The sequence below is a fragment of the Notolepis coatsorum genome (genome assembly GCF_963971535.1).
Source record: "Notolepis coatsorum genome assembly, chromosome: 2".
In the NCBI taxonomy this organism is placed as follows: Eukaryota; Metazoa; Chordata; class Actinopteri; order Aulopiformes; family Paralepididae; genus Notolepis; species Notolepis coatsorum.
In genome coordinates, this window is record NC_140166.1 from 198,214,393 (window position 1) to 198,358,571 (window position 144,179).

Genomic DNA, 144,179 nt, shown 5'->3' on the forward strand with positions numbered 1-144,179 from the left:
AAACTTGCTAAATGCACTGTAATTCTAGGGAAAACTAAACACATAAATCATTACACACTTTATACTGTTCACTGTTTTTACCGTATCTGTCTTAGTACGGAGGTCTGGGGAAATAACTACAAGTGCACCCTACAGCCAATATGCATAAAAGAAAAGAGCAATAAGGACAATAAACAAGGTAGGATATATAGAACACACAAACCCACTGTTTCTTAAATCAAACACCTTGAAATGTATGGATCTGGTCAAATTTAAAACATCACAAATCATGTACAAAGGCAGAAATAACCTGTTGCCAAAAAATATACAAAAAAAAATCAGCGAAAGAGAAGGTGGCTATAATCTGAGAGAAGAGCTAAACTTTTTAAAAAAAACTCAGTGTCAGAACCAAAATGAAAAGTATGTGCATGTCAATCTGTGGGGTGGACTTGTGGAACAGTCTGGAGTTAGAGCTAAAACAGAGTACAAACATAAATCAGTTTAAAAAGATGTACAAAAAAACTTTCTTAAATGGGTATCTGGAAGAGGAAGTGTGTTGATTGGGAGTATGTAAGTATGTAAGATGTAAATAAAAAAATATAAGAAATTATGTATATCATATGGTATTTATTTAGTATATATATTATATATTACATATTTATAGGTATATTTATATAAATGTATTGGATTGTATAGAGATACAGCGTTTATACATATAATTAACAATAGATTCAATTATAATTTGTGATAGATAAATAGGGGTAGGAATTTTAAAAAGTGTATTACTTCTTCCTACTCCTTTTTAGAACAGAGTAAAGTATGATTTTTATTATCTTTTGTATATGTCAAATGAACAGATATATTTTTGTTTTTATACTTTGAAAATAAAAATCTTTCATTCATTCATTCATTCATTCATTCATTCATTCATATCACAATGATAAAAATTTCCATTCATGATATATTTCCATATATGATATAATATTACTCCACTCGTGCCATGGTGGTGAATTTGTGATGTGTTTCCAAAATTGTAATAGTGTTTGCTTTTTTCATAGTTATCGTTAGGAACCCGAAGGCTGTGGACATCTTAAAAACGAGAAGATTTTTTTATTAAACTCATAAAAGTTTAACTGCTCAGACAGTTATCTGGCTCCTATACAGTATCTGTTGCTAGTCTTGGTACAGCTCCAGCTCATGCTATTTTGCCACACCACGACTAAAACCAAGTGAACTGAAGTGAACATCTCAGTGAGATGGAGGCCTGACTGAGAACTTTGAGGACTGCCGCCTCAAATAACCATTCATAGGAATGTGCTTCTCTGCTGCTGTCGGCCTCTTCATGAAATATAGGCCTATGGCCACAGCCTGCTACATGACAGATGATTGAAACACACTTGTCCAACATGGAGCATATGGCTTCAGACCTGAGCCAGGTCATTGTTTAAAAAAAATAATGTATTTCCAAAACATTGTCAGGTAATTGTTTTATTCAGATTGTATGGGAATATCATTTTGTAAGTCAAGGGGTTGTCCCTACTTGGTCCTGCTCCAGACAATATGATTTATTGATTACTTATTATTCTGTTACATAGTTAAAACTCCAGTTATGTCCTGTGCCACTATATCAGGCAGCTTGTCATGACTTCATACCAGGGTGACATTCTATTTTTCTTCAGTGATATTATTGTTCCTCAGAATTACTTAAAACTGGTTGCTCGTGGGCGGTTAGGTGGTCGAGCGGAGATTGCGTTCGTCACCAGCCCCGGAGCTGTGAGCTTGGTTCGCCTGTTCGAATCCAGCTCACAGCTCCGGGGTTGTCACCAGCTTGGCTGGCCGTCTGCACTGATACAATTGGCTGTATCAGAGGGTGGGAGAAGCTGGCGGGGTGGGTCCGGGTCGTTGTAAACAGCGACTCCTACAGTTCGGTCGGGGCGCCTGCTAAGCGCGGATTGGACGTGAGGGGGATAGTGTGGTCCTCCCACACGCTACGCCCTCTCAATGAGAATCCGCGCTGCCAGGTGAAAAGAAGCAGTGATTGGCTGGACGTGTGTCGGAGGAAGCACGTGGTAGCCTCCACTCTCCCAAATGATCTGACTGTGGGGGGTAAAGCGCAGCGACCAGGAAGGGACTGGGAATTGGCATACGACTAACATTGGGATGGGAGAAAATCGGAGGAAAAATGGAGGGGAAAAAAGACAAAAAAAAAAAAAAAAAAACTGGTTGCTCGTTATTTTTAAAATGTGCATTAATAATGAGGTCATTGAATTGTGACAGAGTTCTTGTTTTTTTGCGGTGACATTTCAGCACATTCTCTCCCACACAACATCAGAGACTGGGTCTATGGTCAGATATGTGGGTGGTGCTTCCTGATGACACCACACAGATGGATGAATCAACTTAGGAATTTGGCCTTTGCCATCAATACCACCCACCTTCTTTTGAACCTATTCTCTTTAAATATTTTGATATTTGACATCTAAGCGTGTGCACATCTACTTCTCGTGTTTTCGATGACTCGTACGACCAATTTTAGCTTAATGTATCTGAGTCACAATGAAACTGTCCTTGTCATTATCTTTATACCACTATTTAAAAAGAACAACATCATTGCCATTAAACACAACATGATCACCATTGTTCCTAATCCACGATAATATTCCAAAGAAATTTCACGTACAGCACTTCTTTGAGACAGATAGTTCAACAGATAGCACAACAAGTCTGAATATGCCTCTGACTGTGTCTTTGTATCTCAGTCCGGGCATGAGCTGCAAGTCTGTCACATTCCACGGTGAGAAGACCACAGGTAAGAGGCTAAAGGGAGAGGTGAGGAGGGAAGACGAGAACGTGAACGAAAAAGAAGGAACAACTGAGAAAAAGGAGAAAGGAATACTATACTAAAGAATGAAGAGATCATGACTATCAGACTGTCCTGGCTACTGCTGTTGCTGATCTACTGTGATGAATGCATTACAGGTAAGGGGGCTTTCGAATGTGTGATAAAGAGAAGGAGAGACTTGTGAGTTTTTGTGTGTGTGTGTCGCCATCCTGCTTATTTCAGTGTGTGTGTGTGTGTGTGTGTGTGTGTGTGTGTGTGTGTGTGTGTGTGTGTGTGTGTGTGTGTGTGTGTGTGTGTGTGTGTGTGTGTGTGTGTGTGTGTGTGTGTGTTTGTGTGTTTGTGTGCACTCTTCCACTCACGTTGTCATTGTCATTTGGTGTCTTTACCTAAACTGTGAGATAAAGAGAATGAGCATGCACTCATGCTAAGCCATGCTATGGATGTTACATGATATTTAATGAATTACTAGTTAGGATATGCCCATTGAACTAAGCGTTCAAACCAGGATGATCCATAGGGAGGAGTTACTGCAGGAATTGACTTCTAATCCCAGTGTCTGTGAGACCAGAACCCCACTTACACACTATGCATCTTACGGTGGACAGTAAGGGAGCAGTTTATGAAAATTACTCAAATCAATCTGATCTTTCTGCTTTTCCATCCTCTCCATCATAAGGTGCCATGAGTGGCATTAGTCCCTACATAAGGCACTACGAGGGCTTGTCCTACGACAGGGAGGAGCTCCACAGGAGGCACCTGAGGGCCCGGAGAGAGGCACAGCCTCAGGACCGCACACTGCAGCTGGACTTCACAGCGTTCCACAGGTGGTCCCCCCTGTCTCTGTCTGTGGCCACTGCTTATCCCCATGCTGTATCCCTGTTAAATATACAAGATCATTCTGGCTAAATATAGTACATGAAATATACAAAACACTTTTGTGACTGAACTTCATTCTTTGTTACTTTCTCCCCAAACCATTAACTGATTTCATGGAATAGTGTGTCTGCTTTTGGCTTTTGCTGATGGACCAACAGATGCTTCCTAACATTACAAAGCACAAATATCATCTTCTTCTTCTTCTTCTTCTTCTTCTTCTTCTTCTTCTTCTTCTTCTTCTTCTTCTTCTTCTTCTTCTTCTTCTTCTTCTTCTTCTTCTTCTTCTTCTTCTTCTTCTTCTTCTTCTTCTTCTTCTTCTTCTTCTTCTTCTTCTTCTTCTCTGTCTTAGAGTGTTCCGGCTACGTTTGAAGCGAGATACAACAGGGTTCTCAAAACATTTGAAGGTGGTCACTGACAATGGTCCTACAGCAGCAGACCTCTCTCATTTATATTCTGGAACACTGGCTGGTATGTATGATAAGGCCGATAGGGCTACTTTACTGCACCCCCCCCTCTCTTTCTTATCCCCACTGTCTCTGTTCCATCTGATCATGTCATGTCTTGTCATTTTGTTTTGGTGGCCTTATCTGTCTGTCTGTCTGTCTGTCTGTCTGTCTGTCTGTCTGTCTGTCTGTCTGTCTGTCTGTCTGTCTGTCTGTCTGTCTGTCTGTCTGTCTGTCTGTCTGTCTGTCTGTCTGTCTGTCTGTCTGTCTGTCTGTCTGTATGTCTGTCTGTCTCTCTGTCTGTCTGTCTGTATCTCTCCCACTCTCTCTGATGACTGTCTGCTATCTTATCTCTGGGTTTCTTACAGTATTCTATCTGTTCTGTGTGTCTCTCTGCCCCCCCCCCCCCCTTCTCTCTCTTCTGACCTGTTTTTAGTTTTTTGATTAATTCATATATTATGATGGAATGTATAACATTATTACCGTGGTCAGTAGGAGGGAGTGATGCGCCTCCATCTGTTTGTGTGGGTCTTCTAGGGGAGCGCGGCTCGTCCTGCCACGGCGCAGTGCTGCAGGGGCAGTTCGAGGGCTCGATCCACACAGACAACGGGACCTATCATGTGGAGCCGACCCACAGATACACCAGCAACCAAACGGAACATCACTCCATCATCTACCACGAGGATGACATCATGGGTAAGAGACCGTAGGGTTCGTCGTTGGCCATAAAAAAACACTGTGGGGAAATATAGACATTTTCTGCAGAAAGAGAAAGAAGTTGCCGCCCGGTGTTAAACCTCATAACCTCTGATGTATTGCCTTGGCTATCTTGAAAAGGTTGTGTCCAAAAATAGGTTTCGCTTCACTTAGAACTGTCCCACCGGTTTGTTTAACAGTCCTCTTGACAACCTGATCTACTGCCAATACCTTCCGGTTTGCTATATTGCTCCTCCTATCACTACATAATCTGCAGTAGTATAGACTAGTATGAACCAGGGTTACTATGAGTCAGTGAACCAACCTTAGCCTTTACTGGTCTCTGCCTGATCTCTGCCAACGACGAAAGGGCCTACCTGGAAGAGGTAGAGAACCTGTCACAGTGGTGTCAGGAGAACTGCCTCTCCCTGAACGTCAGCAAAACAAAAGAGATGATTGTGGACTTCAGGAGGTCGGGGGTCAAGGACTACAGCCCCCTCAGCATCGACGGGGCACCGGTTGAGAGAGTGAACAGTTTCAAGTACCTCGGAGCCCACATATCCGAGGACTTGACATGGACCACACACATTGACAGTGTTGTGAAGAAGGCACGACAACGCCTCTACTTCCTCAGGCGCCTAAGGAAGTTCCAAGTCAGTCAGAAGATCCTTAGGAACTTCTACTCATGTACAATAGAGAGCATCCTGACCGGCAACATCACCTCCTGGTTTGGGAATAGCACTGCACAAGTCCGTAGCAGACTACAAAGAGTGACACGTTCAGCCGAACGCACAATTGGAGGGGGGCTTCCCACCCTCCAGAAAATTTACAACAAGCGGTGCAAGGGGAAGGCTAAGAGAATTATTAAGGACTCGAGCCACCCGAACAACTGCCTCTTTGAACTGCTGCGGTCAGGCAAGCGATACCGGAGTCTTAAGGCGAGCACAGAAAGACTCAGAAGAAGCTTCTATCCCAAGGCCATCAGGCTGCTAAACGAACAATAAACACTATGCAACAACCATCAAATGCACACAGCACACACACCCACACGCACACACTCACTCAAACAAACAACACACTGCAGCACCCACTCTCCACACTTTAGATCACACAAACACACTTTACACTTTATATTTATTGATAAAGGATTTGCACTACAACTGAATGAATGAATGAATGAAAACTTTATTTAACAGATTGCAGAATGGGTACAATACAGTACGGCTCAATACATACAATTGTTAAGGGGATGCAGACCTGAGAAAGACGTTTGTCTTGTTTCCATCAGGGTCCCCCAACTCGTACACCTACTGTGAATTGTACCTAAATTGCACCTCGTCCCATTTCTGCCTTGCACTATATAGTATTGTATATTAGTACACTGCACAGTATTGTATATTGTATGGTAACTACGTCTATTCTGCATCGAACATTGTACATATGTCTAAACTGAACACTGTGACCTCATTTTTTTTACTTCTAATTTTACTATGTTATTTTATTTCATACTTATCTTGTCTTGCACAGTCTCTGGAGCGTAACAGTAAGAAGCATTTTGTATAAAAGTATTCTGTACTTCTGTATGACAAATATTAAAGAAACTTGAAACTTGAAACTTGGTAAGAGAGCAGAACGACTCTCACAGCAGGGGGGCAGGGGGGAGCTCTGGGAACAAGCCAAAGAAAAGATGAACCTGAGATGGTGTGATTTCAGGAGGAGGAGGAGGAGGGTTGGGGGCTGGAGTAAGGGGGAGGATGACATGGAGGAGGTGGGGGGAATGAGATTCAGGGTTATGAAGCAACTATGGTATGCTGAGGAGGAGGGGGGGGGGATCTGCCTCAGGGGAAGGTAATTAAGTCTAGCAGGCTAAGCTCAGTTGATGATTTGACCAGTTGGCGTTCTTTCCTGTGACCAAAATATTGACGAGCGTATGTGTGTGCGTGCAAGCTGTATTAGTTGTCTTTCCAGGAAAGGGTTTCGAGGAAAAATGTTCCTTCCCTGCCAAGACCCCTTGTGTGTGAAGTCTTCCCAGTCCTTCTGACTGTACTCCTTTTCAAAACTGTAGCTAAACTTCATATGCTGCTGCTATTGACAACATCCTACACTTTCTTTAACATATCTGCAGGAAGTTCTGAAGATCTGATGCATGATATATTTGAATCAAACGATCAATGGTTCTGTCCCATGCACTATATCAGAACAGTAATTTTATTCAGCTTTTATTTTTACTAGTGCAGTGTCCGCTCGGAGCAAGTTGCCAGTTGGAACGTGTGACCGTTCGGAACGTGCCAATTGCTCTGCCCCCCGAAGTGTTGCTTGCAGTATTGTGCAGAGCCGTGGTGTGGCTGGAGGAACGGTTCTCAGACCCGTGGTGTGGCTGGAGGAACGGTTCTCAGACCCGTGGTGTGGCTGGAGGAACGGTTCTCAGAGCCGTGGTGTGGCTGGAGGAACGGTTCTCAGAGCCGTAGTATGGCTGGAGGAACGGTTCTTGAGATATGCAAACGACCGATATACAGATGTACACACTTGACTCCTTCCTTTATAATTAGATGGAGCGTGCAGACCAATATCCCATTAATATTCAGGAATTTCCTTCTGTTTTTGTGATGGTGCATATGAACATCATATCCCATTGACAGTAACCTGGATAAGCTCGTTGTTATGAGGAAACACCTGGAAAATAGACCTGGGTTATGCCAATATTAAACAGAATACTGTGGCATGCAACACCATATCTCATTTGCTGCTGGTTTTTGCAGTCTGTTTTTAAATTCTGTTGCCAGGTAATATTCCGTTTACTCATCTGATTAGAATATAAAAGCATATGTAAACACCTCATCAGAGACCTTAACTGTTACTATTACAGATTAGAGGAAACCGTGATTATATGGAACATTTTCCCCTTACTCTATTGTCAATTACATATGAGGTTGCATAAGAGAGAACCCTTCACAAATAAATTGTGTTGCTGAATCCTAACCATGGTTTCCTTTATGTATTCCCAAAGGCTCTTTGTTGTTTTAAGATACAAAATCTGTCTAGACAATGTTACAAACTGCCACAGTTAACTCACTCAGATGATACAACTCATGAGAATGACCTCAACTGATTTGTCTTTAGTCTACTTTAACTGTAAATAATAACATATGGTAGCACAGGCATGTGTTATCAGTTGCTCTGGAAAGAGTGTGTGTGAAATTAGATGTTTCCATTCAACATACATATTTGTGTCAGCAGTGGCACTCACTCACTCACTCACTCACTCACTCACTCACTCACTCACTCACTCACTCACTCACTCACTCACTCACTCACTCACTCACTCACTCACTCACTCACTCACTCACTCACTCACTCACTCACTCACTCACTCACTCACTCTACTACTACTACTACTATACTACTACTACTACTACTACTACTGGGACATCCTTTTATATACCTCCATATATTATATGAAGGGACATACTACTTGTTTAATCCAGATAACAGATAAAATACAAATACTGCACAATATCTGTTAATCAGATGCTTACTTCCACATACAGTAGAAGTGCTTCTCGTGCTGTCTTGACGTTGCACTGTTCTCTGTTTCTGAAATCTCTGATTGCACATCAACAAGGCATAGTTTTCTTACTGCATCAGTTATATTATTACCCTGACTGTAAGTTGGTGTGCCTTGAGATTCTGGTTTGACTTTTGGCGTGCCTTGGTCCCAAAAAGGCAGGAACCACTGTAGTATACAGGGTATACAGTAGAGTACAGTAGAGTATACAGTAGAGTAGCTTTACGACTCAACAGATAGTTGAGCAGAAGATAATATACACTGACGGGGATGAGAGGGAATTAGGGAATTAATCACTCTTTTGAAGTTGCCATCCTGCTTATTTCAGTGTGTGTGTGTGTGTGTGTGTGTGTGTGTGTGTGTGTGTGTGTGTGTGTGTGTGTGTGTGTGTGTGTGTGTGTGTGTGTGTGTGTGTGTGTGTGTGTGTGTGTGTGTGTATATGAATGTGTGTTGCATGGAGAGAAAGCGGGAGGAGATCTACAAGTTAAAGAATACCAGAAGAAGGCGTGTTCTTCACATGTGATCTGTCCTGTAGTAACCTCTGTCTTATGTGATGTTTCTACACAGTGGAAGAGAAAGGTAACTATCGGGCATTTCCCATGTTTCCCAGACCGCTGGCCACTATTCAAACCTTTTCCAGTGTCCGGTGTCCTGCCATTCTCCATGTTGGTCAAATGCATTATATCATGTTATTACTGTACATGTATAGGTAACGTTATATCTCAAAGTCTTTAAAGGAATGATTAACTGCCCTTCCTATGTTTATCAATAAACACAATGGGATACTGCTGAGAGGTGGGTCAGGCGAAGTTGACTTTTGTTCATGCTTGAGCGCACTTGAGGGTCTCTGCATGTGTGATCCCATATTTCCTGGTGTAATGTTTATACTATATGGCTGCTGGTGCGGTCATTGGTGCCATTATTTAGATGACACGCTCAAACAAGTCAGTCATGCGGTCTGTCTTGTGATTATGTCGTGATTATGTCGTTATGTCAACAAGCCTTCAAAGCATAATTTCCTGTTAGAATAGAATAGAAATCCTTTAATAATCCTGAGGGAAATTCGGCACAACAGATCACTCACATTGAACAACAATAAATATTTAGGTAGTCAATAGGACTAAAATAGGAATAAGAATAATAATATAAAAAATAAGAATAAAATGGAATAAAGAATAAAATACGGTCCGGGATCAGGGCGACTGGGTGGCGTAGCGGAGATTGCGCTCGTCACCAATGCAAGAGGCTGCGGTCTCGACTCCCGGAGTCAGCATTGCCTGCGGCTTGGGCCAGTCGTCATACTATCTCAATTGGCAGAGGTAGCGGGTGGAAAGTCGATGGGTGGGGATTGGACGTTGGGGACAGCGACTCCTACAGGTCGGTTGGGTGACGCCTGTACAGCAGAGTCAGGAAGTATCTGGGCAGCGTGAGCCTCCCACGCGTTACTCCTCGCCACTGAGAGTCCGCGCTGTCTGGTGAAAAGATGCGTCAGGCTGCCTCCTCGTGTACCGGAGGGGACACGTGATGCAAGGCTTCTATCCTCACTACAGCCGACCAGTGGGAGGCATAGTCTAGCAACGTTCAAGACAGGGGAGGGGAGAATTGAAGGGAAAAAGAATTGGCGATACGAAATTGGGATGGGAGAAAAATAGAAAATAAGGAGAAAAAGTGGATCAAAAAAAGAAAATACGGTCCGGGATCTACATTCTGCTATGTATATACATTCTAAAATCTTAAATATACAACTATCCAGCCAAAAATATACAGACATATGCAGTAAAATGTACAGTAATAAGTGTGAAAATGTAAAGTGAAAAGTGTCCAGGAGGATTTTGAAGTGTACATTTTTTTTAAAGTGTCCACTGGAAGATTTCGCCAGGCTGTACTGTCACCCTATGCTCAGTGATGCAGTGAGGCACAGTGATGCATTATAGAATCTAATGGCTGTCGGAATGAAGGATGTGCCATGTCCTGTAGAGCAGTCGTCTGGCAATCTGGAGGTTCCCGGTTTGATTCCCGCTCCTCCCGGGCAGCGTGTCGGTGTGTGAATGTGTGAGTGAATGGGTAAAATGTGAGTAATGAATTGTAAAGCGCTTTGGATAAAAGCGCTATATAAAAAAGCAGCCATTTACCATATACCCAATATGGAGGATTTGGGTAGGGGAACACCCTAATATGATACTCTTGTTCTTGCAGCAACTCTGCAGAAAGATACTTTGCAGATACTTTGGCCATCTCGTAATACTGGAAAATGGCAAAAAGGCAGGTCCTTTTTGGGGCCGAAATGTGCAAGAAATCTTAGTGGCTCAGGAGGTAGAGCGGTCGTCTGGTAGTCGGAAGGTTCCCCGTTCGATTCCCGCTCCTCCCGGGCAGCGCGTCAATGTGTCCTTGAGCAAGACACTTAATCCCTAATGGACCTGTCTCAAAACCCTGCCCTCTTTTCTTGATCCTCCAATCACAGCTGTCGCTTACCTCGGACTTCCTCGTACAAACGTTTGTACGAGGAAGTCCGAGGTAAGCGACAGCTGTGATTGGAGGATCAAGAAAAGGGGCAGGGTTTGAATGCCGGTTGGCTCCTTGCATGGTTGTGAATCATGGTGTGAATGTGTGTTTGGATAAAAGCGCTATATAAATGCACCATTTACCATTTTATTTATTTAGTCGCCAACTGGGAGTGGCTTATGTTAGTATTAACACTATTAGCATTAGTGCAAGTCAATCTACATGTGTTTTTTTTATTTTTTGTTTTTTTTATTGTATGTTTTTATTTTTTTACTTTATACACAAAACAAGACAAACACAGTACAGTAATAATAATAATAAATAAAAAAAAAAAAAAAAGTTTGTACGAGGAAGTCCGAGGTAAGCGACAGCTGTGATTGGAGGATCAAGAAAAGGGGCAGGGTTTGAATGCCGGTTGGCTCCTTGCATGGTTGTGAATCATGGTGTGAATGTGTGTTTGGATAAAAGCGCTATATAAATGCACCATTTACCATTTTATTTATTTAGTCACCAACTGGGAGTGGCTTATGTTAGTATTAACACTATTAGCATTAGTGCAAGTCAATCTACATGTGTTTTTTTTATTTTTTATTTTTTTTATTGTATGTTTTTTTTTTTTTACTTTATACACAAAACAAGACAAACACAGTACAGTAATAATAATAATAAATAAGACCTCACAATACCATAACAATAATAATAACAACAATAATGACCATAGAAATAACTAAAATTATAAATACAGAACATACAAAACAACTTATATTATCACAGACACCACAAAAGACATTTCTTCCCCCACCCCAGGACCCCCGGACCCCCCAGGATCAGCACCCCGACCCTGCTTCACCGCTAGATCATGGCTTTAGCCTTCTCGGCCGCTGAGACCCATAGTTCAATGCTAGGTTGTCCTACCCCAATCACCCATGCAGTAGAGATCTCCATATAAATGACATCCAATAGTGTCAGAGACCAATTAATCATTGTGAGTTTCTCAGGTTGTTTCCACTTCATGGCTATCAGATTCTTGGCTGCCGTTGCTACATGTGGTTTTTATGTATGTTTTATCATGGTGTTATGTGCTTTGTGCCTCATTGACACATTTTCCACTCACATTATCTCAAAAGCCTGATGGAGAGACATGACTTGCAGTTTGTCACAAATTAGATAGACTTCTTACTAGGGATGTCCGATATTATCGGCCTACCGATATTGGCATAAAAATGTGATATCGGAAAATATCTGTATCGGTTTTTAAATGTAAATCTTTTATTTAATTTTTTTTTTTACATTTATTTAACCTTTATTTACCCAGGCAAGCAAGTAAGAACAAATTATTATTTTATTTATTGTCAAAGTATGCATAATGTTGTGTTATTTACACGACAAGAGATATGAAATGTTAATTACCTGAAATTATTCAGTTTTGGGGGGGGGGGGGGGACCCTGCATATATCGGTATCGGTTGATATCGGTATCGGAAATTAAGAGTTGGACAATATCGGTATATCTGTATTGGTAAAAAAGCCAATATCGAGCATCCCTACTTCTTACCAATGTGGACCTATCTTTTTAAAGGGGGGGGGGGGTCAAGATGTGAAGTATTTTTTACAAGTTATCAAAGTTTCAATGGAACCATCATGCGTACCAAATGACTAGGGTTGTGGATGTTCATGGATGTACCATGAACATGTATGCACTGGCATTGGCACTGGCTAAAGGATGTTAAAGGAACACACCAACTTTTTGGGAAATTAGCTTATTTGCCATCTACCCTTACTTGCTTACTCAAAAGCCCAGTTTTTCAAAAAGCAACAGGGCTTTTGAGGTGATTAAATCACTGCACCCAGGCAGCAGTGGTTCGGCAAAAAAAAAATTCCGAGTATATATCTGCTTAGAAAACAAAAATGTGGGCGCCAGGGTGGCACACCACGTAGCTGCACTGCAGTGCAACGCGGACTGGTAAATACACAGATCACAACACGTTTACAGGAAAGTTTTGGAGTTGTATTTGGAGTGTATTTTGTGACTGTTGGGAACTAGGCTACACTGGCACACCTACTTCCAGTTAATGACGCTAAGCTAGGCTAACAGTGTGGCTGTTCCCTAAGCCTAATGCATGCACAGAGAAGAAAAGGGTATGTATCTGTTGTATAACTCCAGGGTAGATGGCAAATAAGCTAATTTCCCAAAAAGTTTAGTATGATCTGTCAGCACCTTACAAGGTAGGGTCCTCTTTTAAGTCACTTTTAAAAACACATGTTTTTTAAATGTTTTTCCTAAGGTTATGGGTTTAGGTCAGCTCTGCTTGCATACAGTGTTTTATCAATCTGCCTACAAATCCAGTTTGAAAGGTTTTTTGTCTCTTTTTCTCTTGTTTTATTTTCTATAAAATTTGTTCGCCTTTGCTGATGTTTGCTGTTTGCTGTTTTTTACATGTCTGTAAAGCACTTTGTAACTTTGTTTGGAAAAGCGCTATACAAATAAAATGCATTCATTCATACAGTAAGTGCTACTCTGAAATTAAACATGTATTTTTATTTATTTCTTACAATTTTTAAGTGAGTGACTAGGGGATTTCCGTAGGATTTCTATTGCACTGAGCCTTGGTTAATGGTTATATATTATTGCTAGGAATTCAGCTGAAATGTGACATTGATTTCTCTATTGGGAAAATAAGAATTCCTCCTTTTCTTTCTGCCAGATTTGTGGGTCCACAGATAACAGTTCAGGGCTTTCAAATAAAACATGTTATTTAAGGTATGTGCTTGGCATTTGACCAGATCCAGAAAGACATTTACACTGTTGTTTATGCCCATAATATAAAACAGACTTTGTTAGAAAGTTTGGCAGCTAAAATAACTTCCTCTCCTTTTACTTACATACTGCCGAAAAAAGTCCACTTTGGGGGTCTCAGTAAAAGAGAGAGAGAGAGAGAGAGAGAGAGAGAGAGAGAGAGAGAGAGAGAGAGAGAGAGAGAGAGAGAGAGAGAGAGAGAGAGAGAGAGAGAGAGAGAGAGAGTGTAGGCGTCTGGAAATAATTCCATCAATGGGTCAACGCCCGGCATTTACCCCTATCCACCCCCAACCCCACCCATACCATGTATAGAGCCTAGCGGCTGTTTGTGATTGGCTACGGGCTCTTCAGCAGGATGGTGTGATCCAAGCAGGCCTTGTCTTTGTCTTTCTGTCTGTGTGGTTTTATATAGTTCTCACACACACACACACACACACACACACACACACACACACACACACACACACACACACACACACACACACACACACACACACACACACACACACACACACACACACACACACACACACACACACACACACACACACACACACACACACACACACACACACACACACACACACACACACACACACACACACACACACACACACACACACACACACAGAGAATGAGTACACACAACTTCTGTGCACCTCTCCCTCTCAAGATCTCGGGTCTCTGGCTAAGAGCAAGAGGCAAAGTATCATCAGATTTCTGTCAGCCCCTTATTTCTACCAGCAAATTACATGTGAAAGTGATTATCTTATTGTCATATGACTACCAGATATGTTGAAATCAGGGCCAATTCTGTGTACATTTATCCAGCAGGAACAACCAGTTTTCTCTCGACTAATCTGAGCTGTTCTCTATGGCTTTTGCTTGTTGCTGAATCATTCCACAAAAGCCTGTTATTTGTGTTAGGGATATGTAGGCTCATGATTGTGTAGAATTGACAAAGATTTAGTTGTGAAGGAGTATATAGTATTGCCTTTTGAATATAGAGTCTAATTTCTCACAATAATGAGAACTACATGCAGTTTGCACAGGAGAACTTTACTAACCAGGTATTTTTTATATAATTAACCAAGCATGGTCTGCATCCAGTAGAGACAAATGTTGGTGTCCATGTAGACCTGAATATCTGCTGATGTCAGCATGCAAATATTTGCGGTGATGTACTGTATGCCCTATGTTTAATATTATACAGCTTGGTTAAATTCATGTGCGTTATTAGCCCTGGGCTTCCGGAGCTACCGTATAGCCCTGATTATTCTCTTGCTATCCCTGAACCTTAAAATTACCATTAAGCCTGACAGTTGAGTAGCCACATTTCGTGCTCCATTTTTAAGATAGCACAAATGTAGTGGTATCAAATGAAACTAGACGACCTAAGGAATTAATTGGTACCAAGTCATGTCATGCAAGTCATGCTAGCTTGTTGGGAAGGGAAGCTAAATAATGCACCAAAGTTAGTCCAAAAGTGCTCGCCATCCAATCAAAGAAAAATGCAATTCTTACATAAATCTTCAAATGTATTTTTTTGTTTATACCATCACAGCATGGATATTTCTGTAGTGTTAATGTGGTAAACACACAATGTTTATTGCATATTATCGCATGCACACACGCGCACGCACGTACACACACACACACACACACACACACACACACACACACACACACACACACACACACACACACACACACACACACACACACACACACACACACACACACACAGACACACACACACACACACACACACACACACACACACACACACACACACACAACTCTGTGCACCTCCCCTCTCAAGATCTCGGGTCTCCACACACACCATCACCACAGCCCCAGATGTTTCGGGGCTCAGGCTATGATCTTTCCAAGTCCTAAAGAGAAGGGGGGAGGGAGGGAGTGAGGGAGAGGAGAGGGAGGGAGGGAGGGGGAGGTATAGAGGGAGGGGAGGAGGACGGGAGAGAGTGGAGAGAGAAAGAGGAAGAGAGAAAGAGGGAGAGAGAGAGAGAGAGAGAGAGAGAGAGAGAGAGAGAGAGAGAGAGAGAGAGAGAGAGAGAGAGAGAGAGAGAGAGAGAGAGAGAGAGAGCCCCCCTAGCCTAGTTGGTGAAAGAGAATAATGCTGAGTCAGCAGAGGTTGAGCCAGGATGAGGCAGTAGAAGATACACTCAAGTAAACTCATCTTCATGGTGGTGGTACTATAGGTTGGCAGAGCAGAGCAGGACAGTTCTTGTTCTGTACATTCTGCACGTTCTGTATGGGGGTTATTTACCCTTTTGAACTGATCTTTTGAATTTTGAGTTTAAGGGCAGTTAAATCAGGAGCCTTTATTCATCTTGAATGTACTATATTATAGACCTGATGTGAGAATGAGCTTTTAATCAGGAAGTTGACAGTTGTATCAGCAAAGAAAGAGAATGTACTATATTATAGACCTGATGTGAGAATGAGCTTCTAATCAGGAAGAGAGAATGTTCTTTTCTATTTTCTATCCTTTCAGTGGGATTTTTATAGACAGATTTTGTGAACTTCCATGATCACTTATGCCCTCGTCCCATTCATAACTGATCCTGATTTGGTAACCTGCAGTGGTGGAAAGTAACTATAGTATATAAGTACTATAAGTATTTGCAGTCAAGTACAGTATTTAAGTACAGTTGTGAGGTACTTGTACTTTACTTGAGTATTTTCATTTGAGAGAACTTTGTACTTTTACATTTCAAAGGAAATATATATATATATGTACTTTCACATTTTAAGCCTGCCAACTTAAAGAGGATGTAATCAGAGCCAGCATATAGGGGCAACATACCACTTTAACATAACCTATAGCGGTCAATGGTTTGAATGCTCAAAAGCACTGGAAGGAGCACTTCACCAACAAACAATGATGATTTATTTTGCACATAATCTCACACACATCCAAAAACTCTAAACAGTTTTGCACAAATGCATTTAGTTATTGATAGTAAATTAGTTTGAATATGGCCACCAGTTATGTCATCGGGGACATTGGATCCTTGTGTTGTGTTAATTACAGCTCAATTAAATTATAAGGTAACAGTCCCTATAAGACAAAAGTTATTGCAATTTTTTCATGTATATCATTCATTCATTCATGGTGCTGTAATTAACACACCACAAGGATTCATTGTCCCCCGATGACATCACTGGTCGGGTCGCCATATTCAAACTAATTTACTCTCAATAACTGGCAACCTAAATTAATGTGTGCAAAACAGTTTTTGGATGTGTGTGAGATTATGTCCAAGATAAATCAGCCTGGTTTCTTTTGTAAAGTGTCCCTTTAAGTATAATTTTAAAAGGAGGACCTTTACTTTTACCAGAGTACTATTTTATCTGGGTATCTACATTTACATGCACTTTTAGTCATTTAGCTGACACTTTTATACAAAGAGACTTACAAATTGTGTACAACAAGTCAACAGGAGGGGTCCACCTCTGGCAGCTAAGGGTAAGTGGTATTGTTTGTCTAGCAGTGTCTAATTTGAGTGCATAGTAGTATAGACATATTAGCATAGTAGGTAGTAGTATAGGCATAGTAGCATAGTACATAGTAGATCTAGTACAGACATAGTAGCATACTACATAATAGCAAGGTTTCTTAATTCAGACATTGATGGAAGTAGTGTGTTTTTAGTCTGCAATGGGAAATTGATCTGTACTTTTACTTAAAGGAACTGAGTACTTCTTCGACCACTGGTAGTCTGTTGATGGTGTGATGTGTCGCATGATGTGTCAGATCCATGCTCTTCACACTGAGCTACACACAGGAACATAACTCGAGTAGAGTTGGAGATTACACTATTATCAGGGGTGTATTGGAGGTAAGAGACTATTATCAGGGGTGTAGTGGATGTAAGAGACTATTATCAGGGGTGTATTGGAGGTAAGAGACTATTATCAGGGGTGTAGTGGATGTAAGAGACTATTATCAAGGGTGTAGTTGTCATGGTTTTTGCTTTGTTTCGTATTCCTGTGATGGACAGCTGTGAATCACTGGACTGTGTGGTTAATTGCCCCTTGGTAGGGCAGGTGTGTGGGCTTGATTGCACCTGATTCAGTGCAGCTGTGCCTAATGGAAGCTGAGCCTATTTAAGTTTGAATCTCACAGGGTCAGCTGCTTTCTCATTCCCTTTTGTGTTGGCTATCCTTCGGGTCAGGCTTCCGTATATTACAGTGTAGTGCTGTTCTCTGCCTTGTTCAGCATTTGTTTAGCCTTTCTTTGTAGCCATTCTTGTTGTAGGTTACTGGCTTTATTTTACACTTTGTTTTCTAGAAGCTGAGCCTTTTATTGTAGTGTTTCTTTTCATGGCAGTTTTCTTTTGTTTCTTTGTGTCCACTACTGCACATACACTCCCTTAGTGGAGGTTTATTGTTCTTTAAGTTCTTTATATAAACTCTGTTATTAGGAGGTGCCTTTGTGGCTTATTTCGTTTTTTTTCTACAATACCTCTTTATTGAGTGTTGTCTGTTTTTTTGGACTTGATTTATTTTGTTATCTACTCAATCTGAGGCTTCTACCTGAAAAGGTTTTTTGTTGTTTATTCCCCCCCTTCTCCTAAGCAGTTTAGTAGTTATTCGTTATATGAATAACATAAAGAGTCTCTATTATTTGCTAGTGACCCAACCACCCTCACAGTAGTGGAGGTAAGATACTATTATCAGGGGTGTAATGGAGGTACAATATTATTATCAGGGTGTAGTGGAGATAAGATACTATTATCAGTGGTGTAGTGGAGGTAAGAGACTATTATCAGTGGTGTAGTGGAGGTAAGAGACTTATCAGTGGTGTAGTGGAGATAAGAGACAATTATCAGGGGTGTAGTGGAGATAAGAGACTATTATCAGGGGTGTAGTGGAGGTAAGAGACTATTATCAGTGGTGTAGTGGAGATAAGAGACATTATCAGGGGTGTAGTGGAGGTAAGAGACTATTATCAGGGGTGTAGTGGAGATAAGAGACTATTATCAGTGGTGTAGTGGAGATAAGAGACATTGGGTCTCATTCTCGAACGAAGTTACGACAAAATATTTCGTCTTAGCCAGATTTCAGCCTATTTAAGACATATTAGGGCTGGGAGTGGGAGTCTTCAAATTTTCCTGAGATGTTATTTGAGAGCAGATCTAAGAGTGCTGAGGAGCACACTTAAATATGCTCTCAGCCCACGATCAAATGTCATGATTGATTGACTAATTTAAAATGTTATTATAACTTGACACACTGTGTTCTCATAGTGATTCCTTCACGTCAACGCTACAGGCCTCCTTGGAATTAATTACTTAATCACAATTAAAATAAATATGACAATATTTGTACGATAAGAAATTACGAATTTGATGTCGGAAAAATAAATAATATGGATTCATCTGATCACAGGGCAGCTGGATTAACCATATCTGAACCAGCTATTTTGGACAAATAATTACTCAGATATTCAAACACAATTATGCAATTATTGTGAAATGATTGAAAATAATAATAATTTAATGCCTTCTGTGGAATTTGTATTTCTTATTTGTTACACATCTGTTTTAATGATTAATTATATACATTTGAAAGAATGCAGGTCAACATGGAATGTATCCCATTGATTGGTATACAATGGGACAGACCTTTGTTTGATTGATTGATTGAAAACTTTATTAACAGATTGCAGAATGGGTACAGTACAGTACAGCTCAATTACATAAGGGGATGCAGACCAGAGAAAGAATTTCGTCTTGTTTACATCAGGGTCCCCCATTTTCAATTCATCATAACATATATGACACACATGACACAGATAAACGGTACTGCTACATCTATACATTTATGACATACCAGATTTGCAAATACAGTACTGTTTGTGATACAAAAAGAGTCCAGAAAAGAGAGCACATTTGACGTAGAAACTGTTGGAGGAGGTTGGGTAGGGATGGGTGGGGGATAGACTTACACTGTACAAGCAAAACTGTACATTGGAATATTGACAAAACCATACTTGGTCATTTACTGTACATTGGAGGGGGTTGATATAGCTATAAACCTGCATTCCTTCGAATATATCATTAATCAATTAAACTTATATTGAAATACACTATATAGCCTATACACCAACACTGAAATGACAGTGGATAAATAAATAAGAACTAAAGCTAATCGGTGGAAATAGACTGCATTAATATTCCATAACAAGTCTTGTGTGCGCCTACGAATGAACAGTAGCCTATAGGCTTATGGAATAATAAGCCATACTGAGTTCATTCATTACGCCCGCCGTAGGCTTATATATTATATGTCATTCATTCATTCATATACAGTACTGCGCGCGCGCGCGTGTGTGTGTCTGTGTGTGCGCGCGCGCTGCGGCCGGTGTGTACCGCGAGCTGTATATGATGCCAATACATTAATCTAATCTAGTTTTGATGGGCGCAAGCGTGATTACGAAACCTAGCCGCATTTCTCGGAGACGCTCTCTGATTGGCACTGACTGACGCTAGGTTTCGTAATCACGCGGCTCGCAAAGCACTTCCGCCATTCCATTTCACACAGCTGCGTCACCATTTGCCTTATAAGGAACTATGGATGCGGTGTTTTGTATGCAAATGAGCTGAACGGGAACGCGCTTTGGAGTTTATGACAGAATGCCATTCTCCAAGCAGATATCAGATCATATCATTTCTGCGACCGTTTCAGCCACTTAAGACATATCTCCAGCACGTTCAGGACTCAGAGTGTACTTGTCATAGATTATGTCTCAGTGGTTCCAAGATAAGTCTTCCAGAATATATCTTTGGAAAATGTTCGGGAATGAGACCCATTATCAGGGGTGTAATGGAGGTACAATATTATTATCAGGAGTAGTGAAGGTAAGAGACTATTATCAGGGGTGTAGTGGAGGTAAGAGACTATTATCAGGGTGTAGTGGAGGTAAGAGACTATTATCAGGGTGTAGTGGAGGTAAGAGACTATTATCAGGGTGTAGTGGAGATAAGAGACTATTATCAGGGTGTAGTGGAGATAAGAGACTATTATCAGGGTGTAGTGGAGATAAGAGACTATTATCAGGGTGTAGTGGAGGTAAGAGACTATTATCAGGGTGTAGTGGAGATAAGAGACTATTATCAGGGGTGTAGTGGAGGTAAGAGACTATTATCAGGGTGTAGTGGAGGTAAGAGACTATTATCAGGGGTGTAGTGGAGGTAAGATACTATTATCAGGGTGTAGTGGAGGTAAGAGACTATTATCAGGGTGTAGTGGAGGTAAGAGACTATTATCAGGGTGTAGTGGAGGTAAGAGACTATTATCAGGGTGTAGTGGAGGTAAGATACTATTATCAGGGTGTAGTGGAGATAAGAGACTATTATCAGGGGTGTAGTGGAGGTAAGAGACTATTATCAGGGTGTAGTGAAGGTAAGAGACTATTATCAGGGTGTAGTGGAGATAAGAGACTATTATCAGGGTGTAGTGGAGATAAGAGACTATTATCAGGGTGTAGTGGAGATAAGAGACTATTATCAGGGTGTAGTGGAGGTAAGAGACTATTATCAGGGGAGGGGCGGCTACGTGGCGTAGTGGGCAAGGCGCTCGCCACAAATGACGGATACGCTGGGCTTGCCTGTTCGAGCCCAGCGCTCCACATTGCTTTCAGTTTAGCTGGTCGTCCGTACTAATACACATTGGCCGTATTAGGGGGTGGGAAACTGATGGGTGGGAATCGGGCGTTGTGGACAGCGACTCCTACAGGTCGGTTGGTGCGCCTGCGCAGTAGAATCAGGAGGTGTCGGGGGCAGCGTGAGCCTCCCATGCGTTACTCCTCGCCACTGAGAGATCGAGCTGCGCAGGTGAAAAGATGCGACTGCTGTTACCTCAAGTACCGGAGGGGACTTGTGCTATGTATGACTTAGTCCACATTGCAGCCGGCTTGTGGGAGGCAAGAAACAGCGTTCGTGACAGGGGAGGGTTGAATTGGATGATACAAAATTGGGATGGGAGAAAATATAGAAAATGGGAGAAAAAGTGGATCAAAAAAAAAGAGAGACTATTATCAGGGGTGTAGTGGAGGTAAGCGACTATTATCAGGGTGTAGTGGAGGTAAGAGACTATTATCAGGGTGTAGTGGAGGTAAGAGACTATTATCAGGGGTGTAGTAGAGGGCAAACCAACCCATCCTTTAATTTGTGAAATAGAGTTCACCCACCTTTTTAAGATGATATGAATTAAATTCATAGTGTAGATTATAGTGTCACATTGATCAAATGACATGAAAATAGTAGTAGCTTGACAAGTCAGAAAAATAATCCATGCCAGTACTTGTTTTACTGGTTTGCAAGGCTAGGAAAGTAGGGTCTTTTGGAGGAAATAAAACAAAATAATATGTTTCTGGAAAAAGAAAAGTATATTGGTGATTCCCCACTGCCGCACGATTCCACTTCAAGGCCCTCGACCTGGCATACCGTGCGGCAAAGGGAACCGCTCCCGCCTACCTCCGGTCAATGGTCTCTAACTACACACCCTGAAGACCCCTACGCTCTGCATCTTCTGGCCGTCTCAGACCCACTCCTATCCGAGCTCCGGGAGGGTCATCAAGGAGAAGCCGCCTATTCTCAGTCCTTGCCCCACAATGGTGGAACGAACTGCCCACCACAGTTAGGACAGCCGAATCCCGTCCAATCTTTCGCCGTCGACTAAAGACGCACTTCTTCAACCATTATCTGAAATGAAAAAAATATATATATTCTAACCCTAACTAACCTTACTGTCATGCACTTGTCCTAATATACTAACCTACACTGTAGCACTCAACACTGAACATTGTTACTCAGCTGATAGAGTTGTGCCCTTCCTGATGACTTGTCGTACAGAACTTGTAAGTCGCTTTGGATAAAAGCATCAACTAAATGACTAAATGTAAATGTAAATTACATGCAATACTGAGTTAATAGTTGAGCCACCTTTTATTTTACTACCGTATCACTCACTATGATGACTCACTTGAGTCGGACACTCTAACACTGATCTGTAGAAAGGTATCTGAATGACCGGAGATGAACCCAGTGTTTGCACTGCAGCAGTCTGCCACTCTCTCAGCAGCTAACACACCCTCCTCCTAATCTATGACCACAGAGCGACTCTCCACTCATGTCGTCTCCACTAACCCACAACCCAGAGCCTGGATCCCTGTCTCATTGAACCAGTTACCCAAGAATGAAAATCTTTCGGTAGTTGGAAGCTTTCATCCAAAGTGCCAAGTAGTGTGAGTGAATACATCTTTGTAGCCCCTGTGGGCTGTGGGAATGGAACCCCTTACTCAGGCAGTGTTGGTACGTTTCCCTACCCAATGATTTAATTATACAGGGAATAAAACTCCTAACTCTGACAGTGTTAGTGCCTTGCTCAACCCACTGAGCTATACACAACGAATGGAACCCCTAACCCTGGCAGTGTTAATGCCTTGCTCTACCCAATGATTGAACTATACAGGGAATAAAACATCTAACTCTGACAGTGTTAGTGCCTTGCTCTACACACTGAGCTACACAGGGAATGGAACTTCTAACCCTGACAGTGTTAATGTAAATCAAAATCAAATCAAATTTATTTATAAGGCCCGACAACACACGTTAATGTCCCCATGGGCCATACATGTCTTCTTTAAACAAGTCAAGAAGAAAACATAACAATAAGTCAAGAACAGAACAAGAAGACCATAAGGTCCAACAAATTTAAAATAAATGCAAATAAATGAAAGAATGCAAGCACTCCCAGACATACCCCACGCGAAGGTAAGGAAAAACTCACTAAAACCTAACAATAGGGGAAAATGCTCCACAGGCAGTGTGGAGGAGAGAAACCTTAGAAGGGCCATTCAAGGGGGGATCTCCCTTCTTAGATGTCGGTGATAGTAGTGTTTCAGACTAACAGTTGGTAAGCATGCACTCAAGTGTGTAGTGAAACACAGATGAGTGCATGCAATAGCAACTGAACATTTTGAAAGATTAAAGATAGAGCTGATAGCGATAGCAACTGAACATTTTGAAAGATTGAAGATAGAGCTGATAGCGAATCTATTTGAGGCACAGGGGCGGCGCAAAGAGGGTCGCGTCCTCCCCGTCTTAATCACGGGACATTCAACACTCCGGTCATTGCTCAGGGACAGCCGGAGACAGGGAGATAGGGGGCGGCGCAGAGAGGGTTGCGACTTCCCCGACATCATCGCGGGACGTCCAGCACTCCGGTCACCACTACGAGACCTCCGGAGACAGGAGGGCACGCAGAGAGGGTCGCATCCTCCCGGCCTTCATCACGGGACGTCCGACACTCCGGTCAGCACTCCAGGACAGCAACTCACAGGGGGACAGGGAGACGGGACAGGCGTTAGACAGCTCGTGTGATTGTAGTGGGCGGACATAGCAATAGATACAAGTGGTAAGCATATATGTGAATAGAGTAGATATATGAAGTAAGCATATTATGTGAATAGAATAGAAGTACTTAACCCAGCAATGAAACCGCGTTGATACATCAGTTGACAGGACCATGGACAGACGACGGTAAGTAACTGATCCAAGGCCTCGGTGGTGCATGTAGAGCAGTCACCGCAATCTTGGCCAAGACCCCGAGGCATCCATCACCTTAGTCAGCGCTAGGAGAGATGGGGGAGGGAAGGGGGGGGGTGGGGGGGAAGGGAGGGGGGGAGGAGTTAGAGAGTTCCCATGTTTGTGGTGCTGCAAAAAAGCAGACATGGGGGAAAATAAACGTCCTAACTAAACTAGACAGATTAATCTAAAGGTCAGTCCCCGACCAGGTGAGATCAGGGTAGGTTGAAGGAGAGAGAGAAAAGATGGGTCTTAAGCAGGGATTTAAAAGCTTCGACAGAGCAGGCGCCCCTGATGTTCCACAGGTAGGGAGCGCGGTAGACAAAGGCTCTGTGGCCGGCGGATTTCTTTTTAACCATAGGAATCGATAGAAGCCCCGCATTTTGTGAGCGCAGAGCACGAGCGGGCGAGTATCGGGAGATGAGATCGGATAGATAGAGCGGTGCAAGCCCATTTAAAATTTTGTAGGTGAGGAGTAGCACTTTAAAGTCAGATCGGGCTTGAATAGGAAGCCAGTGTAGGGCGGACAAAACTGGTGTGATGTGATAAAATTTTCTAGTTCTAGTTAGTATCCGTGCAGCCGCATTTTGCACGAGTTGAAGATTTTTGATGCTTGAATTAGGTAGGCCTGAAAAAAGTGCATTACAGTAGTCCAGACGTGATGAGACAAAAGCATGAATCAGGGTTTCAGCATCAGCCAGAGTTAAAATGGGGCGAATTTTTGCGATATTACGAAGATGGAAGAATGCAATTTTGGTGAAATTTTTTATATGTGCATTAAATGAGAGGGAGGAATCAAAAATGACTCAGAGGTTTTTTATGGTGGAGCTCTGGGATACATGACAGGTATCAAAGTTGAGGGAGATGTCCTGAAACAGGCCTCTGTGGTTTGGGGGGCCAACAATTAACATCTCAGTTTTATCTGCATTAAGGAGTAGAAAGTTTTGCGACATCCATTTTTTGACGGCAAGCAAGCAGGCCTCAAGGTTTTGTAGTTGGGAGGAATCATTTGGCTTAATAGGTATATATAATTGGGTGTCATCAGCGTAAAATGAAGTAATATCGCAGAGGGGTAGCATGTAAATCGAAAATAGCAAAGGGCCCAGGACAGAGCCTTGTGGGACACCACATTGCACTGGGAGGGTCTCAGATGTTAAATCATTATAGACCACGCAGTGTGTTCTATCAGTTAAATAGGATTTAAACCAAGCTAGTGCGAGACCCCGAATGCCAACATGATTCTCAAGCCGACCTAGAAGAATCGAGTGATCGATAGTGTCAAAGGCTGCACTGAGATCAAGCAATAAGAGCACAGAAGTGAGGTTTGAGTCAAGAGAGAGCAGTAAGTCATTTGTGACTTTGGTAACCGCCGTTTCGGTGGAGTGTAAGGCTCTAAAGCCAGATTGAAAAGATTCATTAAGATTATTGTTTGATAAATGGTCAGTAAATTGCGTTGCGACAATCCATTCTAACACTTTGGATAGGAACGGAAGATTGGAGATAGGTCTGTAATTTTTCAAGATTAGAGGGTCGAGGTTCGGTTTTTTAAGTAGTGGTTTAATGACGGCTGATTTAAAGGCCAGGGGCACCACGCCAGTAGACAAGGAGGTGTTGAAGATATTGAGTAGGGCAGGGCCTAGTGTTGGGAAGAGTTTTTTGATGAGAGTTGCTGGAAGAGGGTCAAACAGACAGGTTGAGGGTTTAGCCGCGCCAACCAGTTTAGAGAGGGCACTAAGTGAGACGTTTTCAAGGCAGCATAGCGTATGGCTGGAATCAAAGTCAGGGGGAAGGCCCATCAGAGGTTGGGAGGGACTCTGATTGTTGAGTAAAGCAACAATTTCATCTCTAATGAGGTAAATTATCTTGGTAAAAAATTTCATGAATTCGTTAGCCGAGAACGCATGGTTTAGGGCACTTGGTTGTTTCTGCGTACGTTTTGCAACTGTGTCAAACAGAAACTTTTAGTTGTTTTTGTTCTCATTTATGAGCCTGGAAAAATATGAGGTTTTGGCAAGTGAGAGTGCCTTTTTGTAGTTACGTAAACTATCATTCCAGGCAAGGCGGAATACTTCGAGTTTGGTCGAACGCCATTTATGTTCAAGTTTGCGACAAGCCTTTTTAAAGAAGCGCGTTTCCTCCGTAAACCAGGGAGTTGTATTGCTCTACCCAATGATTGAACTATACAGGGAATACAATTCCTAACTCTGACAGTGTTAGTGCCTTACTCTACCCACTGAGCTACACAGGGAATGGAACTTCTAACCCTGACAGTGTTAGTGCTTTTCTCTACCCACTGAGCTACACAGGGAATGGAACTTCTAACCCTGACAGTGTTAGTGCTTTGCTCTACCCACTGAGCTACACAGGGAATGGAACTCCTAACCCTGGCAGTGTTAGTGCCTTGCTCTACCCACTGAGCTACACAGGGAATGGAACTCCTAACCCTGGCAGCGTTAGTGCATTGAGCTACACAGGAGCCAGGAATCATACTCATTTTCAGTCATGCTTGCAATTGTTTTGAGATCAGGGCTGGAAGTATAGGCCCTAACTGTTAGGGAAATACCTCTTATATTGAAGTTGCATACATACGCCATGCACGTGCTGTGTTTTCGCTGTGAGAGACAGATCGTGTAGGCTTCTATACTTCTTAAAATACGGTAATAATACCCCATGTTCAGCAATCATTGAGGTTCTCAAACTCATTACAACACAAGGTCACTGTGGCTGGCCTTGCTTACTACACATAATAATATATCCTTCTTCTTTTTGATGTTCCTTACATACACATGTTGTACTATACATCCTTCTTCTTTTTTATTTTCCTTACATACACATAATGTTACATCCTTCTTCTTTTAGATTTTTCATTTGCCTTGCATACACATAATATTACATCCTTCTTCTTGATATCCACTGTATCAGTGTTTTTGAGTAGTGGTGGTTGAGGGCAGTCTTGGTTTCACTTCAACATCTGTGCATCTCGAGTTGTACACCACAAAGACCATCTGGTCCTGTTCTGATTCCAGTTTTTCTTCTGGTGAAGGTCATAGCACTAAAACTGTATGTAAACAACAGGCAAATATTTGTATATTTGGGGTAGTAACATTTATTTACATTTGTTTCCCACCATTGCTGAATGAATCTCAAGCAAACAGTAATGTTATTATTACTAGTTTGGAGAGAACTAATCCATCTTTATTTTAGTAAGTAGATGAGCTGGACATGCTCCTTAGTTCTTTCCCAGAAGATCAAGCATGAATTCGCTTCAAGGTCCTCGACCTGGCATATTGCACGGCGAAGGGAACGGCTCCTGCCTACCTCCGGTCAATGGTATCTAATTACACACCCTCAAGATCCCTCCGCTCGACATCTTCTGGCCGCCTCAGACCCACTCCTATCCGAGCTCCGGGAGGGTCATCAAAGAGAAGCCTGTGAGGATGGGGGGTTCTTGCGGAGCCCAATAGCAAAACACAGGAGGAGAGAATGGAGCGGTTTAGGGTTCTTTAATTATTCTTCCCAACCAAGCAGAGTATAACAGGAATGTGAAACAGGAATGTGAACAACACAGAGGTTATAATGTTCTTGAGAGGAAGAAGAATGAGACCAGGTGCACTTCAGTGCAGCTGTCGGCAGCGAGAGAGAGAGGACACAGGTCTTGCGCTTGAGAGCGAGCAGGAGTCCTCTTTGCGGGGCTCGAGAGCGTCAGGGTGGAAGGACGCTGGGGCTCGAGACGTCAGGGTGGAAGGGCGCTGGAGCGAAGTCCTGGGGCACAAGAGACAGAAGGTTAGGGCAAGCATAAACGGGTAGTTACAGCTGGTCTTCAGGTAGCGTCGTCGTACCTCGGTAGGTAGTTTAACACTGCCAGTTGAGGTAGGGAACGCTTGATGAGGTGATCTCTTGCAGCCGCGCTGATTGCTCCTCATCTGGCAGACACAAGCTCTGATCGTGACAAGACCCCCCCCTCGACGGGCGCCTCCTGGCGGGCCCCCAGGCTTGTCCGGGTGACAGCGATGGAAATCCCGGACGACCTCAGGGTCCAGGATCATCCCTCGGGAGACCCAGCTGCGCTCCTCTGGGCCGTAGCCCTCCCAGTCCACGAGGTATTGGTACCCACGACCACGGGGACGCACGTCCAGCAGCTGGTGGACGATGTAGGCCGGGTGGTCATCGATGATCAGCGGAGGAGGAGGCTCTGGAGCAGGAGGAGACAGGGGACTGGAGAGAACCGGCTTCAGCTGCGACACATGGAACGAGGGGTGAATGCGCATGATGGCGGGGAGCTGGAGCTTAACGACCGAGGGGTTGATAACGGACAGGATTTTATACGGACCAACAAAACGGGGGGTGAGTTTGCGGGACAAGGACTTGAGTGGAAGGTCTCGGGACGAGAGCCAAACCATCTGACCTGGTTGGTAGTCGGGAGCCGGAGTCCGGTGGCGGTCGGCGAAGCGACGGTTCTGCAGCGGCAAAGGTGGTCCTGTACCGAAGGCACAGCGATCTCCTCTTCCTGTGCAGGGAACAGTGGGGGTTGGTAGCCCAGGGAGGACTCAAAGGGAGACTGACCTGTGGCCGCGGAGGACAGCGAGTTGTGGGCGTACTCGATGCACGGCAGGAACGTACTCCAGCCAGAGGGGTCCCGGGTGGTCACGCAGTGGAGGGCGGATCCCAGGTCCTGGTTGGCCCGCTCCGATTGACCGTTGGTCTGCGGGTGGAACCTGGAGGAGAGGCTGACCGTGGCCCCCAGGGACCGGCAGAAAGCCTTCCATACTTGGGAGATAAACTGCGGGCCCCTGTCGGAGACGATGTCCACCGGGATCCCGTGGAGACGGAAGACGTGGAGCACCATCAGGTCCGCGGTTTCTGTAGCAGAGGGGAGTTTGGGGAGAGCGACAAAATGCACAGGCTTTGAGAAGCGGTCCACGATGGTGAGAATGACAGTGTTACTGTGTGAAGGAGGCAGTCCGGTGACGAAGTCCAGGGCGACGTGCGACCAAGGCCGACCGGCAACAGGGAGCGGCCTGAGGAGCCCGGCTGGTGGGAAGCCTTTCCACAGGCACAGACGGTGCACGCAAGGATGAAGTCACGGGGTGTCCTCCCTCATGGTGACCCACCAGAAGTGTCGCTTCAGCAGGGACAGGGTACGGTTGATCCCAGGATGACAGGCGAACCGGGAGGCGTGGACCCACTGGAGCACCTGGGAGCGGACAAGGTCGGGGACAAAAAGCCGGTTAGGTGGGCCGTTACCTGGATCAGGCTGGACGCACTGGGCCTCCCGGACGACAGACTGGATCTCCCAGGTGGCGGCGGCCACCAGGCAGGAGGAAGGAAGGATGGTGTCCGGGTGTGCGGAACCCTCCTCGGGGACGAACTGCCTGGAGAGGGCGTCTGGCTTCGTGTTCTTGGAGCCAGGCCTGTAGGTCAGGGTGAAATTGAACCTGGTGAAGAACAGTGCCCAGCGGGCCTGGCGGGAGTTCAGGCGCTTGGCTGTCTGGACGTAGGCGAGGTTCTTGTGGTCGGTCCAGACCAGGAAGGGGGTCTCCGATCCCTCCAGCCAGTGCCTCCACTCCTCCAGTGCCAGTTTGACTGCCAGGAGCTCCAGGTTCCCGATATCGTAATTGACCTCTGCCGGGGTCAGGCGGCGAGAGAAGAAGGCACAGGGGTGCAGTCTCTGGTCGAGGGCGGAGCGTTGGGAAAGGACCGCCCCCACTCCGGTACTTGAGGCGTCTACCTCCACCACAAACTGGCGGGACGTGTCCGGCTGAACGAGGATGGGCGCGGAGGTGAAGCGCTGGCGTAACTCGGCGAAGGCGGAGTCCACTCTGTCCGACCAGACGAAGGGCACGGAGGGCGAGGTGAGTTGAGTAAGAGGTGCCGCGACCCGGCTGTAGTCCCTGACGAAACGCCGGTAGAAGTTAGCAAACCCCAGGAAGCGTTGGAGCTGCTTGACGTTGGTGGGACGGGGCCAGTCGGTCACCGCCTTGATCTTCTCGGGGTCCGCCCGGATCTTGCCGCCCTCGATGATGTAGCCGAGGAACCCGATGGAGGAGACGTGGAACTCACATTTCTCCGCCTTGACGAACAGCTTGTTCTCTAGCAGGCGCTGGAGGACCCGGCGGACATGCTGGATGTGCTCCTCCATGGAGCGGGAGAAAATCAGAATGTCGTCCAGGTAGACAAAGACAGAGCGGTTCAGGACATCACGGAGAACGTCATTGACAAGGGCCTGGAAGACAGCAGGGGCGTTGGTCAACCCAAAAGGCATCACCTTGTACTCAAAGTGGCCGAGCGGGGTCTTGAAGGCCGTCTTCCATTCGTCTCCCTCCCGGATGCGGACCAGATGATAGGCATTTCTGAGATCCAACTTTGAGAAAATGGTGGCGCCTTGCAGGGGTTCAAAAGCAGAGTTAATCAAAGGCAGGGGGTACTTGTTCTTAACCGTCGCCCATTCTAACGAGGGCCCCGTCAGCAAACCAGACAGGTAGGATATTTTGGATTTGTCGCTCTGGAATGTTAGCGGTTGTTGCCCAAACACTAAAGAGCATTGGAAGAGGAAGGCACGACATTTGGCAACGTCTCCGTCGTAACGCTCTGGCGAGGGCACGTGAGGTTCCCGGGACTGGGATACTACGTGTGGGGATACCACGAGTGGAGAGACAGCAGGCGGGATTGACTGGGCTGTTAAATATGTTTCAAAACGCTCTAATCGTTTGTCTCGCTCCGCAGCGCTGAGAGTGAGAGCGCTGAGTTGGGCAATAGTCTCATCCAGTATCTGTGAGTGTTGATTTACCAGACTGGCGTGTCCGTTGACGGCGGCCTGGATGCTGGTGCTCCATTCACCGGCCTCCTGTGCTGCTGAGTCCGACATCATGGTCGCAGTGTTCTGTGAGGATGGGGGGTTCTTGCGGAGCCCAATAGCAAAACACAGGAGGAGAGAATGGAGCGGTTTAGGGTTCTTTAATTATTCTTCCAACCAAGCAGAGTATAACAGGAATGTGAAACAGGAATGTGAACAACACGGAGGTTATAATGTTCTTGGGAGGAAGAAGAATGAGAGCAGGTGCACTTCAGTGCAGCTGTCGGCAGCTCGAGAGAGAGGACACAGGTCTTGCGCTTGAGAGCGAGCAGGAGTCCTCTTTGCGGGGCTCGAGAGCGTCAGGGTGGAAGGACACTGGGGCTTGAGACGTCAGGGTGGAAGGGCGCTGGAGCGAAGTCCTGGGGCACAAGAGACAGAAGGTTAGGGCAAGCATAAACAGGGGTAGTTACAGCTGGTCTTCAGGTAGCGTTGTCGTACCTCGGTAGGCAGTTTAACACTGCGACGTGGGATGACGGGTTCTGCCAGTTGAGGTAGGGAACGCTTGATGAGGTGATATCTTGCAGCCGCGCTGATTGCTCCTCATCTGGCAGACACAAGCTCTGATCGTGACAAAGCCACCTATTCTCGGTCCTTGCTCCACAATGGTGGATGAACTTCCCACCACAATTAGGACAGCCGAAACCCGATCAATCTTTCGCCGTCGACTAAAAACACACTTCTTCAATCAATATCAGCTTATACAAGTTAAATGGGGTAACTCGATGTCAGCTCATTTTAATGTGGGTAATGGAGTAAGACAGGGCGGGATTTTGTCTCCCTTCCTGTTCAATGTATATATGGATGACCTCTCCACTAAACTAAACTAAGGGAATGTAAGACTGGATGTATGGTGGGGGAGAGCCTTATCAACCATCTGATCTATGCTGATGACTTAGTCATACTGTCCCCCTATAGTGCTAGTTTATAGCAACTGCTTAAAATCTGCTCTGTGTATGGTATACAACATGATATTAAAGTCAACCCTAAAAAGAGTGTTGTTATGATAGTGAAAACTAAGGAGGACCAGAAGCAAAAGTTTCCCTCCTTCTTGCTGTCTGACTGCGCTCTAGATGTGGTGAAGAGTATGCAATATTTGGGTCACAATATCACGGATGACATGTGTGATGATGTTGATGTGCAGCGCCAGTGCTGCAAACTGTATGCACAGGCCAATATGCTGGCACGAACATTTTATATGTGTACAGACAATGTAGAAATAAGCCTGTTCAGAGCCTATTGTACTCCATTTTATACTGCACATCTATAATTAAATTAAATTAAAACTGCAGGTAGCATATGATGCATTTAGGATCCTCCTTAAGCTCCCAAGACGGACTAGTGCAAGCCATTTGTTTGTGACTACAAATGTCCCCACCTTCCATGCTCTGCTGAGGAACCTGATGTTTAAATTTACGTGTTGTTTATTAGAGTCAAAAAACAAGATAATAGGTGCCATTAGTGATGTAAAACGAAGTGATACAAGGTACTCCTCTGATTTGTGGAAACATTGGAACCGATGCCTTTATGTATTTTAAATGTATTTTAATCTATGTTGTTGGCCTTGTTTCTTTTGTTATTGTATTCTTGTTGTTATTTTGTATATGTGTAATATGGACCTTGAGTCTGAAATAAAGTCTTCATCATCATCAATATCTGAAATAAAAAAATAAAAGATATAACATTCTTACTGTCTTATACTATCATGCACTCTTCCTACTATACTAATATGTCTTTACTACTATGCACTCATCACTGCAGCACCCAAGTTTCAGCACTGTTTGATGAACATTGTTACTCAGTTGTAAGAGTCGTACCCTTCCCGCTGACTTGTCGTACAGAACTTGTAAGTCGCTTTGGATAAAAGCGTCAGCTAAATGACAAAATGTTAAATGTAATTGCAGATCATTTCACCCTATAGAGTACAGCTCTCCCAGCTGCAATCGACTGATGGCAACTGCACAACAGACGAAAACATTTTACAAAAACTAAATTGAGGAGTAGAAATATTTTTGTGCAGTTGCCCTATTGTATTAAATCTCAGTTGGGACAGCTGTAGCCAACTCAAATGCCTGGAAAACACAAATTGCCCAGTTGACTAAGATTTCAGACAGAATCGATTAGTATGATGCAAGCTGACAGAAACATACGATCTAGGTTGAAATTAATTGCAGTTGGCTCCATTATGTAATGTGGATAACGTAGTCTGGCTGCTATAAAAAGGAGTTGCAGCATCAATCAGCCAGCCAACCAGCTCTGGGAGATGAATAAAACAACCCCCCTCACGCCCCCTGAGACCCCATAAGACAGAACAACCAGTCAATCTGTACAAACACTGCTAATTCATCCCACATTTCCCCCTGAGAGGAGGGAGGGAGATCAGCCATTTACTTTACGATTTCATGCTTGGACGACAGCAACAAGCAATAAGCAACACCCGCCTGAGCTTTACAAGGCTTGGCATATCATCTCTCCCTCTCTTCCTCTATACATGTCACCTTTTAGGTATAGACATTTTCTAACTTGACAACATAGACATTGTAAATAGGCCTTTGTATTTCCTGTTACAACGTTTGTTAATACAGTTGCTGGAAATAAACAGGGGCCAAAGTTGTTCCTCTATCAACGGAATAGCAACCGAATACTAGTCTATATTATGCTCTCCATCTGGTCTGACTGCAAGTTAAAGGTACAATCTTTTATTTCAGTGTGGGATTCCCCTGTTTTCACACTGTCACCCCACTGCTAGCTTAGTTTACTTCATCATTTATTGAATTGAAGACGTGTCATTCTGAATGAATGATAACATGTAACAGCTTAACATACATTTTACATTAACCTTTGTGTTCCGGCTGAAATGTCAAGTTTTTGATATTCTGCAGCTGTGGAGCAGAAACAGGTTGGTCCTGCTCAACCACTGCTCATTGACCATATTCATACAGTGGCCATTTTGCTCTCATGTCATGCTCAGGTTGGGATTCCTTTCCGCCCTTACTGAAAAGTAAACAAAGATTACTAGAGTTTGATGCCCTTGAGGGTGAAGCATACAATAAAGGCGGTACATTTTGGGAATACTTATGTATACTTATGTATATACAGGCCTTGAAACACTACAGTAACTACCTCAAATGCTGGTAAATGTTGCCTATGGATGTGGTTGGTTCGGTCGGCCTCCGTGTTCAATCCGCTATGGTTCACTCTGCCTCTGTGTTCAATCCACTATGGTTCACTCTGCCTCCGTGTTCAGTCCACTATGGTTCACTCTGCCTCCGTGTTCAAACCACTATGGCTGGGTCAGCCTCCGTGTTCAGTCCGCTATGGTTCACTCTGCCTCTGTGTTCAATCCACTATGGTTCGGTCGGCCTCTGTGTTCAATCCACTATGGTTCACTCTGCCTCCGTGTTCAGTCCACTATGGTTCACTCTGCCTCCGTGTTCAATCCACTATGGTTCACTCTGCCTCCGTGTTCAGTCCACTATGGTTCACTCTGCCTCCGTGTTCAATCCACTATGGTTGGGTCAGCCAACGTGTTCAATCCACTATGGTTGGGTCAGCCAACGTGTTCAGTCCACTATGGTTGGGTCAGCCTCCATGTTCAGTCCACTGACCTATGGTTCAGTCAGCCTCTTCCATTCTGAAACAATTATTTTTGCTGCCAAAGGAAATGTCATTGGCCAGTGAAATTCTGAATCCAATGACCACTTTAGCGGGTGGTGAAAAGGTTAATTACACGCCCTTTGTATATCATTTCTGTTTATCATTAAGTCTTTGGCTTTAGTGTGAAACAACAACATGGATTAATTAAAGACGTGTCCAGCATGTGGGGTTGGAGAATATATAATAAACAACACCTTACTATTTCCTCACACAGTGGGACAATGGCTCTGTTGTTCACTAGAGCTGCATGTTGGTAACTGTAACTGTCTGAGGCAGATTTGGCTTAGTCAGGACTAAAGCCTCCCCAAGAACAAAATGTGTGTGTGTGTGTGTGTGTGTGTGTGTGTGTGTGTGTGTGTGTGTGTGTGTGTGTGTGTGTGTGTGTGTGTGTGTGTGTGTGTGTGTGTGTGTGTGTGTGTGTGTGTGTGTGTGTGTGTGTGTGTGTGTGTGTGTGTGTGTGTGTGTGTGTGTGTGTGTGTGTGTGTGTGTGTGTGTGTGTGTGTGTGTGTGTTTCAACTTGGAATCGATACATGCTGATGTCATGTATTATGTACTGCGGGACCCCTGGGATGGACGTGTTGTTGACTCTGAGGAGAAGAGAAGAGAAGAGAGGAGAGGAGAGGAGAGGAGAGGAGAGGAGAGGAGAGGAGAGGAGAGGAGAGGAGAGGAGAGGAGAGGAGAGGAGAGGAGAGGAGAGGAGAGGAGAGGAGAGGAGAGGAGAGGAGAGGAGAGGAGAGGAGAGGAGAGGAGAGGAGAGGAGAGGAGAGGAGAGGAGAGGAGAGGAGAGGAGAGGAGGAGAAATTAAATTAGAATAGATTACGTTTTATTGTCATTTCACAGCACAAGTACATCTAACCAGAGATGACCAAATAACAGTAAACTGCATAGCAGTGAATATGTGGAACATGTGAATATGTGGAGTATAAATGATGAAGCTATGGAGTAAATATGCTTAGATAATTTATGTACAGTATTATTATTATATACAGTGGTACACGTATGAAGGTGTGGTGAGAAGGAGATGGAGAGTATGAGGCTTGCATAATACAGCTGGACCTGAACGTTGCAAACAGCAATTGAAGTAGCAGCACTGAAGCATTGATTGATTGATTGATTGAAACATTTCCTATATGTAGCAAGTTGTATTATGACTGAACACACTGTTAGCAACAATGGTTCCTTTACTTCTGGGGAGGAGCCCATGTGTGGCGCCCCCTATGGGCCACTGCTTCTCCACTTATATACCAAGTTTAATGATGAGTTATGGCAAATTCTTTCCTAGGTTTCACACTTTGTTAAATATCAGTTAGTGACGGACATAACATTTATTACATTTATCACAACATCCCCCCAAAAAAAAGAATTGTAGAGCAAGGACACCTGGATATGTGTAGGAAGTTTTGTCTCATTGTAGCGGGTCACTTATGTTGGAGCCCACCTGCCATATCTGGTTCCTGCATGGGTCAAAATGTCAGCCAGCCAGAGCAATGTAGACTGGCCCTTCTGGTTCAGTCAGTCAGCCACCCAGAGCACTGTAGGCTGGCCATTCTGGTTCAGTCAGTCAGCCATCCAGAGCACTGTAGGCTGGCCCTTCTGGTTCAGTCAGTCAGTAACCTCGTTCCCAGCTTTATCTCGAGAGATAAAGCCTGGTAAAGCACTACGGCCGAAAGTGGGAATCAGGTAGGAAGTCCCGCCCCTGAAATCACGACACAGTGTTCATGGGAATGTATTCCCCCCAGAAACAACCTCGTTATCGCCTCCCTCGACAGGCTGACAGACCTGCTTGTTGTTTGTTTAGCTGGGGACTATAAACAGATCAGGGGGTGCCCGGAAACCGGAAAGCCTGTAGCCGGTATTTCTGTATTTCCGATTCACATTTTAGGAGGCATAGCTTTACCAGCCTAGTCAGTCAGCCAGTCAGAGCACTGTAGGCTGGCCCTTCTGGTTCAGTCAGTCAGCCAGTCAGAGCACTGTACGCTGGCCCTTCTGGTTCAGTCAGTCAGCCAGTCAGAGCACTGTAGGCTGGCCCTTCTGGTTCAGTCAGCCACCCAGAGCATTGTAGGCTGGCCCTTCTTGTTCAGTCAGCCACCCAGAGCACTGTAGGCTGGCCCTTCTGGTTCAGTCAGCCACCCAGAGCACTGTAGGCTGGCCCTTCTGGTTCAGTCAGCCACCCAGAGCACTGTAGGCTGGCCCTTCTGGTTCAGTCAGCCACCCAGAGCACTGTAGGCTGGCCCGTCTTGTTCAGTCAGCCACCCAGAGCACTGTAGGCTGGCCCTTCTGGTTCAGTCAGCCACCCAGAGCACTGTAGGCTGGCCCTTCTGGTTCAGTCAGCCACCCAGAGCCACCCAGAGCACTGTAGGCTGGCCCTTCTGGTTCAGTCAGCCACCCAGAGCACTGTAGGCTGGCCCTTCTGGTTCAGTCAGCCACCCAGAGCACTGTAGGCTGGCCCTTCTGGTTCAGTCAGCCACCCAGAGCACTGTAGGCTGGCCCTTCTGGTTCAGTCAGTCAGTCAGTCAGTCAGTCAGTCAGTCAGTCAGTCAGTCAGTCAGAGCACTGTAGCCTGGCCCTTCTGGTTCAGCATAAAGAATGCAAGAAAACAGAGGAGAGGAGCAAAGAGGAGAAGGTGAAAGATGAAAAGAAAAAGTGAGGAGAGGAGAGATAGAGGAGAGAAAGGCAGGAAGGAGCAAGGAGAGTAGTGGGAGAGAAAAAACAAGAGAAGAAAGAATGAGAAGAGAGGACAAGAGAAGAAACCAAATAAAATAACAGAACATAATAAATCCCTTCTGGGGGCATTTTTTTTTTATTATAATTATTAGTGTTATTATTATTTAAAGAAAATGTAACTGTCATTGCCCATTTCATAACAGCACATCCACTTTGTTAGTAGTTCTCACTGCTTTGGTTTGATCAACAATGCCTGCCGCCCTGAGAGCAGTCAGTGTTCATAGCATCGATCAATTCCAGCTTTTTGTTTTCCCATTTGAATATGGAACATAGTTCCCCCTCAAAGAATAATTACTCAGTTTCCGTTGTTTTTCCTTCTTTTTTCTTTCTGTAATTATCAGCTGATGCTGCCCTTAGGGTTATCATCATAAAATCGCTTAACCAATTTTTAACCATATGATTTTTTTAACTAATCTGAAAAGTGTTACTTTTATTGACTACTATTAAGGAATAATGAATTAATGCTGTGCTCGGGATGTTTCTGGGTGTCAATCTTTGGGCAGTGCAACATGCTGCTAGTGTAACGGGGAAGCCCGTGAGTATATCCACAGTCACAGAAACAGGGGTGTTGACAAGTGACTGTGGCATTACGGGCTGGTAAGTTAAACTCACTTCCTCATAACAGGGTTAATAGACGCATAGGTACGGTACATAGGAGTGGATTCACTTCTTAGTGCAGCGGTCTATGTCGTTGCCCGCGGCGCGGGAGCTCCCCTGTTCGACTCCCCCTCGGGACATCAGCATTTAACAACAACACAACGCAGACTAATATGATCCGTCACACTAGTGGGAAGCCTAGTTTGACAGTTTGATCTGAACTTTAATGATCAAGTTAAGAAAGCTCTAAAGTTTTGTTTCCTAGCTACAAAACAAACATATTCAGAGAAAACAATGAAATGTGATGTTGTGTTGAGTAATATTATAATCTACTGCATTTTGAGGTGAAGATTTTTTTTAATTAAATAGCAATCTCTGCAGTGAGTTGTTGCCATGGTAACTAAGGACTGTGTGACAGAAACCACTGGATTGCACATGTGTAGAAGGGGTCAGCTCTCGTTAGTTGCCGTTATCAAGATGGTGGCGGAGTGAGCAGACTTCTCTTGAGAGAGACTTTGCCCAAACTGCCCGAGGAGGTCAGGCTTGCTACAAGGTTGGGAAAGCCTGGATGCCTTATATGGTCCTTTCATGACCCAGTGATCCAGCCATTTCAAAATCACGGTAGTTTGATGGTCATTTCAGTTTTACCACAGTACCGCCATTGTATACACAAGTCATGTATCACCATGGTACAGTTTTAGCACTTAAATAATACCATGGTATAATCCAATTCAAACCACGATACCAATGGTAATAGATAGATAGAAATAGATAGATAGAAATAGAAATCCAAAAATAAGGCTGTTTTCATGAATTCCTGAAATGCCACTTTTTTGGAGCTTTTCGTCCGACTGCAGTAATGTGTTACATAGATCTCTTCCTTCCTCCACAGTGTACCAGCCACATGTGTTGGCCATGTAATCTGTCACATCATCATGTCTGAGTTATCGGAGAACAATTAGTTCCTCAGCAACGTGTGTGTGTGTTTGCACGCACACATGTGTGTCACAATGTGGCGGTGTAACAGGACCCAAGAGCAGACAAGTTGAGGCGGGCAGCAAGTCCAAGGGTTTTTAACACTTTGGATGCCACGCCCGAGATTTCTCGGGTTTACCCCCCGACCGTTGAATGCCCATCACGAGATTTCTCAGTTTTTTTTTTATTTTTTTTTTTATTAGCGTTCTGAAATCATATTGCATCAAGCGAGCCTACCGTTGGATATCCAGGCACCGCCGGCGCTCAGATGTGAAAAAAGCGCCCCCTATCGTCTCCCAGATGGTAAATCACCCTTTTGGATTGGACTCAATGAAAGTGAATGGGAGAACGGATTTCTGACTCCACATTTTACTTCTCACTGATGTAACCGGGGTCTACCAGAGTTCATTCTGGAACCTTGGTGCCACGGCGAATATGTGTTATACTGTACACACAGTGGATCAATACAATTATTGATTTTTTCGAATGGTGATCAAGAATTGGAATATACCATTTGGATACCATCTGATGTCAGGTAAGGAATCTATGTTATCAGTCTTAGGATAATCAGACTCGTTTTCACGGAGATATAAGCGTTTCCACTATATGTGATATTGCTGTTTCACTGTAAAAGCCATCAGGAAATAAGAGCAGCGATTATCAGCGCGCGGCACGAGTGTGCGTGCGCACACATATACTATCGATCATCTAGCGTTTATTTGAAAACGATTCATAAATAGGCAGACAAATGACAACGTTCTGGAATATTCCAGTAAAAGACGATTATCATCATAGGGTTGTTTTTTCCGCGAAAATGAGTGATTTTCAAAATGCTATCAAATGGAAATGAAGCGAAAAACAATCTGCCTTGACAATGTTGACTGGAGTCTTTGATAAGCGACGGGCAGATTAGACACATAGCCATAATTTAAAACATAGATTAGGCGATATTAAGTTAACATTGGAGTGGGTTTGGGCATCAAGGGGGTAAAAAGGAAAACATGGCGTGGCATCCAAAGTGTTAATGAACAAGAATAATAAGGGAAACATTTTAAACAATAAAAACAAAACCTCTCAGTAACAACTGGAAGAGGGGGAGGGAGAAGGAAAACACAATAACTAACTCTAAATACTAATTCCACTAACATGGAACGTGAAACATGGAGTGTGAAGCGTTTCAGCGCTACATTGACAGTGTAACAGAGATAATGGACCGACACAGAGAACAGGAAACAAGGAACTCAAATACACAGGAACAAATGACGAACGAGAAACACCTGGGATGATTACAGCTGGAGACACCTGGGAGGGGAAACAGACTGACAAAGAACTACAGGAAAACAACATTTTGTCCTTCGGATGAGACGCTAAATCGCAAAGAGTAGGGGGTTCCCCGCAACGTTCCTGGCCAAATTCCCAATCAGGTCTCTGACATCAAGGCCACCTAATCATCCCTTCCCCTTAATTGGCTGGTATCAATCCCTGTCTCCTGAGCTGTTCAGCCATTGCGTAGTGTGATGTGTGCCTGGTGCCAGTGTATGGCAGCCATTGCGCTTGCGTAGCCCAAGGTTGGGTGCTATCAGTGGTGGTGAAGGAGGCAATTTCCACCCTACATTGTGGGGAGCGCAGTGTCTAGAAAAGCGCTATATAAATGTAATGAATTATTATAATTAATTAACACAAGGAACTACAACTATGGACGACAAGACAAACACTAGACACTGGGACAAAACAAGCAGGCTACAGACACTAAACAGAGAGCCTAATAACAGACAGTAACTACAAAGACTAAGACTAAACAGTTAACCTAATACAAGACAAGAAGAGTAACACTAGACTAACAGGGGAACATGAAGAAGAGCAAGAGAGAGAAGGGGGGATAGAGAGAGAGCAAGAGAGAGAAGGGAAAGAACACTAAGGGACAGAGAGATGAGAAACACATACAGGGACGGGGAGAGGTAGAGCAGGGGAGAACAGTCCATGGACCGGTGGGACGTTACAACGTGCGTGTCTGTGTCAGACCATGTGGGCCCCAGATGACAAAACTGGGCAGAGCCATATTATCATCACCCATACCAAACAATACCAGACTGGACTGGGAAATATTTTAAGGATGTAACAGGAACAAAAGTAATGGGCTTGGCGCTCAGCATACATGGGGGAGGCTATGGAGGGCATGTTTCCTCAGATTGTTTCAAGATTAGGACACCTTCCCGCTTCACAATAACCTCAAACACACTCGAGCTCGGCAGGAAGCCTCACAAATAGTTTTCAGTTAGGTACCCCCCGAGGAACCGACGGCCATTACGACTAATGAAAAGATGACGTGTCTGTGCGGGCGGGCCAGGAGGCCTAGGCGGAGCAGATGACTGAACTCTGTTCTGCTCTGCCTGCCTAACGTTTTCTCTGTGTGCATAAACAATAGATAATGGTGACAGAGAACAGGTTGATTGGGCAGTGTGGTGATTGACTAGCTTGGCCCCTGCAGAGCTGTCAGGGACCAGCACTCACTAGTACGAGAGCTAGTGGGAGCACTGCAAGTGGATTATATGGAGGGTGGGTGGCTCTGGGATGCCGGAACTAACTCCTAACTCGGGAAAAAAAACACCAGTGAAGGGAGGCACCTTGTCTGTGGGATGTTTGTGGCTGAACATTAAGGGCCATGTTGTAATCAACAGGTATAAGTATATTTTCATCAAATAGATATTTGATCATACCTAGTATTGCCAAAATGCTAAATTAATGTTTACTGTGCGAGGCCCAGGCCATGAATGAACCTAATGTGTTGCAAACTGAGATACTGTTTCCCCCTGAGTCACTCCATGGAATGCTGAGGATTTGCAAATGTGACATTCTGTGCCAATTTATGCATTAGAAATGCCTCCCTTGGCTGCAGTTACACCATTATTCCATCACGCTGCATGAGGCGGCATCCCCTGAGGTGTTGCAAATCAGAGACATAGATGTTGTCTCAGTAGAACCACAGCTATTACAAGAACCACCACATGGCCCCCTATGGCTTGGACCTCAAGCAGACTGTGGTTATGAGCCAATGGACTCTTTATATGTGGCTCTCTTGGAATACACAACCCTTTCTACAAAAGCATTCTACTCTGGAAATATTTTCTATAGTATTTCTGAGAAGTGGAGCATATCATTTACTATGGAAATTAATCACAAAATTTTTTATTTCCTGGACATGTTGTTCAATAAAGGAGATGATGGAGGATGGACGTATATACTGATCTCTATGACAAACCAACAGACCATAACACCATTTTAAAAGCAGACAGTTACCATCCACTCCCACTAAAAAGTAAATTTTGTAGACTAAACAGATTTTCAAAAACAATTCTCAACACCACCTGACTGAGACAAAAAAAACTTAGAGCATGAGGATATGGGGGGAAATGTATTGAAGATGCCACCAAAAAGATCGTATTGAAAAAGAGAGCTGGCTTTTTCAAACAAAGGGAGGCAAGGAAATGAAATCCAGCCTATTCATTACTAAATATACTAAGAAGTCTGAGAAACTGAAACAGATAATACAGAACCATTGGCATACTCTACAGAAGGATGAATCAATCAAACATCTCTACAAGGACCCTGAAATCTGCAAGACGAGTTGGTCCAGTCAGAAATGAACGTTCCATTGCCCCTCCGCCTTCTCAGTCTCTCCTGACACCCATCCCTGATGGAAACGCAGAGTAAAATACAAAACATTTAAAACTGGTGGCATTTTATTTTTAATGCAGAGTGGATTGTACAATTTCAAGGTGCCTTTCGAGTGCCACTGCTGCAAGGAAGGAGCATGGAAAAGACAGCTGATGAGATTTGGTTTAGCATGTGCTACACAAAACAATAAGCATAAGCATCCATCCAAATTGTCAACAGCGGCACAGTTGTCTCGAAGAAGGCTATGAGCTCAAACGTTGGTCAAATAAATTATCACTAGAAGGAGAAATTAGTGTGTGGCTATTCTTCACAATTTGAATGTTATGTTGCCCTACTAGCTACAGTAGCACCTCTCTTTGAGTGGTATGTTGCCCTAATCGCACTTCTCTATGAGTTTGAATGGTATGCAGCCCTACTAGCTAGCACCTCTCTTTGTGTGGTATATTGCCCTACTAGCTAGCACCTCTCTTTGTGTGGTATATTGCCCTACTAGCTAGCACCTCTCTTTGTGTGGTATATTGCCCTACTAGCTAGCACCTCTCTTTGAATGGTATGTAGCCCTACTAGCTAGCACCTCTCTTTGTGTGGTATATTGCCCTATTAGCTAGCACCTCTCTTTGTGTGGTATATTGCCCTACTAGCTAGCACCTCTCTTTGTGTGGTATATTGCCCTACTAGCTAGCACCTCTCTTTGTGTGGTATATTGCCCTACTAGCACCTCTTTTTGAGTGGTATGTTGCCCTACTAGCTTAGGGTGACCAAACGTCCTCTTTTGCCCGGACATGTCCTCTTTTCACGCCCTGTCCGGGCCGTAAAATCATGGTTGGATCACAGCAGGATTGATACCATATAGGCCTTACCTTCACTAGGATGTACCCCAAAAAGAATATTCCAATTATCTGATCGCGAGTCCCAGTATTGGTGTCGACCGTGTCGCCAACATAATCCGCCACACATCATGCACCGGGAGCAATTCACGCTTCTCAATCCGATCGGGACAACCGGTCCCCTTGCCCGACCAATAGAAATCCGACCGGAGACTTCTGACCCACAGGCCAAGATATCATGTTTCAAAGGGTGCTCGTTACTGCCACCTGGGTGGATGCGGCCGGTATAAATAAAATAAATTACGATGAAAACCCGACTATACTCGGGTTTGGCGCACAAGCATCGGCGAGTTAACCCGACTATCATCGGGTCTGGCGTCCAAAGAGTTAAGTCAGGCAGCCTCAGCCTCTTGAGTAGTAGTTGACGTCCTACATTTAGACTCACGACAGTGCGCTTATGTGTCCATAGATATCTTAAAAGCATATTGAACCTCTAATATTTGAATGTGTGTGTTTGTGTGTGTCTCAGTGTCTGCATAGATTACATATACGGTACATTAGTGCACTGTTTCTCAACCTTTTTCATGTCAAGGACCCCAAATTGATATGTAACTGGTCAAGGACCTCCATTAGATACCATTTTGTCCCAGCCCTCTCCCCCATCCACAAATATATTTGTTGTTACATATGATTTAATCCAGAACTCCATAACTGTCTATACTGTAGGTGGAGAGGTAGATTAACCTCAGACTGTACAACGCCTCACTGTGCCTCACTGAGCACAGAGTAACAGTATAAATCCCTGTATATCTTCCTGTAAATTCCTGCACATTTCACATTTTACTGTACATTACTGTATATTTTTGGACTGTATATTTTAGAATGTATATACATATTTTAGAATGTATATCTCTGAATGTGTACTCCTATTTGTTCATTGTGAGCGTTCTGTGGTGCTGAATTTCCCTTGGGAACAAAGTACTTCTATTCTATTCTAACTTCTAGTGAAGAAAATATTTGTGAAATTAACCTCACTTTTTGAACAGCTGCATTACAGTATAGTATGTAAGTGTTTTGATTTTTGTCTCCATGTAGGTCTCCCTCACATGGGAAGCAGAACCAGCCCCGATAGCTTCTGTGGTGCAGAACGCTTACAGAAGCTTGCCCAGAGCCTCAGACCCAACGAGGTGGGACAGCTGAGACACATCACACACACACACACACACGCACACACGCACACGCACACACACACACACACACGCACACGCACGCACACACACACACACACACACACGCACGCACGCACGCACGCACGCACGCACGCACGCACGCACGCACGCACACACACACAGATGCTGTATACGTACAAACACACTGCCCTACTTTCTGTTTCTGTCCTTATATCCTCTCAGAATGTACTCATCTGCAAAACCATTGGACCATTGAACCATAGGGTCGTTTAGGTTCAAACACCAAACACCATTTCCCATGGGGAGTTCACCAGTATGTTCAATTGATCCTTTATAACTTTCCGTATTCATTAAAGCACTAATTCGCGTAGCTTTCATTGAGCCTGTTTACATTACATTTACATTTTGTCATTTAGCTGACGCTTAAAAAAAAATATATTATGTTTTTGGTACATATTTTATTGTTTTTTTCCCGGGCAGTTCGGCAGAGAGAGAGGAAGTATGGGAGGATAGAGGGGGTGCTGTGCCGCAGTGCTGTACGTGGTGCGCCACCCTGGCGCCCCAGCTGACGCTTCTATCTAAAGTTACAAGTTCTGTAAGAGAGTACAACTCTATCAGTGTTGAAACTTGAGTGCTGCAGTGTTGAGTGCATAGTAGTAGAGACATGTTAGTATTAGGAAGAGTGCATGATAGTAGAGGACAGTAAGAGACGTTTTTTATTTTTTTAATTTCAGATCTTGATTGAAGAAGTGTGTCTTTAGTCGACAGAAAGATTGGTCGGGTTTCGGCTGTCCTAACTGTGGTGGGAAGTTTGTTCCACCATTGTGGAGCAAGGACCGAGAATAGGCGGCTTCTCTTTGATGACCCTCCTGGGGCTCGGATAGGAGTGGGTCTGAGGTGGCCAGAAGATGTAGAGCAGAGGGGTCTTGAGGGTGTGTAGTTAGAGACCATTGACCGGAGGTAGGCAGGGGGCCTTTCCCTTCGCTGAGCGATATGCCAGGTCGAGGACCTTGAAGCGAATTTGTGCAGCGATGGGGAGCCAGTGCAGGTCCCTAAGAAGTGGGGTAACATGGGCTGACTTTGGTAGGTTGGAGATCTTCTTTTTTATGAGCGGTGTAACTCTGGCTTGTTTTAGGGAGGTTGGAACCACCCCTGAGTTGAGGGAGGAGTTGATGGTTGTAGTTAGGAATGGGAGGATGTCTGGTGCTATGGTCTGTCGGGTCCAGCTGGCATGTAGTGGGAAAGTTCGACATTACCAGTGTCAACTGTCAAGGCCTCGGCGTCTGTAATGGGAGAGAAAGATGACAAAGTAAAAGATGAGGTTCTTGATTCAGCATTTGGAATGGGCGGGGGAAGGGAGAAGCAGCTCCACTTTTTTCTCAAAGAAAATCGCAGTCTTCGGCAGAGAGAGAGGCGGGGGGAGGGAGGGCGTGTGAGGAGGGAGGACATGGTAGCGTGCATCTCAAACCCTTCCTTCTTTTCTTGATCCTCCCATCATAACGGTTGCTTCCAATCGTCCGAGGGAAGCAACACTTGTGATTGGAGGTTCAAGAAAAGAGGGGGCGAGGTTTGAGATAGGTTCCATTGCCGTGCTGTGAGTACATTTTTACATACATGTTTGAAATGAGCAAAACAGTTGCAAAACATAATTTCCAGTGTTTTGTCAGTTCTGAGTTCATGAAATGGTTGAAACAGATGTTGTTGATCCCAGGCAAGGTCTGTCTAAAGGCACCATTCCGTTTCTCTCAAGCCTCACACATTCTTTATCCTGCTGGGAAATAATGTCCCTAACCTCTGTCACACATGGATGTGATGATCAATGATGTCTAGTCTTCAGTAGACTAGTATTGTTTGTTTGTTTGTTTGTTTTCTTTGTTTGTTTGTTTAGAACCTCATTAACTGCTACTTAGGTTGCCAGTATTCTTCCCGGGGTCCACATAGGATTGATACTGGACAATCTAGAGGTGGTTGTGGAAAGGAGGACGAGAAAGAAGCTGGACGCTATCCCGGAGAACCCCTCCCACCCCCTCTATGAGGAGCTAGAGAACCCCTCCCACCCCCTCTATGAGGAGCTAGCCAAGAGGAGAACCCCTCCCACCCCCTCTATGAGGAGCTAGAGAACCCCTCCCACCCCCTCTATGAGGAGCTAGAGAACCCCTCCCACCCCCTCTATGCGGAGCTAGAGAACCCCTCTAACCCTCTCTATGAGGAGCTAGAGAACCCCTCCCACCCTCTCTATGAGGAGCTAGCCAAGAGGAGAACCCCTCCCACCCCCTCTATGAGGAGAACCCCTCCCACCCCCTCTATGAGGATCTAGCAAAGATGACAAGCACTTTCAGCCATAGACCCCCACACCCCTGACATCATTAAATCATATTTCTATACGCATGTTTATGTTCATTTGTAATCCGCTTAATCTGTTTACTTATACCAGGGGAGCCAAAGTCTCCTCATGCTGACCATATCTACTACAATACGTTCAGGAGGAGTACACTCTGATATAGAAACCAACCAAGCCGTTAAAGGAACACACCAACTTTTGGGGAAATTAGCTTACCGTCTTCTCCAGAGAGAGACAATAAGATAGATACCAGTTTTCTTTCTGTGCATTCAGTAGAAAGCTTTCTGGCTGCACGTTAGCCTAGTTTAGCACAATGAATGGAAGTGGAGATTGTAGGTAGCCTTCGGGAGAGGTGTTAGTTGGACAATGATTGGGCTACCCATCACTGTCCAAGTTCAAGTTCAAGTTCTTTAATAGTTGTCATACAGAAGTACAGAATACTTTCATACAAAATGCTTCTTACTGTTACGCTCCAGAGACTGTGCTAGACAAGATAGTATCAAATAACATAATAACATAATATAGCATGAATTTAGAAGAAGAAAATGAGGTCACAGTGTTCGGTATAGACATATGTACAATGTTCTGAGTTACCATATAATATACAATCCATTCATTGTGCTAAGCTAGGCTAAAGTGCAGCCAGATAGCTTTCTACTGAATGCACAGAGAGGAAACTGGTATCTATCTTCTTGTCTCTCTCTGGAGAATACAATAAGCAAAAGCAAAAAACATTTCCCCAAATGTTGGCCTGTTCCTTTTAATAACCATAGGCCTTCATCTGATGTCAATTATTATTGGCACACTTCAGGAGGGCTAAATGAGTTCCCACATGCCAAGTAAAGATGAATCAATTCACTCATTCACCCAGTCGTTCATTCAGACGTGTTCCCCATTGCTGTTCCATTACTGAATGCTTGTGTGACCCCATCGACAGGAGGCGCCATCGAGCCGGTCCAGGAGGACAGTCGACGAATCAAAGACCAGCTGCCTGCTCCATCTCCAAGCCGACCATCTCTACTACAAGAAGTTCAGGACTGTTGAGGCTGTTGTGGCTCAGGTGATTGGTCGACGGATGTATTTAAAAACCTGTCCCAGGTATTCTGATGTCTACGTACATCCTGCTGTCAACATCTGGACACTCTGATTTGTGTAATATTTAATCATCTGCTTAAATTGTTTATATATTGTCCTGAAATGTCCATATTGAGGCTAGTGTTTCTGAAGATGGAAGTCCTTTTTTAGGGATGCTTCCTGTTCCTATTATGATATATGTTGATGTTACATGGTTAAGCTAATGTTTTGGTTATATGCCTTGGTTTAGCAGCTATGACAAGAGAATGGAAATCCCACAAGTAGGCTACTCTTTATAAATGTTTTATATTCACTTAATTAGGAACTTTTCTCCTTTGATGTCAACCATCTGATGGCTCTCCAGAGCCAAGCAATTTGTTTTGGGGTAAGTGCATTCATATGTGCAGAGAACCACAATAGTGCTCATAAAAAAGCCAAGCTGTTGCTGCTACTTGGGCGAATGAAGCCTCATGGCCAACTGCCAAGTCCTCCAGAGACGCACACAGCTACCAATGGCATCGCACAGAGTAGGATTAGGGAAGAGGGTGCATACCGTTACACTCTCACAGCACACAGGCCCGTGTGGCTACCTGGCATCTTGCCAAGACGGTGCATGCTACAGTAGGTGTGATGGCTGCTGCCACTTTGCATGTGGCACCAAGTTCAACCACGTTTAGCTGCCTTCCTGTCCTCCAATAGGACCCTACAGACCTCTTCTAGTGTCCAACCATCAGTATGTAGCAGGACCACAGTCACTGCCATGGCCAGTGTTATTACTGGCGCTGTAGAAACTACCATGGGTGTCAGAGGTTAGTGCAATGATGTGTCCTCTCTCTGACTACTAGTTCAGACCCAGCTTTAATATAAACTAGATATACGTCCCCTCTCTGGGGCTATGCTATGTTATCTTTGGGCTGTGTTGGTCCCAATTATCCAACTTCCTCTCAAGATTTTCTCATGTAAATTTTAGTTGACTCTGAATTGGTTTATTACTTGAGAAAATGTCAAAAGAAATTAACCATCTGCCCTCTGTCTTTGATCTTAACAGATATTATTTGTTATTACAGATGCTGTTTGAGATTTAGTGAAGAAAAGACAGCTTTTGAAAAGCCAAATTGTCAATTAGTTTCCAAAGAGACAGATCATCCATATATGAATGAAATTAAATGGTCCTCCATTTTCAATTCATCAAGACATTTATGACATACAAGACATACAAATATACGGTACTGTGTAAGAAAGAGAGAACATCATAAAAAAAATTGAAATCCGAAGGGGAAGAAAGTGTACATTAGAGGGGGTGGAGTGGGGGAATGGGGGGGGGGGAATGCTAGTAACATGTCCTATGAATTTGGATGTTGAACTCCAACCCACATACAGTATCAGACCAAAACAAAACATGTAAACAAAGTGCAATACCAAGAGGGGGGCCTTTTGGCTAGAGGTCGCTGTTTGACGGCATTACAGATTCTACCATTGGAACTTCTTTGGTTTGAACTTTGTGTGTCGTCTCTGTGTGGATGAGAGCCAGCTGTGGCCCACACTGTGTCCCGGGCTGGACCTCAGTGCAATAAGCATCATGACAGTGATTTAATGGCCAGTCTGTGTGGAAACTAACCAGAACTGAACAAAGCATTTGCCATCAGGCACAAGGGTCACATTAGCTGTGCCGTCGTGAAATTGGGAATCTGGTGAAATAATGCACCTAACTTAGTATAGCTCTCTATAACCTAAGAGAAGGACATTAGCCAGCTGAGAACCAACGTTGATATTACATTCCAAGTGTTATGGGAAATAACAATACAGCTGCTTAATCCTATTTAATGAGATCACATTCATTTAGACCAAAATAATTGACAGCATATGAGCCACGTGCAGTTTGTTCCTAAAACTACTATCTACACTATGCTTTATCTTGTTTTCTCTTTGAGGCTGTATTTACTTACCTTTTAGAATTTAGACCTATGTTAGAATTGTGATGCTTTAATTTAGGCTCTTCTTGGGTCGTGGGGTCATTCAGCTCTGACCGTTTCTAATGGCAGTATCTGTCAAGACCAGGACTGTGGACCCAAGATGCAGGCCATAGGCGGACACTGTAGTAATATAGAAGATATGTTTATTTAAAAAAACGGGGGACGGTTGGAGGTGGTGAGTCTGTATCAGAGAAGGCAGGCAGGCAGACAGTGGTGATCCTGAGACAGAAGAAGCACAAAAACACAGGAGAAACTGACCAAAAAATCTGTAGAGTAATATTTCTAAAGAGAGGCCTGACATGTCATTACCAAGTAGCTGAGTTAACTATCTGACAAAGAGTGACTGAAGAACCGGGGTAGATGTACTGCAGGGCTGATGAGAAGATGGCTGACAGGTGTGGTTGTTGAGCAGGTGAGTGGAATGAGTTGATTGCCAGGAAGCTGCTCCCCTCAGCTAACACACAGACAGGGACAGACAGGAGAAAGGTAGGGGAGACACAGGAGACACAGGAGCCGCTGGATCGTGACAGTATCCCTATTTACAACGTCCTCTTGCTTTTCCTCTCCTCATCTCACTGTTCACCTCTCCTGACCCCCCTTGTCACATTCTTTCCACCCCAAACATATTATATTTATGTATTTTCCTGGTCTCGGGCCAACCCTTTGTTGTACCCTCATTGTTAAGTGGTGATGTGATCTGTGAGTGTAAATACAGTGAATGTTGCCGCCAGTCACCGCGGACCTGCTTCAGTGTGAGGGAAGGCCTCTGTGTCCGGCCTCCATGGTGTCAATATTTACAGCCATGGAAATTCAGAGGCAGGCTTCACTGTCCTCTAGAGGAGCAGAAATGCCACTCTATTCAGACCATTGCATGTGACTGGTTCACACGTGCCCAGGGCTGGACTGGGACAAAAAAAATCTGCCCTGGCATTTTTGGCCCAGACCGGCTCCCCACAAACGGTCGGACACCACCCACCAGTAGACCATCCTTGCGGTCCCCTTAAATATGCGTACCTACTGTACTATGCAATTGTATTGTAATACTGTACTTGCAATGGGCCTGGTCTACAAGATACACTATATGACTATGGTACCCATGTACATGTCAAAATACTTCCCAAAGGTCAGTGAATACCACGACCACAACACCAGAGGAAGCTCAACAAATCATGTTAAACCCAGATTCGGCTTAAACAAGGGACTAAACACGTTTCGCAATTATGCCACATCAATGTGGAACGCCCTACCCAAAGCTGTAAAGGAATGTGAATCCCTACCCACATTCAAAACCGCTCTAAAAGAGCACCTACGGGAGGCTGCAATTAGAAACTGGACACCGTAAATGTCCAAACCGCCCCACCCCACCCCCTCCTAATAGACAGTCTCCTCCCCACCGTATGTATGTCACAAATGTAACAGTACTATATACCTGGCTGTATGTCATGTATGTCCCTATGCCATAAATGTCATGATGTCATGTATGTTGTGTATGTCATAAATGTCACTATGAATTGAAAATGGGGGACCCTGATGTAAACAAGACAAACGTCTTTCTCTGGTCTGCATCCCCTTAACAATTGTGTGTATTGAGCCGTACTGTATTGTATTTGTACCCATTCTGCAATCTGTTAAATAAAGTTTTCATTCATTCATTCATTCTATTCCCCCAAACCACTACAAAGCTGGGTAGTAAGTGCCATGGACAAGTGTACCAGTGCAAATGGACCAGTGTACTCACTCGCTCTTGGCTGAATCTTGTTTTGGGTGGTGATATAAAAACACCTGCATCATAGCAGGCTCAGGACGGGCAAAGTAGTCTACAGCCTTTTCCTCCTTGTCTCTCTCCTCCACAACCTGGCTTGACTAGACATAAGGAGAGAGAGAGATGATTACAATTAACTGGTACATTCAGGTCCAGAATTGTTGGAATTCCCTGACAAAGATGTGCAAATTTTTTTACAATTTAAACAATACGATACTGGTAATGAGAAAATAGTTGTTTATTCAATTAATGCATGGAGCTATTCCATCTTATTTAATTTGATCCTAACTACTCAGTTCATACAGATTTCAAGTATCCAAATATCAATGATGAATATTGCATAAGGTTTACACAGTTAATAGATCACCTTTTTCTTTTATATTCATGTTCAGAGAGGAGTCATAGTTTCTTTGTATCTGATTTATATGGCAATTAAATCAATGGTGTGCTTGTTTGTTTGGGGAATTTTACCTACAGCTAATGTGCCTACCAACTACCACGTGAAAAAAATACAGTAGGTGGGTAGGTGGAGAGCTACCACAGATAGTAATAACAGTAAGTAATCCATACCATATATCCTAATAGTTACCACCATACCTGGCTGAAAATAAGTTGAGCAGTTTTTGCAGTTGCAGTTGAGCTACAGGTGTTGTATAATATACAGCCTTTTCGTTCATCTTTATCAAGGGAACCCTTATCCTAATGATTTTAATAATATTATCATGATACGATATGGACCTAGGTCACTCACATCAACCTGAGCTTAGCCAATGTGATGCTGTCAAAATAACGTTAGCTAGTTAACGTTAGAATAGTCAGCCAGAGTTGCGCCTGTATTAGGGAACTATGCTACAGTTACAGCTAAGCTACAAAAACAATGTCAATAGCTTATGCTGCGCTATTTGACATTGACTGACTGAGAGACCACCAGCAGTAGTTGACGGTCTCACTTTATGATAGCGTTACGAGTATGTTATCATATTATTATCGACATTAATTGAATTAATCATCAGCATCGTCATCATGGCATTGCACACACACTACCTCCCTGCGAGCCTCTGAGCGGCTTTATTGGCCGGTCGTTGACCAAACTTTTTTTTAAACATTTTATAAATCAAATGATATTGGCCCCAAGGTGTGTCGGCCCACCGGGAAAATGCCCGGTATGCCAGATTACCAGTCCAGCCGTGCACGTGCCCATCTGAGAGTGTGGCCAGTACACTGACAATTCACTGAGTGGGCTTTGTGGATTACCTGAATGTACCAGTTAATTGTAATCATCTCTCTCTCTCCTTATGTCTAGTCAAGCCAGGTTGTGGAGGAGAGAGACAGGGAGGAACAGGCTGTAGACTACTTTTCCCATCCTGAGCCTGCTATGATGCAGGTGTTTTTATATCACCACCCAAAACAAGATTCAGCCAAGAGCGAGTTGGAACACTGGTCCATTTGCACTGGTACACTTGTCCATGGCACTTACTACCCAGCTTTGTAGTGGTTTGGGGGAATAGTACAGTAGGTACGCATATTTAAGGGGACCGCAAGGATGTATTTTATATGTTAATAAAATTGCATTTATCTATAGTCCTAATTCCTTCACTCTTTGATGTCACAAAGAAGGGTGTATCCGAAAGCTGTCTAGAACATTTGTAACAGGTGATGAAAAAGTAAACAAATAATTAACTGTATTAGACATTTGTTAATGATGAATAGGCTTCACTTCAGATTAGGGCACACAATCTGCAAATGATTATGATTATGATTTATAGATGTTTTTTGAATGTCTTAACAAATCATTTGTTGAACATGAACAAATAAATGGAGGTACAGTATAGTCGTTTTTTCATCCATTTTTCAAAGCATCTACAAATGTGTTACTACACATTAAACAACATTATTTAATGATGAAAAAATCAAGTACAAACAATGTTGATAATGAGTTATAAATAATGTAGAACTAATCTGTAAATGTTATACAAATATAGTTATAAATGATTTAATAATAATTTACGAATGTATATAAATTATTTGTTCATGATTAGTTATCTACATTATCTACAAATACCTTATAAAGGTCTTATAACTGAGTGTTATTATAAAGTGTTACCCCTGATTGTCTAGACCTGACTGTCAAATGTATTGTCATTATACAGCACAAGTACAGTACAACAAAAACAAGTTTGGCATCCAACCAGAGTGCAAATGTAACAGTAAAGTGCAATAGTAATATACAATGTACAGGTGATTTAACCAGATATAAAATATATAAATGAGTACTACTGAGTAATAGTGCTAATTAGATGTATGTACAGAGTTGTAGTATTAATATGTACAGTGATACAGGTATAAAGCCACTATGGTAGTAAGTCATACTGGCCAGCAGCATAACTAGTAACAGTACTAGGTACATATATATAGTATATACAGTAAGAATAAATATATACGTAAATGCTATACACAGCATTATTGTACATGCTATCATACAAAGTTATATGGGTTATACTGTATGCACGTGTATAAGTACATATATAGAAAGGATTATATACTGGTATATTCAGACATGAATATATGGATATATAAATGCGGTAAATATAAATATATAAATAGCACCTGAGGAAGCAGAAGCGAAACGCGCTGTGCAATAAAAAAAATTAAAAACCAGTCCTGAGGAGTGTGCGGTCCATTCTTTCCTTTGAAGTTATTCTACTTTTAGTTTTATAAATATATAAATGTATATGTACATTATATACAGCATTATTGTACATTATTGGGTAGACTAGCAGGAGGTAGGTAGTTGTGATTATTATGATTTCTATTATTACAATGTAGGGCAGTTGTAGACAGTGATAAATTGAGTATAGGCAACAGACTTCAAAATTCATACAGTATGGGTAACAGAGCCTAGGGTAGCGGCAATGCAGTTCAGAATTCAGAGTTGATATGGTATCAGCACCAGCAGACTGGCCATTAAATCACTGTCATGATGCTTATTGCACTGAGGTCCAGCCCGGGACACAGTGTGGGCCACAGCTGGCTCTCATCCACACAGAGACGACACACAAAGTTCAAACCAAAGACATTCCAATGGTAGAATCTGTAATGCCGTTGAACAGCGACCTCTAGCCAAAAGGCCCCCCTCTTGGTATTGCACTTTGTTTAAATTTTTTGTTTTGGTCTGATACTGTATGTGGGTTGGAGTTCAACATCCAAATTCATAGGACAAGTAGCTATATATTACTATATGTTACTAGCATAAGACATGTTACTAGCATTCCCCCCCACTCCCCCACCCCATCCAACCCCCTCTAATGTACAGCTGAGGGAAAGAAGCTGTTCCTGAGTCTGCTTGACTTGAAGCAGAGATTCCTGTAGCGCCTTCCAGAGGGGAGGAGGGCAAACAGTCCATGATTGGGATTGAGGTGTCCTTGCGAGCCTTCCTCAGACACTGTTTACATTTACATTTACATTTACATTTGTACATTTACCGTTTGTGATGGGTAGACTCAATTGCAGGGAATGATGTACCTGTGATGTGTTGGACTGTTTCAAGAAGAGGGTGTGGTAAATATTGAGTTGAATTTCATAAATAACCTTGTATACTGGTTAGCAGAAGTGGTTGCAGGGCTAAATAGATAAAGGTCACACCTAATGTGATCAGATTAGTACTGTATGGTAATAAGGCCCAAAGGGTCAAAGCGTATTCACACCCCCCCACCAGAGGACATCATGTCACACCCCCCTCGTGAGACAAGACCCAACACCGCGACCACACGGACGGGGGCCACCAGCAGAACCCCTCTGTGCTCAGCGGGGGACCACACGGACGTGGGCCACCGACGGGCCCCCTCTATCTCTGTCCCATCACGTCGCCACAACCCAAGGGGGGGGGGCTGCCAGCCCCCACAAAAGATCGCCCACAGGAGACGCCTGATTGGATCAACTGTAATAGTGAACTGAATTCTATTATTGGCTAGAAATTATAGTATATAGGAGGGCCCTAAATGGTAATTCGGGAGCCCTCAGACCAGACACAACCCCAGGGGGTCTGTTGGGCTCCACCGCTCCTTCCACGAGAGAGAGACTGTGCTGCTTTTTATGTGAGTAACTCATGGACCCTTGGTTGGTTAAAATAGAATGTAATACTTATCTTAGAAACCAGGCTTACTCATATAAAAAAGGGGCCTACAGTAAACTATGTATGTTCAAATTATGTTAACGAGTGACTGTTTTATGTACATTATTGAGGTTTGAGATGCAAACCTGATTGTGATATTTCTGTACACAGACAGCCCTGTTGATGTTCTCTGATAATCTTTTGTCCTATTCACCTTGGTTCCCTGGCTCTGAGCAAATAAATGCTGAGTTGAACTACAGTTCTGGTTTGTCTGGCGTACACGTTTATTCCTCATCTGCTTAAGTCAACAATTCTATCAAGTATGATCCCTTTCTCCTCCTTCCAGATAATCAATCTCATTGTATTGTACTACAATAACCTCAAATTATTGTAGAAAGTCTGTGGGAATTTACCACAAGGGCTTGGCACACAGCATTGTGGTACGCCGGTGTTCAGCCTCTCGAAGCACTTCCTGATAATGGGGGTGAGTGCAGCTGGGTGGAAGTCATTGGCAGAGGAGTGTTTTGGCACGGGCACGTGATAGGTGTCTGTCACAAGATGTCAGTTAAGACCTCGTCAGCTGTTCCTGAGCACAAGACCAGGGATGCCATCAGGGCCAGCTGCCTTACGTGCGTTAGTCCTACTCAGTGCGGTACACAGGTCAGTGGGGGAGGTCAGCATGGAGAGCAGCCTTGGTGGGTGCCTCCTGGTTGTCCCTGTCAAAGTGGGCATACAAGTTATTGAGCTCATCAGAGAAGGAGGGGTGAGTGGTTGGGGGAGAGTTGTTGATGGGTTAGGGTTAGTCTGTGATCCGATAACATTGTCAGATTGTTGTAATCCAACGTCCAAAAGATATTGTCGGGTGTATGATATGAAAGCAGATGCCGCCATGTTGGTCATATTATACAGTTATGAACTAACAGTACAGTCATGAATTTATAGTACAGTTATGAACTAACAGTACAGTCATGAATTTACTAACAGTACAGTCATGAATTTACAGTACCAACTCAATGGATCTTGGAGAATACGAGTGTTTATGGACGACACGATGGGCTGTCTTCTCTCTCCTCCCAGGTTGCCTCCTACATGCGAGCGGTGAACGACATCTACGACAAGGTGGACTTCGACGGAATCAAGCTGATCAACTTCAGAGTGAAATCCCTCAGTGTAAGATAGTCAGCATATCAACAATGATAACATTGTCACAACGCTTAGCTAACTGCACGAACTACCTCAGATCCATTAACATCTCCATACATCTAGTAATCCCGGCTTTAACATGGTACATCCCTTTATGGCTCACAATCTTCCCTTCTCCCATTAGACTGAATAGAACAGAAAGCTTCTTGTAAAAGCCTAATATGGTGATAATGTACTAGTCTCAGGTGTCCTGCCTATAAATTATGTCTTCTGTGGACACTTTGTTCCTTATTGAAAGGTTGTTTTATATTATATTATATTCCAGACAGAACCCCTGGGTCAGTCACAGAGGGAGCAATCCTAAACCTTTTCAACCCAGGACCTCTCTCTCTCTCTCTCTCTCTCTCTCTCTCTCTCTCTCTCTCTCTCTCTCTCTCTCTCTCTCTCTCTCTCTCTCTCTCTCCCCCCCCACAGGTGATCACGGAGAGAGATAAGAAGAACCCCCTGCATCGTCCCTTCATCGGCCCAGAGAAGCTGCTCAGTCTGTACTCTGAGACTGACTGGGGGAATTACTGTCTGTCCTACCTGCTCACAAACAGAGACTACAGTGGAGTGTTGGGCCTGGCCTGGGAGGGCAAGGCTGGTGAGATGCACATGCACACACTCACACATGCACGTGCGCACGCACACACACACACACACGCACGCACGCACGCACACACACACACACACACACACACACACACACACACACACACACACGCAACCAGACCCGGCGCCATGGGCGGGCATTGGGGGGCCTGGCCCGCCCACTGAGTCAGCTGTGCCCACCCTGAGTTTTTTTTTTTTTTTTTTTTTTTTTAATCAAAGTAGACTATCGAAATGCTTAGCCCTAGTGGGCACTGATGTCAACAACAACACTACTGAAGCTAGCACAGCACTCTGTGAGAATTCGTTTTCTACCCTCAAGAACATCTTTACAGAACATCGCCTTAGTATGCTTCATCGACGCAAGGCCAATTTAATTCAGTTGGCATTTGAGAAGGACTTAACAAAAAAGTTCAGGAATGAGTGGAGGGGCAGTGTTTTAAGAAGATTTCACTCTGTCCCCAAACGCCGCTTGCCGCTCTACTAATGATGGTGTGGAGGAATTTTGTTTGCTTTTATATGCACTTTATTTTTGTCAGTTCAGTTCAGTTTGTCAGTGAATTCAGAAGTGTTGAATAAATGGAGACTTTTCAAAGATATAGAATAGAATAGAATAGAAATGTATTATCCTGAGGGAAATTTGACACTCCAAATCACTCAACATTAAACATTTAGACAGAACAAGTCACGAATAAGAATAACAAAACAAATGGCCTAAGAATATAATAAAATGAAATAGAATAAAAATAGAATAAAAGATACAGTAAATAAATACAGTAAAAATATACTGAAGTCTACAGTAGGTGTAATATTGCACAGTGCTGTTTAAAAAGTAAGAGTCCAGGAAGATGGTAACTGTCACTCTGTGCTCAGTTATGCAGTGAGGCACAGTGATGCATTGTATAGTCTGATGGCTGTCGGAATGAAGGACTTCCTGTGCCGTTCAGTGCTGCATTTAGGTAGTGTGAGCCTATAACAATACATGCTCCTCCTGTCAGCCAAGTCTGTGTATAGTGGGTGGGAGGGGTTTTCCCTGATGGCCTGGAGCTTAGCAAGGCTCCTCCTCTCCCCCACCCTCGCTAGGGCGTCCAGCTACACCCTAACCACGCTACTGGCCTTCCTGACCATCTTATCCAGCCTGTCTGTGTCCCCTGCTCTCAGTCTGCTGCCCCAGCAGGTCTGTTATATATATCCGTTCAGTCTGTTTTTGTATAAGTGAATGTTCTTAAGATAGAGAAATTAGATTTTTCAATTGCCTCTCTGCTGTTTAGTTCAGCACCGTGGGCAACGCCAAGCAAGCCACAGCGCCGCTGTCCCAGCTGAAACGTATAAAAGGGAACCTGTGTTGAAAAACCATTGTGCCCCCCCGAGAACATTTTATGCCCCCCCACTAATTTGTTTCTGCAGCCTGGTCTGCACGCAACATGCACAGGAGAGCTTCCAAGTCAGATGAAAATACGAGGCCACTTGGAATATTTGACATTGACAGTGTTTCAGAGGAAATGTGTTATGGTTTGTAACCGACCCCAATCGCACAACACAAGACAGGTATGAGAGTAAGCCAAGAACTGGGCATTTATTGAAACACACAGAAAACGGCACTGTCCCTTTAAGGGAGAACACAAATTACTGGATAACAAGAAAGGGAAAAGGCACAGTGCCTTTAAGAGGCGAGCTGGCTAAGGGGAAGGCTAAGGGAAACAGGACAGGGCAAGGGACAAGGGCAGGAACTGGGAGGACTAGGAGGACTGGACAGGGATGACTAGGAGGACTAGGAAGACTGGACAGGGAGGACTAGGAGGACTAGACAGGGAGGACTAGGATGACTAGGGTGGGGAAACAGGGACAGAGGCCCGCGGAGGCGGGCTGGGGACAGGGGGGACTAGGAGGACTAGAGTGGGGAAACAGGGACAGAGGCCCGCGGAGGCTGGCTGGGGACAGGGAGGACTAGAGAAAACAGGGTAAGGCCCTGGAACAGGGCGAGGGCTGGAGCTGCTTACAGGGACAGAGAAAAACAGACAAGGCCTGGGATACAGGCATTAGAAGAAATGGTGCTGCTCTGCAGCTTCTCCCGGGATGGTTAGTCTGGGGAAGCAGACGGTGGACGTCAGAGCCGCTCTGCAGATTTCTCTCGGCAGATCTCCGAGGTGGTAAACGGGACCGAGAGGGAGAGAGGGAGCGGGTTAGCTCAGAGTACAGTTGGGAACAGAGCAGGTGACAGGAGTAGTGACTTGTCCCAAAAACAGAGTAATCCAAGTGACTGAATCTTCTGTGTATATACACACTGTGAGTAACGTCCCAAACACAAATCCACGTGATAGAATCTTCGGTGCAAATAACACTGTGAGCGAAGTCCCAAATACAAATCCAAGTGATAATATCTTCGGTGTGTAAACACACAGTGAGCGATGATAAGGCCAAATATTATCCCAATGAACAATCCAAAAAGCTGATGCTGGGTGAGTGACAGTCTGACAAAAAGCAGGATATCTTCAGTGTCTTAAAACACACGAAAAACGAATAGGATCAAAGACAGTCATAAAAAACTCACCCAGGCGCTGTGCGTAAAGAGAGCAGGATCAACAGGGCGAGCGCGTCGCCACGGGGAAACGGGTTGTCCAAGCGGAGGTCTGAGTGGTGCGCGACTGCTTGGAGTAAGCGCCGGTACGGAGGGCGCATCTGGCGCGGAGGTCTGAGTGGTGCGCGACTGCTTGGAGTACGCGCCGGTACGGAGGGCGCATCTGGCGCGGAGGTCTGAGTGGTGCGCGTCTGCTTGGAGTACGCGCCGGTACGGAGGACGCATCTGGAGTGCGTCTGAATGCGCGTCTGGAGTGAAGAGCGCGTCTGCGCGGAAGAGCGCGCCGGCTCGGAGAGACGCATCCTCCCGTAGAGTATTAGGAAGCGATGCGCGTCTGGAGTGAAGAGCGCGTCTGCTGCGCGGAGGTCTGGATGCGCGTCTGCGCGGAAGAGCGCGCCTGGCTCGGAGAGACGCATCCTCCCGTAGAGTATTAGGAAGCGATGCGCGTCTGGAGTGAAGAGCGCGTCTGCTGCGCGGAGGTCTGGATGCGCGTCTGGACGTCTGCTGCGCGGAGGTCTGAAGTGGAACACTGGAATACCTCCCGTGGAAGTTTAGAGAGCGCAGTCCAGTGTCTCCTTCCCGGCAAACGGAGACAGGAGGCGAAGGCTAGAGTGCATCTCACGCCGGAGATGAAAGCAGCATAACAGACAGAGAAACTCCCGAAGGAGTCTTGGTGATAGAGATATGATACGGAATGATACGGGACGACCCGACAGGAACTGAGGGGAGAGCGAGGTACTTAAAGCCCACAGGGGAACTAATTAGAATGCACATCAGGTGCGTGAAGGTAATTGATACTTGAAACTAGAAGTGTGTGTTCGGCACCAGACCAATCAAACACATAATGACAGGTAGTCCAAGGGTGTGGTTGCTGAAGAGCAAACGAACGCGAGGGTGGGGGCTAGTGAGGTGAGGAGAATGCAATTGATTAACAGAAAACTAAAGGAACAGAGCGAGTAGGCTTAAAGGAACAGAGCGAGTAGGCTTAAAGGAACAGAGCGAGTAGGTGAGCAGCGGACAAAACCTCACAAAATGGCCGTTTTAGCAGTGTTGAGGTGCACAGCGAACTCAAAGAAAAGATGATGCAGATCTAAAATAAAGCAGATCAATATTTCTATTTGATACAGCTAGTACAAATAAATACTGGAAAAACTAAAGGAACAGAGCGAGTAGGCTTAAAGGAACAGAGCGAGTAGGCTTAAAGGAACAGAGCGAGTAGGTGAGCAGCGGACAAAACCTCACAGTACCCCCCCCTCCACGGGAGCCACCCGGCGACCCAAAAATACAGACAGAGTGGCAGGGGACAAAACAAGGCAACAAACAAAAAGTACTGGGCCAAGCCAGCAGGGGAAGCCACAACAAAGTGGGGCTAGCAAAGGAACAGGGGAGCTGAGGGGTAACCCGGGTAGCAGAGGGGTAACCAGAGGAGCTGAGGGGTAACTAGAGGAGCTGAGGGGTAACTAGAGGAGCCGAGGGGTAACCATGGTAGCTGAGGGGTAACTAAAGGAGCTGAGGGGTAACTAGAGGAGCACCGGGAAGGGACTAGCAGAGGGAAAGGGCAGCTGCCAGGGCACAGATAGCTACAGGGCCCATGCTAGCTGTACTGCTACATTAACAAGGAGGCTGCGCTAGCTGCCGGAGCTAGGCTAGCAGACAGGGCTGGAACAGGGGCACCGGAGAGGGGAACAGGGAAGGGGCTAGCAGAGGGAAAGGGTAGCTGCCAGGGCACTGATAGCTACAGGGCCTATGCTAGCTGTACTGCTACATTAACATAGAGGCTGCGCTAGCTGCCGGAGCTAGGCTAGCAGACAGGGCTGGAACAGGGGCACTGGAGAGGGGAACAGGGAAGGGGCTAGCAGAGGGAAAGGGTAGCTGCCAGGGCACTGATAGCTACAGGGCCTATGCTAGCTGTACTGCTACATTAACATAGAGGCTGCGCTAGCTGCCGGAGCTAGGCTGGCAGACAGGGCTGGACCAGCATGAGAGAACAAGCTAGCTGGAAGGACAGTCCTAGCTGTGGGGAACTGACCTTGCTAGCTGAAGGGGCAGTCCTAGCAGTGAGAGAAAACTGACCCTGCTAGCTGAAGGGGCAGTCCTAGCAGTGGGAGCAACCTGACCTTGCTAGCTGAAAGGGCAGTCCTAGCAGTGGGAGAAAACTGACCTTGCTAGCTGAAGGGGCAGTCCTAGCAGTGGGAGAAAACTGACCTTGCTAGCTGAAGGGGCAGTCCTAGCAGTGGGGCAAACTGACCTTGCTAGCTGAAGCGGCAGTCCTAGCAGTGTGAGAAAAACTGACCTTGCTAGCTGAAAGGGCAGTCCTAGCAGTGGGAAAACTGACCTTGCTAGCTGAAAGGGCAGTCCTAGCAGTGGGAAAACTGACCTTGCTAGCTGAAAGGGCAGTCCTAGCAGTGGGAGAAAACTGACATTGCTAGCTGAAAGGGCAGTCCTAGCAGTGGGAAAACTGACCTTGCTAGCTGAAAGGGCAGTCCTAGCAGTGGGAAAACTGACCTTGCTAGCTGAAAGGGCAGTCCTTGCAGTGGGAAAACTACACAAAAAGTGGAGGCCATGCAGAGGGACCGGGTTAGCTGCCTGGGCATGGCTAGCTACAGGGCCTATGCCAGCTGCAAGGGCTGCATTAACATAGAGGCTGTGCTAACAGCCGGGGATAAGCTAGCAGACTGGGGCCATGCTGGTAGTAGAGGCCTAACAAGCTGCAGGGGAGCTAACGAGGCTAACAGGGAAGCAAACAGGGGAGTCTAACAAGCTAACAGGGGAGCTAACAGGGGAACTAGAGGGAAAAACAAAAAAAAAGGCAAACTCAACCACACCGTCTGTGCTGGCTGGGGTCGTCGATTGGTCGGGTCGTACTGTTATGGTTTGTAACCGACCCCAATCGCACAACACAAGACAGGTATGAGAGTAAGCCAAGAACTGGGCATTTATTGAAACACACAGAAAACGGCACTGTCCCTTTAAGGGAGAACACAAATTACTGGATAACAAGAAAGGGAAAAGGCACAGTGCCTTTAAGAGGCGAGCTGGCTAAGGGGAAGGCTAAGGGAAACAGGACAGGGCAAGGGACAAGGGCAGGAACTGGGAGGACTAGGAGGACTGGACAGGGATGACTAGGAGGACTAGGAAGACTGGACAGGGAGGACTAGGAGGACTAGACAGGGAGGACTAGGATGACTAGGGTGGGGAAACAGGGACAGAGGCCCGCGGAGGCGGGCTGGGGACAGGGGGGACTAGGAGGACTAGAGTGGGGAAACAGGGACAGAGGCCCGCGGAGGCGGGCTGGGGACAGGGAGGACTAGAGAAAACAGGGTAAGGCCCTGGAACAGGGCGAGGGCTGGAGCTGCTTACAGGGACAGAGAAAAACAGACAAGGCCTGGGATACAGGCATTAGAAGAAATGGTGCTGCTCTGCAGCTTCTCCCGGGATGGTTAGTCTGGGGAAGCAGACGGTGGACGTCAGAGCCGCTCTGCAGATTTCTCTCGGCAGATCTCCGAGGTGGTAAACGGGACCGAGAGGGAGAGAGGGAACGGGTTAGCTCAGAGTACAGTTGGGAACAGAGCAGGTGACAGGAGTAGTGACTTGTCCCAAAAACAGAGTAATCCAAGTGACTGAATCTTCGGTGTATATACACACTGTGAGTAACGTCCCAAACACAAATCCACGTGATAGAATCTTCGGTGCAAATAACACTGTGAGCGAAGTCCCAAATACAAATCCAAGTGATAATATCTTCGGTGTGTAAACACACAGTGAGCGATGATAAGGCCAAATATTATCCCAATGAACAATCCAAAAAGCTGATGCTGGGTGAGTGACAGTCTGACAAAAAGCAGGATATCTTCAGTGTCTTAAAACACACGAAAAACGAATAGGATCAAAGACAGTCATAAAAAACTCACCCAGGCGCTGTGCGTAAAGAGAGCAGGATCAACAGGGCGAGCGCGTCGCCACGGGGAAACGGGTTGTCCAAGCGGAGGTCTGAGTGGTGCGCGACTGCTTGGAGTAAGCGCCGGTACGGAGGGCGCATCTGGCGCGGAGGTCTGAGTGGTGCGCGACTGCTTGGAGTACGCGCCGGTACGGAGGGCGCATCTGGCGCGGAGGTCTGAGTGGTGCGCGTCTGCTTGGAGTACGCGCCGGTACGGAGGACGCATCTGGAGTGCGTCTGAATGCGCGTCTGGAGTGAAGAGCGCGTCTGCGCGGAAGAGCGCGCCGGCTCGGAGAGACGCATCCTCCCGTAGAGTATTAGGAAGCGATGCGCGTCTGGAGTGAAGAGCGCGTCTGCTGCGCGGAGGTCTGGATGCGCGTCTGCGCGGAAGAGCGCGCCTGGCTCGGAGAGACGCATCCTCCCGTAGAGTATTAGGAAGCGATGCGCGTCTGGAGTGAAGAGCGCGTCTGCTGCGCGGAGGTCTGGATGCGCGTCTGGACGTCTGCTGCGCGGAGGTCTGAAGTGGAACACTGGAATACCTCCCGTGGAAGTTTAGAGAGCGCAGTCCAGTGTCTCCTTCCCGGCAAACGGAGACAGGAGGCGAAGGCTAGAGTGCATCTCACGCCGGAGATGAAAGCAGCATAACAGACAGAGAAACTCCCGAAGGAGTCTTGGTGATAGAGATATGATACGGAATGATACGGGACGACCCGACAGGAACTGAGGGGAGAGCGAGGTACTTAAAGCCCACAGGGGAACTAATTAGAATGCACATCAGGTGCGTGAAGGTAATTGATACTTGAAACTAGAAGTGTGTGTTCGGCACCAGACCAATCAAACACATAATGACAGGTAGTCCAAGGGTGTGGTTGCTGAAGAGCAAACGAACGCGAGGGTGGGGGCTAGTGAGGTGAGGAGAATGCAATTGATTAACAGAAAACTAAAGGAACAGAGCGAGTAGGCTTAAAGGAACAGAGCGAGTAGGCTTAAAGGAACAGAGCGAGTAGGTGAGCAGCGGACAAAACCTCACAAAATGGCCGTTTTAGCAGTGTTGAGGTGCACAGCGAACTCAAAGAAAAGATGATGCAGATCTAAAATAAAGCAGATCAATATTTCTATTTGATACAGCTAGTACAAATAAATACTGCATTTGGTGTCGAATAGCTCTCAGAGCAAGCCTTTTATCTAGGGGCTCGTTTGGTTTGGGAGACCTACAGCGACATGTGAGTGAAGTCCCCAATTAACATTCCTGAATGATTTCCAAAGCTGCCTTCCCCTCTGGTCTCCTCTGCAGGCATCATGCCTCAGCTGAACATGTTAGCAAATACTTCTCAGCTAAGGATATATACTTATTTCTCAGCTGAAGATATTTGTAACACTCATTATTATCAGTATACCAGGCATTACAATCCTAGGATGTTTTGTTATGACATTAAAAACCAAGTTCTTTGTCAATGTACTTATTCAGACCTGAATATGCCTACTTGGCTCATAGTATATACAATCTAAAAGAAGAAACTATGCAATATGAAATAGCCAGCTGTAGGCAATAGGAATTCATATTTTTCCCTAAAACAAGGTGTTTAGAATAGAAGCCCACTTTATCCTGGGAATCCTGGATATCCTTTTTTTTTTGTAGTTACCAGTCAAAACACATTTGTCATATTTCAGTAAGCAGGACTAAATGAAACAAGGATAAATATGCATAAACCTATGGGTTCCAAACCTGACAGCTTTATTTGGTGTTATATTAATTGAATTAATTAATTAATTAAATATTAAAGCTAAATAATAACAAAGTTATAACAAAGTTATAACAAACAAATAACAAAGTTATTGATCAACATAGAAAGCATGTTATAAACAGCAGCTTGAACTGGGCTATAACTGTGACGGACCACAGGATGTATAGGGCCAGTAAGCCAGAGCCCTACCAGAATTCAGGGGTGAAAAAAAGGTTGTAGCTTATATTGATATAAAACAGCATTTTTTGCTCACCTGCAATTTATATCAGTGATAAATATAAATGATAAATAAATAAACATCCCTCCCATATATCATGAGGCATAAAACCAGTCCATATAGAGGTTGATACATTTGGAAAAGGATTGACGGGTCACTGGAATATTAGGCTACTCCAAGTCGGGATGTTTTTACAACATAGGTACTGTATATACAGCAAAGAACTGCTTGCGGAGCAGCAAGCAGACAAGATAACCGGTAAAAATCTCTCTGGCTGGTAGTTTTTTTTTAATCTAAGGCCCTGTTTAGACGGAAACGCTAGCAGGTGAATCCGCAAAAATATTTTTTCGGGTGTGCCTTTTGTTTATACGGCAACGCCGTTTTTACGGGGTGAAACCGCAAAAAAGTGAGACCACCTTCCAGGGTGAAATTCCTAGAAACGATAAACCTTCGCGCTCTCATCTAAACTGTCAAACCGCATAAAACGATGACGAAAGGGTTGTCAAGGCTCTCGTCGCACGTACTGCTTACATCACAGGCATGCGCCAGTAGCCTAGAAGCGTAAACAAAGCATGTCTGATTCTATCCATGGCGATCACCTGAAGGCTACATTGGCAGTACTTTTAAATACACAAGAATCTGTCCCGTGGCTATCACAACTATTAGTGACTGGACCCACTGTCTGTGAGTGACTCTGCTTTGGTCAAATCACATTCCCCCACCCACAGTCTGCACGTCATGTGACATATGCGCCAATCGTGTGACAGCGGGGCTCCGTCGTCTCGAGTCGTTACAGCCTCGTATGCACGCAGACTTCCATCCCAAAACGCTAGTCTAAACGCAAAATTAAAAGTGAGACCGCAAGACGACTTTTGCGGTTTCTGTTCAGACTCTCTCCGTCTAAACGTAGCCTAAAGCTAAAATGATGAGGATACTCATTAAACATTTTGAAATATTCAATTGCAAATATAATCAATTGTTGTTGATTTTTCTGGTAAACTAATGGTTTAGATTAATCGACTAAGTGATCAAATAATCAACTGATTAATCGATAACAAAATAGTCGTTAGTGACAGCCCTAGTTTCAAATGTAGACAGGTGAAAGAAAACAATTTCCCTCATTTCAGTGTTTCACCCCTCTTTTACTCATCTCTCCCGCTGTGGTCTGTTGTCACGTCTCCTGTAAATGTTCCTGAAACAGTGCACATTCATTATTGGTAGTGTCTGTACCAGTCATCTGGACTTGTGTGAGTTGCCATTGCATTTTTTGGTCTGTTGCACGTTCCTGTTCAATGCGAATAACATATGGCAAATATATAGGTATGCAGGGAACATTGATCTGTTTTTAAATTTAATCATGATCACAAAAATCTGATCAGAGAAAGCTGTCCTTTTTGTACTAGTATAGCTAACTCACTGGAATGCCTGAGACAATCTAACAGATAGCATGATATTTTGTGTGGCCTGGCAGAGATTTGCCTTCTACTGAGCACACCTTTCTAGTATTACTGTTGTTTTGGATGAAGGGTGTGTGTGTGTGTGTGTGTGTGTGTGTGTGTGTGTGTGTGTGTATGTGTGTGTGTGTGTGTGTGTGTGTCTGTGTCTGTGTGTGTGTGTGTGTGTGTGTGTGTGTGTGTGTGTGTGTGTGTGTCTGTGTGTGTGTGTGTGTGTGTGTGTGTGTGTGTGTGTGTGTGTGTGCATGCAGGAGTGGGGGGGTCCTGTTGTGGGAGGTTCTTCCTGTTCATTTCCATGACGTTGTCTCCTTCGCGTTATTTGATTGGCTAAACTGAAGGGCGTGAGAGGAGACCTCCATGATGGTATGTGATCAGAGGGCACTGAACCCTTGACACACACAGACACGCGCGCACGCACGTGCGCACGTGAACACACGCACGCACACACACACATACTCACTTACTCACGCATTCACTCACTCACTCACTCACTCACTCATTCACTCCACCCCCAGACGTCTTCGAGAGGATGGGTGACTGCATTCCATGACATGGTCACCATGGTGAGACGTCACGTGTGGAACACACACACACACACACACACACACTGAACTCTCAGTATCAGTGTCATTGCTGCGACCAGAAACTCATGTGACCAGACTAAAGAATGAGCAGAATGTGACGTGTTGGTAATGTTTGACTGTGAGAGCCAGATAGCTACACTATAGACCAGTATCTCTATAACCTCATTCCTCAGTTTTATTGGTGGGGTTGGGTAACGTTAAGACCTTGATAAACCCTATGCCTATTGCAGGACGCGTCGCACACGCATGCGTGCACACACAGGCATTGTTTGTGTGTGTGTGCGCACGCATGTGTGTGCATCCTGCAATAGGCACTTCGTCCGGGCAGGTTGGGGGTTGGGGTTCAAACCTTTCATTCCTCTCAAGCTTTCACACCACTAAAATTCCTCCTGCCTCGTGCTGCTAAGGGATGGTGGTGGGGATGGGTAGTACTTTTCAATGTGTTGTTGTGGAGAGCTGCACTGAAGAGTTCATGCAACCCCTCTGTTAGCTCTTGTCTCTGTTCACTTGTAAGAAAGGTAGATGTAAGAATAGACCAACTATGGATTACGGTGGACAAACATAGACCTTAAAACTATATACAAGAAAGTATGATGCAGCAAGCAATCCCCATACAGACATGAACTGTAGAGATTTACCACAGAAATACTGATTTCTAGTGTTCCATGTGTTTTTGTAATTGACCAGAAATAGATTAATATATTTACCACATAAATACTGTAGTGATTCACCATAGTATTGCTGTAGTAGAATATACATTTTTTGGTAAATTGTATAATTAAGTTTATTTCTATAGTGATCAACTATTGTAACTAGGAATGTGCACTCAGTAGAGCGCAAATCTCCACCAGACAGTACGCTGGACACAGACAAACACATTTTTGCATGCTAACACCAACAAACACACAGACAAACACATTGACTGACAGACACACTGACTGCTCTCCAATTATAGTTATTAGCATTAGCATTAGCATGATAACATTAGACGGTAACAGGAAATACATAAAGGGTCATATAAGTATGTTAGGAAGCATAGGAAGGATGTTAGGAAGCATATGAAGCATGTTAGGAAGCATATAAAGGGTGATAGGAAGCATAGGAAGCATGTTAGGAAGCATAGGAAGGAAGGGGGATTGGAAGCACAGGAAGAATGCTAGGAAGCACATGAAGGGTGATAGGATGCATAGGACGCATCTTAGGAAGCATAGGAAGGATGTTAGGAACACATTACTTAGTAACGTGTTACTGTAAATTTATTACTTTCCCAGTAACAAGTAAAGTAAGACTTTACAATTTCCAAAATAGTAATTATATTATAGTTACTAATCCACTGCGTTACATCGTTGCCAGAATACAATGTGTTTTTTGGTCCTCCTTAGATTATGTTTATAAACGGTCCTCGTTAGATGACGCGTGTGCGTGAGCAGATCAGAGCGAGGTCACGTTGGCGACTAGCCAAAAAGCAGCAGGAAGATGGGTAATGTTACACATTCAATAGCTTTCCGTTGTAAACTATGTGGGGGGAGCAAAAAAAATTATCGAATTTGATGAAGCATCTGACACCAGCACGAGAATGTGAAACTTGACACATAAAAACCAGACACACTTTTAATGGATATATTGAAATTCTTTATTGGGAAAACCACATTGAGATACAGTATCTCGTTTTCGAGAGGGTCCCACATTTTGTGCAATGTAATTCAGAATCAGAACACATAACACACAACAAAAAAATTAAATAAAGGACATATACAAAAACACAACAGAACAAGTACACATTATAAGAGGATATGTCTCATTATAAGAGGATAAGAGGATATGTCTCAATCTCCATCATAATAGGCCTACTCCACGGCAGTCACATGACGGTGCCACCACAGGGCAAACAAATATGCTTACCCCGCGATGACACCGCCAGGCAGCCGCCGCGAGAAAGGCCCAACAAAACATTCAAAGGGTTAGTAGAATACAGGATGTAATAGATATTGAGTTCCAGGACTGGCAGGAGAAGAGGAGCAATCAACCTGCCCAACGAGCGCCCCAAATCAACCAATCGGCCCCCCCTGCCTAAAAATAGGAGTAGAGCCAACTAGCTAACCTGTAACACCCGCATAAAGGACGGCTATGCCCCACGTCCCCTCACCGGCGCAGGAGCCCCACCAAGGAAGCATGTACATTTGACCATAAAATTAGAACAAAGAGCATTTTTAAAGAGGTCAAACGTTTTCGTGGTCGGAGGCTACAATGGCTTCACATGGATCTCCAGCGTGGAGCGCTACGACCAGAGCAGCGACAGGTGGACTGTAGCCGAGAACATGGACAGGAAGATCCGGCGCAGTGGCCTAAGCTGCTGCATAATGCATGGCCTGCCTAACATGACGCCTGCCAGTACGCTGCTCCCCGTGGCGCCCTGCAGTGACCCTTGCAGTGACCCCTGGAGGAGGAGGAGCAGGAGGAGAGGAGGAGGAGAGGGAGGAGGAGATGAGGAGGAGATGGAGGAGGAGGAGAGGGAGGAAGAGAGGGAGGAGGAGGAGAGGGAGGAGGAGGAGGAGGAGGAGGAGGAGGAGAGGGAGGAGGAGGCAGCGGGGGGCTCCATCTAAGAACCTTAAACATGTATTAGACCAAAAGAAATCCTAAGAAATTTATAAATGACTATCAGCCAAAGGTGGTGACGTTTCTTTCTTCTAGTAATTCCGACAATATCTGTTTTTAGTTTGTGTAATGCACATAATATGAGTACTTACACCCCCAACCCAAGCAGATTGCAGATCACTCTCTCTATGTGGAGGCTACCATCTCTCCTCACTGAGAGATACTGGACACCTGACAAACACACACACACACACACACACACACCAAACCAAACGCATAATTCCTCCCAGGCTACCGCTTTGTGGAGATAATTAGTGTGTGGGGGGGAACACAGGAATGCTATATTTTTACTATGGTTAATTTTCATATGGGTAAAACACATTTAATTAAAAAAAACTTCTGGCAAACCAACTTTGGAAAGCAGACAGTTTGATATCAACAGTGAAAATGATTTTTTTTGAAGAAACCCAAGACACTTTCCTAGAAGCTTCATAAAGATCTGTAAGGATCTTTGTCTATTAATTGGCTGACGCAAAGGGGAAGTAGGTTAGAAAAACAAACTATAAACTCAAAACCTGCTGTGTGAACCATCTTTTTTTTCACCCAGAAGCCCCACCCCCCTTCCACACACACACACACACACACACACACACACACACACACACACACACACACACACACACACACACACACACACACACACACACACACACACACACACACACACACACACACACACACACACACACACACACACACACACACACACACACACACACACACACACACACAACCACACACACACACACACAAATGCTCCATTCTCTTATGGATTCACACAGATACAAACAATAGTAACAACAACAACAACAACAACAACACGCTGTTCCATTTACCATACTGAACAAATAATATGTCTATAATCCACACTGGCCAAGTTGTAAATAGTCAGTGTTTGGCTGATGCCAGTCCATGTGACACTGTGTCTATTCCCTGTTCTATACACCAGGCTAGGTGCCATACTGTATCAGTCTCTTGCTGTTCTACACACCGGGCTAGGTGCCATACTATATCAGTCTCTTGCTGTTCCCAACAATCCCATTGGCCTCCTTTACATAACAATCTGAATCCAGATTTATTCACCTCAACGTGACACCGATTTGACCTTTTCCAGTACTGAACCGAACTGTCTGAACAGTAAACAAGTGCTTCTCTCTGATAGGACAGTGCTGAAGACATGAGATCCTGTCTCACCTGGTCTATTTGAAGGTGTCGGTGTGGACGAGGCTAGTGGAGCTTGTTTTGGCTTTGAACAACCAGGCGGTTCATGCCAGACATTGTTGATGCTGCTCCAGCTCTCTTCACTGTCACTATGGACACCCCTTCCTTTCCACCGAGTTCATTGTCAACAATGTGTGTGTGTGTGTGTGTGTGTGTGTGTGTGTGTGTGTGTGTGTGTGTGTGTGTGTGTGTGTGTGTGTGTGTGTGTGTGTGTGTGTGTGTGTGTGTGTGTGTGTGTGTGTGTGTGTGTGTGTGTGTGTGTGTGTGTGTGTGTGTGTGTGTGTGTGTGTGTGTGTGTGTGTGTGTGTGTGTGTGTGTGTGTGCGTGTGTGTGTGTGTGTGTGTAGTTGTGTAATGGTGTGCATATGTTTGTGTGCATTAGGTGTAACCGATCTGGGAGTGTTTGTATGGAGAGTGTTTGTGTGTGTGGAAAGTGTTTATCTAGAGAGCTAATAATAGGAGTCTTTCATTAGGGCTCCTTTCTACGGTAAAGAGGGGGAGGGAGGAGGGGACAACACACAGCCAATTTCAGTTGGTTTTGCCAAAAACCACATCTTCGCTGGGGCTGCTCAACACAACGCCAAAGTAAAGCTCTTTCTAGGAAACCCAGCTCCCTGAATAATCCATCAGGAGGCCATTTTTGGTCAATCTTTGGGAGTTCTGTTGCAATGCATTCAGCACCGTCGATTAGGCTGGCTTGGAAAATCGTGGTTGGCAGATTTTGGATGTTGAGACCCATTTAACGTGGCTTTGTTCACTCAAGCAAAGAGCACTCCTTTTGATGATGATCCCCCTCATTTTCCTCCATGATGATCAACCTCAAAGGCCTGAGGATCTTGGAGCACTTCCTTGATGCTGGCCAAAGCCACCATGTGATCTACATGAGCTATTGCACAGTGATTGAAGCTGTCTTAGCTAACTAAGCCTTTGTTTTCACCATTTGGAATAAAGAATCAACCACATACAATTGCGTGCAATAACCCCATAATTATATGGTCAAGTCTTCATGGTTATCATTCCAAAATGTCGGAAGGCATTGCTAATTTGGCTTTAACAGCTTCCTCAGTCAGACTAACTGAATGTTCAAATACAACGCAAAATTGCATTTAGAGGCGGCACGAATACACACAAAGGCACGATGAACAGTGTTTGCTCAAGTTGAAAATATCTAAACTTATTAGAGAAATTTGCAAATAGGTACTGTATATCTCAACAATACATATGAATAGACTGCTATAAATGCTCTGTGGCCTATAGATATCGAATACATTTAGAAATTATGTCTTGTTTTTGTAAACGTCAACAATGCCACTGTTGAGACCAAAAGTACTAGCATGTCTCCAAGCCAGTTTCGCTAATGAGACTGTGAGACAACTGTGAGACAATATTTCTCTTTGCATTGTATCTGAACGTACTGTAATGGAGATAGAGTGTGTTAGGAGATTACTCTCTTGCTTCAAGGAATTATCAAGAATGTCCATCAGAGCGGCTGGGTGGCGCAGCGGAAATTGCGCTTGTCACCAACGCAAGAGGCACCGGGTTCGACTCCGGCTGTTGGCGTTGCCTCCGGCTTGGGCCAGCCGTCATACTAACTCAATTGGCAGAGTTAGCGGGTGGAAGTCGATGGGTGGTAATCTGGAAGTTGTGGACAGCGACTCCTACAGGTCGGTTGGGGCGCCTGCACAGCAGAGGCAGGAAATGGCGGGGGTAGTGTGAGCCTCCCACACGCTACACCTCGCCAATGAGAGTCCGCGCTGGCAGGTGAAAAGATGTGACAGGCTGCCTCCTCGTGTATCGGAGGGGACACGTGATGCAAGGCTTCTATCCTCCCTACAACCGGCCAGTGGGGGGCATATGCGAGCAACGTTCAAGACAGTGGAGGGAAGAATTGGCACAGTGGAATTGAGATGGGAGAAAAATAGAAAAAAAGGAGAAAAAGTGGATAAAAAAAAAAGAATGTCCACCAGAGACAGTACAGTATGTACTTTTTGATGTCCAAACCCTAGATGTCTTTCACGGTTATTGGACTTCACACTCGCGTCCATCGTGTAAAGACAAACAAGCTGGCGTAACATCCGGAGGCCCGTGGCGGCCTGGCTCGCAAAGTGTTTGTTGTTCAATGAACCCAGACTTCTCTGAAATGGGCCCCAGATATCTACAGCCCAGCATACCCTTCGCCCTGAAATCACCTAGCTAGCTGATTGGCGCTAGTGACAATCGTTGTGTAAGAGTTGTTACATAAACCCACATGCCTTAATAATGAGAATTTCAGAGACGAGACCCCTAACCTGAACCAGACACGGGTGCATGATTGAAAGAACAAATTGGAGGAGAAGATGAAGTCGTTTTACATGGTGGTGGTTGTGATGAGAGGAGGTGAAGCTGGTGGATGAGGAAATGGATATTGGGGAATACCCGAGGAGGATATTGAATAATCAAACGGGGTATCTTGTAGTCCAGTGAGAAATCCCTCTGTCTTAAAGATAGGTTCACTACATTCTCTCTCTGGATAATATTAGTGTTCAGTATTCAGTATTCAGTTGTGTGGTAAGCAAGACTGACCCAGTCCAAGCTGGTAAGATAACATCTCACAATCCCATGTCAGGGTATTTTTTCAAGCAGTTTCTTGGACCTAATTGAAGATGATGTGCTACCCATGTGAATGGGGCCAGCTGTTATGTAATTGGCAGTGATGCGTTGCTCATGGGACGAGGTTGCACTCCGTGCAACCAAAGTTTTGTGAGCAGAAGCGCGTGCACACAGGAATGCGCTGCACTCGACTGAAGCGCCTACTCGCAGTACCCACCTGGCTAATTTGCATATCAATAGCGCCGGTCGTCAGGTGTTACATTCCATTCGTAGAGGCAATTAGGCTGTTTTTAGTCTGTCCTTATGCGAGGGAACATTTATGCGCATGCGTGGGAGTGCGTGCACGCGCCTGGGAGTGCGCGTGCATGTGGCGTCATTAGCGTGCGTGCAACCAGTGTTGATATGAGCATCGCAACACTGGTAATTGGTAAGGATACCTTGCAGGGGCATTATTGTAAACCCAAGGGACCCCTACAGGGTCTGAAGGGTTCCATGTGTCGCAGGGGGAGTTCTGCAGGTAAATGTCCACACCTCCACCACGGGAGGAAGAGTTATTTCCAATAGGACAAGGTCAATTATGCAACCAAAGTGTAAACAGTATAGTCAAGTCAAGTCAAGTCAAGAGTTTTAATTGTCACGGCATACAGGTATACAATGAAATGCGGGTGGTCTTGCCCGCAACGATGTGCAATACAGTGGTACATATAATAGAATCAAAAGAAGAAACAACATTGTGCAGTAACAGGTAGCAGGTAACATGGAGTGACATCTCGGTATCTGTACATAGTTATTTACAGCGCATGTGTGACATGCTAGTTAGCTTTGGTAGTGCAATACACTGTTCCTGTTATTCTAATTTAAAGTGTCCTTTCCTTTGGCCATAAGTGTGCGTGTGTGCGACATGAGTGTGTGCCCGCTCATGTTAAAGTGTTAAGTGGCTGCTCGTGTGTGAGCGTGCACAGTGTGCGTGTCGTGTGTGTGTTCATGTGTGCTTGTGTGTGGACAGTTCAATGTTCTGAGCACTCAATGTACATTGTTCATGGCTCTGATGGCCTGGGGGAAGAAGCTGAGCCTAAGCCGCTCTGTCCTAGTAGCTGGGATTTGCAGGCGTCTGCCTGACCTCAGCAGCTGAAACAGGCTGTTATTGGGGTGGTGAGGGTCTTTCATTATCCTGCAGGCTCTGGATTTGCACCTCTTGTTGTATAGAACCTGCAGGGGGGGTAGTGCAATACCCGTGGTACGCTCGGCTGAGCGCACCACTTTCTGTAGGGCCTTCTTAGAGTTGGCAAGAGGTAAGTTGGTATATTTACTTTACTCCGAGTCCTGCTATTCCTTAGTGTACAACGTAATGGGATGGTTTCAGCGTAAATACAGTTGTTTAAAATTACAATATGTATATATTAACGCACAATTCTTTTAACGCCACTATTTCTTCTTTTTTTTTTACTTTACTTTTCATTTTTTACTAGACTTCACTCAGGTGTATTATTGATACTCTCATTGATACTATGTTTGTTTCTGACTCAAAGTGTGTGTGTGTGTGTGTGCGTGTGTGTGTGTGTGTGTGTGTGTGTGTGTGTGTGTGTGTGTGTGTGTGTGTGTGTGTGTGTGTGTGTGTGTGTGTGTGTGTGTGTGTGAGTGAAAGAGAGGGGGGGTGAGAGAGATGAGGAAGGGGCAAGAGAGCTGAGAGAGTGTGTGTGTGTGTGTGTGTGTGAGAGAGACATAGAGAGAGAGGGGGGTGGGGGTGTGAGTCCTCAGCCCTTGTGTGGGTGAATGTAACAAGTTCCTAACATTGTCTTTCCCCTATTATTTAATGCACACTCTATTAATTTTTTTTCTTTTTTTTTAATCCACTTTTTCTCCTTATTTTTCTCCTATCCCAATTTCGTCTCGCCAATTCTCCCTTCAATTCTCCCCTGTCTCGAACGTTGCTAGACTATGCCTCCCACTGGTCGGCTGCAGTGAGGACGAAGCCTTGCATCACGTGTCCCCTTCGGTACATGAGGAGGCAGCCGTCGCATCTTTTCACCTGTACAGCGCGATCTCTCAGTGGCGAGGAGTAACGCGTGGGAGGCTCACGCTGCCCCCGTTGCTTCCTGATTCTGCTGTACAGGCGCACCAACCGACCTGTAGGAGTCGCTGTCCACAACGTCCAATCCCCACCCACCAGCTTTCCCACCCCTAACACTGCCAATTGTGTTAGTATGAACGACCAGCCAAGCTGGTATAGCAACGCCGAGAGCTGGGCTCGAACCCAGCATCTCCTGCGTTAGTGGCGAGCGCCTTGCCCACTGCGCCACTTAGCCGCCACTTTATTCATCGTTTTAAATTATTATTTTCTTTTAAGTTATTTTGTGCATCACTCTGTTTTGAATTTGATGCAAATTTGCAATGCATGAGGGTCATCCTTTTGTGTTAAACTACTGCATAAAGCAAGTATTTGTTGACTTTCATGTTGATAAGAGTATTAAAACTTGAAAAAGATCTGTTTAAGGTAGATTTAGAACAGATACAAAATATGCGATTAATTTGCGATTAATCGCGAGTTAACTATGGACAATCATGCAATGAATCAGATTAAATATTTTAATCGATTGACAGCCTTAGTATTTACGATAGTTTCAGCTACTGGTCTACTATCCTCTTGCTATGCAGTTCCATTGATAAACTGGACTTTTGACTTACTGTGCAATCTGAGAACTGGGTAGCGCAGCGGACTAAGCGCCTGGTATCGAATCCAGCTGTCAGCGGTACCTCCGGCTTGGTCGGTCATCCATACTAACACAATTGGCAGTGTTAGTGGGTGGGAAGCCGGTGGGGTATGTATCCTGGTCGTTGTAAACAGCGACTCCTACAGGTCGGTCGGGGCGCCTGCTCAGCGAGGAAGGGAACTGGGGAAAGTAGTGTGATCCTCCCACGCGTTACGCTCCCCCAGTGAGAGTCCTCGCTGTCAGGTGAAAAGAAGAGGCTGGCTGACTCCACATGTATTGGAGGAGACATGTGATAGTATCTATCAACCCTCCCTAGACCGGCAAGTGGGGGGCAAATGCGCGCAACGACCAGGAAGGGAATTGGCATAACGACGGCAAAAATACAGAAAAAAAGGGGGAGAAAAATTTATTTTCTATATTATAGCTATATAATAACTTATTATAGTGTGAATTTCTCCAGATCACTCTTGGCAGAGCCTGAGGTGTAGCCAGCAGAATACCTCTCAATTATTTCTGACTGTTCTCATCTCTCCAGGATCTCCTGCAGCTACTGTATAGCTAAATGAATGGGTCATTAATAGATCGATCCTAGCTTCGTCTGTTCATGCGGTCTCTTTGGCTTGAACAAGGTCTTCTAATATCGATTTCTCTATCTGCCAAGGCAGGGGATTTTGAAGTTTGAAGCTGAAATGAAAGAAAAATAAATGGAAAGATTGCAAGCCAAAAGCATTGTAGTTGAGCTTGTAGTTTAGCATTCTTGTAGTGGGGGCATAATGAAATTGCAACATCCGGTCATTTAGTGTTAGCAACGTGGCTCTTAAAATTAGGTTGGTTAGCAAAAGGAAAACACTGTTAATTTTCACTATAGGCGGAATAAAAACTGCTTTGCTGCTTTTTTTTTCCACTTATGTGGTCGATAGCAATGTGTCCCCTATCCCCACTCACAAAGTGCAGCACCAAAAGAGGCTCTTTTGCCTTTGGGATCACTCTACCTTTAAGTCTTGCCAACCCCCTATTCTATCTCTCCTGTTCTACTGTCTTCAGGTAACTGGGGAGGTATTTGTTCACAACATGCTACCCTGCGCGATGGGCGCAACTCCTGCCTGAACACAGGTCTGATAACGATTCAGAACTATGGCCGGTACCTGCCACCTCGCCACGTCCACCTGACCCTGGCCCATGAACTGGGTCACAGCCTGGGATCTCCGGTCAGTAGCAGCCTGATGGACCAGTAGCTGGTCCCCTGCACAGTATGCTCAGCAACTCACCTGCTGCACTGACACTGATACTGCACATCATAATTATCACCACAGAATTATTATTACTCACTAGGTATGATAGAGTAGGACTCATCATGACCTGTGACTAGTTTACATCCAATGTCAGAGTGAAGGCTAAAGAAACATGCCAACATTATGAGAATCCTTACTGTTGGCAAATATGTGATGTAATGATCTGTATATGTTTTGTTGTCTAAATAAATACCTACCTACCTACCTACCTACCTACCTACCTACCTACCTACCTACCTACCTACCTACCTACCTACCTACCTACCTACCTACCTACCTACCTACCTATAGTACCTACCTACCTACCTACCTACCTACCTACCTACCTACCTACCTACCTACCTACCTACCTACCTACCTACCTACCTACCTACCTACCTACTGTCTTCTCCAGAGTCAGACAAGAAGATAGATACCAATTGCTGTGTGTTCAGTAGAAAGCTATCCGGCTTCAAGCTAGCCTAGCTTAGCACAAATAAATGGAAGCGGATATGGACCAGCTAGCCTAGCTGTTGGCCAAAAACACCTCTCCGGGAGTATTAAGCTAGGCTAATGGTCTGTATATGTTTCCATTAATTTGTGCTAAGCTAGGCTAGCTTGTTTTCTACTGAACACACAGAGAGGGAATTGGAATCTATCTTCTTGGTTGACTCTGGAGAAAATGGTGTTCCTTTAAAATTACTCTTAAAATGCTATCTTATTATAGATTATAAATTTGTCGTTGGCTTCACCATGGTTGCAATCAACAAGACAACAAAGTACAAACACCATACAGGCAGGGGTAACGGCAACATTGAACTGAAAAAGTTGATTCTCGGGCCTGTACTGAGTTTTGACCACCTGCCGAAGTCGTTTGTGATCCTGTCTAGGAATCCGGTATAATTATACTTCACCGTTTGGCAAATTGTGGGAAATATCTCAACTCCAAGACATCTAAAGTGTTCTACCATTGGTATATTTACTGGGAGTGAGGTAGCCTTCGCAGTCATATTAAGTGGAAGGAAGGCCGATTTTGGCCAGTTTATCTTAAATCCTGATAGATTGCCAAAATCATCTATTACCTTGAAAAGATGAGGTAGTGAGGTGGTAGGGTTTTGCATGAACATTATTACATCGTCCGCATATAAACTGATATGATGCTGTGTGCCCTTAATTGAGATCGGCTCTATGGATTGGGATTGTCTTATATACTGTGCCAGAGGTTCTAGAGATAGAGCAAACAGTCCGGGACTAAGAGGACAACCCTGTCTGGACGAGCGCGACACAGGGAAGTTTGGGGAGGTGAATTTCCCTGTTATAATCATGGCCGACGGATCTGTGTATAGTACTTTGATCATATTAATAAATCCATCTCCTAACCCCATCCTTCCAAGTACTGCCCATAAATAAGACCATTCCAACCAAAGGCCTTCATCGCATCCAAGGATAATACAGCTACAGGAGGTACAGCTTCTTTGCTCGCTTCTATCACATGCAGTAACCGTATAATATTATCCGTGATCAGGCGGCCTCTTATGAAGCCTGTCTGATCAGGATGAACTAAAGATGTCATATGCTTTTGAAGTCTGATGGCTAGTACCTTAGCGTACAGCTTAATATCGGTTCCGAGGAGGCTTAAGGGTCTATAACTACCACAGTCGGTGGGGTCTTTGTCTTTTTTAAGGAGGACAGTTATAAGTGCCATATTAACGTCCCTGGAGAAGTTCCCCTCTTTGATTGAGTATAAAATCATGTCAAGTAATAGGGGTCCGTTTACATCCCAACATGAGAGGTACAGTTCTGGTGGGATACCATCCCATCCAGGGGCCTTACCACTTTGCAATTCAGATATAGCCTCCCTAAGTTCCTCTAGTGTAATAGGTGCATCTAACTGTTTAGCGTCTTCCTCTGAAATTTTAGGTAGGTTAATTTGATCAAGAAATTAATCCAGTTTATTATGATCGAATACCACTTCTGACGTGTATAGGTTAGAGTAAAAATTACAATCCGCCGCATATAAATTTATTTGGAACAATAAACCTCCAAGAATAAAAAGATCCACTGCACAGAGAAATAAAGCCGACGGGGGTTTAGCATTCCCAGACTTCAGCTACTATTTTAAAGCGTTCTCTTTAAGACCACTGATCACCTGGTTTGATTCTCAAGCATCTGTATCCTGGAGACCATTAGAGGAGAACATAGTGGCACCACATAGACTACAGGATATAGTATACACCAACTTATCAATTAAGCAATGCAACTTGAAATTTGGCCCTCTTATTACACATGTGATTCGGATATGGCGTGACACACAGAAAAAATTTACTAACCAACATAAATGGCATAGTCATTCTCCCCTATTTAATAACAATTCACTCCTTATTGCACAACAACCTATCAGATTCACCAAATGGGAAAAGAAGGGCATACATACATTGGGGGATGTTTTCAACGACCGGGGTTTTTGCAGCTTTAAAGATCTAACTAATTTAACCTCACCAAATCCACTTTTTATTTCTATCTACAATTAAGAGCAGCTTTAAAGGCTCATGGAGTTCCATTAAAGGTGCCACTTGAACACCACAGATATCACAAATAATTTTATGGAAAGGAGACATCGAGAGGCTTCGTATCTGAGTTTTATCGTCACTTACTTACGTCCTCATATGAGGTCCTTCCTCTAGACTTAGTCTGGAGGAAGGATATACCAAACTTGGAAGTAGATTTTGATTGGGATGAAGTTTGGGCAAACGTACGGCTTTCATCGCGCAACCCGGATCATCAACAGATTAATCTTAATTTTATTCATAGGACTTACTTAACTCCTAGACGTTTGTACCTAATGGGGCTTAAACAAGACTCTCGATGCTCCTTATGTTTAAACAGTGATATTGGTACATTTATGCATATGTATTCGGAATGCCCTCCGGTTAAGACATTCTGGGAAGAAGTAACCACGCAATTATCAGAATTTTTTTCTTCTGACCATACCTGTACTGCCTTCTGTATTGATGTTGAATGATGTTTCTCAGTTAGCAGCCTCTATACAGGTAAAGAGACTTATTTTGTCCGGTCTTACGGCTGCTAAAAAGCTGATAGCATCACGCTGGATTCATGTATTTTAATGCCATTATTATGTCACACTTAACATACTGTCTGACTAGCTGGACACAAGCCTCCTGTACAACACTACGATCTGTACAGGTAGTTTACCATCAGGCTGTGAAAGTTCTGGACAGGAAAACAAAGCCACCACCATTGTTATAGCATAGCAAACCAGAACCTACTGAGCTGGGACAATCTTGTCAAATTCAAAGATTCCTGCCTTACCTATAAAATCCTACATGGCTTGGCTCCTCCCCCCCTCTGTACTTTCATAAAACAGAAAGCATCTGCTGACAGATATACCAGGTCTGTAGTCAGAGGGGACTGTGTAGTCCCAAACAGGAGGTCTGCTTTTAGTCAGACAGCCTTTTCCGTGAGAGCAGCCCACACCTGGAACAGTCTGCCAACACGGCTCAGGGAGTATCAACGTTACATTTCATTTAAAACTAACTTAAAATCATGGTTGAGAGATGGTCAAGCGACCATTTTAACTGAGGGGTTGTATTGTAATGTATTTTAATGTATTTATTTGTATGTATTTTAGTGTATTGTAACCTATACTGATTCCTACTGTGTTTTAATTATTGTACTATGTTTTAATTATTGTTGTGCTCATGTCACCTGCCCCAGAGACTACAGTTGAAAATTAGCCAACTTGGCTAAACTGGCATATTTACAGTCAAATGTTCCTTAATATGCACTGTCTCTGTATTTTAAACCAATAAATACAAATACAAATACAAACCGGATAAAATGTGCCGGAAGGTATGGGTTCTTACCTATCTCGATGTGATTTATCTAGAGATATCTACCGCAAGAATTTTACGTGTTAGTGAAGCCAGCATAGCAATCTGGTTAGAGGTGGTGGAGAGGATAAAGGTTAGCATATGAATTTGTAATTCCTGGTGTTAAACGGAATAATGGATGGATTGTCCAAGAGGGGGTCCTGAGGGGGGGGGGGGGGGGAGCGAGCAAGAGCATAGGTATTGTATTGCATTTATTATGGGTAAATCTTTTAATCTGCATTTATTTTGATTTAAGTACTGGACTGTCATTATTGTTATTATTGTGTCAATCATAGTCCTGTGATTTATTGTGGATTTCCATTGTTTATGTATTGTGTGTCTGGTTTTATGTAAAAAAAGGGGAAAATAAAAAACATTTGTAAAAAAAAAAAAAAAAAAAACATACAGGCACAAAAGACATTCGCCCAAAACAGTCAATGGTTCAAATGAGAATTCATCAGAGCAATGGCATGTGGAATGAAAGACTTCTTACATATGTTTTTGGGGGCTAGGGGAAAGGTAGTGCCTTCCAGATGGAAGCTTGTCAAACTCACTATGAAGGGGATGCAAAAGGATCAGACAATATTTGCTGTGCCTTGTTCCTATTCCAGAATACATACAACTCAGACAATTGTCTTTGTGGTTTCGCTATAACCTTTCTGGCCATGTTACTAATTCTTGCCAGTTTGTTGGCCCCAACTGGTTTCCATACCAGGTTGAGATATCAAAGGTTATAACACTTTCAACAAGGCTTTTGTATACCAGCTCTAGAATATCTCTATACTTACAGCAAAACTATTCAACTTTTTTTTTTAAGATACAATCGATACAGTCTTCTTGAAGATGTATTCTGTGTTAACTGTGAAGCTCATAGTATTATCCAAGAAAGTTTTGACATTTTTTTTATTTCTACCACTTCTATTGTAGCTGATTGGCTTGGGTGGAGCAGGCTACTGTTGCAGCTGATAGTCAGCTCTTTGGTTTTACTAGTATTTATGACTGTGCTGTATGAACACCAGTCCATCAGCTCACCAATATGTCTAAAATATGACTCTTCACTCTTGATGTCACCCTCCTCGAGTAGTCCAATCAATGCCATATCATCAGCATATTTGTATAACTGGAATATAGAATCTTGGAGTTGCATTTTGTTGGCATAGATAGAAAATAATATTGGTGATAAAACGCAACCTTGAGGAGCACTGGTGTTTAGAATAGTCTAAGATAAGATAAGATATTCCTTTATTGATCCCCTTGGGGAAATTCAGGCATCATAGCAGCATGGGGGATGGGGGGGGGGGGGTACAGGTAGTAAAAACAACACAAGCAGTGTAAACAAATAGGTCAATATAATTTACTATCTAACTAACTGAAATATACAGTATTCACAGTGTCACATAAGGTGCGGTATGCATGAGGTAGTGTTATAATTTACTGTCTAACTAACTGAAGTATACAGAATTCACAGTATCACAGTCTGCTTTGACAAGGTGCCATTAACAGAAACTTTCTGTGCCCATATTTATTATTATTTATTATTTCATTTCAGATCCCCATTAGTCACTGCCTGAGCAGCGACTATTCTTCCTGGGGTCTGGATACAAACATATAAAAATCAAACAAGAATAATCAATAAAACAACATAAAATAAAACAAAACCAATATCAATAAAACACCAATAAAACATACAAACAAATATAGAACAATAAACAAATAAAAAATCAGACATACAAACAAATATAGAACAATAACAAATATACAAACATATAGAACAAATCAAATATCAATAAAACAACAAATATCAATAAAACAACAAACGGAAACATCTCAGAGAAAACTAAAACTTGTTCAAAAACAGCTTGACATTCCATATACTAATATTCCTCATAACCATTAAACAAAGACATTCCAAATGAATACATAACCCAACACAAGAATTCATTCATCAGACACAGATTAGACTTCAATCAATCTCTTTCTGCATTACAGCTTTTCTTAGTCTCTTCTTGAATCCAACTTTACTGGTAATTAAAACTAAATATTGTGGAAGTCTATTCCAGTAGGACATTGCTCTGTACAGTCTTCTTTAAGGCTTCAGTTCTGGGTTTCGGCAGGGCGAACCGACCCCTGAAGGCTTGTCTAGTGCCATAGTTATGACCATCACTAGTAAGCAACAGCTGCGAAAAGAGGCATACAGGTTTATGTATAAATAATAATATTTCTCATAAACAAAATCAAACTACACACTATTCTCTCATTGACTCTCATCCACGACAGTTCCTTATGCATTTCTTCAACACTGTTTCTAATTGAGCTATGCAATGCAAGTCTTGCAGCTTGAGCTTAGAAACCTTTGCAATAAGATATGTGTTGTCATTGTGTTAAATGCTGAACTAAAATTCATAAATGTAACTATTGCATAGCTTTTAGACAGTTGTAGATGTTTAGTCATTAATTGACTAGTATGAGTGTTGCATCTATAAGCAAACTGGAGCAGGTCATGCTCTGGTTGCTGCTATAAGCCTACAGGATCATTTAGTTCAAGGCCTTAACCCCTTTAGGAAGAGGCACACATCAACCCACCCACTGTGTGTAGGTTTTAGTGTTAGGCTTTAGAGACTCCCAAACACATGCATCCCTGAACACACATACCGGTACACGCAGCTACACACACAAAAGTCAAACAAAATCTAGCCTTAGATAAGACCTTGTTCAATGGCCAATCATTGTCTCGGAATGATTCATTCACTTGGCTCAGCCTCAGAGAGTATTTTGATGGAGCCTTTAAATTGTCTCTCTTTATATTCCTCTCTCTCTCTCTCTCTCTCTCTCTCTCTCTCTCTCTCTCTCTCTCTCTCTCTCTCTCTCTATCTCTCTCTCTCTCTCTCTATCGCTCTCATTCCCTCTCTCTCTCTCCATATGTTCTACTGTTATGACCTCAAACATTCTCACACACACTTATGGTCTGAGCAAGACTCATACACGCACACACACACACACACACACACACACACACACACACACACACACACACACACACACACACACACACACACACACACACACACACACACACACACACACACACACACACACACACACACACACACACACACACCACACGTGTTCCTCCATGTTTAGCAGCAGTTTACACCTGCAACCTTTCACTGTCTCAAGTAACAGCCCCACCCCCCTGTTCACACTTCCATGGGTCGAGGGTTCTTCCCAGGAGGCAGATTTTAGGCAGATTAGTTCTGCTACAGCATGTCCATCTGTGGGCCCTTTATAAATTAAAGTTTTTTTTTTTAGCTGGCTTCAGCTCGGTACCCTGGATCCACTGACAGGCGTGTCTCATTGTTTCCAGACGGGATAGAGCTCTTCACCTAAGATTGATGACTGGGGCAGTCAGATATAGAGAGTGGGGTGGGGGGTGTAGGGGGTACGGGGGTGCAGAGTGATGATGGGTTGAGAAGCGCCAGAAACTTTAGCCTAATTCCCTTTCACCCAATCACCCATACACCCATAACATGATTCTGGTATGCTATGAAATTGGAAAACAAAATATTACTACTACTACTACTACTACTACTACTACTACTACTACTACTACTACTACTACTACTACTACTACTACTACTACTACTACTACTACTACTACTACTACTACTACTACTACTACTACTATTACTAATACGATAAGATAAGATATTCCTTTATTGATCCCCTTGGGGAAATTCAGGCATCATAGCAGCATGGGGGGAGGGGAAGTACAGGTAGTAAAAACAAGCAGTGTAAACAATAATATAACAAATCAATATAATTAACTAACTAACTAACTGAAGTATACAGTATTCACATAAGGTGCAGTATGCATAAGGTAGTATTATTGTCCTTTTAGGTTCCTAGTAGTTGTAGTTGGATGTCTGGCAGCAGTCCCTGCCCACTGTTGTGGAGCCTGATGGCCGCTGGTGGTATGAAGGACTGGCCGAGGCGGTTAGTTGAGTGTCGGGGGGGTATGAGTCTGTGACTGAACGTGCTTCTTGTCTTGACTATCTCGTCGTAGAGGGGGTGGGAGGGATTCTCCAGGATAGCAGCCAGATTCCTTCTCATCCCCCTCTCTGCCACCACCTCTAGTCTGACAAGCTCGACTCCCACCACGTAGCTAGCCTTCCTCACCAGCTTGTTCAGTTTGTTGGTGTCCCTCGAGTTGATGTAGCCCCCCCAGCATGCCACAGCATAGAAGAGGACACTGGCCACTACAGACTGGTTGTGGCAGAAGTCTGAGGTATAGAGGGTGAAGAGGAAGGGTGACAGCACAGTTCCTTGGGGGGCGCCGGTGTTGCTCACCAGTACGTCAGACTGACTGTCCTGTAGTCTGACGTACTGCGGCCTGTCAGTGAGGTAGTCCTTGATCCAGGCCACCAAGCCTTGCTCCAGCTGCATCACGGAGAGCTTCTCCACTAGCAGTGACGGCTGGATGGTGTTGAAGGCACTGGAGAAATCGAAGAACATAATCCTCACTGAGCTGCGCAGCTTCTTCAGGTGCGTGTGTATGCTCTGTGGAGCATATAGATGATGGTGTCCTCCACCCCGTAGTTTGCCTGGTATGCAAACTGCAGGGGGTCGAGGGAGTCACGCACCAGGGGCTTGAGGTGTTGCAGGACCAGTCTCTCGAATGTCTTCATGACGTGTAACGTCAGAGCGACTGGCCTGTAGTCGTTGAGGTTTCTGGGTCGTCCCTTCTTGGGCACCGGGACAATGCAGGAGGTCTTCCAGAGCTGGGGCACCCTCTCTAGCCTCAGGGAGAGGTTGAAGAGATGTTGGAGCGGTGCTGCCAGCTGCTCCGCACATGCTTTGAGCACCCTGGGATTGGTGTTGTCCAGTCCTCACTAATCTTGGAATATTATATAATATTTGTATCCATTATCCATGCATCACCTGTAACATCCTCCAGATGTTCATTATAACTTAAAATGGTCTAAAATAGTTTTAGAGAAGATATCCAGACAGCTCCTGTCCCCACACACACACACACCTCTGTTCTGTCCTTGGTGTCGCTCATCTGTTGATGGAACACTACGTTCTTCCTGCTGTTCATGGATATCAGCAGCTACAATGTTATATTTAAAAATATAGTTAACATGTGTTCTAGGTCATCAGACTGGTGAGAATGCTCCATCACTGCTGCCCCCAGAAACCTTTCTATACTTTTTTTGGTAAATTACAGGTCAATTCAAAACGCTGATGTTTCGTGCAGAAAAAGGTTGTCGTCAAAAGGCAATGCCAGCTGACGGCAAAAGGCGATTTAGGGAACCTCTGAACTCAACAAAGAAGGGAGTTCATTCCTCAAGCCCGTGACTAGGAGAATTAACCCTTTTATTACATGGGAAATTATGTAATTGGTTTTTCCAGGTTCATTCCACACGATTCCAACATGTGAAGTTCCTTTGAATGGAAAACCTCTTCTAAGACTTTTATTTCCTGTACTACTATAATCTAAAATCTGGTTTCCATTCACATAACAGCCCACTGTTCGTTATTATTAATCATTGATATACCTATGCATTAAAACCTGTTAAGCCGTAAGGTCCAATTATCACATCATGGGGTATCATTGGAAAGCCACACTCATTGGCTACAAACATTTTCGAGATCGCCAAATGATTGACGGAGCTAGAGCCCCCGGAGTTCGGGGGTGGTAATGTGTACTTTTGTGCACGCCTCACATATCGCCATGTAACTCGAGAACCGCTGAATGGATTTTGACACCTGAAAGGGCAATTGACAGGCAACAAATAGGGCTTTAATTCTATCTATATATTGTATTAAAAATGCACACCCGAGCCTCTAGAGGTCGGCAAAGTGGCGCATCGCGAATCGTCCTCATGAGGGCCCACATGTGGGCCCTTGGATGTTAAGAGGTTTTAATGTTAAAAATTGCCAAGAGTAAATACCATAACCCTATCAAAACAGCAGTCAAAGTGTATATTTTCATTTTACCGATGTTTTATAAGATTTAACGAAAATACGAATTCATCAGAGAAATGCTAATTATATCTCTTTTATCGTAAAACCGAGAGGAAATGACTAAATCCAGATTTAACCCTGTCATTGGAAAGAGGAGCCGTTTCCCTATCCATAGATGTATGATTTGGCCATAATAAGCTCAAGGTCAAGTTCAAGGTCAAATATGAATTCATAATTAAAATGGATTATCATTTATTACTGTATCTACAAATCCTTCTGTTTAATCATCTCCCCTTTATTCATCTTTATTCAACCTCGGTGACGGCACAATTGTAACATGGTGTTATTCACCGGCACAGATGCAAAAATAAATCATAATTTATATTCTCCTTTTTTTCATTACAATTTACTCAAGCCTAGTAACATACACAATATTTCTGACACTGGAAATACATACCCCCAGGTCCCTAGATGTTCCTAGATACCAAGAACATGCAAATTGACCTTGTAGAAGTGGAGCAATCTTCCATTTACTTAGGCATGTACCTTTAGGCGACATTTCTGAAAATAGGGCTACAGCTTAACAGGTTAAACAAATCTGATTAATTACATCAATATTGTGCTATCAGAACATAATATATGTTGCAAGTATTTAATGTTTGCTATTGCCTATTACTGGGCCTTACTTACTTACGCCTTTTACCCAGTTTGGGGCATAGGCCGTCAACAAGGGTTCTCCAAGCATCCCGATCCTGAGCCAACCTCTCAGGGGGCTTTCACACTCAGCCTTTTGTACCGAATCACCGTCCCGGAGCACGGGGGGCAGTGTTCTCACTCACCACTTTTGGGGTGCGAAACGGCGCTGAATCGTTTCACCCCCCGCTGAACGGGACCAGCTGGCAGAGGTGGTCTCGGGGTCGGTCCCGGGAGAACGGGGGGTGTGGCTTTGCGAGCTTGTACCTTTTCACGGGCGTGGCGCCTGGTGCTGACATAACGTCATAAATTTTGTTTGCCATTGCTATGTCTATAACATTGTTCGAATGCATTTATTTCTATTAGACCAGTGGTGCCCAACAAGTCGGCCGTGGTCGACCAGTAGATCGCTCAAAAGCGGACTCTACAACACCATCCATTCGTGATAAAATATAACTTCATATTTATTGGCAATTTGTTCATTTTATATCAACATCCAGAGTCCGCAGTCGTGTTAAGACATTCCCGTTTACATTTTCGGTCGACCAGTAGATCAATGACATTCAATATAATCGATGCGAGTTACTAGTATGTTGCAGTAACGTTAGCGTTAGCCGTTAGCTTAGCGTTATTGTTAACGCTGCAAAACGATCAAAAGCGGACTCTACAACAGAGTTCCATTCGTGAGAAAATGGGGGTGGGTTATATTGACAAGGCTTGACAACAGAGGTTCAAATATAACTTCATATTTATTAGTTATTTGTATCTTTATATCAACATCCATTCTCCAGTCTCCGTGTGAACACTTCCTGTGTTTACATTTCGAGCGTGACATCATCGACTACGGCAAGCTTACAAGCTCAAAACGCAAACCGTAAACAAAACCCAGAGCGCACCCAGAATGAAGTGTGTACACAAACTAGAGGGGGGAGAGGGGGGGGGGAGAGTTCGGATCAGATCTCGGTACGGGAAGAACGGAACGAAATAGAAACGAATAGAGTGAGTGAGAAAGGGCCCTCAAGCTGGCCCCAGGTGTGTCCCATCTTCTTGGCATCATCTTCCAAGTCTCAGTGCCAGGTGTTTCGTGGTCGGCCTCTATTTCTTTTCCCTTGGGGGTTCCACCTGAGAGATTGTCTTGTGATGCTCAGGGATGGTTTACGGAGTGTATGGCCAATCCATCTCCAACGGCTTTCTCTGCTGGCTGTTGTTGTGTTTGTTGCCACAGGTCTTTGTTGCTGATGGTGTTAGGCCAGCGAATCTGGAGGATTCGGCGCATACAGGTGTTTAGGAAAACTTGTAGTTTATTGGTTGTGGTGACAGTGGTCCTCCAGGTCTCAGCGCCATAGAGTAGGACTGACTTCACGTTAGTGTTAAAGATCCTGATCTTGGTTGTGATGGAAATGTCTCTTGAGCTCCAGATGTTCTTTAGTTGGAGAAGGGCTCCTCTGGCCTTGCCAATCCTGGCTCTCACATCAGCATCTGTTCCACCTTGCTTGTTAACCATGCTGCCCAGGTAGGTGAAGTTGTCTACCTCTTCCAAAGGTTCTCCTTCCAGAATGATGGGTGATGTGTTGTCAGCATTGATTTTCATGACCTTGCTCTTCCCTCTGTGGATGTTAAGCCCAAGCCGAGTAGAGTTGTCACTTGTCAGCGATGGTACTTGTCTTTTCCTGCATCTGCTGCTGGGTGTGAGAGAGAAGGGCCAGGTCATCTGCAAAGTCGAGGTCTTCTAACTGCGTCCATAATGTCCATTGTATGCCATTTTGTTTCTCTGCAGTGGATTGCTTCATGACCCAGTCTATTGCCAGCAGGAACAGAAATGGTGACAACAAACAGCCCTGTCTCACTCCAGTTTTTACCTGGAAGGCGTCGGTGGGTTGACCGCCATGAATCACCCTGCAGGTCATCCCCTCATAGGAGTTCCTGATGATATTTCTGTACTTCTCTGGCACTCCGTAGTGTCTGAGTAGCTTCCAGAGGTTCTCTCTATTCACGCTGTCGAAAGCCTTTTCTCGTAGTCAATGAAATTAATGAATAGGGGTGAATTCCACTCTAATGACTGCTCCAGTATTATCCGCAGTGTTGCAATCTGGTCTGTGCAGGATCTGTTTTTGCGGAAGCCCACCTGGTGGTCTCGTAGCTGTGGGTCGACGGCGTCCTTCATCCTGTCCAGTATAATCCTGTTGAATACTTTTCCTGGGATGGAGAGTAGTGTGATCCCTCTGTAGTTTGCACATTGGCTCATATCTCCTTTCTTTGGTATTTTGACAAGGTAGCCCTCCTTCCATTCTGATGGGATGTGTTCTTCTTCCCATATTTTCTTGAAGAGAGGATGGAGCATCTCTTCCATCATCTCTATATCGGCCTTCAGTGCTTCTGCCGGAATACCGTCGGGTCCTGCAGTCTTGCCGTTCCTCAGCTTCTTGATGGCTTTGCGGATCTCTTCCTTTGTTGGCACGCTGCAGTCTATCAGCAGATCCCTGTCAGCTTGCTGGATGTCTGGTGGGTCCTGTGGTGCTGGTCTGTTTAGCAGTTCCTCAAAATGTTCTACCCATCTTTCCTTTTGTCTTTCCTCTCCGATGATTGGCTGTCCATCTTTGTCCTTAACTGGTCTTTCTGGTTTACTAAACCTTCCTGACAGCTTCTTGGTGGTGTTATACAAGTCTTTCAAATGTCCATGTCTAGCTGCTTCTTCAGCCTCTGCCGCAAGACTCTCTATATAGTCCTTCTTGTCTGCCTTGATGCTTTTCTTAACCCTTTTTGTGGCTTCTGTGTACTGGTTTTGTGCTTTGACCTTTTCGGCTTCTGTGCGACTGTTGTCTTTCAAAATGTTCAGAAGCTATTGCATGTACTCATCTGTGTTTCACTACACACATGAGTGCATGCTTACCAACTGTCCGTCTGCAACACTACTATCACCAACTACTATTTCCCCCTATTGTTAGGTTTTAGTGAGTTTTTCCTTACCTTCGCGTGGGGTATGTCTGGGAGTGCTTGCATTCTTTCATTTATTTGCATTTATCTTAAATTTTTTGGACCTTATGGTGTTCTTGTTCTGTTCTTGACTTATTGTTATGTTTTCTTCTTGACTTGTTTAAAGAAGACCTGTACGGCCCATGGGGACATTAACGTGTGTTGTCGGGCCTTATAAATAAATTTGATTTGATTTGTTGATTAGTGCCTTCTTCCCTTTCCTCTCCTCTATCTTCCTCAATGACTCTGCTGATATCCACTCCTTATGGTTGTGTTTCTTCTGGCCCAGTACTTCTTTGCACATTGTACTTACCGCTTCCTTCACAGACTTCCACTTGTTGTCAATGTTTTCCTCCTCTTCTTCCATCAACTCTTGCAGGGCTTGAAACTTGTTCCTAAGTGTGAGTTTGTATTCTTCTAACTTGGTTGGGTCTCTCAGAAGTGCTGTGTTGAATGTTTGTCTCCGATTATTACTGGGCCACTATCATCTTATTAACCAGGAAATGCTCATGTGAAAATCGTATTAGAAGTTGATACATCTAGTGATCTATGCACAAACATGATTAGCTGCGGCTACAATGATCCGTTGTGTGAGGAGTGTCCGTTTGCTGGACAGGGTTGACGCTATGTCCGCCCGCTTTGACGCATAGAAACGTTTGGAGAGGTTGAACTTTTGTAACTGACGAATCCGCAAAGCTGTTGTTTCTGCAAAGTCACAATTATGTTAGGTTCTAATTTAAAAATAAACCAACGGACAATAATACCTTCTGTGAAATTTCAATCCATTCATTGATGGATCAGTGTAGCCACAGCCTTAACATTAGCAGCTCACTACACTATCTTGAACAGGTTGTCACTTCAAGCAGAGAACATGATTTCCACGGCTTTCCATGGCCTTCAAATGTAGACAATCCTCTCTCTCGCTGTTCTCTGCACCAGTCATCTGGACTGTGGTTTATTTCACCTTCCTGTTTAATACAAGAGACATAAGAGGATCCTCTAAGTGAAGATGCTGTGATGGTTGTTTAAATGCAGAAATGATAGTCTGTGAACGTTTTAATCAAGAACATCTCTTTTGCTCATCGGCCATGCATAAATGCATCGTTAACCTTATTTAACCCACCTGAATTCTAACCAGGGTTCCCCTCATGGGACCAATATGGTAAAAGAGCACGCAGGTACCACTGATCTGTTCATTTAACCGTGTCAACGAAGATCTGATCAGAGAAGGTTGTCCTATGTGTACTAGTATAGTTAACTCATTGAGACACTGGAATGCCTGATTGAGACCTTTTTATGTCTCATTATGGCATCAGCTTGCAGTTCTGACAGCAGGCAGGCATTTTACCGACAGGCATAAGCTACTGCCTGGCAGAGATTTACTCTTCTAGTTAATGCTCTGTGTTTTGTCTGTGTTCCAGCATGACGAGGGCTATAACTGTGGGAACCTCGGTTCCACTGGAGGTGAAGGCAGGTACCTGATGTTCCCTCATGCCACAGATGAAGTCCGGAAGAACAATGACAAGTTCTCCCCCTGCAGCGTCAAACACGTCAGCCAGGTCCTGAGACAGAAGAAGGATGAGTGCTTTGTGGGTGAGAACGGCTGGACCTGCACAGACTATGTTTATCTACCTTTTATCTACCTATTATCTGCCTGTGTGTCTCTAGACTGACTTTGTGTGTGTGTGTGTGTGTTTGTTTGTGTATGATGTGTGTGTGTGTGTGTGTGTGTGTGTGTGTGTGTGTGTGTGTGTGTGTGTGTGTGTGTGTGTGCGTTTGCGTGCGTGCGTGTGTGTGTGCATATTCCCTGTCACCAGTCAGTGACCAACCAATCTGTGGGAATCAGATCGTGGAGGAGGGAGAGGAATGTGATATTGGTCACAATGAAACGGACCCCTGTTGCTTCAGCGCCAAAGAAAATGTTGGTGTCCAGTGTCGCCTCAAAGCTGATAAAGTCTGCAGGTACTGTTCTCAGAAACATGCACTGCACTGGAATTAACCTTCTTTTTGGTCACTGAGAGTTTTTACATTTCAAGGGTAAGGATTGTCGAAAGCATTCAGGCCGACACTCATGGCCTTGGTATGTAGTTTATAACGCCATCGTCTTTGCTCTCATTTTGATGCTGAAGCTTTGTGGTTTGATTGATTGATTGAAAAGTTTATTAACAGATTGCAGAATGGGTACGGTACAGTACAGCTCAATACATACAATTGTTAAGGGGATGCAGACCAGAGAAAGACTTTCGTCTTGTTTACACCAGGGTCCCCCATTTTCAATTCATCATAACATATATGACATACATGACATACAGATAGACAGTACTGCTACATCTATACATTTATGACATATCAGATTTGCTAATACAGTACTGTTTGTGATACAAAAGTGTCCAGAAAAGGAGTGTATATACATTTGGCATAGAAACTGTACATTGGAGGAGGTTGGTTGGGTGGGGTGGGGTTGGGTGGGTTGGGTGAGGGCTGTACATTGGAGGTGGGGGGGGGGGGGGGGGTTGGGTAGGGGACACACACACATTTTACACTGTACATTGGAATATTGACAAAGCCTTACTTGGTCATTTACTGTACAACTAGGTTAGGACATTTGTAGGGGCCAGTTTCGAATTGCAGTCTCACGTAGGTGTTTTTTGAGAGTGTTTTTGAAGGTGGGTAGTGATTCACATTCCTTTACAGCTTTAGGCAGGGCGTTCCACATTGATGTGGCATAATTGCGAAACGTGTTTAGTCCCTTGTTTGAGCCGAATCTGGGTTTTACATGATTTGTGGAGCTCCCTCTGGTGTTGTGATCGTGGTATTCACTGACCTTTGGGAAGTATTTTGACATGTACATGGGTTGTGGTTGAAAAGCTGGCTCTCCCCTATAGCTCTATTGATTGATACAATTGTGTTATATGCATTACATATATAAAAAGCTCTATAACAAACCGCTGCAGATTCTGAGGGTTAAGTAAAAAACCTGTCTAATTATGGCAAGTTCACATTGTGTTTTCGAAATCTCGACAAAGGCCAGTGGGGTGTTTGTTCCCAGCGTCCGTCAACTGGAGGATTTGAAAGGAGATTTTGGAGAGAAAAGGGTAATTTGATCCTGTATTTCAGCAGCAGCTTGTGGTTTCACCCCATTGGCCTTTGTGGAGACTCTTTCTGTTGATCCCTTTGAAAACACATTGTGAACTTGTTAGGACGAGTTATTGAATCTGTGGCGATTCAGTATAGAGATCTGTATATATGTCATGAATACAAAGCTTGTCAACGGAGCCCTTAACACTTTCAGCGTCATAAGATGTCCCCATCTCTGCCGCTTCAAGGCCAGCTTAAAATGGTCATTTTCACGGTGTTTCACAATGTTTTCAGAGGTGTTTGTGTGTTCTGTATTATAGCTGTGGAGACAATGGTGTGGCTCATTTGACAGACACTACTTGTAGTCCAACATGGAAATTTGTTTTTAGAGATGGCGCCGCAACGAACGGCTGCCTGTCTGTGCGCTCCTTTCTACACACTGTAGTTTGTAGTTTATTACACGCTAAACATCACACATTTCCAAGAGAATCCAGTCTTTTTCCATAGATCGCGAGATAAAACGCGATATGTGCAATAAGCCCAAACCATTCTGGTTGATCCCCTGAAACCCCAAATACTCCCAAATAAAAGGTATATACCATGTACACATGTACCTTCACAAAATCATCAAGGGGGGGGGGGGGGGGGGGTCGTGTTTACTCAAAATCATGATTGTGTTTGTCAAACATGTTTTACGTCCGGTAAAACACAAAACTCTGATTGTTAGAAAAACATGTTTCATGTTCGGTAAAATAGACATAGAATATAACTTACCTTAGCCAGAAGGTAAAGGTATTCCAAAAAGAATAATTCCAAGTGATCGCATCGCCAACGTGATTACCAGTGTATATGTCTATACACGTTTCAATGGTAAATACGCTTCGGCAACGGAATTTCGAGGCGAACAATGTGAATCTCTGTTCAAGCAGGAGGAGGAAACCTTACCAAAAAAAAAGAGAAGGAAAACGTGTATCCACGCCAATGCAATTCCAGTTCAGACACAGATGATACTGCCACCTGGTGATATTCGATTGGCATTGTAATTCCAATGTATACAAATGAGCCAGGGATGGCTAGAATTATCTGGATGATGATTTAGAACGGGGATCAGAGGAAAAAGATCAAAGGATCTAAAAACGAGTTTACTCCTTATAGGCGCTCAACGCTTGTCGGCCAATAACGAGTATACTCGTGATTGCCGCTGAATGTGTTAAAGGAACATGCCAACTTTATGGGAAATTAGCTTATTTGCCATCTACCCTGGAGTTAGACAAGCAGATACATACCCTTTTCTTCTCTGTGCATGCATTAGGCTTAGGGAACAGCCGCACAGTTAGCCTAGCTTAGCGTCATTCACTGGAAGTAGGTGTGCCAGTGTAGCCTAGTTCCCAACAGTCATGAAATACACTCCCAATACAACTCCAAACATTTCCTGTAAACATGTTGTGACCTGTATATTTACCATGTAAATTATTTTTATTATTAGACATTTTCGTTTTCTAAGCAGATATATACTCAGATTTTTTTTTTGCCGAACCACTGCGCTCTGGGCGCAGTGATTTCATCACCTCAAAAAATACACAGGTCACAACATGTTTACAGGGAAGTTTTGGAGTTGTATTTGGAGTGTATTTCGTGACTGTTGAGAACTAGGCTACACTGGCACACCTACTTCCAGTGAATGACGCTAAGCTAGACTAACGGTGCGGCTGTTCCCATCAGTAAGGCTTTTATAGCCGCAACATAGGTCACCAGCTATCTTAATGATTTAGCCCAACTAAATAAAGATTTTATAGTGAGTTGATCTACAGTACACGAGTGCCTTGGACCTCCTTTCTTTTATTCAATACTCTGATCCCTGTGGAGGAACCGGCCCAGGAAGTGCTCTTCATCCCCCTCTGTTCACAAGCCCAGTGTTCTGTTTCTGTCTATGATCTGATCTCATTTGATTGTCTATCAGCTATCCTCCTTGGTATGTGTGTGTATGTTGGTGTGCGTTTCTGTACCCATGAGATGTACTCAAAGGTATGTGGAACCTCTGTTCATATCTGTTGAATAATGTGTGGATTCAAATAAAGTATTATTCACACTTTACATTGATGTGTGTGTGTGTGTGTGTGTGTGTGTGTGTGTGTGTGTGTGTGTGTGTGTGTGTGTGTGTGTGTGTGTGTGTGTGTGTGTGTGTGTGTGTGTGTGTGTGTGTGTGTGTGTGTGTGTGTGTGTGTGTGTGCGTGCGTGCGTGCGTGCGTGCGTGCGTGCGTGCGTGCGTGCGTGCGTGCGTGCGTGCGTGCGTGCGTGCGTGCGTGCGTGCGTGCGTGCGTGCGTGCGTGCGTGCGTGCGTGCGTGCGTGCGTGCGTGCGTGCGTGCGTGCGTGCGTGCGTGCGTGCGTGCGTGCGTGCGTGCGTGCGTGTGTGTGTGTCCATCAGTCCCAGTCAGGGCCTGTGCTGTGGCCAGGACTGTGTGTTTAAGCCTGCAGGGGAGAGCTGCGATGAGGCGACAGAGTGCCAGAGAGAGAGTGTGTGTTCGGGCATCTCCCCGTTCTGCCCCGCCCCCGGCCCCAAGGACAACCTCACTGACTGCAGCCAGGGCACACGTGTCTGTCTCAACGGGGTGAGTCAGCAAGGTCTAGTGGTGCATCCCCCCGGACCCGGGCATGACTCAGCCATTTCATCAACATTGCCCCAATGCCATCGGTTGGCACATTGTGCGTTGATGTTGCAAAGTTCATATCGTTGTGAAAGAAGAATCCAGGGAGGCCACGTTCTGTGTGACAGATTGGTCTGTGGTCCTGTGCAGCTCTCGTGGCACTTGCCCTGCAGGGGTAGTAGGGGGTGACTCCCACCGGGGCCCGCCCCTGTGCTCATGTTACTGTGAGAGTGTCTTAACAAGCGACATGCAGCTTTTCTTCAGTGTCTACTAGAACATCAGGATGTTTATTGTCCATGTGTCAGAACCAGCCACGTCTAGTTTCAAGCCGCTCTCTCAACTGCCAGCTGCCATGTGGAGTACATTTCCTCCATTATTTCATCCCACTCTGATGATAAATAGTTTTCTGAACTGGGAGGAATTGCTCAATCATCATCATCATCAACCTTTATTTATTCTCAATTACAATTGAGGTCACCCTCATTTTCAATGTCGTCGAGACTTTACAGACATGTCAATGCGCACATTTCTACAATATAACAATAATAAATATTAATAACTATCTATATAGTACTCTTCACACATGGACCGCAGTCCAGAGTGCACCACAGCAATTAGTATAAAATGAACATAGGCATAAAATGTATTTCCAATTTCCATACATACATATTTCCATACATTTGAAAAGTATTGCTCTATAGGTGCTGAGAAAGGGGGTTAGATCCTACAGTGGAAATGCCAGGATAGAACTTCTTGTGGCCTTGATTCAAATGCCCCTTGACCCCCCTCTCTTGCAACATGGAACCCACTAAATGAAAAAGGCTGTTTGGGATTTGTGGGAATTTTAAGGTCGCCACAGAGACCAACATAGACACACGACCTGGCAGCGATTAAGATGGTATTGTTCACCAAAAGTGATTTGGTCAATGCCTCACTCCTCTCATCCTCTGCTCCTCTCATACCCGTCGTGACCCTGTCTTTCACTTTTCCCCTCTTCGCCCCTTTCTTCTTCCTTACCTTTCTCCACCTGTCCTGCCCCCCCATCCATCTCTCTATCTCTCTGTCCAACCATTCCTCCATCTTTCCCTCTCCATCTGTCTCCCAGGACTGTGCGGAGTCTGTGTGCGTGAGACATGGCATGCAGCAGTGTGACTGTCCAGGGGACTCTATGAAGGAAAAATGCCACATGTGCTGCCAGCAACCTGGTAACCACATAGAAACAGGCCCATGACGCCCCCTTCTACAGAAGAATGTGTTTACAGTCAGGAGCTGAACACACAAGACTGTGTCAATTTGCTTTGAGGTCCACTCACGTCACGTTTTATTTTCCATTAGATAGCCATCAACAACCACAAGGCTATCTGACATGGCGTGGAGTCAAGTTTAACATTTACAGTAAAGCTTTATTTCCTGAATTTTGTAAGAGATAGAAAATACTATTTTATGGACTGTAGAAAATCAATCAATCAATTAATGAACTACCAATCAGATGTGTGTTTTTAACCCTTTCACTACCACACTACAGAAGGTTAACCTTTCACTACCACAGACGGTTAACCGTCTGTAGTGTGGTAGTGAAAGGGTTAACCTTCTGTAGTGTGGTAGTGAAAGGGTTAACCATTTGTCGTGTGGCAGTGACAGGGTTAACCTGCTGTATTGTCGCAGTGAAAGGGTTAACCATTTGGTAGTGTGGTAGTGAAAGGATTAATGTCCTGTTTAGCCAGTTCCCAGGGATTGATATGGATCATAAGGTCAACAACTGTACACCTAACCTTCTGTTCCCAGATAAGCCGGAGACCTGCGCCAGCACCACCTCCTCTGTGCTGTCCCGGCAGTTCCAGAGGAAATCCGTGCCGCTAGTGGCCGGGGCGCCGTGCTCAGGAAACCAGGGCTACTGTGACAAGTTGACAGTGTGTCGCCTGCTCGATGCCGACGGCCCCATCGCCAGGCTGAAGAACTCGTACCTTCACCTGGATGACTTTGATGACCTTGGAGAGTGGATGAAGGTCTGTGTTTGTTTCGGGGCCTCAAATGACATGGCCTAGAATTGTAGTAAATGTAACAGGATAGCCCTGCCAGAAGCCTATATATTTAATATCTCCCACTTCCACGAGGGAGATTTGCCTTTGGCTGACTGGTAGATGTTTGGTTTCCCATGAGGGGAACCCGGGTTAGAATTCAGGTGAGTTAAATAAGGTTAACGATGCATTTATGCATGGCCGATGGCGATGATCAAAAGAGATGTTCTTGACTAAAACGTCCACGGACCATAATTTCTGCATTTAAACAACCATCACAGCATCTTCACTTAGAGGATCCTCTTATGTCTCCATAGGTGTCTCTTTATAGGTTTACAGCTGAACCTTCGGGTCGGACACTAAAAAAGATTTCCATGCCAGCAAGAACTCTAACCCTCTACAGTATTGAATGACATGCTCATTATTTTTTATAGTGGTCAGGTCGGGCCAGAGTTTGCCTGCCAGGCTGCCAGAACACACAACAACACACAGCAATGTAGTAACACAACAGCAAAATGCCTGAAATGTTTAGATGACCTCAGTACCGAGCAGATAGCATCCTTGGTTGTAGGCAGCAGATGTTGTTGTGAGGTGTGTGTGTGTGTGTGTGTGTGTGTGTGTGTGTGTGTGTGTGTGTGTGTGTGTGTGTGTGTGTGTGTGTGTGTGTGTGTGTGTGTGTGTGTGTGTGTGTGTGTGTGTGTGTGTGTGTGTGTGTGTGTGTGTGTGTGTGTGTGTGTGTGTGTGTGTGTGTGTGTGTGTGTGTGTGTGTGTGTGTGTGTGTGTGTGTGTGTGCGTGCGTGCGTGCGTGCGTGCGTGCGTGCGTGCGTGCGTGCGTGCGTGCGTGTGTGCGTGCGTGCGTGCGTGCTTGCGTGCGTGCACTCAACTCAACTCAGGTGAGTTAAATAAGGTTAACGATGCATTTATGCATGGCCGATGATCAAAAGAGATGTTCTTGACTAAAACGTCCACGGACCATAATTTCTGCATTTAAACAACCTCCTGTTTTGATGTTGTTTTATGTACTGTATTGTTCCATTCTCCAAGATGTTCCAGCCCAGTTGGCTTTGAGGTTTTGATTTGCTTGGAGAGCACAGAGAATCAGGAATGCCCACTTGGGTTTTACGGTGAAGGGGTTACTTGCTTCACTCATCAGTTTGATTTACGTAAAGACAGAGACAATGACCTCTCACTACAGGAGCACATTTACCACGCAGACCCTTTTACTGACCCTTCACATATAACCGACTTTCTAATGTATATATTCAGTGTCTTGACAAATACTGTAGACCTGCACTTGTTTATGCCTGAATTTCTCTTTGACCTGTTTTTGAATGCCATACATGGTGTGTTTACCATTGGTTGTTAGAACAAAGGTAAAGGTTATAGCTGTGATATAACAACACTGGGTTTTTCCACAGCGCAGTAGAGCTGACCAGTATACGTTCATTGGTTATGGTTACTGTAAAACAAAACAGGAGAGCTCACCTGTGGCCTATAATAATAATAATAATAATAATAATAATAATAATAATAATAATAATAATAATAATAATAATAATAATAATAATAATAATGCATTTTATTTGAAGGCGCCTTTCAAAACAAATACAATTACACACAGCAAAAACACAACATTACAAAGTTACACATAGGGGAGCAGTTATAATAAACTTAAAATGAAAGTGAATATGCCAGAATGAACAAGGAAACAAAGGTGGGGAGGTTGTCTATTGCGCGGATGTCTTGTGGTAGGGAATTCCAGAGGCAGGGGGCACAGCGGGTCAGCGGGAGAAGGCTCTGGATCCCATGGTAGTCAGACGGGAAGGGGGAGTGACAAGTTGAAAGGAAGAGGAGGTTCTGAGTGACAGAGAGGGAGTGTAAGACTGGAGAAGTTCTGTGAGATAAGGAGGGGCTAAGTTATGGAGGGCCTTGAAGGTGAGTAGCAATATCTTGTAGACAGGCAGTCAGTGAAGCTGGTGGAGAACAGGAGTGATGTGGTTGATGGAGGGTGTTCTAGTAATAATGCGGGTGGCTGAGTTCTGGACCAGTTGGAGTTTATAGAGATACTTATGTGGGAGACCAATAAGGAGGGAGTTACAGTAATCTAGGCGGGATGTGGCCAGGGCGTGAACAAGAGTAGCGGTGCTGGTAGGTGTAAGTAAGGGGCGGAGACGATTGATGTTGCGTAGGTGGAAGTAAGCAGACCGTGTGATGTTATTAATGTGAGATTTGAATGACAGTGTGCTATCGAGGATGACACCCAGACTCTTAACCTGAGAGGAAGGGAAGACTGTAGAGTTGTCAATGGTAAGGGGGAAACTGTCGGATGTGGCTATGGTAGATTTGGAACCAATGAGTACCTCGGTTTTCTCACTGTTTAGTTTTAGGTAGTTGACTGTGAACCATAAATGTCATGTAAACATTTTGAATGTTGTGCCTAGCGTAGATAACTGTGTGTAGTGTTTTGCAAAAGTGTGATTGAATTGCAAATCAGAAACTGTGCTTGCAATTGTGCAGACTTGGTTTAGGGATTTGGTAGACCTACATGAGTTTCTGGTTTCAGTGATTGTGTTCCAATTGTGGGAAAACTATGTATAACAATAGCATTCAAAGGACTGTATTTGTTTGACATTTTGTTCTTCTCAGGCACATTGGTGGGCCATCCTCCTGGCTATCCTGGCACTGTCTGCAGTAATGGGCTGCACCGCCTGCCTGTGTGGCCGGACCTTGAACACAAGAAACCTGGAGTAGTCACCTCTGACCCCTGTCATCTTTTAAAACATGCCAGATGATGTCACAGGAAACTAACAAACAAATACAGAAACAGTAACCTAAACAGGTTCATCTGATATTTTGAAGCTCATACTGTAGCCCAGGTAAAAAGAAAAAAAAGACCCGTCTGTTTATTAGGTTTCCAAAGTCATTGACTACTAAATCAATTTTTTTTTAACTCTGCAAAGTTGAGGTGTCAGAAAAACATAACAAACCCCCGCCGCTTCTTCCACTGATATCTGATACCTTCCCATACGTATTCCCATGCTCCACCTTGGGAACAGGGTGGAAAGAAATCCCAACCTGAGCATGACATAAGAGCAAAATGGCCATCGTGTGAATACAGTCAATAGCATCTGTGATGAGTGTGTTCATTATGTCAACATCTCGTCAGAATATGACGCACATGTCGTGGGAGATTGTTGTTGCTGCCTATGTGCGTCAGGCCCTTCCAGCATGGCCGTGTGTGCCATCATCAACAGAGTGACGTCCTGTTCTAGAGCCACCTGTCCATCCACACTCTTAAGATAGACAGGACTCTGCTTACCATCCATGTCCTGGGTCAGCTGTGTCCTTGCTGCTGCTATATGAACCTGAGATCTAATTTCAGCTTTGATGGTTGTCCAGCTTTCCAGGGACTGTGTCCCCTCAGAGACCTTCATCATAAATAAAGATAAAGGACAGACAGATGGACGTGACAGCTCACCACCACAGGTCCAAATACCATTAATTGCACATGTATAGGGCAGGGGTATGTTGATGTAATTAAACATGAATTAATTAAACCAAATTAAACATTTAAATGTGACCACATGATCAACAACATAATGGGTGGTGGTGATGAAGCCTGTTTGTGAAAGGCTGAACAGGTTTGGTGTCTAGTGTCTTGATTCAACTAATAGTAGTATCAAGTAGTGTCACCTTGACACAGGCAGCCAAGTGGAATGACTTGAGAAACTCTTTGTTGGATGAGTAAAAAATTATCAGAACTTTTATATCAACAAAGGTTGAAGATCGAGTTTCCAGTGTAGAAAAGGCTCTGCAATTTCCATAACCTTTGTATAAAAAGGATAATGGTAAAAAGATATATATATATCATTTACCTTTTGCATTATGATGATGTGTTGTATGACTGCATGAATGTTCTGTACTGAAAAATTAAACATGAATGTGCTGTACTGAAAAAGATGAAAACCAATGAAAGTCTATGATTTATTTCCTGTTGTTTTTGGATGTACTGTAGGCTATTTCCTTTAGCCGTTGAATCCCTCAAGCATATCTCAGATCAATGAAGATGTTACATTTTGGTTTATTTAAGTATTTATAGTGTACATGACAGTAACATATTTACAAGTATGTACAAAAGATTACAGATATTTTTACAGATTTTTACAGATGATGGACATACAAAGGTAAAAATATAAATCTAGCAGTGTTCTGTACCAAAAAACATCTATCAACATTTGCATGACGGTATTTACATTTAATATGCTGTACAAGCAAGTAAGTTTAAGTTAAGTAACCTTTTCCTTTGCTATCAGTGCAAAAGTATAACATATCCACTTTTCTCCACAATTGAAATGAGCAGAAATGAGTCACAATGATTGCAGTACCGATCTCTATAGTGTCATATTAATATATTGCTTAGACAGGTTCTGACAATATAACATTTAGGAAACTGTCAAAGGAAAGCTGGCATACCGCATTCCATTGACAACAAGAACCTTGCTGAAGATACCGTAGTAATGGAGGACCATAACAAAGTCATGAAAATGTATCAGGCATGTAATGGAGGACCATAACACAAACAGGAAAATGTATCAGGCACGTAATGGAGGAGCATAACACAGTCATGAAAATGTATCAGGTATGTAATGGAGGACCATAACACAAACATGAAAATGTATCAGGCACGTAATGGAGGACCATAACAGAGTCATGAAAATGTATCAGGCATGTAATGGAGGACCATAACACAGTCATGAAAATGTATCAGGCACGTAATGGAGGACCATAACAGTCATGAAAATGTATCAGGCACGTAATGGAGGACCATAACACAGTCATGAAAATGTATCAGGCCCATAATGGAGGTACAATAACAGCTTCCCTGATGCATGGTAGTAACATACCTGACAGGGGGTCAGTTTAAATGCTGCATAATGTTAGTTACATTTGAACAGAACAGTACAAAAATAAAAGTGGGCTATTTATATCCTCAAGTGCTTCAATAAAAACCACAAAGTTCTTGGAATAATGTGCATCTCAGAACTACAAATATTAATCTTGGTCTTGAAGACCAAATAAAACATATAGGAACGCACTGTGCAAAATGAGCACCGAGAGGATATACAGTAAAAGGCAAAACAACGGCAATATAAACGTTGGTTAAGACAAGTTAACTTTGCCTACGTCCAGCAGCCATGTTACAGTAAGGCACACTGAGTCATGTCTCACAGGCACGCAGGGTGCTGAGAACAACAGTGGTGAATGCTCTGATGACAGGATAAGCAAAACAACTAATACATGAGGTTAGAGTAATGACACCCTACTGCACAAAACAACCTTTCAGAATTGAAAATTGCCTTTGAGGTTACTTCCCCCCTTTCCCTGTGTGTTTGTGTAAAGCCCTTTGAGTGGGTAATGACACATCTGTAGGATTTGATGGGTGACAAGCCTCTTCAACAGTGGTCACCATGACATGTGGGACAGTGCTACCTCCACATCAATAGGCCACTACAGTATATATTGCCAGTGAAAGGGCCTCCAATGACTTCACAGCCATCTCTTTTGGGTTCCCAAGACACAGCGACAACATAATGGCATATACACAATTTGTGCACCACATTTCACTTCACAGTAATGTGTCACAAACCACAGTCCTGTACAACATAGTATACTATATTCACATACTTTTAAATAACTCATATACTTATGTACATAATTACAATGTCTTTGTATTGTTTGGAGAAATAAAATAAATTACAGGTTTATAAATTATTTGCTAAGTGCTGTGGTGGATAGGGCGGGGGGTCGGGGCTTTCACCTGTAGTTGCTCATTTTCTTCAGTGTTAGTGATTCTTCTGGGTTATTCTAATGGAGGAAAGAATATATAAAAAAAAATCAATAAATAAGCCTTGGTTGACAACAATAATTTTTGCTGAAGGAACTTGCTTCAGGTTCAGTGCCTCACCTTCTAGGAGTGTCTCTTGTTCTCCAGCCTTCCTTACATTTGACGAAGGTGAGCTCCTGAGCCAAACTCTGAGCACGAGGGTCTTTCACACAGAACACCACTCTGAAACAGAGGTCAATCAAGGAATGGTTGAATGTCTATGGAATGAATCACTGCTGCAATATACAGTCATATTGTCATCAAAGTTACACTTTTTATTTTACTTAACAAACGTACTTCTGCTGTGTTTCACCAACTCGGATGCGGATCTTGTGGACCTCCATGTTTGCGCCGTCTGAGTCTCCTGACCACCACGATGACACCATACTCAGCATGTTGGGGGCGGACCAGCTTTCAGACTCCTCCCATTTGAACTTCACCATCATCAGGTCACCAATATCCCTCTCTGTCACCAGCAGGAATGAATGAGTCTTGTTGGTCGCAATTTTCTCCTTTCTGCCAATAGGAAGGGTAGGATTGGCGAGAACTGAAGGTTAGTCGGCTGATTGTAGCCAATAAGAAGGGTTCATTAGCCTCTGTCCAATAAACTATGAACCATAAAATGGATGATATAAACCACAAATACAGCGAATTGGGTGTATGTAATCTTTCATGAGCAGCTTTGATCTTTTACCAAGTCAGGCCATTTGTTTTGAATACTGTGTGAGTGTTGAAATAACTCATAGAAGTTGAAACATCAAAGTCACAATGACACAGTTCTATTCATAACAACATCCTTCAGACAAAAAAAAACAATATAAGTCCATTTTAGGTTTAGAGAAGACAAGTGATGTTTTAAAATCTCAATATCTAAAGATTGTGTCAAATTCATTGTGGAAAGAATGGGGAATACTTTAATTTCACTAAAGTTGTATTCTCAATTATTTGGGGGTCCTTGAGAACCACTGCATTAAGTAGTAGCAGGAGTAAATTGACCAACTTTCCTCTTGCCAACTCTAGTAAAGAAGACATATTTGACAGTAGGCAGCACATGCACAGTTCTTGTCAGGGAAAGGGTATACAACTGGAATAAAAGTGGCTGTTTTAAAAGGGATTGACATGGTTCTCCGTCTGAAGGCTTCATGCTGATCGATAGGCGGGACACTTACAGTGTGAGCTTGAGGTTCTCTGCCTCTTCTTTGGTTCCGTACAGTGAGACCGTCAGTGAAGGCTCCATCTCAGAGCGGTTCACCAAGCTGGAGAAGTGGATCTTCAGCTGGTAGTGGTACACTGTCAAGGGAGGGGAAAAACAATCTACATTAAACATGAAATAGGTATATAATATCAATATAAAACATAGATTGTGTATGGATCACTGCTGTAAAGAAACAATTTTGTGGGGAATAGTCAACCAAGTGATTTTCAGAGGACTACGGTTTACACAAAAAAACCTAAGACCAGATATGAAACGAGTCGTAAACATCCCCTATAATACCATGCTAAAATGATACAACTATCTCCTGTCACAAGTGGTTACTGACCTCTGAAAGGCATAGAGTCCCGTGTCTTGGTGTACATCTGAACGCTGCGCGGCTTGCGAACCTGGCTGACGTCGTAGCCCACAGTGTTGCAGCGTTTCTTGCGGCATCTGAGGCACATGCCGCGGTCGAACATGTCGGCGCTGCCGCAGCGGTAGGCCTGGGCGGCGTCCTGCTTGTTCAGCAGAGAGTCGATGAAGAGGTGCACCGAGCGCTCATGCTCGCACTTGACCGCATCGGTGATGGCTGAAGAGGGTTTAAAAAAGGGGGAATATTTCATTAGATTTTTTTTTTCTTTTTTTTATTTAACCTTTATTTAGCCAGGAAGTCCCATTGAGATACAAGATCTCTTTTGCAAGGGAGACCTGGCCAAGATGACAGCAATAACACCCGCAAACATCAAACAGCAATAAAATGTGCGGTACATCACACAAGAACATAATAAAAGTGCATGTACACAATACACAATACATCACACGTAAACATAAAAACACAAAACAGAACAGTCTACATAACAGTAAAAGCGTACGACAGTAAAATACAGGGCAATACAGTAACTCTGCAGTTTTGCAGCTGGGACCCGACTAGAATTAGAATTATGTGCCACTAATGATTTAAGATCACGTGCTGAAAAGAAAAAACGCAATGTCACAATGTGACAAAAGCATGTTAAAAAGCTTTTTCGTTATCTTCAATAAAAACAGTATGAATAAACCCAGGCATTAAAGGTGGCCTAATTATCTTGTCTACTATCTGTCTAAACAGCTAGTGAACTTATATCCACTTTGGTTCCCTTCATTTACCACAATCGGGTCAGAATCCATACATCTCAGTCTGTGTTTGTAACAGGGGGCCATGTGATGTACACAACTCATGTTGTCTCTGACCTTCTTGGAGGATTTTCCTCCACCATGTTTGAGGGCCCCCTCTGTTTATTTTCAACAGGCTGGGATGAATGGGGCCATTGTGGAACTGACGGCAACAATGTTAGCTGCTAGGACGGATTAGCGATGACGAGCAGCAAGTAGCTGAAGAGTTAGTGAAGCTGCTGCAGTTATAGTGTGTGTGTGTGTGTGTGTGTGTGTGTGTGTGTGTCACATTCCCCTATTGTAATATCTTTGTAATAAACGTCTTTCCCAAAGAAGTTACAGTCTGACATTGTGAAATTTATGTTTACTCTGTTTCAATGAAGTATATTGCATCAACAGACAAGTCATTGTCTGTTAGACTCATTAGACTCATTAGACTCAGTGTTTTATGCCGCAGAGATGCTAACTGACTGAGAACTATTACTCCTTGAAACTAAAGCACAATACTGAGGCAGCAGGCTTATGCTACATTCAACGTAAATGGTAAATGGCTGCATTTATATAGCGCTTATATCCAAAGCGCTTTACAATTTGTTCCTCACATTTTACCCGTTTACTCACACATTCACACACCGATGGATGGCAGAGGCAACCATGCAAGGTGCCAACCTGCTCATCGGGAGCAATTAGGGGTTAAGTGTCTTGCTCAGGGACACTTCGACACGCTGCCCGGGAGGAGCGGGAATCGAACCGGGAACCTCTGGATTACCAGATGACCTCCTGAGTCACTGTCGCCCCCATAACAATCAGTCACAGATATAATGGTATAATCTGCAGTGCTTTCCAAATACAACCCAAATATATTACTCCCTCTTTGCAACCAACATGAGGCAGCAGCTGTTCTCACCAAATAGTCCAAAGTTAGCTATCTTCTCCAGGGCTCCCCTCAGGTTGCAGCCTGGCTGGAAGCTTCCTCCGTTGGGGTAAATGTCAACATGGCCTACAGGCTGCTGGATCCCGATACTGAGACCCAGGGAGCCCCGTGTGAAGGTGTGGAGGACATCCACAAAGTGAGCATCATCCGGGGACAGACGTCTGTGGGCGTGCTCCCCCTCAAAGTCTGGACCAGCAGGGTCAAGACCTGGAAAGAAGCAGGATGAATCAGAGGAAGGTGAAACAGAATTAGACAAAAAGGTACAGGCCAAAGATCAGATGAATCCATAACACTGTCTCAAACATTCTGTCCTCATGAAATTCTCTTATATTTACCGGTTATTCTCCCAACTTTATTGGTGGCATGGCTACCAGCGAATCCTGCCACATGAGCTCCTAGGCTGTAGCCAATGAGGTGGACGTTCTCCAGAGGAATGTTGGTGGTCTCCTTCAAAAAAAGAAAACAAGCATGTGATGAGTGATTTGTGATAAGCTGTGACCCTCATTGTGCAGGTGCTCTTATAGTAGCATTGAACTTAATAGAATTGTAAGAGCAACTATACAGCGAAACTCTCTGCTGAGTCCAATGATGCCTCCCACAAGTCAGACAAGCAGCTAACAAGCTATGAAAGGGGCAGGGCTAAAGTGGCTAACCTACACCAATAAATAGCTATTCTATACTGAGTCCAATGACGCCGATCGTAAGTTTGTCACTGCCATTTAATATACACAGTGATTAGCTGCACCTGCCCGGACACACTTTGTCTATAAATCGCATGGTATTACCCGTGACCATGGTGTGAAAACTCTGGGAGGAGTAACGTTTTCTGAAATATTTGGGAATGGATGGACCGATGGACTGACTTGGTCACAGCTATACATTTAAAAAAAAGAAAAAAGAAAAAAAAATTGATGAAAACAATTCCTACTATTACTGACCTCCATCCAGTCGATGAAGCGGGCGACCTCCTGGCCCACTGCCTTGGTGTTCTGGGCCGCAACCCCATAGTGGTTCTGGGCTGAGGTGAGCCAGTCCACTACGATGACGTTAGCCGTCTGTTCGCGCTCGTAGAGCGCAGACACCAGCTTGGCCACCCAGCTATCAAACATACCGCTCACCTGCCGGAGGGATGGACAAACCAGTTAGAGTCTAGAAAAGTCATATCTAGGTGCATTCAATCCAATGTGATTTTAGCACAGTTGTGAGGGTTTAGAGGAGGGACAGAAATATAATATTAAAATAGTGGGTTAAATCAAGACTGGTACGATTCATCTGTACAGTATTTTCTTTGGGTGACCTCTATAATGAATTACCGTAATTCCTCTAATAGTAACCCCCGCTTGTATTTGTTTCAACTGTAGCGGGTACCAGGCTTGTATTAGGAGGAGGCCTGTATAAGAGGGAGGCCTATATTTCAAATTTTCAAACGGATCATAATGAATAAATCAACATTTTGTGTCAGTTTGAACCCAGTAAAATGTACTGGGTTCATTTATTGAAACCAAGTACTGTATGAAATAGTAAACAGTGCAATTACAGGTGGTCACTGGTCATTTCAACGTTTTCAAAGTGAAATCAAGTAACTAGCTCAGTATGCAGCTCAGTATATTAGTAACCCGGCTTGTATTAGGAGGCCGGCTTATAATTGCTTAGCTCAAGAGCGCACCCGGCCATTAATAGAGACCCGGCTTGTATTTGAGACCCGGTTACTATTAGAGGAATTACGGTAGTCACTGTTTGTGGATAATCAGGAATCAGTTAACCGTGAATCACATCCTCTCTCACAATGTGAGATATAGAGCAGGAATTTAGTAAAAGAACAAAATACAGATAGCCCATTCAGAGAGTCCACACACACATCAAGCCCTTGACAAAAAAAACGTTTGAAGGTCCTAATGGCAGACACCTGCTTCTACAGGACTGCTCACCGTCCAGCCATGGATAACCAGGAAGGTTTTGGAGGTGCTGTTGAAAGTGCAGGCTGCCAGGGACTCTGGTTGGCCAGGTACAATGTAGCACAGGTCGTCATCGGGCTGGGACGGTTTGCGGAGAGAGAATCTGGCGACAGCATAGTCACTGTTATCCGTGTGGTCAAACAGGTCTTTCAGAGGATCCAGGAAGTTACCTGGCACAAAGGAATGCACGCAAACGAGTTGTTTAATATTATATCACTGCATATATCACTGGTCTGAAGACACTTTTTATTTAACTTAGTCAAAATAGCAAAAACAAGGTGAGTGAATAGAATAGAAAATAATACAATAGCATACAATAGAATAGAAGTATGTGCCTAGCTTGTGTTATTGTTGTTTGTGTACATTCAAGCTCATGTTTCTTTGGCTGGTAGGCCTGGAGACGCCTGACTGCCTGACTCACTGCCTGGCTGGCTGGCTGGCTGGGTGTTCTGACTGGCCACTACAGGGCAGGCTCCTAAATAAGCCCCCGCTACAGAGAAGATCACTCCACCAGAGGTTATTGAGGTTCAGTCGGTCAGACAGAGCTCCATAGAAACCACCAAGAGCTTTCCCCAGCTTTGTTCCTGCCACCTAACTGACAAATCCCTGAGTATCAAAGTGGGCCCACACAACAGATTCAGTCAGCTGACTATAGGAAGGAAGGGGGGCTATGGTGGGTTTGGAGTGCTAGAGTGGGGGGTGGGGTGATAGATTGGTCAACTGTAAACTGTTGAGAAAGGGTACATTGCATGCGGGTGAAATTAGTTGTAAGATCCATAACACTGTCTTCTACTGAACTAACTCTGAAGAAAGTATACTTAAAAAATATATCAAATTATTGGCCATGTTGGCTATGCATTTGAGTGAATGAATGAATGAATGAATGAATGAATGAATGAATGAATGAATGAATGAATGAATGAATGAATGAATGAATGAATGAATGAATGAAAACTTTATTTAACAGATTGCAGAATGGGTACAATACAGTACGGCTCAATACACACAATTGTTAAGGGGATGCAGACCTGAGAAAGACGTTTGTCTTGTTTCCATCAGGGTCCCCCATTTTCAATTCATATAGACATTTATGACATACACAACATACATGACATTTATGGCATAGGGACATATAGGTATTTAGTACTGATACATTTGTGAAAGTAATAAGTTGTAAACAACCATTTCCATCAAGCCAGTTACTTGTAGGTACTTTGGGTTGGAATTGCGCAGCGTAAATCAATACAATAAGGTTAAAAAAAAGAAAAAAAAGTCATCTACAGCCAAGAGACCTACTATTATTCCCACGGCCGGTCTAATTACACACAACATAAACCGTCGTCAGTGTCTCCTCTCCAGCATCATCTAATTCACTTCACACTCCCCACTCGTTCTTGTAGCGACACAAACCCATTATTAGTTATAATAAGGTAGAACGTGCTTATCTCTTGTTTCTACCATTCTTAGCGGTATAAGTTCTAGGCGATAAACCCTTACACATAGTCTATCATCCTGCCCTCAGGCGACTGGAGATAAGTTGTTTATCTACTCATCACCATTGTATCCTGGCGATAAAGAGGCGAAATAAACATTGGTGTTTCTTTAAGGTCAAAAGCGTTCATATCGCAATGATGCTAGATTGGAACATTGGACCCTATCGCTCAAATAACTCAAATGAAGTGAAAGTCAGCCTTTTTAATGACACTACCCATGGACAATTTAAATGATCACAAACCTCCCTGTCTCAATACTGTTTTAACTGATTTGTATCTGTGTTTTGTCTGTATTTTATGTTGTTTGTAATATTGTGTTTAATATCGGCATCGTTGGCCCACCATCAATGTATTCCCGATCATTAAATAAAGGTTCAATGAATGAATAAAATCAGATGGCAACTCACCAAAAATGGAATCGGAGACTTCTTCTTCCAGGGACGTCACATATTGTACAGCTGCGTTTAACACCAGAAAGTAAAGACATTGAACTTGCCACAGTTTCATTTCTTTCTAACCTGATTATAGAGTTTGATCGAGTTATCGACTTATTCGAAGAATGTATTAAAACGAGCAAATCTCAGAACTGAATAGTTCTATATTCCTTTAGAGTATTTCCTGTGAGTTGTGTTGCGCGCAGAGCGTTGATATTCTGAGCCACCTTGAACTGTCGTGGTCTTAAATAGCACCTCTCCCTTTGCCGCAAACCCATTGGTTCCTGTCCCCCGGGCGGGGAATGAGAAAATATATGTGTAAATAATTAGACTTTTTATGACTGTAGCTGCACTTACAAAGATAATGTATGCCATGCTGCTAATGTTGACACTGACAGTACTAGTACTATAGTATGGGGAGTGATATGAATATACGACTGTCTATGTTGTTGGTTGCTGGCAAGTATCCATAAGCCAATTATCTATTAATGCGATTGTATTTCCTTTATTATGTCCCCATAGCCTAGAATCTAGGCTATGGGGACATAATAAAGGAAATACAATATCTTTACCTAGATGATAGAACCATGAACTAGGTGTTTGATTGTTTGATTGATTGGTTTATTGGTTGGTTGGTTGGTTGGTTGGTTGGTTGATTGATTGATTGATTGATTGATTGATTGATTGATTGATTGGTTGATTGATTGTTTGGTGGGTGAATTGATTGTTATTATGGTGTACTGTCTAGTGATATGTGTAGTAACTGTCTAGTGATATGTGTAGTGCACTGTCTAGTGATATGTGTAGTGTACTGTCTAGTGATATGTGTAGTGTACTGTCTATGATATATGTAGTGTACTGTCTATCTATTGATATGTGTAGTGTACTGTCTATCTAGTGATATGTGTAGTGTACTGTCTATCTAGTGATATGTGTAGTGTACTGTCTATCTAGTGATATGTGTAGTGTACTGTCTATCTAGTGATATGTGTAGTGTACTGTCTAGTGATATGTGTAGTACTGTGTATCTAGTGTTATGTGTAATGTACTGTCTAGTGATATGTGTAGTGTACTGTCTATCTAGTGATATGTGTAGACAGTGTACTGTCTAGTGATATGTGTAGTACTGTGTATCTAGTGTTATGTGTAATGTACTGTCTAGTGATATGTGTAGTGTACTATAGTGTTATGTGTAGTGTACTGTCTAGTGTTATGTGTAGTGTACTGTCTAGCTAGTGATGTGTGTAGTGTACTGTCTATCTAGTGATATGTGTAGTGTACTGTCTATAGTGATATGTGTAGTGTACTGTCTAGTGATATGTGTAGTGTACTGTCTATCTAGTGATATGTGTAGTGATATGTGTAGTGTTATGTGTAGTGTACTGTCTAGTGATACAGTATGTGTAGTGTACTGTCTAGTGATATGTGTAGTGTACTGTCTATCTAGTGTTATGTGTAGTGTACTGTTTAGGCTCATGTGCGAAGACGCCACCCGTGTTTTCATACTTCACCAAGTAAAGAAAAAAACAACAGACGTTAAAGAGAGGGTCAAAAGACCTCGGTACAAGCTATTTAATAACAAAAATCATATGCTGGGGGGGGGGGGGGTAAACAGGGGAGTGACTAGCGGCGCCTGCCGCGTGCAGAGCGCTGCTTTCCCCCACGGGGAGCCGGCCCGGAGGAACGGTTCTGGGGAGCCTGGTCACGACGATCCCTACCATTCCCTCCGGGCGTGGGGCGACTGGCTGCAGCGGTCGAGGCACTCCCTCCACTCCTGGCCTTCTCCGCCGAAGGCCCAGCAGCGGTGGTGGAGGCAACGGTCGCGGTCCTCTGCCGGCGTTGCTTCTTCCGGACATCACCGGTGGCATCGGGTCGGGGGAAATGGGGCTGGAGCACGGAGCGCCCCTACTCCATCTCCCTGCAGGCTGCCGTCATCTGCTGCATGGCCGACCCGAATAATCCAGCATCGGAGAGGGGGCCGTGAGCAGCGGAATCCTCCTCTGTTCCGGCACCCACGCCTGCTCCAGCCAAAGATGGCGCTGGGAGAGAGTGGCCAGGGTGCGCTCCTTCCCGGCGGCTATCGCCCGCAGCTGGGTTAGGTGCAGGATGACTCCAGCCGCCTGGGTGTGAAGGTACCGTTGATGGTCATCCAATACCGACCTGCCCGCCATCAGCCCCGACATGTAGCGCGCTAGCTGCGCGATGTTGGAGGTCGCAGCTAGGCTCTGAGTCGCGGCGATGTACACCTGGTCACTCCAGTTAGCCAACTGCCTAGCCGATTTCCCCTGGGGAACCGGCTTTCTTAACGGCTCCCACACCATTTCGGGACAAAGTATGGATGCCATCGGCTATCAAGTCGAGGCACCCCGTCCTTAAGTCCCTGGACCAAACCCACCAACCGCGTGACTGGCACATAGGCGGGGGTAAGGCCAATGATGCGGGAGATTACCTGTCCCTGTGCCATGTAGGCCTCCATTGCTGGGAAGAATGGGCAGACAACGCCCGTCTCTCTCACAGGACGACGTTGCCAGAGATGACCTATCATGTCATCAGGAACAGGTGCCGGCAGTGGCTGCGGCAACGCCATGCCATTAGCGGCTGCGGCGGCCGCCATGAGTTCGGGGAACAAGGCAAGCAACTCCCTTTGCGTACCTCCCTCCACGTCACTCGCGTCCCTCACGTACGGGAGGCTGCCTCGGGCGGCAACGTCCAACGCGACAGATAGCTGGGCATCTTGTCTCAGGGTCGGAGGTTCTAACCCAACCCTGGAGTACAAGGGACCCCAAGGAGACGCAGCACTCCCTGCCACTCCCCGAGGGGGAGAGTGATACGTCTCTACTGGAGCTTCGAACAAGAGAGCTCCCGCCCCCTCCATGCAGGCCCGGACTGGCCATCGGGAGCACCGGGAGTTTTCCCGGTGGCCTGGCCTGCACAGATTAAAAAAAAAATTATATAAAAAAAAAAAAAAAAATGTATTATTATTATTTTTCTTTTTTTTTGCCAGGCCATTGTTTCTAGTTGTGGCGGCGGCGCGATAGTTAGATAACCTAGGTGGGTGGGGAACAACCAGGATTTCACTGTCTGTGACAGAGTTGGAGAACTATCTGACTCTCTCTCCCTCACGCGGACGGACACACAATGGAGCCGTGCTGCCGCTTGTGATTGGTGGAGGCGGGACCAGGCGATACAACTGATTGACAGTGGAGGCGGCGAATGGAATGGCAGACGGCACTCAGATGCAGAATAACAGCCAGGCAATGAGCCAGGTAGTGAGGGACTCGGGAGAGATACAGTAGAGCGAAAGTCAATTAACGTTGATGTCAAGATGGACAGTGGAAGAAAGAGAGAGGGTGGAGGAGAGAGGGATAAAACAAAGAAAAAGAAAGGCCCTTACAGGAGAGAGTGGTTAACTGTATTATAATAGTAAATAGAAAAATATGTTGTGCTCTTGCTTTTTTCTTTTTGAAGGTGGAGAGAGTAGCATTGCTAGTGCCACAACAGTTTTATTTGAGGTCCATAACAGTACATTGTACTAAGCAATTGTTGGCTCATTAGTTTGTGATTCACATGCACTAAAATTCACCAGAATGCAGGAAATTAAGTCTTTGTAACAAAAAAAAAATCCCGCTTAAAAAGTGGCCTGATTGGGGCTATATTTCGCGCTATATCTCCCGGTATGAATTATTTCCCCAGTCCGGCCCTGCCTCCATGTAATCCTCAGTTTCCATCGGAAATGGAGAAGAGGCAAGAGAACTCTCGTCCGGCGCAACACTAAAACCAGGCCGTTCGCCCCTGCTGCTCGCCGCCTTACGACGAGAGTGAGCCGAGGCAAAGAGTCTGCGACGCAAATCCTTGGCCACCAGAGGAGCTGTCGGCCTATCGGCTGACTGTCACTGGTGGGGGAACCAGGGCCGGAACCCGGCCATCTCACAGGAGATGGAGGCTCAACGGCCCCTCGGCGAGGTAAACTCACCACCGGGCGCCGCGCAGGCGTATCTGGCTGCCATGACCGCAGAGCCAGAGACGCCCCACGACGCACGGAAGACGCAGCGATAGTGAAGCGCTGGGGGAGGGTAACATTGCGAGCGTCTAGACCAGGGGTAGGCAACCCTAGGCACGCGTGCCTGCATAGGCACGCAGGGGCATTTTCATAGGCACAGGGGGCAGCATTAAAAAAAAATATATATATATTGTCTTTTAACAAAAACATTATTACGGTCACCATTGTGACCAGTGGGATTAATCAACACATTTTATTATTTATTTTTCTATTTTATTGAACATTGCACATGTTAAAAGCCATTTTTTTTACACAAAATGTGAGTATTACCAAGTCAACTTGTGTTCTTAAAACAATGACAATAAACATAGTTTTATTAGGTTGAAATAATGTGGTTGTGTACTTATTTTTCTGTTAACTTATTATGGATTGAAAACTGAAAACCTTAATGCACAGTAACTGAACTCAATATTTGTAAACGTTTTTACAGTGTAGTCTTGCGATCAATCAAAACTTATTTACACGATATACCTCACATTCACCCTCCATTCACATCCTGGTGTTCTCCTGGTGTTCTCCATTAGGCCTGTAGGTGGAGCTATGACAGCACACGTACAGTACACACACCGATGGTGTGTGATGTGTCCAAAAATGAATGGGCAAATGTGAGTGAAATGGTCGCACTGTATGCAGCTGTTTGTCTGCATTGCATTCCCCCCCCCCAACTCAGATTTAGGGTTGATACAACCATCATAATAATATTGTTAATAATAACAATAACAATAATGATGTAATAATGTAAAAATTATCATTAAAAAGACCTGATTATGAGAAAAAAATTATGATGCATGGAATATTGTTGAGGCACACTAGTTACAACTATATTTCAAACAGTCACTCCATGTCAAAAAGGTTGCTGACCCCTGGTCTAGACCCTCCGACGGTGAAGACATTATCTCTTCGTTTTCTTTTTCTTTTTTTTTATGGGGGCCAGTTTCGAATTGCAGCCTCCTGTGGGTGCTCTTTGAGAGCGGTTTTGAAGGTGGGTAGTGATTCAAATTTTTTCCGGATGTGGGTAGGGTGTTCCACATTGATGTGGCATAATTGCGAAACGTGTTTAAACCCTTGTTTGTGCCAAATCTGGGAATTAGGAATAGTAACGGTCCTAGTATGCTTCCTTGTGGAACACCACAGCTCACTGGGAGGGGGGGGGGGGTAGAGTACCATTTACCTCTACCATCTGTTCTCTCCCCTCCAGGTAGGATTGCATGCAGTGGCAGCTCATTCCAGAGCTTTGGGGCTGCCACAGCAAAAGCACGGTCCCCCCTAAGCTTCAGCCTGGACTTGGGAACAGCCAAGAGGAGCTGGTCAGAGGACCTGAGGCACCTTGGAGGAACATAAGGTTCCAGCAGGTCCGAGAGGTAGCCCGGTGCCAAGCCGTTCAAACATTTAAAAGCAAACAGTAAAATATTTAAATCAATCCTAAAACGCACAGGAAGCCAGTGGAGGGAAGCCAGCACAGGGGAAATGTGTTCCCGCTTACGCGTTCCCGTTAGCAGATGGGCAGCGGCGTTCTGGTCCATATCGTATAATCATAATATTATTAAAATCATTAGGATAAGGGTTCCCTTGATAAAGATGAACGAAAAGGCTGTATAATATACAACACCTGTAGCTCAACTGCAACTGCAAAAACTGCTCAACTTATTTTCAGCCAGGTATGGTGGTAACTATTAGGATATATGGTATGGATTACTTACTGTTATCTGTGGTAGCTCTCCACCTACACACCTACTGTTTTTTTTCACGTGGTAGCATTAACTGTAGGTCAAACTCCTGTGGGATATAGTGAATATCCTGAAGAATGTTCTCAGTCAACCGAGGTTCAGTTAATAGCAAGGTTTATTAACTGGACAGATAGAAATATACATAGTTAGAGAGAATGGCTGAGGTCCTCGCCCCAGGTGATTAGCTGAAAATGACCCAGGTAGAGACCTTGAATGCTGTCGGGAGGAGGCCTTTATAGTGAAAAAGGGGGAGGAGGGGGACCCATTTGATAGGTCAAATGGGTGGGGGGGGACGACATAGGATAGGGGACAAAGGGGAGGGGAGGGGGGTGTCTTTACATGAGTTTGGGAATGGATATATTATTCCACACTGCCCAAACAAACAAGCACACCATTGATTTAATTGCCATATAAATCACATACAAAGATCTAACTATTATTCCTCTCTGAACATGAATATAAAACAAAAAGGTGATCTATTAACTGTGTAAACCTTATGCAATATTCATCATTGCTATTTGGATACTTGAAATCTGTATGAACTGAGTAGTTACTATCAAATTAAATGAGATGGAACAGATCCATGCATTAATTGAATAAACAACTATTTTCTCATTACCAGTATGGTATTGTTTAAATTGTACAGCTTTTTGCACATCTTTGTCAGGGAATTCCACCCAATGTACTAATGTACTAATTGTAATAATCTCTCTCTCTCCTTATGTCTAGTCAAGCCAGGTTGTGGAGGAGAGAGACAGGGATGAACAGGCTGTAGACTACTTTGCCCGTCCTGAGCCTGCTATGATGCAGGTGTTTTTACATCACCACCCAAAACAAGATTCAGCCAAGAGCGAGTGAGTACACTGGTCCACTTGCACTGGTACACTTGCCCATGGCACTTACTACCCATTGTAGTGGTTTGGGGTAATAGTACAGTAGGTACGCATATTTAACACAATGATTGCCAGATGGCGCTGTGGGCGTATGGCCGTTTGTGCCAGCGCTTTGTTCAATGGGATAATTGAACAAAGCAACTGCAACTGCAAAAACGATATTAAATATTATAGCTATGGATCTAATAACATTGTCGATTGTCAGTGAGTTTCAGAAAAAGATTTCATCCGTACATTTCCGTTTTATACCGTGGTGTATATGAGTATAGTTTGAGTGATTCTGAGTAATCCCAGGAAAAGACTAGAAAACAGCGTTTTAGTGAAATTCACAAAACACGTTGCCATTCCTCGCTTGGATCAACAATCTGAAATCAACGCTAGATTATCAGTATTATCTTTCATCATGCACGCATGAAAGGGAGACAGGGACGGGAGGAAGGGAAGGGAGGGAAGGGAAGGGAGACGGGGCCACTCCGTGCTTTTGATCGCTACCAACACACACACCACCCTGACACGCTTCGATCGCGGGGAAAGAATTATCGGATCAACGCAATATCGATAACATATAGTCCTTACCTTGTCTATGATGTACTGCAAAAAGAATAATCCAATTATCTGATCGACATTCCAAATACTGGTCACGTCAGTGTATCCAGCGTTATCCAGCATTGCATATGAAAGGGGGGGGGGGGGGGAGCCTAGTCGATGCATCGATATAAGCCGGAGTCTTGCCGGAGTGTATAGACCCCGCCTGCATGGCTCAGCTCGGCCAAGAAAAGAAACCACATAGTTTCAAACGGGGTGCAATAGTGGCCGCAAGGCGTTAGGCGGCTGTATCGGACCGCTGCGGCCTCAGACAGAGTGTCACCCAGTCCTACAGCACAGCAGGATGAATTATGAATGGAAAATAGCGAATAAAAGAAAAACGGATCCAATAACGAGTATATTTGTTGTTGGCGTCCAACGATTGGCGGGCTATAAAGAGTTAACTCGTTTTGGCGCGGAAACGGTTAAGAGGGCCGCAAGGATGGTGTACTCGTGGGTGGTGTCCGACCGATTGTGGTGGCCGATTTTCTGTCCCAGTCCAGCCCTGATCACTGGGTATATTGTCGAGGAGAGTTACCTATTCACAAAGGGGAAAAAAGAAAGACGTGTGAGATGTAGCGGGTAAACAGGAAGGGTGACAGCACGGTTCCTTGGGAGGCACCAGTGTTGCTCACCAGCACATCTGACCGGCTGAGGTAGTCTGTGATCCAGGCCACCAGGCTGTGGTCCAGTCGCATCATCGTGATGTTCTTCACAAGCCTCAGAGGCTGGATGGTAAAGGCACTGGAGAAATCAAAGAACATGATTCTCACTGTGCTGCGCAGCCTCTCCAGGTGTGTGTAGGCTCCGTGGAGCATGTAGATGATGGTGTCCTCCACCCTGATGTTTGCCTGGTATGCAAACTGCATGGAGTCCAGGGAGTCGCTCACCCTCTCAGTGTCCTCTTCTTTCTGTTCAGTTTTTAATGAACTTTTTAATCCAGGGTTTGTTGTTGGGGAAGCAGCGTACCTTTTTTTGTGGGTACAATGCTTTCCTGGTGATGGCTGGCCTGCTCTTGATGACAGGCTTGTATGTTAGTATGTGTTTGATGAGGGGGAGGTCAGTGGAGCTGTATGCATCCTTGACATGAGCATACAGCAGGTCCAGTGTCTTATTCTCTCTTGTTTTGCATGTCACTTACTGGGTGAAGTTGGTCAAGGTTTTGGGTACCTTGACGTGATTGAAGTCCTCATTGATCATGATGAATACGTCCAGGTGTTTCGTCTGTAGTCCTGTGACCGTGGAGTGGATGATGTCACTCCTCTGCGCTGCCCTTGCACTAGGTAAAATGTAAACAGTGATAACCATGATAACATGTGTTAGCTCCTGTGGTCCTGGTAGGTAATATGGTCTCATACTTTGAGCCCAGATGCAAGGTGCCAACCTGCTCATTGGGAGCAGTTAGGGGTTAAGTGTCTTGCTCAAGAATCGGGAACCTTCCGATTACCAGACAACTGCTCTACCTCCCCTACCTGTCACCCCTATGTAGCTATACTCTGTTTATATCTGGTATCCTGCAATGCAATGATACAATGCCCTAATTTCCTTGACTGATTAATACAATATCTGTCTGTCTGTCTGTCTGTCTGTCTGTCTGTCTGTCTGTCTGTCTGTCTGTCTGTCTGTCTGTCTGTCTGTCTGTCTGTCTGTCTGTCTGTCTGTCTGTCTGTCTGTCTGTCTGTCTGTCTGTCTGTCTGTCTGTCTGTCTGTCTGTCTGTCTGTCTGTATGTCTGTATGTCTGTATGTCTGTCTGTCTGTCTGTCTGTCTGTCTGTCTGTCTGTCTGTCTGTCTGTCTGTCTGTCTGTCTGTCTGTCTGTCTGTCTGTCTGTCTGTATGTCTGTCTGTCTGTCTGTCTGTCTGTCTGTCTGTCTGTCTGTCTGTCTGTCTGTCTGTATGCCTGCCTGCCTGCCTGTCTGTCTGTGTCTCACTCACTTTCTAACATACACACACATCCATGCATACATACATACACACACAGACACACACACACACACACAAACACACTGCACTACACTACACCACACTACACTACACTACACTGCACTACACTACACCACACTACACTACACTACACTACACTGCACTACACTACACTACACTACTCTGCACTACACTACTCTGCACTACACTGCACTACACTACTCTACACTATACTACACTACACTACACTACACTACTCTACACTACACTGCACTACACTACTCTGCACTACACTGCACTACACTACTCTACACTACACTGCACTACACTACTCTACACTACACTGCACTACACTACTCTACACTACACTGCACTACACTACTCTACACTATACTACACTACACTACACTACTCTGCACTACACTACTCTACACTGCACTACACTACACTACACTACACTACACTACACTACACTACACTACTCTACACTGCACTACACTACACTACACTACACTATACTACACTACACTACACTGCACTACTCTGCACTACACTACTCTACTCTACACTACACTACACTACACTACACTACACTGCACTACACTACACTACACTACTCTACACTACACTACACTACACTACACTGCACTACTCTGCACTACACTACACTACACTACTCTACACTACACTACACTACACTACACTGCACTACACTACACTACACTACACTACACTGCACTACACTACACTACACTACACTATACTACACTACACTGCACTACACTACTCTACACTACACTACACTACTCTACACTACACTACACTACACTACACTACTCTGCACTACACTACTCTACACTACACTACACTACTCTACACTACACTACTCTACACTACACTACACTACACTACACTATACTACACTACACTACACTACTCTACACTACACTACACTACTCTACTCTACACTATACTACACTGCACTACACTACACTACACTACACTATACTACACTACACTACACTACACTACTCTGCACTACACTACTCTACTCTGCACTACACTACACTACACTACACTATACTACACTACACTACACTACTCTGCACTACACTACACTACACTACACTACACTACTCTACACTACACTACTCTACACTACACTACACTACACTATACTACACTACACTACACTACTCTGCACTACACTACACTACACTACACTACTCTACTCTACACTACACTACACTGCACTACACTACACTACACTACTCTGCACTACACTACACTACACTACACTATACTACACTACACTGCACTACACTACTCTACACTATACTACTCTGCACTACACTACACTACTCTGCACTACACTGCACTACACTACACTACACTATACTACACTACACTACACTACACTACTCTACACTACACTACACTACACTACACTACACTACACTACACTACACTACTCTACACTACACTACACTGCACTACACTACACTACACTACACTACACTACTCTACACTACACTACACTACACTACACTACACTACACTGCACTACACTGCACTACACTACACTACACTACTCTACACTACACTACACTACACTGCACTACACTACACTACACTACACTACTCTACACTACACTACACTATACTACACTACACTACACTACTCTACACTGCACTACACTACTCTACACTACACTACACTACTCTACACTACACTACACTACACTACACTACTCTACACTACACTACACTATACTACACTACACTGCACTACACTACTCTACACTACACTACACTATACTACACTACACTATACTACACTACACTACACTACACTACTCTACACTACACTACACTATACTACACTACACTGCACTACTCTACACTACACTACACTACACTACACTACACTACACTACACTACACTGCACTACACTACACTACACTACTCTACACTACACTGCACTACACTACACTACACTACTCTGCACTACTCTACACTACACTGCACTACACTACACTACACTACTCTACACTACACTGCACTACACTACACTACACTACTCTGCACTACTCTACACTACACTGCACTACACTACACTGCACTACACTACTCTACACTACACTACACTATACTACACTACACTATACTACACTACACTACACTACACTACTCTACACTACACTACACTATACTACACTACACTGCACTACTCTACACTACACTACACTACACTACACTACACTACTCTACACTACACTGCACTACACTACACTACACTACTCTACACTACTCTACACTACACTACACTACACTACTCTACACTACACTACACTACACTACACTACTCTACACTACACTACTCTACACTACACTGCACTACTCTACACTACACTACACTACTCTACACTACACTACACTACACTGCACTACTCTACACTACACTACACTACACTACACTACACTACACTACACTACACTGCACTACTCTACACTACACTACACTACTCTACACTACACTACACTACACTACACTACACTACACTACTCTGCACTACTCTACACTACTCTACACTACACTACACTGCACTACACTACACTACACTACACTACACTACACTACACTACTCTGCACTACTCTACACTACACTACACTACACTACACTACACTACACTACACTACACTATACTACACTACACTACTCTACACTACACTACACTACACTATACTACACTACACTACTCTACACTACACTACACTACACTACACTACACTACACTACTCTACACTACACTACACTACACTACTCTGCACTACTCTACACTACTCTACTCTACACTACACTACACTACTCTACACTACACTACACTGCACTACTCTACACTACACTACACTACACTACTCTACACTACACTACACTACACTACTATACACTACACTACACTACACTACACTGCACTGCACTACTCTACACTACACTACACTATACTACACTACTCTACACTACACTATACTACACTACACTACACTACACTACACTACACTACACTACACTACACTACACTACTCTACACTACACTACACTATACTACACTACTCTACACTACACTATACTGCACTACACTACACTGCACTGCACTACTCTACACTACACTACACTACTCTACTCTACACTACACTACACTACTCTACACTACACTACACTACTCTACACTACACTACACTACTCTACACTACACTACACTACACTACACTACACTACTCTGCACTACACTACTCTACACTACACTACACTACTCTACACTACACTACTCTACACTACACTACACTACACTACACTATACTACACTACACTACACTACTCTACACTACACTACACTACACTACTCTACTCTACACTACACTACACTGCACTACACTACACTACACTACACTATACTACACTACACTACACTACACTACTCTGCACTACACTACTCTACTCTGCACTACACTACACTACACTACACTATACTACACTACACTACACTACTCTGCACTACACTACACTACACTACACTACTCTACACTACACTACTCTACACTACACTACACTACACTATACTACACTACACTACACTACTCTGCACTACACTACACTACACTGCACTACACTACACTACTCTACTCTACACTACACTACACTGCACTACACTACACTACACTACTCTGCACTACACTACACTACACTACACTATACTACACTACACTGCACTACACTACTCTACACTATACTACTCTGCACTACACTACACTACTCTGCACTACACTGCACTACACTACACTACACTATACTACACTACACTACACTACACTACTCTACACTACACTACACTACACTACACTACACTACTCTACACTACACTACACTGCACTACACTACACTACACTACACTACACTACACTACACTACACTACACTACACTGCACTACACTGCACTACACTGCACTACACTACACTACACTACACTACACTACTCTACACTACACTACACTGCACTACACTACACTACACTACACTACTCTACACTACACTACACTACACTATACTACACTACACTACACTACTCTACACTGCACTACACTACTCTACACTACACTACACTACTCTACACTACACTACACTACACTACACTACTCTACACTACACTACACTATACTACACTACACTGCACTACACTACTCTACACTACACTACACTACACTACACTGCACTACACTGCACTACACTACACTACACTACACTACACTGCACTACACTGCACTACACTACACTGCACTACACTACACTACACTGCCTACACTACACTACACTGCACTACACTACACTGCCTACACTACACTACACTGCACTACACTACACTGCACTACTCTACTCTACTCTACACTACACTACACTACACTACACTACACTACACTACACTACATTACACTACACTACACTGCACTACTACTCTACACTACACTACACTGCACCACACTACACTGCACTACACTACACTGCACTACTCTTGTAACTGAGGGGTACAATTCCCTGACTGTATTGATAAGTATGGTATTATTAAACCACTACCTCTTGTACTTTAACTTCTGGCCATCCAGTACATGATATAGATATGATGAACACTTTCCCACCTGATGAAACGAAGTCCACACAAATGTACAAATCGAATATTTTATATAGCAAAGGGTATATACAACGTTCACTTGATGACATTTATGATTTGAAATGCACTTGTATGGCAAATGAGTATTTGTAGGTAAATCAACATTGAATGTCCAATCTCTGGTTACGCAGGGAGCAAATATACAACCTGGTTCTTTAGGGAACTATAGCGATGGTACTTAAATGATTATAGCTGGATACACTAAGGGGGGGGGGGGTCCCGCTGGTTGTAAGACAGTAGGAGGGGGGGGGTTAGAAGAGCCGCTGGCGGTATCCCATCTGGCCGACGATTTCTTGGGAGAATTCAGAGTCCTGAACACGATGCCCACAGAACCTCGGTCCGCAGATGAATACAGCTGGACCCTCTGGTGGACGGTAGCTGCCGGTCCACAGATGAAGAGACGTGAGGCGACCTCACTCGGGGTAGAGCGCCGTCTCACCTGGACTCCTCTCCGGGGGGGTAGTTCCAACACTCAGCAGTGTTGGCCGTTATCCATGGAATAATCAAAGCACCCAAAGCATGTAGATAATCCAAGCCGTGGAAGGCTCGCCGTCGTCCGGGTAAAGTAATCCAATGTACAGGTCCACTCGTCCTGGCCCGGAGCTCCTCGGATGCAAGCACCACAAGTGGTCTGCCCAGCCTGGTTAAGACTCCAGATAACGTCAGGAAACGATGGGGGTGCTGCTCACTTTATAACTCTAACCGAACGATGCACCATACATAATAGACTATTATTAGCTTAATAGAAATACGTCCAACTCGACGGTATAGTGCCAAACTATGACAATTCAACTATTAATCCACACGATATCTCAATGCCTATTCTGAGGCCAAGTAGGCCTTACTGCACCACACGTGCGTCGTGGGTGAGGCTTCGCGTCTGTTACTCGGTTGGAGGGTAAAGAACTAATGGACTAAAAGAAAGTTCTACTTTACTTGCACCATATATATATGCGCTGTGAACAAATAGTACCATTCGTATTTCGCCAGACGTATTCCTACGCGGAACCGGGCTTGCCACGACATGTTGGGCGGCACGATTGAACTTGAACCTAGGGGTATGGCTGCTGGCGCCAGGTTCTCGTCCAATGGTAGAATGAAACTATTATGGGCTGTTTAGTAGACTAAAGGGATATTCAGTGCATATTGTACAAGGAATATACAGGGGATATCAAACGATATACAAATACTATTAAATATATATCCATAAATAAATATATATATTCGGTTTAATCTGATCCTTCACAACAGCCGCCCCCTAATTAGTCCCACCTAATTAGCTAAGCAGAGACAGATTAACCGCACTGTCTACCACTCAAGGTCCGCTGTAAGGGTCAGTCAACTCACAAAGTCATGGGGTCATGGTCATCATCGATAGTGTCTGGGAGTCGGGGCAGTTCTATTAGCCTCGCCACGGGTCGTGTGTAAGTTCGCCCTTGGACGAGTACTTCAGCTGCTCGGACCTTGCCATCGGCACCGGTGATCACTTTGCTTACGCGGCCAGCCGGCCACATAGCTCTGGGTAGTGACTGGTCGATAATCATGACGACTGTTCCTTCTGTCAAATTGTCTCTCTCTTTTACCCACTTCTGGCGGGTCTGTAGAGACGGTAGGTAGTGGAGTAGGAAGCTGCTCCAAAACTTGTCAGCTAGTACTTGACTGTACCTCCACATTCTTCGGCCGTTCGCTTCTTCAGGCCTGTACATTGTCTGGGGTAGCGCGGGGTCCAGCCGCCCCATTAAGAGTGTGTTGGGGGTGACTGGGTCGACATCTGCTACATCACTGGAGACGTAACCGAGGGGTTTTGAGTTCAATACTCCCTCGATCTCCGTGAGGACTGTCATTAGGACTTCCTCCGCCACAGTCTGGGCCCCAAGCACGGCGTACAGGGCTGTCTTTATAGAACGTACTTCTCTTTCCCAGGTTCCACCGAAGTGGGGTGCGTTCGGGGGATTAAACTGGAAGTCAATCTGGGATGGAGCTAGGTGGGTCTTAAGTTCTGGGCCCATAGCTTGGAAGCTCTCTCTCAGCTCTCTTTCTCCGCCTTTGAAGTTCGTCCCGTGATCAGACAACAATGTAGACGGTTTTCCTTTCCGTGATGTGAATCTTCGGAAGGCCATAAGGAATGAGTCTGTGCTCATGGTCGGAAGGAGCTCGATATGTATCGCTCTGGTGGTCATGCATTTTTTAATTTTTTTTTTATTTAACCTTTATTTAACCAGGAAGTCCCATTGAGATACAAGATCTCTTTTGCAAGGGAGACCTGGCCAAGATGACAGCAATAACACCCGAAAACATCAGACAGCAATAAAATGTGCGGTACATCACACAAGAACATAATAAAAGTGCATGTACACAATACACAATACATCACACGTAAACATAAAAACACAAAACAGAACAGTCTACATAACAGTAAAAGTGTACGACAGTAAAATACAGGGCAATACAGTAACTCTGCAGTTTTGCAGCTGGGACCCGACTAGAGAAAGCAGCGACACTCTTCCTGTAGGAAGTTATGTAATACAGACCTAAACTCGCAGAGGGAGACCAGGGTATCTAAGTGGATATGGTCCTGTAGCCCATTCCATGCCGAAGGTGCGAAGCTTGAAAAAGCCGTTCTTCCTAATTCAGTGTTTATTCTCGGTTTTTTTAAAAGTAGCCATCTTGTGGACCTGGTATGGTAGCTGCTAGAGGCAAATTTGAATACAATACCCCACCGCTTCTCGGTTCCTCTTCCTCTCTTTATATACAACGGGCCAAAACAGTCCATGCCTGTGGAGTGGAATGGCTTGTCGCCGAGTCGGAGGCGACAGGGGGGTAGGTCAGCCATCCGTGGTATGCTGGGCTGCGCGCGCGACTTTCGGCAGTCTAGACAGGTTCGCTGGAAGCGTCGCACCGCTTCTCTTCCTTGAAGTATCCAATAGCGACGTCTGATCTCTGCGAAGACTCTCTCTGCTCCTGCGTGGTGTACATCCTCGTCGTATTTCTTTATGATCAGCTCTGTGACCTTGTGTCGGCTGTTCAAGACTATCGGGTACTTAATGTCATCCGGTAGATCGGGGGCTCTCCGCAGGCGACCACCCACTCTGATGAGATTATGGGCGTCACTCTCGGGTGCCAGGTGGAGCAGTCTGCTGTCTGATGGGACGGGCTTTCCTCCCTGTAGACAGTCTAGCTCATCGGGGAACGAGTCTCTCTGGGCTCGTTGTAGTAGAAGAAGTTCTGCTTCTTCGTAGTCAGCTGCTGAAATGTCAGTGGTGGACTGACTCTCTGGGTGGTGCCACAGGAATGTCTTTAGTTGCGCACTCTGTAGGGTAATGCAGTCATCTATGTTGGGGTCTGTGGAGGCGACTGTGCTCAGTCCACAGAACATAGGTTTCTTGTTCTCAGCCTCCTCTTTACTTGCTTCCCGTGGGGTGGGCGTAGGCCACTCTTCTTCCGGGAGCTTGAGGAATTCTGGTCCGTCACTGTAGATGTTGCGACGGGTGAGGTCATCCAGGGACATTCCCCGGGTGATGACGTCAGCGGGGTTGTGTTTGGTGTCCACATACCGCCAGCTCGCTGCTTCTGTTAACTCTTGAATCTCGGTGACTCTGACTCCCACGAAGACTTTGTATCTGCATGAATCAGACTTGATCCATGTGAGTACTGTCGTGGAATCTGACCACAAGATTGTTCTGTGCACCGGAATGGTGAGTTCACGTTGGATTAACGTGGCTAGATGCGCTCCTGCTAGGACTGCGCAGAGCTCTAGACGCGGGATAGATTGTTGCTTTCGTGGGGCTATTCTTGAGCGAGCCAGGATGAAAGCAGTGTGTATCTTTCCTCCCTTCTCTTGGGCACGCAAGTAGGCCACCGATCCATAGGCTACTTCGGAGGCGTCGCTGAAGACGTGTAGATCAATCTTGCATGTCTCTGGCCTCACTGTGGATGGGAAGTAGCTGCGGCGTATATTGACGCCTGGGAGTGAGCGGAGTTCCGTCTCCCACTCTCTCCATGTTGAGGCAAGGTGTGCGGGTATGGGGTCGTCCCAGCCCTGGTCCTTGTCCCATAGTGCTCGTACAATCATCTTTGCCCTGGTGGTGTAAGGTAGAATACATCCCAACGGGTCATATTGTCTGGCGAGTGTTCTGTACACACTCCGTCTGGTGGTCGGTGTCGCCGTCGACCTTCCCTGCTCTGGAGTCAGGGGTTTGTGTCTATAGTGGAGCGAGTCTGTTTTGAAGCGCCAGACTAGTCCTAGTGTCATTTCTTGGGCTTCTCCTGGGATGGTCGCCATCCAGGTCTCGCTGCTGGCAGCCTTGTCCGCGGGGGAGAGGCTGCGCAATACGTGCGGGTCACTGCTGGCCCACTGCCTGAGATCAAAGCCGCCTTTGATCAGGGAGGCGCGTAGCTTGATTAGGAGAGCCTCGGCTTCTTCTTGAGTCGAAACGCTTTGTAAACAGTTGTCCACGTAGAAACTGTTCTTCACACTGTGTCGGACCTCTTCATCTGCTGCTGGGTCCTCTGCGACGTGTTTCTGTAGTGCAAATGTAGCACAGCACGGGCTGCATGTGGTTCCGAAGGGGAGTACTTCCCACTGGTAGATGACTGGGTTCTCATCTCCGATCCTCTCTCTCCATAGGAACCGCAGCAGGGGCTTGTCCTCCTCCACTAGTCTCACCTGCAGGAACATCCCTTTGATATCCCCGCTGATAGCCACCTTGTCCTGGCGGAAGCGCAGTAGCACGCCCAGTAGGGAGGGGCCGAGTGTGGGGCCGGGCAAGAGCTCTTTATTCAGATTTTGGGATCCGATCTGGTAGCTGCAGTTAAACACAATGCGATCCTTGCCGTTGTGATGGACCTTGTGGTGCGGCACGTACCATGATTCGGTCGTCTGATCGGCCTCTTTAATGTCAATCTTTGTCACGTGTCCCGCTGTGATTAGCTTCTCAATCTCAGCGCGGTACACACTCTCTTGAGCGGGGTCTTTGGCTAGGCGCCGCTCTGTGTTCAATAGATAGCGCTCCGTGGCGTCTTTCTTTGCGTGAAAGGTGGGCATTCCCTCTCGCCTCAGGAGTGGAGTTGCGTATCTCATCACTCCGCCGACTGTGACTCTCTTTGTCCCTTGCTCGAGTAGGTTGATGGCGTAAATGTCTTCTTTAGAACGAATATCTTTCTTTTCGTTCTTAAAGGGCATTGTCTCTAGTGTCCATAGCCTCTCGACATGCTGCAGGAGAGTGGTGTCTTCTTCTGTCGTTCTGGAGTGGAGGCAGCTAGTGGCTGCTGTTCGGTTGAGAGATTTAGCGAGGGGGCCTTGTAGTGTCCACCCTAGGCGGGTCTCGACTGCTGCAGGACAGCCTCGGGGTCCTGTATGGACCCGGTCAATCGGGACTATGAGTTCTGCATGGTCGGAGCCTATCAGCAGGGTCGGGGTAGCGCCGTCTATGAGCGGGATAGGTAGTTGACGCAGGTGCACATATTTATCCATCAACTTGGCGATGGGGTAGGTGTACTGCGATAGTCCTATTTCTTGGCTGGTGAAAGCATTTGTAATCCTATACCGTCGCTCTGGCTGCCCGTTTGCTGCGATAGTGAAGGAGACATTCTCGCCCTTTATCGTCTTTAAATCTCTTCTTATTGTCCGAATCGTCATTTGGTTCTCGCTCCCCCGCAGTCCCAGCTGGGCCGCAGCGGACGCGAGCAGAAGGGTCTTCTCTGACCCGTCATCAAGGACGGCGTAAGTGTCCATGACTTTATCTTGGTAGCTCAATGTCACACGGACTACCTTTAAGAGCACTTGGGCGCCGCTGCTGCTGGCGGGGTCAATGTACATGACACTTGCCTTGGTGCCGCTCGATGGTGCAGGTGAAGGCCGTCTTCTGTTACTGTCGTGTAGTATATCCAGATGGGCTCCGTCGCACCGACTGCACCTTTTCTTTAGGCGGCATTCGGCTGCCATGTGACTGCGCGCACATCGGTAACAGCGCCTGTTGGACTTTATCCATTGACTCACTTCTTCTGCATTCATCTTTGTGAACAGGTCACATTGTGACAGCCAGTGTTCTTTCTCACAGTAGGGGCACACCATCTTCCACTTCTCTTTTCTCGAGGGGGTACTGTGGCTCTTACTGCTCGGTACTGACTCTGATTGGTGCATGACAGTCACCGATCTTCTTCCATCATTTATTCTCCTGGGTCCCTCTCTGGAGCTTGGCGTGCTCCGCCCGAACGTATCCAGTCGTAAGCTGCTGACTTCTCTCGCCAGGAAGTCGGCTAGATCAAGGAGGGATGGTTCGGGGCCGTTAGGATCCCGGTAGTCTCTCTGCCGCCTAAAACGCTCTTGTCTTGCGGGTGGCAGCTTCTCCAAAATCCTCTCGACGTTAGAGTTGGCGTATAGCTCATGCATGCCCTTTTCCCGTTGCGCTCCCAGCATCCCTACCAGGGACTGCACTTTGATTGACAGGTCGTCTAATGAGCGATTGTCTGTTGCTGGGGGTAGGCGATCAATATGCCTTATCTCTTGGATTACGTAATCCCATATACGTCCATATCTCTGGTCCAGCGCTGCTAGGGCCGCGGTGTATGGGGTCGTAGAGGTGGCATAGGCTAGCGCTATATTGTGCGCTCGCGGTACTTTCAGGTGCTTCAGTAATATTGCATACTTGTGACGTTCATCAGCGACATCCACCATCATTGTCTCTAAGCACATCCGGAGCTCCGTGTACTGTGCTCGATTCTCATAGGTGAAGTCTGGGAACGACGGCGTGGCAATGTATGACGCCGTGGATGGCTGATACATTGGCGAGCATTGGAGGAGAGACCTCCTAGGCGAGTCCCCTCTTGCGCCTCTCTGTGGGCTGGTACCGACAGGGTACCATGGCCCGCTGGTCCAGGTGCTATTCCTCGGGGCTGGTCGTGCGTCGTGCTCACCCGTGAATAGAGTCGGGGGTCTGTAGCGCAGCGCCGCGGGGGTATAGCCTGGGCTGTACTGGACCTCCTGGTCCGGTGGAGTACTGTGCTGTCGTCGGGCTTGGTTCTCCTCCTCTCCCTCTTCTTCTTCTATCAGGTCCTCCAGATCCTGTAGTCGTTTATTTAGCTTCTCCGCAGTGTATGCCGCTCCTTCCTTGTAGCTGGGTCTCGCTTGGACCGGTCTGGGAAGGGGGTCTGCGGGGGGTATAGGCTTGGTCTGTTGGTCAAGTTCAGGGTCGCTTGCTCGGTTAGGAGACGCTGCCCTTGACTGTTGTCTCGACGAGTTCCTTGAACCCCTGGCGGAGGGAGAGGGTGTTGCCTTGAGGATCAGCTGCTCCATTAGCTGCGCTTGTAACTTGTCGCGCTCGACTTCGCGCTTGGTGAGATCTGCTTCTCTTTGGGCACCGGCAGCGGCGCGCTGGGCGTCGGCCCGGTCTCTTGCCATATTCTCTTCCGTCTGAAGGCGTCTCATCTCCAGGCGTATGCGCTCTTCTTCGCTCCGTTGCTGTGCTTGGAGTCGATCGCGTTCGCCCTGAAGTCGATCGCGTTCACCCTGAAGTCGATTGCGTTCGGTAGAGGCTGTCAGGCTGACGAGGAACGCCTGTTGTAGCATCCTCTCCGCTTTGCTGGGGGAAGACGGTTGTAGAGGTGAGCCGCTCCTGGGTGAGCCGCTCGTGGGGGAGTCCTGGAGCTCTATTTCCTCGGCGCTCTCCTCCTCTTCTTCCGTGCAGAGTTCTCTCTCTGTAGGGTTGTCTTCCTCCCGGGGCTGGTCGGGGACTACTTCTTCGGTATTGGCGGGGGGTAAAGGCATGTCAGCTCCCTCCTGGTCCCCACCGTGAGCTTGGTCAGTTACATTAGAACCTACTAGGGCCTCTGTGGTCGGGGAAACCTGGTCGTTAAGGTCAGACATAATTTTACTTTCTACTTTTACCGCGTTTACCGTTTGTCGAAGGCTAGGTAGTTGACTGACAGCGTAATCCTCTAAGTACTGAGGTGGCTGTCGTCTGCGCTGCGGGCGTTCTACGTTAGGAGGACCGTTTCGTGGAGTGTTCATCATAGGCCATTTTAATATTAATAACACTATATTAATATTACACTAGTTACCCTCCGGCTCGAAGGACCAATTCTAACTGAGGGGTACAATTCCCTGACTGTATTGATAAGTATGGTATTATTAAACGACTACCTCTTGTACTTTAACTTCTGGCCATCCAGTACATGATATAGATATGATGAACACTTTCCCACCTGATGAAACGAAGTCCACACAAATGTACAAATCGAATATTTTATATAGCAAAGGGTATATACAACGTTCACTTGATGACATTTATGCACTTGTATGGCAAATGAGTATTCGTAGGTAAATCAACATTGAATGTCCAATCTCTGGTTACGCAGGGAGCAAATATACAACCTGGTTCTTTAGGGAACTATAGCGATGGTACTTAAATGATTATAGCTGGATACACTAAGGGGGGGGGGGGTCCCGCTGGTTGTAAGACAGTAGGAGGGGGGGGTTAGAAGAGCCGCTGGCGGTATCCCATCTGGCCGACGATTTTTTGGGAGAATTCAGAGTCCTGAACACGATGCCCACAGAACCTCGGTCCGCAGATGAATACAGCTGGACCCTCTGGTGGACGGTAGCTGCCGGTCCACAGATGAAGAGACGTGAGGCGACCTCACTCGGGGTAGAGCGCCGTCTCACCTGGACTCCTCTCCGGGGGGTAGTTCCAACACTCAGCAGTGTTGGCCGTTATCCATGGAATAATCAAAGCACCCAAAGCATGTAGATAATCCAAGCCGTGGAAGGCTCGCCGTCGTCCGGGTAAAGTAATCCAATGTACAGGTCCACTCGTCCTGGCCCGGAGCTCCTCGGATGCAAGCACCACAAGTGGTCTGCCCAGCCTGGTTAAGACTCCAGATAACGTCAGGAAACGATGGGGGTGCTGCTCACTTTATAACTCTAACCGAACGATGCACCATACATAATAGACTATTATTAGCTTAATAGAAATACGTCCAACTCGACGGTATAGTGCCAAACTATGACAATTCAACTATTAATCCACACGATATCTCAATGCCTATTCTGAGGCCAAGTAGGCCTTACTGCACCACACGTGCGTCGTGGGTGAGGCTTCGCGTCTGTTACTCGGTTGGAGGGTAAAGAACTAATGGACTAAAAGAAAGTTCTACTTTACTTGCGCCATATATATATATGCGCTGTGAACAAATAGTACCATTCGTATTTCGCCAGACGTATTCCTACGCGGAACCGGGCTTGCCACGACATGTTGGGCGGCACGATTGAACTTGAACCTAGGGGTATGGCTGCTGGCGCCAGGTTCTCGTCCAATGGTAGAATGAAACTATTATGGGCTGTTTAGTAGACTAAAGGGATATTCAGTGCATATTGTACAAGGAATATACAGGGGATATCAAACGATATACAAATACTATTAAATATATATCCATAAATAAATATATATATTCGGTTTAATCTGATCCTTCACAACAACTCTACTCTACACTACTCTACACTACACTACACTACACTGCACTGCACTACTACTCTACTCTACTCTACACTACACTGCACCACACTACACTACACTACACTACACTGCACTACTACTCTACTCTACTCTACACTACACTACACTACACTGCACTACTACTCTACTCTACTCTACACTACACTACACTACACTACACTACACTACACTACACTGCACCACACTACACTGCACTACACTACACTGCACTGCACTGCACTACACTGCACTACACTACACTACACTGCACTACACTGCACTACACTACACTACACTGCACTACACTACACTGCACTACACTACACTACACTGCACTACACTGCACTACACTGCACTACACTACACTACACTGCACTACACTACACTGCACTACACTACACTACACTGCACTACACTGCACTACACTGCACTACACTGCACTACACTACACTACACTGCACTACACTACACTGCACTACATTACACTACACTGCACTACTCTACTCTACTCTACTCTACTCTACTCTACTCTACACTACACTACACTGCACTACACTACACTACACTGCACTACTACTCTACTCTACACTACACTACACTACACTGCACTACACTGCACCACACTACACTACACTGCACTACACTACGCTACACTACACTACACTGCACTACACTACTCTACTCTACTCTACACTACACTACACTGCACTGCACTGCACTACACTACACTACACTACACTGCACTACACTACACTGCACTACACAGGTTCTTTCCCGCAGAAGTCTCTTCGGCAGGCCAACTGGGTGTGTTTTGCTTTTCTAGGAACATGACTACATTTCTCCTGTAAAGCAAAGACATTTTGAGGAAAACAGATGCTGTCAGCCCTGCCGCAGTCATTAGGGCATTGGCTGCCATTGTCTTTGCACAGGGTTGGAAGGAGGCTGGGGGACTGTGACATAATTTGTTTTCACAATGATAAAGAAGAGTAGAACTCCATGTCAGAGAATCAGTAGGAGGCAGGTTCTAAGAAATTGTATTCTAAGAATGGCACACGCTGCAACTTCGGGAAAACTGGAGCCACATGAAAAGAGAAAAATAATCAAAGTGTGTCAACCATGTTTATCTAATCATCATCTGGGTTCCTGAGTTATTCATTGATATTTACATTTACTTTTTTTTTGATCAAATATTTTTCTTTTCTTTTTCTTTTCTTTTTTCCAACATGTAACAAAACATATCACAATACAACAACAACAATACATAAAAAGACTTCCCAAGACAGTAACTCAACACCACATGACAAGACAACAACTGATACAACTGTACAGTGATCATCCTAACATGGACACTCGCTCGTTCTCTCCCCCCCCCCCTCCCCCCGCTCACCCCAGGACCTCAACATGAGTCACATGAGTCACACTCACAATACATCACAATACATCACTCAGCAAAAAAACAAGAATCAAAACAAACATTTCCAAACTTATATGCGTTCCCTCAACTTTGCCACTGTAGCCAACCAAATTACGATATCAGATTCCCTAACTCCTATAACACGTGCCGTGGATATCTCCAAATAGATCACGTCAAGGTAGGTGAGAAACCATACCTTTTGATATTTACATTTACATTTAGTCATTTAGCTGACGCTTTCATCCAAAGCGATTTACAAGATCTGTACGACAAGCCAGCAGGAAGGGTACAACTCTTACATACAACTCTTACAACTCGTACAGCTGAGTAACAATGTTCATTCATTCACAATTCATTATTCAGAATTCCTCCAGTATCTCTTAACCAGAGTATTTCGGAGTATTGCAAACACCCTGACATCTTTTAAATCAGCCCTCAAAACCCACCTTTTCAATCTTGCTTTTGACCTCTAATTCAGTCCGTTTTATTTTATTTTGTCATGTATTATTTTTGTTCTGTTTTTGTTTTGCCATAGTTTTGTTTCTTCTACCCATGTAAAGCGTCTTTGAGCATCTGGAAAAGCACTATATAAAATAGATGTATTATTATTATTATTATTATTATTATTATTATTATTATTATTATTATTATTATTATTATTATTATTATTATTATTCAAGTTCAAGTTTCAAGTTTCTTTATTAGTTGACATGCAAAGATACAGAATACCTTCACATGGAATGCTTTTTTCTGTTATGCTCCTATGAGGATCATAGGACGCTTGGATCATACACATACAGCTCATTACAGTAATATTCCACAATTATTACATTTTAGATAGTAATAATGGTACAGAGCCTTGAGACAAACATATGCATATTCACCACCGCAAACAGACTGGCAGCCGTCATAGGCAGCGCCATTTACGGAAGGAGGGGGGAGTGGGTTGGGGTTATTACAGGGCTGTAGGGGGGGGGGGGAGTGATTATTATTATTGTTATTGTTATTATTATTATTATTATTATTATTATTATTATTATTATTATTATTATTATTATTATTATTTGTTTTGTTTTGTTTTGTTTGTTTTGCTCTTGTGGAGCTTGTCCCACAATCGAACCACAAACATCTTAGAAGAGCAAAGATAAGAGAAATACTTTCCATGTTCCGATCAAGGATGTAGTGGAGGGTCAGTTATATAACTGAGTTGTGTGCATGTTGAGAGCAGACAGGTCAGTCAGAGTTTCGGTACAGGTTTTAAAGATCATCTCTGTGGGGCATCAACAACACTTGTCCACTACCAACACAAAACCCATGAGGGAATGTTTCCAGGACGCGCCACAGTGATGAGATGGAAGTTCACAAAGAAGTTCATGTACTGAAGGTTCAAGTTCATCTTGTCCATTTTCATAATGTCATCGCGACAGTCATGTGTCGACATCAGGTTGTTGTTTTGTGTTCTTGTGAGGAGTTGGGCTGATAAAAGTACTGAAGTATTCATCTCATACAACACTCATTTGACTCTACTCCAAACTAGCTGTGCATCGGTTACATGACTTATTGATTATACAATAAATGTGAAGAAAAAAAATTTATTCTACAGAAACTGAACCTTCGCTATGTGAAAAAAGGATTGTTGAAGCAGTTTTCCTATTAGTGTTAGATTAAGGGGGATGTAATTTATTGAAATGCTGCTCCTTCCACTATTAAACCCTTAGAGACAGTCTATCATTCTGCCCATTTCTTTTACTGGTGAGTGTAGCTATGGTACTCACCACTGTGTCCTCTATGATAAGGTGGGATGGTCTTCTCTGGCAGAGAGGTGTAATATTTGTTTATTTATAAGGTCATTATTGTAAAGCTACCACCCTATATTGCAATGATGCTTAGATTGGAATTTTGGACCCTACAGTATCTAACACGCTCAAATGACTGGCTTATGTTTAGGTCCCCAGAGTATAGTTTGAACTTACAAAGTCAGCGTTTCATTTTAGTGCACCAACCTCCTGGAACGACCTTCAACACAAGCTGAACATCTGTTCTCTGCTGACCTATGGCCAGTTTAAAGCCATATCTAAAACCCCTGGTTCATCATGTAACTGTTTTAATTGACTGTGTTTTGTTTCTGTCTTATCTGTGTTTTGCTGGTATTTTATTGTTTTTATTATATTTTTTATTGTTGCCTATTTCTATTAATTAATTTGATAGTTTTTAACTAATTTCATTATGCTTTTATCATTACCCAATTGTACTCTCTGTAACATTGAAAATGAGGGCCCACCCTCAATTGTGTGACGTTGATGACTATGAATGATGATTGTGATAATCGACTGGATTGTTATTTAGTGACAATGAAGTGAATTATGATAATTGCAACATTATTACACATTTGTGACTAAATAGATTTCCACTGAAATAAATGTTATTAATGTAAAAATTAGAGAAGAAAAAAATAGATAAAGGACTGATGAAATAAAACGTGGAATGGAGGGCTTCTCGTGTTTTAAAGAAATGCAGGATGAGATTATTGAGTAATCGTGATTTCATATCCAGCTTTCCTGGAGTTGCTCAAGGCCTTTCCTCTTTTCCACAGCCCTTTGGGAATGCTTTCGCAGAACTAGTCCTGAACATATTTGTTTTTAATTCCATACTGTACTGGTCCAGTGTTGTGTAACTTGTTTTGGATGTTTAGGGTAGCAGCAGGGTTTAGTGATGATCACTGGCTCTAAGCTGTGTGTTTTTGAGAATATGTCAGATGTGGAGTTCACTAAGTAGCCTCAGGTTTGGACTGAGCTACTGGACAATCAACCTCTCTGTGTCTGAAGAGCAGGGCCACTCACACAGTAATGAGTTATTTCAGGAATGTAAAGGTCCAATATTATATAAAGGGAGATTGTCATTAAATTTCTTTTTTTGATTATAATGCAGGTCTAGGTGTTATATGAATACTGTGAAAGTATGAAAACCCTCAGTCCACAGAGAAATGCACATGTTGGCATATGTTGGCCCTCTGTCAGTACGGCCCACTGTCCAACCTTGTAGTTTCAAGTTTCAAGTTTCTTTAATATTTGTCATACAGAAGTACAGAATACTTTTATACAAAATGCTTCTTACTGTTACGCTCCAGAGACTGTGCAAGACAAGATAAGTATGAAATAAAATAACATAGTAAAATTGGAAGTAAAAAAATGAGGTCACAGTGTTCAGTTTAGACATATGTACAATGTTCGATGCAGAATAGACGTAGTTACCATACAATATACAATACTGTGCAGTGTACTAATATACAATACTATATAGTGCAAGGCAGAAATGGGACGAGGTGCAATTTAGGTACAATTCACAGTAGGTGTACGAGTTGTAGTGCAAATCCTTTATCAATAAATATAAAGTGTAAAGTGTGTTTGTGTGATCTAAAGTGTGGAGAGTGGGTGCTGCAGTGTGTTGTTTGTTTGAGTGAGTGTGTGCGTGTGGGTGTGTGTGCTGTGTGCATTTGATGGTTGTTGCATAGTGTTTATTGTTCGTTTAGCAGCCTGATGGCCTGGGGATAGAAGCTTCTTCTGAGTCTTTCTGTGCTCGCCTTAAGACTCCGGTATCGCTTGCCTGACCGCAGCAGTTCAAAGAGGCAGTTGTTCGGGTGGCTCGAGTCCTTAATAATTCTCTTAGCCTTCCCCTTGCACCGCTTGTTGTAAATGTTCTGGAGGGTGGGAAGCCCCCCTCCAATTGTGCGTTCGGCTGAACGTGTCACTCTTTGTAGTCTGCTACGGTCTTGTGCAGTGCTATTCCCAAACCAGGAGGTGATGTTGCCGAAGAAAACACGAAGCGGTCATTCCGTTACAGAGTTTGCAAGACAGACGTTTCTTTTCGGGTATATTAATTATATCAATGATATTAATGAGCTTTAAAAAGACAAAACAGCCTGTTTTTGGTAGAGCTCCAGATAGAAGCTTAAAGGAACATGCCAACTTTTTGGGAAATTAGCTTATTTGCCATCTACCCTGGAGTTAGACATGAGGCTTAGGGAACAGCCGCATCGTTAGCCTAGCTTAGCGTCATTCACTGGAAGTAGGTGTGCCAGTGTAGCCTAGTTCCCAACAGTCACAAAATACACTCCACATACAACTCCAAAACGTTCCTGTAAACATGTTGTGACCTGTGTATTTACCACGTGGAGAAATAAATAAAAATAATTAGACATTTTCGTTTTCTAAGCAGATTTTTTGCCAAACCACTGTGCAGTGGTTTCATCACCTCAAAAGCCCTGTTGCTTTTTGAAAAGGCTATGTATCTGCTTGTCTAACTCCAGGGTAGATGACAAATAAGCTAATTTCCCAAAAAGTTGGCATGTTCCTTTAAGGAGATCGAAAACTATAGAGAAGGTTTTTGGTACTTAAAATCACAAAAATATCTACTTACGGATATCAAGACTCAAGAGTCAAATATGGGACCTTCAAAAGAGACAGAGATCATGGCATGGTCAAGTCAAGAGAGTCAAGTCATGGTCATTTTGGGGTTGATTGAGATATAATACATTTTAATTTATTAGAGTTAACGTGTCAAAAATGCAACAAATCAAGTCACTTTGCTTTGATTTCTGATACATTACACGTATTTCTTGATATTGGATTTTAGTATCAGGGACATTATAATTACATTATATCATCCCTAATAGTCACATGTTGTTTGGATTCTTGATGGTTAGATTCACTGTGGGTGTTTGTTCTATTAAATAAGCAAAGGGATCATGATTTGACAGGAATATCAGGTTATGGGATATATTCACTTTATTAAAATGTTTTTTTCTTCATACAGTGCACTGCATTTCAGTTCATAAAAGTAAATGCACACACATTTGGCATGGAGACCAATTTGATCAGTCTGTCCAAAGCCGTGCGCCTAAAATCACACAATGCTCCATCCATAAAAACACATAGACAGCAATGGAAACCTGTCCAAATATATTACAGCTTAATATACAAATATATACAGGTACATTCAATAAATAGAATATGAAATATTCTTGGGATGTATTATGGCTATTATGTAAGACAGTCCGACAAAGATGACAAAAACTTAAATTTTACCATTCAAGGGTTTGTTTTCTGTTACAGAAAACTGGTAAACTGTTACATGTGTTATTGACCCATTCATGAAGGAATTGTGGGACACTTAGCTGGCAGAATGTTTAACATTTGACCATAGTTCATTACAGTCACACTGTGTCAAACCAAAACAACAAATAGAAAGTGTGACTGCACTGTAAATGAGCCCACAATTCCCCTCAGCAGGGGCAGGGGCATTTTTAGGACTTGGAAAGATCAGGATCTGAGCCCAGAACATCTGGGGCTGTGGTGATGGTTGTGTACATGCGCCCTTTTTAAAATGTCTATTAATATGCAATAAACATTATGTTTTGAATCTCGCCTATTCAAATTATTAATAAACTTCTTAATGTATAGAGGCTTGGGACATTATATAGACCTTGGAGAACACTATAGAAATATCCATGCTGTGATTTGGTATAAAAAACCTTCGACATTTGGAGATTTATGTAAGAATAGCATTTAGCTATTTCTACATCTGTTCTGAAAATGGCTCAGAATTGTTAATATACCTAGTAAAGCCATACATCATCGGAATGCCCTAGGTCTGTAGTTGTATAGTTTCATAGGGCTGTGATTATCCTAGAGGTCATAATACATACTTTTATACAGTGAGGTCAAGTTTAAAAAAAATAAATGGTCTCACTAAAGTGAAATGGCTACTATGGGGACTGACATCATCACACATGAATACAGCTGGGCTCATTGGATCCACACAAGTCTCGCTTTTCCAGATGTACACAATTTATGCAATTCCTTATTAAGGACCACATTATGCACAAATACAATGCAAACACACCATTTTAGAAATAGGCGAAAATAACAGGTTTGTATTGCATGTCAAGAATTGCATGTTTTTTGTGCAAGGCTGCATGGGATTAGCATAAAGTGGGCATCTCTGTAAAGGGGAGACTCGTGCCATTCAGATATCTTGATGTGAGAGGTCAAGCGACCAAGTACTTTTTTCCCCTTGCCAAACCTTTGCCTAACTTTGAAGCATTATTTAGACACCTTCCCAACAAGCTGGCATGGCTTGGTACCAATGGATTCCTTAGGTCATCTAGTTTTATTTGATACCACAACCTAGCCTTTGTGCCAGATCTCACAAAAGTCAGCCTATCA

At 44.4% G+C, this 144,179-nt stretch overlaps 2 protein-coding genes across 2 annotated transcripts; one reads left to right on the forward strand and one right to left on the reverse strand.

The window, feature by feature from the left end:
• Positions 1–2,753: 2,753 nt before the first annotated feature.
• On the forward strand, positions 2,754–104,042 carry LOC311224108 (disintegrin and metalloproteinase domain-containing protein 10). Its single transcript, XM_084308935.1, has 15 exons — positions 2,754–2,958; positions 3,498–3,645; positions 4,047–4,165; positions 4,678–4,836; positions 44,719–44,810; positions 48,092–48,214; positions 57,152–57,244; positions 57,692–57,860; positions 78,600–78,763; positions 93,771–93,942; positions 94,167–94,311; positions 97,854–98,037; positions 99,179–99,278; positions 99,859–100,079; positions 102,738–104,042. The coding sequence occupies exons 1-15, from the start codon at positions 2,898–2,900 to the stop codon at positions 102,840–102,842; spliced, it is 2,055 nt and encodes a 684-aa protein (XP_084165061.1). The 5' UTR covers positions 2,754–2,897; the 3' UTR covers positions 102,843–104,042.
• Positions 104,043–104,174: 132 nt separating this feature from the next.
• lpl2a (lipoprotein lipase 2 a) lies at positions 104,175–113,328 on the reverse strand. The gene is made up of 10 exons (XM_084307915.1): positions 113,112–113,328; positions 111,185–111,381; positions 110,195–110,374; positions 109,592–109,703; positions 109,230–109,463; positions 107,517–107,759; positions 107,145–107,265; positions 106,273–106,491; positions 106,057–106,158; positions 104,175–105,956 (listed from the first exon to the last, which is right to left on the reverse strand). The coding sequence occupies exons 1-10, from the start codon at positions 113,209–113,211 to the stop codon at positions 105,935–105,937; spliced, it is 1,530 nt and encodes a 509-aa protein (XP_084164041.1). The 5' UTR covers positions 113,212–113,328; the 3' UTR covers positions 104,175–105,934.
• Between the last annotated feature and the right edge of the window lie 30,851 nt (positions 113,329–144,179).

Bases quoted from the DNA above. Each gene is read 5' to 3' on its own strand.
- LOC311224108 (XM_084308935.1), top strand. From the start codon at position 2,898: ATGACTATCAGACTGTCCTGGCTACTGCTGTTGCTGATCTACTGTGAT. The intron at 93,943-94,166 runs GTGAGAACGGCT...CCCTGTCACCAG, and splicing joins GAAGGATGAGTGCTTTGTGG to TCAGTGACCAACCAATCTGT. The intron at 98,038-99,178 runs GTGAGTCAGCAA...TCTGTCTCCCAG, and splicing joins CACGTGTCTGTCTCAACGGG to GACTGTGCGGAGTCTGTGTG.
- lpl2a (XM_084307915.1), bottom strand. From the start codon at position 113,211: ATGAAACTGTGGCAAGTTCAATGTCTTTACTTTCTGGTGTTAAACGCA. The intron at 109,704-110,194 runs GTCAGTAATAGT...CTTTTTTTGAAG, and splicing joins GCTTCATCGACTGGATGGAG to GAGACCACCAACATTCCTCT. The intron at 109,464-109,591 runs GTAAATATAAGA...GCTTCTTTCCAG, and splicing joins TAAAGTTGGGAGAATAACCG to GTCTTGACCCTGCTGGTCCA.